The sequence below is a fragment of the Rhodamnia argentea genome, chromosome 2, assembly GCF_020921035.1.
Source record: "Rhodamnia argentea isolate NSW1041297 chromosome 2, ASM2092103v1, whole genome shotgun sequence".
NCBI lineage: Eukaryota > Viridiplantae > Streptophyta > Magnoliopsida > Myrtales > Myrtaceae > Rhodamnia > Rhodamnia argentea.
The window spans coordinates 2,468,339-2,578,409 of NC_063151.1; the positions used below are offsets into that span (position 1 = coordinate 2,468,339).

General features: G+C 38.7%; 5 protein-coding genes and 1 pseudogene across 13 annotated transcripts; 3 read left to right on the forward strand and 3 right to left on the reverse strand.

Moving 5' to 3' along the window:
- Positions 1-17,148: 17,148 nt before the first annotated feature.
- Positions 17,149-18,279, reverse strand: LOC115749828 (annotated as a pseudogene).
- A 9,620-nt stretch (positions 18,280-27,899) lies between these two features.
- On the forward strand, positions 27,900-29,343 carry LOC115749891 (UDP-glycosyltransferase 91C1-like). The gene is given in 2 exon segments (XM_030686911.2): positions 27,900-28,985; positions 28,987-29,343. Coding segments are annotated over 2 exon segments (1,443 nt in total).
- Positions 29,283-75,307, reverse strand: LOC115749890 (BEACH domain-containing protein B). 7 transcript variants are annotated; one of them, XM_048274852.1, is made up of 42 exons: positions 75,144-75,307; positions 74,365-74,580; positions 73,281-73,344; positions 71,904-72,138; positions 69,386-69,562; positions 68,510-68,836; positions 67,663-67,885; positions 65,961-66,029; positions 63,846-64,283; positions 63,305-63,629; positions 62,314-62,772; positions 62,072-62,230; positions 61,744-61,893; positions 56,060-56,215; positions 55,907-55,948; positions 55,429-55,773; positions 54,075-54,251; positions 53,755-53,915; positions 51,938-52,250; positions 51,419-51,851; positions 49,645-49,978; positions 49,312-49,500; positions 45,929-46,190; positions 45,592-45,783; positions 45,290-45,508; positions 45,022-45,198; positions 44,043-44,158; positions 42,929-43,393; positions 42,574-42,787; positions 40,884-41,105; positions 40,297-40,776; positions 39,888-40,214; positions 39,345-39,797; positions 39,210-39,256; positions 39,043-39,136; positions 38,052-38,258; positions 34,828-34,953; positions 34,376-34,747; positions 34,040-34,271; positions 32,446-33,205; positions 30,531-30,771; positions 29,283-29,678 (listed from the first exon to the last, which is right to left on the reverse strand). In XM_048274852.1, the coding sequence occupies exons 2-40, from the start codon at positions 74,484-74,486 to the stop codon at positions 32,505-32,507; spliced, it is 9,804 nt and encodes a 3,267-aa protein (XP_048130809.1). In that variant the 5' UTR covers positions 74,487-74,580; positions 75,144-75,307; the 3' UTR covers positions 29,283-29,678; positions 30,531-30,771; positions 32,446-32,504. The 7 variants fall into 7 exon arrangements, with proteins under 7 accessions (XP_048130809.1, XP_048130810.1, XP_048130807.1 ...); XM_048274853.1 differs by lacking the exon at positions 29,283-29,678 and adding an exon at positions 29,697-29,811; XM_048274850.1 differs by lacking the exon at positions 29,283-29,678 and adding an exon at positions 74,896-75,034 and having other exon boundaries at positions 30,141-30,771.
- Positions 75,308-87,273: 11,966 nt separating this feature from the next.
- On the forward strand, positions 87,274-97,387 carry LOC115749814 (serine/threonine-protein kinase CTR1). The gene is made up of 15 exons (XM_030686788.2): positions 87,274-88,658; positions 89,078-89,376; positions 89,530-89,674; positions 90,676-90,791; positions 91,303-91,505; positions 92,416-92,859; positions 92,946-92,986; positions 93,523-93,591; positions 94,608-94,708; positions 94,804-94,888; positions 94,973-95,071; positions 95,155-95,223; positions 95,824-95,955; positions 96,165-96,259; positions 97,212-97,387. The coding sequence occupies exons 1-15, from the start codon at positions 87,804-87,806 to the stop codon at positions 97,321-97,323; spliced, it is 2,865 nt and encodes a 954-aa protein (XP_030542648.1). The 5' UTR covers positions 87,274-87,803; the 3' UTR covers positions 97,324-97,387.
- Positions 97,388-98,501: 1,114 nt separating this feature from the next.
- LOC115749827 lies at positions 98,502-99,167 on the forward strand. Its single transcript, XM_030686803.1, has one exon. It carries the CDS (start codon positions 98,502-98,504, stop codon positions 99,165-99,167), a length of 666 nt encoding a protein of 221 aa, XP_030542663.1.
- Positions 99,168-102,072: 2,905 nt separating this feature from the next.
- On the reverse strand, positions 102,073-106,744 carry LOC115749816 (geranylgeranyl transferase type-2 subunit alpha 1). Of its 3 annotated transcripts, none has more exons than XM_030686790.2 (8): positions 106,468-106,742; positions 106,162-106,324; positions 105,609-105,769; positions 105,422-105,526; positions 104,208-104,987; positions 103,931-104,111; positions 103,155-103,341; positions 102,073-102,609 (listed from the first exon to the last, which is right to left on the reverse strand). In XM_030686790.2, exons 1-8 carry the CDS (start codon positions 106,581-106,583, stop codon positions 102,212-102,214), a joined length of 2,091 nt encoding a protein of 696 aa, XP_030542650.1. In that variant the 5' UTR covers positions 106,584-106,742; the 3' UTR covers positions 102,073-102,211. The 3 variants fall into 3 exon arrangements, with proteins under 3 accessions (XP_030542650.1, XP_030542652.1, XP_030542651.1); XM_030686791.2 differs by lacking the exon at positions 102,073-102,609 and adding an exon at positions 102,650-102,818 and having other exon boundaries at positions 106,468-106,744; XM_030686792.2 differs by lacking the exon at positions 106,468-106,742 and having other exon boundaries at positions 105,697-105,769; positions 106,162-106,179.
- Between the last annotated feature and the right edge of the window lie 3,327 nt (positions 106,745-110,071).

Sequence of the window (110,071 nt, forward strand, 5' to 3'; positions counted from 1 at the left end):
TCATGAGAACTCTCAAGGACAATGGTTGTAAGTAATGGATTCGAATGGGTTAGAGAGATATCATAGATCAATTTATCATTTTCATTATTGAACATAGATAAATGCAAGAGAGGAAAAAATAGAGGCACTAACCAGCACCGCCTTTAAGGTCGAGACATGTCGATGCGACACAACCGGTGTTGCAATGACGCAGAGTTGCCTTGATAGGGCAGGCCTTAAGACATGGGATATAACAGTCGAGAAAGGGAATATGTAACAGACATTTAAGGTGGCACTTTACGGGGCATGGCAAACCCAAGTTAGGTTCGGATTCCACCTTGGGTGCCCACCACATCATCACCATCACCATCACTATCGACATCATCTTCTTCAAATTTTTGGAGCTCATGTTTTGCTCTCTCCTCGAAGAACACTCTGGTTTTCTTCTTGTGAAGCCAAAATAAGTTCCCCAACGTAATAAGTTTGCACGTAAGTATGAATTTATACTCATACATATAACTCTAAAAAGGAATCAGCATTGGCATTATTACCAACAATTGCGTCCTTCATTTTAACTTTCCTTGTATTGAGACCGTAGCTTAGGAAAGTTATTTCATTGCATTTTCCTAGTTTAGGTTTTTCTATGAATCATTGGATATTTTGTACCTTAAATACATGTAAGCATTAAGTGCGTCTTGCCCGTTTCTACATACGCAAGGATAATGTTCCTTATTAGCTTATGTGCTGATTTTTTTAGCAACTTATATATGGTTACTTTGGTTCAATCCTCCATTTGAATTAGGGGATTCATCGTTAAATGAAAAGGACAAAACGTTATCTAACATTCTCAAACAATTGATTTGATCGCCAAGGAGAAAATCAAGTCTCATCTCCACGTTTGAATTGGAAATTGGAGTCGGATTTTTTTTTTCCCGATTCAACTTGAAAGTGAGTGTATGGGATTGTGACCCTATTCAGAATGTAATGAAATAACGATTTTAATCAATGCATCGTTAGTAATTCTCGCTCCGAAATGATCACTCATGAGAAGCTAATCAAAAGGGGGAAAGGCTATTAAGGAATTAAATACGCTCGACACGAGAACTCAACCATGGGGCGACGGTTCGACCATAAGAATTGATGAGAAATAATTTTGAGCCATTAAGGACCAATCAAGGAATGGCTATAGAACGTTTCGATAATAGTATACAATCGGATCGCGAGTGAATCCGCTTGACCGTTATATGGATTGCGAATGATCCTCAACCGATTCCTAATGATCAAGTAAATAGGAACTAGTGATTGACCACTCGCAATTACATGACAACCGAGGTCGTCTATGGTTTGAGAAAGCTTAAACGTAGATTGATATCGAATCAACTACGGGTTGAGTACGCGTAACTCCCGGAAGCCGCCCATTAGCTCGAGATGAATTATAGTTGCGATCGATTGACGATTAACCATGGATTATAATATGAATATGGGTATCGAATCTTCGAGAATCTTATGACTAAACTTTTGGACATCGCTTCATTGAGATACTAATTTATCAATTTTTTCAAGACTCTCAATTTAAGGATCAACGAGCCAAGATTTGGAGCCTACAAAGGAACAGGCCGGATGAGGACAAATTGGACCTCAAACCCAAGTGAGTTTCGGCCATCTAGGCCCAAGAGCAAGCTAAGTGGGCTTACTAAAGCCCAAACTCTATTCTTTTGAGCCCAATTCTAATTTATACGAATTTGTACAAAATATTAGCCCTACACGTATAGTACTTCATACTATACTTTGTGAAATTACCAAAATGCCTCTATCTTGTGAAATGACCAAAATACCCTTTTTGTTTTATTAACCAAAGAAAAGAAACCATTATGATGGAAGACTTTTGAGGTAAGTCATTATGAGGGGTTCTTATCTTGAAGATGGGCTTGTTCAAGATGCCATTTGAAGATAATCTCTCTCTCCTTCTCTCTTCTCTCTCCCTCACCATTCGGCCACCTCTCTCTCTCCCTCTCTCTCGGTTTGCATGCACTCCCTCTTGGCAATCTGTTGTCGCCTATAAGTGTTCGTATATGTAGAATAACGTTGATCGACAAATCTGAAACCAAATGCAAATGAGTAATCTAAATGTAGAGGAATGATCCGAGCCCAACGAAATGACGTTGTGTCCTTAAGACAAATTTGTTCCCTCAATTGGTACCCAAGGTTGTTGAACAATTGCCTCCCAAGATAGAACGGATCACCTTTTCCTCTAAAGCGGTACTTCTTCAAAGGAAACCTTTAAACACACTTCGTAGAATAATCGCACAAATGATGAATAATGAAAAATGAATGACGAAAATGGCAGTACTATTTTAATGCGATGGTCAATGCTTTATTTATAGACAATGATGCGGAGAGTCACAAACTAAAGGTTAAGAACGAAGAATCACTAATCCAAACAGTTCTCTTTCAAACGAATGAATAGTTACAAAATCGAATAGACATCTTCCAATAAAATGAAGAGTCACAAAATGGTAGTGAAGAGGTTACATTATGAAGAGTCACGAATCCGAACAGATATCTTTCAATGAACATGTTTGTTCAAAGAAAAATTTCAAACCAACGTGTCTATTCGAATATGAAAATGTTTCCATACAAACATGTCCGTTCGAAAAAGTAAAAAAAAAAAAAAAAGAAATAGGAACGCGGGGGCCCGAACCGAGCGGGCCGGCGACAGTGCGCGTGCGGGCCGACCTAGCTTTGCATATGTCCTCTTCCCTTCTACAAAAGTGGGGTGCCCCTTGAGACCCAAACTCATTTGTGAGGTTTCAATATTTAAATCCATCTCTTCACTTCTATTTTTCCTACGTGAGATTCTCCATCCTTCACTCTTATTCACCTCTTATGAGACTTGGAGTTCAAAGTCCCAACACAATCTTCTTTGGTGAAATTATCGAATTTTGCTTCGCACTCCCAACACTCATTTCTAACTATAAAGAGAGACAACGCATTACACACATAACAGGCCATTTAATTTTGTTTAAACCGAGCCACCGGAATAAGAAGAAAATGAACTAATTATGGGCTGCCGTATTTTGTTTTGTTAGCAGAGATAAGAGCAAGAGAGCTGGAGCTGAAGTTGCGGAACGCACGACCAAAGGTGAATCTGATGAGGTAGCAGTGGAGAGGAGGGCTACGAGAGGAAGTCGAGGTCAGTGGTGGTGACTTGGAACCCGCTTGGAGGCGTGGAAGTGTTGGAGGTGGCGAGGGCAAAGAAGAGGAGTTGACATTTCCCGAGCCCAGTGAAGATGTTCGGGCAGTTGAAGATGACAAAGATGGTGGGCTAGGAGCGGTCACTGTTGTACAGAGGTTGAAAATTGAATCTTCGCTAACGATGGTGTTCGTGATGGTGAGGAAGAAGATGTCCTTCACGGTGGTGTAGAAGATAACCCACAAAATGTTCGGAGTTTCCGTTGCCCGAAGCATCGCATAGTTTAAAAGTTATCCTATCCGGAGTCATGTTCCAACCTAGCGAACACTGCCCCAAAAAAATGTTAATTTTTTAGGTTGAGGCCTAAAATCCCGTTTTCAGGACCAAGCTAAACATTTAATTCCATTGAAATTAAACTTTCAAGTTTGATGTGTCCTAATGGCCAAGTCAGCAAATCTCTATTATTGATACCATCTCCCTGCAATGGGATTCATTTTAAGAAGCCCATTGACAGTTAATTGGGTGAACGACAATTTCTTAGCGAAGTAATGCGCAGTTTGAATTAATTTTTGTGATTTGTCCCCCTAGATTCTTCTCAAGGAATACAAATTATTATTTTGCTTCAATTGCAAATGCAGTCCTGTGAACTCTTGAGTGGCTAAGATTTCTTGCAACCTTCCGAGCATGAATTCATAACAGCCCATGTTATACGTTTCTGAATGTTGGAATATAATAAAAGTAGATAATTAAAAGGATTTTTAATTGGTAAATTGCAACTAGGGAGAATAGGGCAATAATCATTTTTTTGTTACTCGTTGAACTTCAGTCTTCAACTTAACCTCATGTGCTAATTTTTGCATGAGTCAACAATTAATCTACATCCACCTACCCTAAGGGTGCATTTTTTGCTGGTTTTTCATCCTTTGTTTCTTTAAAAAATTAAGTCAAGAAAAACATTTCTTATTATCGACAAAATGTGAACATTAAGTTTCAAAAATCAGATCGATGCCGTTCAAAGCTTTGACACAAGACTCCAAACGTAGAAACCAAGGATTTGATGCCCCAAAAAAAATTATTAGATGGTCTATAGATATGTAGACCAAGCCCCTTTGCACAATTAATCATGCGGAACCCACGTGATTGATGGCAAATGGATCCTAAATGTACCTAGAGTTTTATTCCACAAAACAGCAGAAGTATTTCTTGCTTTTACGAGCAGTCTAATGATCAGACAGAGAGGCGATTTTCACTTTGGTATGAGCACTGGCCTCCCATTGGCATACCAGGCAGCTATTTGCGGAGTTATTATGCCTTATTCCTCTTTGGAGCATAAGCTTATAAACACAGCCTCGGGTGTGGCCTTTTCAGTTTTGCTGATTATGTACACAAAACAATGTGATTTACTATCAAGAACGGCTTCAAATGATGTAGAGACATCAAAATAAGGATCATGAATGATTCCATTGCAATATAATTCTTCGAACATCTACCCATTGAAATATAGTCTATTGTCCATATTTATGAGGACATTGGATCGTTCGCAGTTTCAAGACCACTTATCTTTGAATCTAAATTTCTGCCGACCGTATTTGATGAATGAAGAAAAAAGACATATTTTCTATTTTTAAAAGTTGAAGGTTTTGCTTTTGTACTAGGACGGGGTCCGAAACATTTGAAAACCCCGCAATGAAAGGTTGCATTGGCCTTCGGGTGTCTCAATCTCTGAAGCACCGGTGCATTTTCTCTGGCCCTTGACAAAGCGTAGCTCTAGGTTGCGGGCAACTACACAAGCCACTGCACAGAGCATTTTACACAAAAGCGATTCTGCCTCGACTGTTGATGCCTGCGATGCCATCATGGCCACGAGCACGAGCATTAGCACTACTAATTTAGGAAAGCTCTTGCTATTGATTTGTTTTCAATTAAGTGATGATTGGTAGTCCTTTTGCTGTACTTTGTTGTATGCCCGAAGTGTCATTATTTTTTCAAATAAGAGCCTGAAGTGGTCATGTCTATTTCAAATAAAGGCCTCACCTCGTTATCATTTTCAATATGAGTATGTTAGGTTCTTGAAAAGGTAGACTTTATATTTTGGAAAATGACCCAAAAAAAAAAAAACAAAGGACGTTTGAATCATTTATGGCCTTCTCATTTAAGATCATTGACTACTTTCCCCCGGTCGGCGGCAATAGTAATTTTATGTACGATGTTGAGATTTGACCAAGAGTGTGGCTAAGATAAAATCACTTCATAATTAGTTTATAACATACATATAATCCATTCTTTGAAACCTCTCTCAGTAAATGATAGTCCTAAAAGTGTGGGCTCCCTTCTGAAGGAATATGTACGATGTCTATGGGAGTTCAACCAATTTTGTTGTCTCTGCTGCATGGCTATTTCGTGGCGCACATGCATCGCCTTGGAAGTAAACAGAGCATGCTTAAAAATGGTTAGTTCCATAGAGAAAACAAAAATATTAAGCGCCATAAATGATTTAACTCTCAAACCCTTTTCTCTTCCCTCTCCACACGCTTGGACTCTTGCAGTGACGCTTATCTCTCTAGTTAACAGTTTTATAACACTTTTCACAATTATCACTTGGGATAATTATCCAAAAATTTCTAAATCTATTGTACATCGGCGGCCTATTCAGTCCTAAACCTTTCAGTTGTGCCTAATTTAGTCCTAAACTATTTGATAATTTGTTAATTTAGTCCTAAACATTTAGATTGTGCAAATATAATCATAAAACTCTTGACAATTTGTCAATTTAGTTCTAAAACTATTATTCGGGTAATTGACCGAAAGGATTGCACTAACAAATTGTAAAAAAGATTACGACTGAATTGGCAAATGGTTAAAGAATATAAGACTAAACTGGTATAATTGAAAGGTTTTGGACTAAATTGGCAAATCGTCAAAAGGTTTATGACTAATTTGATACAATCAAAAGGTTTAGGATTGAGTTGGCCGCCGTACAATAACTTTATGACTTTTTAGACAATTTTTCCATCAAAAGATGCATCCATTCATCTTACTAGCTTCTCTCTGTGTGATATACACCAACTTTTTATCTATCAAAATTGTCAATTAAGTTTTGGGTTATTGACACTCATTTGAGTTGTTTACCAATATTATCTACTTAAATTTACTTACTTTTCTATCAGAGTGTTGATTACTTTTAAGAGTGTTCATTACGTTTGTCCCATTAAATGGTGATTGGAATTTGTACTCGACGATGTTAAGTTCTTTTACCAAGTGGGTGGTCCAAATCTAAGCATTTTATAATTGGACAACGTCATACACGGTTGGACCTCATCATCTCCTTTAGGAATAATTTTTGTGTTAATGGACAGAATGAAAATTGGTCTGACCTCATCATACAAAAATTAAATCTACCATAGATTTGATCTATTATAGATTACAAGGAGGTGTCAAACGGGTGGGTCGAGTCGGGTCAGATTTGGGTCGAGCCGAATATAGTCTGACCCATATTGACACATTTAATCCGTTTTGATTCATTTTCATATAGTACAAATTTAACAACCCATAAACGATCCAACCCATACCCGATCCGATCATTATTACTTAAACACTTCTATATTTAACCAAACCATGAATATTTGTTTCATATAATTTATTAAAAAAATGATATTGTTAAAACACTTTCGTGCAATTGAAATTTTTTTAATTTTTATAAAGATTAGTTTTTACTATTACCTGCCGGTAGCCCACCATTGCCCCCGCCATCGCCCGCCGCCGCCGCCCGCCACCGCCACCCCCTAAGCGTGTCTCCGCCGCTTGCCACCACTGTGCGGCTTTAGCGCCGCTGCCCAACAATCTGCGGCTTTGTCTGCATTTCCTACAACCCGTACACTCCTCCCCATTATGGTCATTCGCCGACGACTACGGATCACATGTACATGGACTCGTCAGAGTCGATGCCAAAGCTGCACACGGATTCTACCTGCTCCGAGCACGTGGTGTCTCCGAACTCGTCATGCGAGAAGGAAGTGCAGAGCGAGACGAAATGGGACGAGTGGGAGAAGACCCTCGATTTCCAGTTCCGTTCAATAGATGACTTCTTGGACGACGTGTTTGCGCAAGGACAATTTCATGTGGATCGGTTCTCGACTCTTCAGGACATGTCCATGTACTATTTTTTTTTTTTTTTGCGCCACTCATGTCCATGTACTTGCAGAAGCCATTTTGAGCAAGTACTTTGAGAAACACAGAAGTGGGTTTTCTTTTATGGCTGCATGAAACATTCCATTCATGTTGGGTCATCCTCTCCAGCAGGTGGCAGTGGCGGCCGGCGGTGGCAGGCAGCCGGCAGCCAGCAGTCGATAGTCGGCGGCAGACGGTTGTGGGCTGCAATGATTGTGGCAGCGTTCCAAAATAGCTTTTACTTTTTTATTTTCATTTTTTTCTTTCTTTTACTTATTAAAAAAATAAAAAATATATATAAACTAATAAAATTTAGGCCCATTTACAAATGATGCTTGGGATGCTACAGGCCACGAGTCATAAATGCTTCAAAAATGAGTTAAGTTGAAACCCATATTTGAACACATTTTATAGGCCTAAATCTATATTTGACTCATTTTTTAAATTTACTAAACCTTCGACCAAAAAAATAAAAATCTACTAAACTCATATGTGACCCGAGTAAATAAAAGTGAGTTAAGAAATGAATCAAATACTCATATTGACACCTCTACATACATATGCCTTACTTGGAAACCTATTATGCTCCAATTAATAGAGTTGTCTTTTATAAAATAACCTTTTGATATCGAATTCCCCTTGTAATACGTTAAACCATCACGCTTTACTAAATTTATTCAGAAAGGTAATATCTCTTCTAATAATAAGTGCGTGTTCATACATGTAAGTTGCACGTCCATCGCACGATAATTGCACATGCTTTGCACAGGCCTTATTTCTATTCGTAGTCTTTTTGTTGTTGTTGCGCTGGTCTCTATTTCAGTTTACAAGGTGATAATTCATCCATGATTGTATGGTAACACTCGCCTGGCAGGATCTTTCTTAAATCCTCCATCGTCATTCTCGCGAATGCCGCGGCAACGTTTGCCTTCAACCCATCAGAAAAATATACAGAATAACAAACAATTTATGCATTGTTATCACTTCGAAATCAACGTCACCAATAAAAGATATAGTTTTTTTTTTTTTGTCACAAAAGATAGAGCTTGAAGATCCACAAAGAATGGCATCTTTCCTTGTGCAACTACGTCTGATTTGATGCCATACACGTCATAAAACCCATCCAGCGCCTTTTCATCGTGATTGACCACATTGTAAGTCTGCATTTAATTTCAAATCAAGAGATTAATTCTATTTTTAACAATAATATTGTGTTTCTGTGCGAGAAAACATTGCTAAAAGAAGGCAAATCCTGACTTACATTGAATCAGCGGCAACTTTTGCAACATCTTCCTTTGTAGCCATTAAAGCACTGAAAATACCACATTTTTAGGGAAAAAACATGTCGACACTAGTTTTATAGTATTATTATACCAAAATTGTTCTTTTGAAAATGTGATGTGTTTCGATACACTTAGTAAATGCTTGCTTTCAGTCAACCCCTAAAATTAATTCTATATTCCATGGTTTTTGCAAACGAAATAATATTTGACATAATTGTTTTCGTGCTTCTTTTTCCATTCTATAGTTAGTTTTAACTAAAGTTATCAACAAAAGCTATCGGACATCGGAAAAATCTCAACCCATGAAAAATTTACTGAAGATACAATTATATGTGTGGTGGTGATAATAAATACCATGATCAAAACGTCTTTTCATAGAAGATAGCTAGTCAATAAGAACTGGAATAATCTCAGTTTTAAACCTTAAAAAATAACTTCTCACTTTTGCATAGGAAGTAATTGTTATTTTGTTTTCTTATGTTGCATGGCTTTCCTGGCGCAAATGCATAGTGCTAACTTTACTAGCAGTTACCGTTAGTCATTGGAAATAAAGTCAGCATCAAAGTTCATGGACTTATTAGTTATTTGAAAGTGCTCAAACGGGTAGATTTTTTCATAAAGAAAGTGATAGAAGAGTTCCCCACTAAGGCTCATTAAATATATTCTAGAAATGATCTCATTTGGTATATTTATTTATCTTTCTTACTAATGCCTTAAATTTACCAACCGCTACAAGAAATTGTAAACTTTTAGTTTAGAAACATACAAAAGTTTTTTCTAATTAAGCAATCAACTATTTTGGAGCCAAGCTTAATTGTAGCAAATAGGCATGCATTTGGAAAGGACACGCGTTGCAATCTAGGGCGTCATAAGTTATCCCGCATATCCTTTGGAAACAATTTTTAATTTGAACAGACAGAATGAAAGCGATTCATACAGTTAGTAGACCTACCATAAATTTAACTTATTGTAGAATAGTAGAAGAATATAAACATAATTAAGACTCACTTAGGACACCTGTTAAGCTTCGATTAATAAATTCGTGCTTAGAATGAATAGTCTTTTTATATCGAATTCTCTTGTAATACATATATCATTATGCCTTCAATGACTTCAATTTGTTCAAAATACAACTATATATGTGGTGGTGATTGTATGATCCCATGTTCAAATAGAACTGGAATAATTTCAGTTTGAAACGTTAAATTTGAAGCTTTTCTGTCAAGATGACACATAACGAAACCCCCTTCGGACCATTAGGTTCAGGCAACACTAGCTTTTCTAGGAAGGATTTGTTGAGTTGTTATCTTGTGCTGCATGGCCAATTCGTGGGGCATATGCATAGTGCTAACTTTTCTGGACGTAACCATTAGTCGTTGCAAATAAAGACAGCATTATGTATTTGTCTTCAAATTCATAGCTATTAATGTCCAGAGAAATTTCAGCCAGACAATGCCAAAATTACAAAGGACCGTCTCTATCCAGTCTAAGGTACGTGTTTGAAGTGCATGTGAACCGGTTTCATTGTTTTGTTTCTTCACTATCTGTCTCAATAAAATTTATTAAGAGAAATTTACATAAAAAATCCCAAACTTATTGCACTTCTACCAATTTAGTCCTAATTGTAATTCCTTTTTGCCAAATTAGTTCAACTGACACTTTCTTCTTCTTCATTTCCTAGAGCGAGTCAAGGCCCAATGAAGTGACAAAATTAATTTGATGATTTATAAATAGCTGGACTTCACAAATAAAATATATTAAATTCCTTTGGACGTAGATAGCCTAAACTAGGCCATTGGATCCACTCATATACAATTCAATAATTGTGAAGAGAAATCAGTTTTATGTATCTTACATTGTTAGTAAAATTAATTATGGACCATTACAACATGTATGAATTGTGGTCTTGTCCTTTCTCTTTTAGTTAGGAAGTAGCTTCATCGTTGATCTCTCCTCTCCTCGGATGGGCTGTGACTCGCATATACAGGCTCCCGCGTGAAGGAAGAACTGAACCAAGGGGAAGAAGGCTTAACTAGCCAGGTCGGCGGGATAAGCCAAGACAAGTCAACAGTTTTGTCCTTTTTTCACTGGATGATTTCACTGTTCTATTTCTTAATTTCAGTGCTAGTAGATTTTTGAAATAAATCTATATATGACGAGTAAACTATTGGTGAAAAAGAAGTAATAATCACAAGATTTTTCGGTAACTTATTGATAGTTTGCCGATACTATTGCGAAATTACCAACTTCTTTTATAGCTTATACTTTATCAATCATTTCCAGATGAAGTTGCTTTGAGTGGTGTGGCTATTTATCTTCTACCAACTCTTATTTTGCCTTTTTTTATTATCAAATTTACCAACTCTTATCTAGATTTTATCAAGAGCAACTCGTCAATTTTTTCGATTAAATTACCATCTAGTTTTGGATTACCAACTTTATGATTAATCATTGACGTTTGTTCTGTTTTTTAATAATTCGCTTTTGTTGTTACTTAGCAATATTTGTTTAACAGCACAAATCTTGAGAAAGATGTGTAAAACTAATAGTCTTTGAACTCTTATTAAATGCAACGTCTCTTTATTTTAACACAGAACAACATATTTGCTTCAAATATCTTTCTGGCTCTTCAAATTTGAAACAGAGGTACCATTGTAGTACTTTCCGCAATTATCAGAGCACGCATCCGCACATCTTGACGCGTTCTTGGCATCTGCATGAAAACAAAAAGGAAAGACCAAGCGGGCAACATGTTAAAGCAAATTAAAGATCCAGTTTCTAATGAAACTTACGCACACTAGCTCTGATATTCATGTAGAAGTTTTATTCGCAAACCGGTATTCGGAAATACAGAGATCCGATTGTGGTCAAATCTACAATATAATGTAAAACAAAATTATCAGAAAATCAGGACAGTGTCTAACTGTATGACCTTTACCATTAAAGAAAGATCTTCTGAACATAATTTAAAAGAAAATTGACAGCAAGACTACTATAAGGGCACGCATGACAACAATTCAAGAATAGAATTTCTGCTTATGAAGTGCTTCTGGAGTAGAAATCCGTTTGGTAACGTAACTTCTAGAGCAGAAATCCATTTGGTTACGCAATTTCATTTTTTCTAATTCTAGAGCATTTTGTTTTTCCTCCAAAAGTAGTTTTGGAGTCATTTTAAAAAGTAAAAAAAAATTAACTATTCTCCAAAAGTAGAAAAATCAACTTCCGCCCATAAGTCCTTACCAAAAAAAAAAAAAAACTTCTGCTCATAAGCAAAAATAGAAAAGTTAACTTCTACCCAGAAGCTGATTTCTAAAATAGAAATGTTTCCATGCGGCGCCCTAAGGTTTTAAGAAGGGTTTTTGTAGCCCCTGAAATAGTTTGGACCCGTCCCTAAAAAGCTTCAGTCCTCATCCCTCTTAAGGACTTTCAACAAGGCCTTGTAGGAATGGGCATCCCGTCCCCCAGAGAAGTTTTTAATGACGGACCAACCGTCGCCAGTAGCCAATCGGGACGGCTGACCGTGTTGAATAGCCTTTAGAGGCAAAGCCTATGGCTGGTTAATTCTATTTATTGTCTAAGATCGGAAAATAAACATTTAATTAACCATTTTGCGATGACAGTTTCTTTTGTATAATACAACTCTTTTGCGAAAAAACATGAATTAACACGTCACAAGCTAAGATTGTCGAAAGAGCTCTAATTGGGGCGCCGGCGTCATAAATTATCTAGCCTTCTACCTTGCTACCTGCGTAAAATTGACACTTTTTATATATAAAAAAAATTAGGTATTCTATTTACAATTCCTTCCTCCAACAAGATGCCTCGTCCCTAAAGATTGCCCATTTTTAGGATTCGGAAGAGACCCCATATCTTTAAAATGTTTTGAGGGGGGGTGAGAATTGTGCGCGTACCGACGTGACTCCCGAAGCCCGAACTTGTAGGGATCAGACAACCAAGCCTGCAATAGCCGACACCTTCTGGGATCGGAGGTTGGCATTTGTTCGCAATACATTTCAAAATGCAATCTTCCCTAGGAATGACAGCTCCACATTCAAGCTCGCACAGAACCGTGCACGAATAAGCGGACTTGGATTGCTCATGTGGAACAAACAGCATCGATACCACCATTATGATCAATTGACTATCACCTTTGGCATTGCTTTCTCCGAGCTTATGGAACTCGTATTGCTTGGCCTCCTTTCGAGATTGTGATTGTTCTCTAGGGTTTTTGAAGCCAACAAAAAGAAGTTTTAAAAGTGAGAGGATTGTAGATATGGGTTCATCGGTGTTTGACAAAGGTAGACTGTTTTTTTTTTTTTTTTTTTTGGTAATCTTGACAGAGGTAGACTTTTGTATTCAGAAAAATGAAAAATGAAAGAATTTGAATCATTGATGGCCTCCCCATTTAAGAGCATCGATTCCTTTTGTCCCTGCTTGGTGGCAACTATTTCCATACAAGAAATTGAGATTTGGCCAAGAGTGAGGCTAAAGTAAACTCACTTTAAAAACAAGGTTATATACTTATATAATCACAACATTTCCCCGTAGGAATTCAAATTATTTTGTTGTGTCTGCTGCCTGGCTATTTCGTGGCATGCATGCATCGGGGTCTTTCGATGATTGGAAGTAATGACAGCATTAATGGTCATGCATTTACTGGGAAGTACTTAAAATTGATTAATTTGATAGAGAGAAAAATATTAAAGAGTGCATATTAAGACTCACTCCCTTCGCTTGCTGAAAATAACTTCTATAAAAATATTTTTCAAAGTTTTTGGTGTTCATTTCATGTAAAATAAACGAGTTAAGGAAAAAATTCTCCTCTCATGGAAAAAACAAATGTAACTCCTTTACATTCCTTTACTTTGTAATTGTTTTTTCTTTCTCTTTTCTTTTCTTTCTTTTTATTTTCAAATTCTCTTATCTTTCTAATATTTTTTTTATTTTTTTATAATTTTTTTTCTTTTCTTTCTTCCCCGCCAACCGTCGGCCCGCAGACGAGGCGTGACGAGGCCTCACTCAAGGCCGATGAGACAAGCCTCAACCTCGCTAGAATTTGGCAAGCTCGAGCCATGTCTACGGTCAATTGCTGGTGACTGGCCGAAGAAGAAGGCAAAATTAAAAATTAAAAAAATAAAAGAAAAGAAAAGAAAAAAATAAAAGTAATTAAACATTCGAATTTTTTAAAAAGAAAAAAATAAGAACCAATAGTATAAATTTATTAAAAGGAGTGCATGGAGGAAATTGATTTTCTTTGCCAAACGACGGAAAATATTTTTCTAATTCATTTTCAAGTTTTAGCCAATCATCGGGAAAAATTATCATTTTTCTAAAAATATATTTCTGAAATATATTTCTCAAAAATACTTCATTTTTCACGAAACAAATGGAGCCTAAAGTATGTTAACTACTTTCTTTCTCTCATAAACTACGGGAGTTGGGGCTCGACATAAAGAGTGCATCTCGGTCAACACATGGAAGACTTCATTTTGCCGATTCACCAAAGCCTTTATCTCTCTCTCTCTCTCTCTCTCTCTCTCTCTCTCTCTCTCTCTCTTCAATTAAGGGCCCGTTAATTTCTCATCAGTGGCAATCAAGTGTTACAGGTTAATAACTTCACATCTATATAAAAGTGAGGGTAATTCCACTCCTCTCTCTTTTATCGTACAAAGACCAAAGTACCTTTCAGACCCTTTCTCTTCTCTCTCCACACGCTTGCACTCTTCTTGTAGTGACACATCTCGCTCTCGCTCGAATTTGAGGTATTCCCTAACAACATTTGTTTAACAGTACAAAATTTGAGAAAGATATGTAGAACTACTAGTCTCTGAACTCTTATTCAATGCCTCATCTCTTTGTTTTAAACACAAAAGAACATATTTGCTTCAGATATTCTTCTGGTTCTTCAACTTTATCGAGGTATTATTGTAAGACTTTCCGCAATTATCGGAACACACATCCACACATCTTGACGTGTTCTTGGTATCTGCCTGAAAACAAAAAAGCAAGACTAAGCGGGGCAACAAATTATGGCAATTTAATAATCAAGTTTCTCATGAAATTTATGCACACCAGCTCCGATATTCATGTAGAACTTTAATTTGGAAATGGTATTAGGAAATACAGAGTTCTCTTGTGGTCAAATCTAAATTATAATGGAAAATAGAATAATCAGAAAATATAAAATGATAGTTTAGTTTGCATTACACAACTCGTTTGCAAACAATAACACGTCACATGCCAATGTCGTTGGCATAGCTCTAATTGCGGTGTTGACTTCATGAATCATCTAGACTTCTTCTTCCTCTACCTAGATAAACGCATAAAATTGCCACGTTTTTTGTTTTCCAAAATGTTTTGGTTCGGGTTACAATTATTACCTCTCTAGCAAGAGGCCTTTTAAACTTTTTGTAATTGTGTTAATTCAGTCCCAAATCACATAATTTATGGAGAGTCCCAAATCTCGTAAATTCTTCCGTGTGCGGTCCTTATTTGTTTCGTCCCTCAAAATTGCAAACATTTCTCATTGAAGTATACAATAAAGAAAAAGAAATAGGTGAGTCAAAAGGCTTCAATTAAAAAGTTATGATTTCGCTTTGCTTCATACATAATTAGAATCACAGACTGAAATGTTTTGAGGGTGTGAGAACTGTGCACGTACCGACATCGCTCCCGAAGCCCGAACATGTAGAGATCACACAACCAAGTGTGCAATACCTGACACCCTTTGGGATCGTGTGTCGGCATTTGTTCTCAAGACATGTCAAATAACAAAAATAAAAGGGGTCGATAACTGAACATTCAAGTTTGCACCGGAGCCTGCATAGCCAATTGGATTGCACCTGTGGGACGCACAACGTCAGCACCACCATCATCGTCACCATTGACATCGCTTTCTCCGAGCTCTTGAAACTCATATTCCTTGTCCTGCTTTTGAGATTCTGATTATTCTCTGGGGTTTTGAACCCGAAAAAGAAAGCCTAGAGGCGAGAGTATTGTTGATATGGGTTTGTTGGTTCTTGAAAAGGAAGACTTTATATTTGGAAAATGATAAAATGAAGAGTTTGAATTGTTATTGGCCTTCTCATTTAAGAGCATCGACCCTTTTGTCCCTGCTCGGGGGCAATAGTTACTTCCATTGAATTTATCGAGATTTGACCTAGAGTGAGGCTCATATAAAATCACTTTATAACAAAATTATATACGTATATAACCCCTGTCTAAAGAAATATGTATAACCACAATGTTTTCTGTAGGAATTAATTTTCTTTTTTTCTTTTTTTTTGCTATGTGTGCTGCATGGTTGTTTCGTGGCACACGTGCATAGTGTCTTTCTGTCGTTGGAAGTTAAAAAGAGCATTAAAAGAAGGCTCTGCAATTAACCTCCTTTGCATATGGATGAAGGTTGTAAGACCTCTCGCGTTTTAACCTCCTTTGGTTACATGAAAGCATTTGTTGTTTCATGGACTACTGACTTTTGCTCAGTGAATGAACAAATTCACAATTTACTGTCATCCAAACATAAACATTTCAGGAGATATATGCTTTGAAAATAAGAAGGCTCTGCAAAAATTAAACCAGAACTACCAAGGTACCCCAGCGAATATGCCATTTTTTTTTTATGTCCAAATGTCACATCAGGACTCCCAGCAGTTGCAAAGCACTGCTGAAAATTTAATCCAGGCCGAATGTGACTCATAACCTGAAATTACTTGGATCAAAAGAGCTAAGAGACTCCAGCAATTGATTGAAGAGACTGAACGGGGACAATAGTCTTTTCATTTGCATGATCAGTACCAAAAATTGCACTCTGAAGTAAAATAGTACATTCATAGCATTATTCAATAACAAGATTTTCTGCACGCTTTTTTTTTTTTTAAGTCATTCCTAATCATGGGGAACAGAATTGAGAATAAAACCGAGAAATGAGTCCTATTAAATGACGACAGGGTAAAGCCAAAGGAAAAAAAAAACTAAAAATCAAAGAAATCAGGAAAAAAGAGAAGTGAAGACAGAAAAGGATCTGATAAGTCAAAAGAACGCATGAGCAAACATATCAAATTCCAAAGTTGTAATCTTTGAGCATTTAAATAGTGTGTGAGCATGAAATATCAGCTAAACTGTCGTGAAAACAATAATTGCTTAATAATGTCAAGTGTGCATCACACTTGTTCTTGAGATATTCTTTTAGGAAAATGCTTCTTTGACAGTCGATAGTGCTTGTCGGTTATTTCTAACCGTAAATCCACACACCATCACCACATATTTTGCATAAAGCACTCATTAATTGAAAAATCGTGATATCAAAAATAATGACAGTCTTGTTAGATTGTCATGCTAGCGGGAGCCATTCTTTTATCAAGGACTAGAAATACCTGCTTACAAATATCTCTCTGAAGAAAGGCTTACAATCCAGTAATTAATGAATAGGAATCAAATGCTCAAGATTCTGTAGATTCGGGAATGATATTCTAGATATGAGCAATTTTATTCATCCGGATAATCACAGAATGAAAAGAAGAGGGTTCACAACTTGGTGCAGTCGATTGGCTTGAAAGAAAGAGTTTCCTTATCGAGGTCGAACAGGCGATCAAATAATCAGTCTGAGCAATGTAGCCGAACGGCCCCCAAGGACCATAATTGGGACTCATGGCGAAACAAAGTATGCCATCCTTAGCCTCAATGAACGTGCTTGTCTGCTTTAACTCGACGTCGGCCTTGCCATCGAAATGCACTGTTAGCATTGGCCCTTTGCTAGCACGTCCCTCCCGTAGCATAGCTGCGGCCTCAGCTCAGGATCGTCGATGGGCAGCAAGTCCACCGCCCTCTTCACCTACGCTTCCAACCTGTTGTAGAAATCCGCAGGCACCAACATCTGAGTCGTCCCTGAGTCGAGGAGCATGTTCTCCTTCATGATGGCACCCGCCCCCGAAGAGTTAAAAGGCATGTAGATGCTCCCAACGTTGATCCCGTATAGGGTCACATAGTAGAAGATGGGGTAGTCTTTCATAGCCACTAGGGCGGTTGTGACTGTACCGCGCCCTGAGACCTCGCTGCCATTGCCAAAGATCATCTTGCTCGTGATGGTCGGTGGGGAGTGGAAAGGGACCAGGCACTGAGAAAACCGCCTGCCCCGTACGATGATCCCATTTGCGAGATGAGTGAGGCAGGGCCTTTATCGAGCCCGACGATGCCCATATCGTTCTCAGTGAAGATGCCGATGTTGTAGTGACCGCAACCAAACACTACGTTCGGGAGCATCACCGGTGGTCCCACGGTGGACGCAATAGTCGAGGTCTTCGTCGCGAGTACACCACTCGCCAGGGATAAATCGGAGTATCGGTATGTGTAGTTGCATGTGCTGGCGGGAGGATGGCACCAGGTGTAGCCCAGGAGGTTGCGCTTCTGCGATGGGCCCGAGACGTTGCTGTATGTGGAAGATGATTTTGGGTCATGCTTGGGCTTCTTCCGAGGGAAACACAGATCGCAGGGCAAGCACTGAGCCCAAATGAGGTTGCCACCGGTGTCGACTATGGCATAGAGGTCGAACGGTGGTCTCCCTATCGTCACCTTCATGACATGTTCGCTGCTGCCGTCCGAGACAAGTTCAGACTGAGCTGTGTCGACGTGGAATGATGGCGGGATAGGGACGTGCATGTGGAAACAGCATCGGGCCCTCACAAAGGAGCGTCGGAATGCATTGGCGTAGCGTTGCACAGGAGCTTCGCTGAGGTGTGAATGTGGTCACGGCGGAGGAAATGGGCAGTGAAACCATGTCGGGACGACCGTGCCCTTGCGTTGGTGCGGTATGTTGTGATGAGTAAAGCGAAAGAGACGAGAAGTAGGAAAGGGAAAGAGAGCTTCTTCATTACCATTGAACTTGCTTCAATTTTCTAAATAATATTTATGCAGTCTTCCTTAGGATGTCCCATTTATAAAGTGGTAAGGCTATATAACGTAACGCCAATATTCATACAAGGGATGAGTGGTAGATTTTTTTCCATATATGGAGATTTCAATGAATATACTCCATTAATCAAAAGTGTTTTTCGGCTAACGTAAGTAATCTAAAGTTCGTCCCATATGAAAATCCACGTGAATTGTTCATGTGCATGGTCTCGAGTTTTGAATTCTAATTAATTACACTATTTTACTAATTGATGTACATGGCCGATATTCCACGTCTTCCTACAATCTCAAGGACTGTGAGTTTCCAACCCACCGTCAATTTCTTTATTTTTTTTCTATGACCTTGAGGAAAACCTACGCTGCAACGAAGCCTCCCCATAAGTTTATACTAAAGACCGTGCGATCTTCTCTTGATATCAGTAGCAAAAAGGATGTATATATGTTGTGACCATAACGGGGGAAAATCAATGAAGGAAACGAACTCGTAGGACACAAGATAGGACAATGCCAGAAATATTAGATCCTTGTTTGGACGATCACAAGATGTGGAGTTGGAAACTATTGGGATATAATTTTTTTTCTGTTCTAGTAATATTTCCAGTTAGTGGGTAGATGAGTGTGAAGCTTAGCAACCAAATCAAGAGGCCCTAAATCTGGCCTCTTAAGTCTGAGTCCAGGTGTCTTAAATCTGGCCCAACCTCATCACAATCTTCTTCCCTCAAAACAAGCGATCTGTGCAACAAAACAAGTTAAAGAGGTGTTCAAGAGTTTATTGCGGGTGCATGCTCAAGTTGAACTAAGCCCAAGCCAAGTAGTTTTCCTTTCATTTTTGACATCGATCTCTCTTAATCGAGTACGACATCATCATCACACACACCTTCAACTACAGAATCGAACCCTTTTTAGCTCGAAGCGAAGTCCCATTTCATGTGATCCATGAGTTTGAATTGTACGTTCCAACTCAATGATTCTCGAGCCTTAGGCTAGTCAAGAAACCGATCCTGTAGCTGTGAGTTGAGAACTTGATTAAATTACGTTTACGACTTGTCCCTCTGGCCCTTCCCAGCTACTCGGCGCTGCACTACAGAGCAAGTGATTTTCTCAGGCCATTGTGGAAATTTTTTCACCTGTGGAAGGAACTGAAATCAGTGAAAAACTTCCTTGAATTGGGAAAGTCAGCGTGTGCTCCATTCGTTTCTTTTCTTGTTCCTCTTTTCACTTTTTAGTGTCTGGGGATTGGAGGACCTCCTCAGGGAAGGAATAATCTCTCTCTTTTGTGGTTGTGGTTCTCATATAACGCACAATTTTCTATTCGAGTAAGATTTTATACACACACTCTGTAACAAGTTCAGTACGAATTTGACATTAGACAAAAAAAAAAAATGTGTTGACATAATTAAAATTTACAAAGCAGTTTTGGATTTTGAGTACGTAAGATTTGGGCTCAAACCGCTTTAGAAAACTTTCAAATGACCAGCAACTCTTTCAATCAGGGCTTTTCGGGAGTCCAAAATTGCTTTTCAAAAGATATACCTAACTCATCTGGTGGCTCGACGATGCTGCCCCTGCAATCCCCGCCTACTCATCGGGGAGTGAGACTCCAATGTTTTCGTGTCAATGGAGAGTATGAACCACACCCCAACGAATCGAGGGCCTTAGTGAAGGCAATCAGGCTAATCTAATATGGCGTGATTTAGAGGTGGGTCGTCTCATCTCTCTCTCGATCTCACCGATGTCGTCTCGTCACATCCCTCTGTCGATCTCGCGTGGTGCCTTGCCTTAGCCATCTCTCTGCTCTCTGTGTTCACTTTCGTCTAGTTAACTTTTTTGTTTCCTTTGTCTGTTTATTTTTCTGATTTTGCTCCTGTCAATCTTAGTTAAATTGTCTCAGATTGTTAAAAGCCAAGTCACCAGGACAAACCACCGCAGTTTGAATGTTTTGTCCTTTCTTTTTTTTTTTTGCGGATAATATTATTGTTCCATAAATGAAATTTTTTCACTGTAAGTGAATTTCTGAAAGAATTGATGAGTGTTGAGTAAAAATATTGGTTAAAAGAATTACTTATCACATGATTTTCCATTAATTTATGGATAGTCCGACACTATTGTAAAATTACCAACTTTTCCTGTAGTTTGTAATTCACCAATATTTTATTTATCTTCTACCAACTTTTGTTTGTCTTTCTTACCAACCTTGAAGTTTACTAAGTCTTCGTACCGGTAGGTGCTATATTTGATTTGAATCGGATTTCGGATGCATCTATATTAATTCTATGTTGATTGACTGCATGAATTTATCAATCTTTATTTGAGTGACTCATCAATTTTCTCATTAAATTACCAACTACTTTTGGATCGCCAACTCTTTGACCACTCCTCACGTTTGTTTTGTTTTCGAATGATTCTCTTTTGTTATTGCTTATCAACATTTATTTAATAGTACAAAACTTGAGAAAGATATGCAATTCCAATAGTCTTTGAATTCTTATTTAATGCCACATCTCTTTGTTTTAAACACAAAAGAGCATATTTGCTTCATATATTCTTCTGATTCTTCAACTTAGAAACCGAGGTACTATTGTAAGACTTTCCGCAATTATCAGAACACGCAACGACACATCTTGACGCATTCTCGGCATCTGCATGAAAACAAAAAGTCAGACTAAGCAGGGCAACAAATTATAACAATTTAAAAATCAAGCTTCCCATGAATTTATGCACACTAGCTCTGATATCCATGTAGAACTTTAATTTCGCAAATGGGATTAGAATATGCAAGAGTTCCCGTTGTGGTCAAATCTAAAATATAATAGAAAATAGAACGATCAGAAAATCAGGACAGAAAGTGTAACCGTAGGACCGTTAAGAAAAATCTTCTATACAAAATTCTAAAGAGATTAGAAAGTTTGGAGCCGTCCCTGAAAAGCTTCAGTCCTCCCCTCTAGAGGACTTTCAGAAAGGAATCGTCGAGATGAGATCCACCGTCGCTTAAACAACCAACACTTTAATTTATGGTCTAAGATTCGATATAAACATTTAAATAACTGTTATAAAATGATAGTTTAGTTTGCATAGTACAACTCTTTCGCCAAAAACAACATGAATTAACAACTCTTTCTACCTATATAAATGCGTACAATTGCCACGTTTTTTTTTTCCTCCCAAAATTTGGTCATTCGGACTACAAGTATTACTTCTAACAAGAAGCCTTTCATATTGTATGTGCGGTCCTCATTTGTTTGGTCCCTCAAACTGCCAAAAATTTCATATAATAAAAAGAAAAAAGGAAAAGAAACGGGTCAGTCAAAAGGCTTCAATTAATTTTATGATTTTGCTTTGCTTCACACATCATTACGACACACAGAATGAAATGTTTTGAGGTGGGGTGAGAATGGTGCACGTACCGACATCGTTCCCGAAGCCCGAACATGTGGAGATCACACAACCAAGTCTGCAATAGCCGACACCTTCTGCTTCTGGGATCGGACGTTTGCATTTGTTCTCAAGACACGTCAAATAACAAAGAAGATAGGTGGTCATAACTGAACATTCGACCTGGCATCGGAGACTGCATAGCCAATTGGAGTGCACCTGCGGAACCCACAGCATCAATACCATCATTATCATCACCGTTCCAATCGCTTTCTCCGAGCTTTTGGAACTCATGTTTCTTGGCCTCCTTTCGGGATTGAGATGATTCTCTAGGGCTTTTGAAGCCAAAAAGAAGCCCTAGAGATACGAGAGGATTGCAGGTGTGGGTTTGTTTGTTCTCGAAAAGGTGGACTTTATATCTGGAAAATGGAAAGAAATGAAGAGTTTGAATCATTTATGGCCTTCTCATATCCATAGACCATGTTGAGATTTGACCAAGAGTGTAGCTAAACTAAAATCACTTTATGGGCAATCAGGAATTGATTATCCTGCTAATTTTGAGCAGATGCAAATTATATCTCGGCAATTTTGAGCAGATACAAATGATATAAGGTAGGCCAATCACATTCCATGGTTGAAGAAATAGTTCAAAATATATCTCGAATTTAAATCTGCAATAAATACACTTTATATCGAGATTATATACCTATATAAGAAATATCTATAACCATAACGTTTTCTGTAGGAATTTTCAATTTATATCGTTGTGTCTGCTGCATGACTAAAACATGGCACGCCCAAGTAGCCGGCTAGGGTCGAAACAAGATACGGTCATCATCATGCATTTTGCACACGTTAACATCTTAAGAATAAAATGCGTTTTGGGTTTCACGCTTGGCATGGCGCAAAATAGAATAATCAGCCCAAAAGTGGAAACACCAAAACTACACACCGCTCTTGTTAATTATTAACGCCCAATACCAAAAAAAAACAAAACCCTAACTTTAGTATCCGTCCTAATTATATCCAGAACTTTCTTTTGTCTCATCAAAAACTCCAAAATTTTACTTTTGTTCCAATTCTACTGGCCTAATATCCAAAAAAAACCCCAATTTTTACTTGTGTCCCAATTCTATCAGCTTAATACCCACAAAGATCCCAAACTTTAGCAAAGCCGACATGAAAATTCTCAAGTGTTACTTTTGTCTCAATTCTACCATTGATAATCCTACGTGGCATTTCCACATCGTTAATGAACTACAACTCAGCAAAGCTAACATGAAAAAAAAAAAAAAACCCCTAACTTCTCTCATGCTGTATGCTTCCACTACACAATTATCGGGGAGATACAAAGCCACCGAAGACAACGCCTTTCGAATTGTCCTCGGCACTTAGCAGCCTAAAAAACAATTAGACGTGAAGATCTGTTTATTTGGACGAACAATCTCAAATCTCGTCATCCGTGAAACCTATTGTTTTCGAATTTCGAAGATTCATCGGTTAGTTTGATGAGAAAATTCGAGCAACGCATGATTAACTAACAATGATTATGGACGGAAGATTGATGATGGTAGAATTGAAATAATTGGGAGTTTTTTATGAGATAAAAAATATTTTGGATATAATTGAGACAAATGCTAAAATTGAGGTTTTGTTTGTATTAAGCTCCTTGAATTATGACAAAAGTAAAAGTTGAGGGTTTTTTGCGAGATAATTTTTTTTATATAATCGGAACAAATGCTAAAGTTGGGATTTTTTTTATTAGGCCTTATTATTAATGGTCGAATCCTAAATTGTCATGTCAAGTAAGAGTTTGCTTTAAGCTAAGTTATGAGGATATTTACTTTCTAATTAACTAGTAATTAAAGCACTTATAGGATTCCCGTAAGACTGAGTTTTGTTTTTCCCACATATTGATTTAGTTATTTATCAAGATTTTTCTGATTTTTTTTTAATTTTTCAAATTTGTTAACGTTTATCGACTTTTATTTTAATTTACAGCTGCCTTCAGTTTATCAACCTTAATATGATATGGGAAAATTTCAAAAAATGGCCCAAAGTGTCCTCGTTTTCTCAAATAAGGGCATGAAGTTGACTTTGTTTCAAACAAGAGCCCGAAGTACCTTCATTATCTCAAATAAGTACCTGAAGTGGATTCAAATAAGGGCCTAAAGTGACTTTATCGGTCTCAAAAATGGCTAATAAGGGCATTTTAATCATTTAATAACTTTTTGTTATTTTATTATTTGTTTTTTCCTTTTTTCAGTTTTTCAAAAAAATTTAAAAAAATTAAAACTAAAACAAAATGGAGGATGAAAACACAGGCCTCCTCCTGTGGCCGCCGCCCAATATCAGCGGGGCCGCAACTCTAGTCGGGGGGGTTGTCGACATCTTGCCGAGGGCCAACTACCCCTCCAACCGGAGGCGAGGTGCGGCGGGCCCTCGCCTCAGCAGGGAGCCACCGTCCCCCTGGACCAGCCAAGTGCCGCAACCGTCCCCCGAACCTAAGCGAGGGCCGGCGACCCTCGCCCAAATTGAGAGAGGGTCGAGGCCCTCCCCTGCTGAGGCGAGGGTCCGTCGCCTCTCGCCGGCCGGAGCCGCCCCCCAACCAGCATTGGGGCGGCGGCCACAAGTGAGAGGGGGCCCTCTTGCTTGTGTTTTTCCATTTGCTTCTTTTTTCCTTACTTTTTTAAATTTTTAATTTAATTTAACTAAAAATTATGTTAAAAGTGTGTTTTGACAAAAATACCCCCGATCGATTGAAATTTTTAGCCAACCGGCCTGCCACCAGTGTGAGGCCCTTATCTGAAAGGTCATGGTCACTTCATGCCCTTATTTAAGATAATAAGAGCACTTCAAATCATTATTTGAAACAATGACTATTTCAAACTCTTATTTGAGAAAATGAAAACACTTAGGGTCCTTTTTTGAAATTTTCTCATATGATATTATTAACATTTATTTGTGTGACTTATTAGCTTTTCTTCGTTACAAACAAATTTCGGTTTATTAACTTTAGTTTGAGGTCCTTACGAACATCTATTTGGTTTTTTATTTATATTATGAACCTTTCTAACTACGTTATTAACTTTGTTTGCCTTGTCTCCTAGCCGTTAAATCAGTCAACTTTTCTGCCAGAAGTTGTACTAATAATTAGAGCAATTATCATTTATTATTTGAGTTAGTCACCAATGTTTAAGTTTCCAGCAAAAGTCGATAAGTAAGGTCAAATGAGAGTTCACAACCCAACTATTATAATGTTTGATATTTCTAATCTTAATTTTTTTTAAAAATCATTACCATGAAAATGTATTTTCATGGGCTATTGTATCGACTTTAGCTGGAAACTTAAACATTGGTAACTAACTCAAATACAAATGTATTTCATAGGCTATTATCCCTTCTTTGTAATGGGGTGAGAATCGTGAGATGCTGCTTGGACCTTCATTAGGAATACAAATGACCATTTTTAACTGAAACTGAAGTAATACTTGAATATACTGCCATTAAGATGCTGCTCCAACAGTCCCTGTTGAGCTAGTGATTGTTGACAATGACATCGCATCTATTAGCCATAACTGGTCTTTGTCTTTTCTGGGTGTCATCTACTGTTTGAATGTCCTACATGATGCAGCTTCGATTTAGTGGATCATCATCGGCTCAAAGTGGTATGAGTTTTACATATGAATACGTGAGAGACTCTCAAATTTTAAGTCCAGATTGACATTAAATTTAGGATATTTTTATTTCACCAAAAATTTTATGATAAAGAAAATATTTTCGTTAGAAATCATTATCAAGATAAATAGTTAGTTTTAATTTGTTTGATGGTTTGGAGAAACTAATTTCCATCCTACCACAAAAATTATTTTCCTCCAATTTAAATTTTTTGTTTCTAGTCTATGGAATACGTTTTCTGTAGATCACTAGCTTTCTGTCATCCAAACATTGAAAAGTGAGAAAATAATTTTCTAAAAACAGTTTTCTTTTTAACAAAAGGATTAGGGTCAATTTTTTTTTTCTGAAATATGACTACGTAATCCAACTGGAATATGCAGCAGCATAACAATTAAATAATACAATATCAGTATGGTGTAACTTAAATATAAGGCTTCATAACTAGATTCTGCTAAATAATGCGACATCAATCATACGGTGACTCCTAAGATATCAATTTTATAGGATAATTATCTATAAAGTCATAAACCTATTGAACGGCCGCTTAGCCAGTTCTAAAATTTTCAGTTTAGCTAATTTATTTATAAACCTTTTGACGATTGCCAATATAGACTTTCCACACATAATTGGCAGAAACCGCCGCCATGGATGCCGGTCATCTTACGTAGCATTGCTAACACTTACAGACAACTTTCAATTTTTAAAAGGTTTTCTGAGTTTTTATTAGTTTTTCCTTTTTTATTTTTTCTCCACTGTTGTTGGCGGACCTTGCTGGCAATGGGCAAGGGTCGCGGTCACGTACAAGAACTTTCTAGGCCTTGCCCGTGGCCAGCTCAATGACTGGTGAGAAAAAATAGAATAGAACGAAAGAAAAAAAAAAAGTCAACTTCGGTATTGGCCGTGCTATATAGGATGTCCAGTGTCCACGTTAGCAATTTTCGACTACAATTAGTCGAAAGGATTACATTGGGAAATTGTAATATATATATATATATATATATGATTAAATTGGTCAAATTGAAAAATTTAGAAATAAATAGGCAGCCCTACAATATATTCAGAACTTTTTGGACAGTTTTCTCTCCATTTTATTATGACTGGAACTGGAAAACCATACAAGTATGCAAATTTCACCTTCATACACAAACAATACACTGATAAATCATAATGATACAATTATCCTTATAGTTTTGTTTTTCTCAATTTGCATAATAAGCCTTTTCCTGTGCCTAGCACGAATCAATAGGCTAGTGGTGAAAGTATTGTATTTTGACCTTGTAATCTTGGGGAAAATTATCAAAAAAATCCTAAATTTATCGTAATTGTGCTAATTCAGTGCTAAACTTTTCTTCTCTTAAACCTTTTGCAATCGTGCCAATTCAATCCATCTAGCGAGTTTCGGCCAGCCGATACTAACGTGGACGCCAACCAGCCGGTGACCTAATATTTTAATAATTTTTTTGAATTTTTATTTTCTGTTGATTTTCTTTTTTTTTCCCCCTATCCTTTCCCTTCCCCTTCCCCTTCCCCGTTCTACATCCATACTAAATACAAATATTCCATGAACCAGATTAATTATATTGAGGGTGACGTCAAATCGAAGTTAGTGGGAGGGCGGCGAAATGCGGCTCCTCTCAGACAGGAGGAAGAAACGGCACCACTATTTTAAATTCTAATAACGTCATCTTCGTGCGACCTTAACAAAAAAATTTCATTTTTTTCGGACGGCTTTCAATCCCTTTCCATTTGCCCTTTCTCCAAGAAAAATAAGTAAATACTACAACCGCATAAAGTCAAAATGGCGGGCATCTTCTTTGCTCGGAGTTACAGATTCTACCGGATTACCTATGTGGGGAAATCAAACCCCGCATGGTGTTGGGATAAATTGTCAAAACAAAGAACAGTGTTTTGAATGTTGTCGCTTGAATTTCATGCAAGCTCGAAGCAGACTTTTTGAAATTGTATCTGTCAGGTTAATATTTTACGGGCCTTTCTAGCAAAACAGTTTTTGGATGAGTATAATAGTAATAATATGTTGTGGGCCTCAAATTTTCGAAAAAGCGAATCTCATAATAATTTGTAATTAATTGATATTTATTTTTTTGTGGCCCGGTATTAATCTCACGGTGAATTAAAATTATCACATAATCATTTCTCTGACATTAATTAATTACCTGGCTAACCCTAGGTAAGCACACTTGTACTCTTCCTGAAGTACGCCGTATAAAAAGCCAAGTAGCTCTCCGCTTAGAGAAGAACCGACTCATATAGAAAGCCAAGTAGCTCTCACTCTCTCTCTCTCTCTCAATTTAGCTTTCATGGAAGAGAAAGGTAAAGCTCATAAGGGCCATGAATCTCTGCACGTAGCAATGTTCCCATGGCTTGCAATGGGCCATCTAATCCCCTTCTTCCATCTCTCCAAACACTTGGCGCAAAAGGGTCACAAAATCTCTTTCATCTCGACACCAAGAAACCTCCAGAGGCTCCCCAAAATACCCCAAATCCTCTCTCCGCTCATCAACCTCATATCCGTCCCTTTCCCTCACGTACCGAACTTGACACCCCATGCAGAGTCCTCCACTGGCGTTTCCTACTCCAAGCAACAGCTCCTCCGAATTGCCGTTGACGAGTTACAACCAACCATAACAAGTTTCCTCGAATCCTCAAAACTCGATTGGATCATCTGTGACTTTGCTTCTCACTGGCTTCCTTCCACAGCGGCTGAACTCGGTGTTCGCTGCTGCTTCTTCGGCCTCTTCAATGCTGCGTTGCATTGCTTAGTTGGCCCGCCAGCAGTCCTCGTAGGTGGCTCAGACCCTCGAAAGACGCTTGAGGATTATGTACGAGTCCCCGAGTGGATTCCCTTTGAATCCAATGTTGCTTTCCGTTCGTATGAGATCACCAGGTTTCTTCAGCTTTCGAGCGGGTACAGTTCTGTAATGCCCGATACGGTGCGTATGGGAACGACAATAAGAGACAGTGAGGTTGTGGCTGTGAGGAGTTGCATCGAGTTCGAACCCGAGTGGTTTGATCTCTTGCGGGAGTTGTATCAGAAACCACTTGTTCCCGTCGGTTTCTTACCTCCATTCATGGAGGACGACGAAGATGTCAGCGACGTGAAATGGGTGGGTATAAAGGAGTGGTTCGATGAGCAGAGGTTTAACTCCGTGGTTTACGTTGCCCTAGGAACAGAGGCCCTTCTGAGTCAAGAGGAAGTGAATGAGTTGGCTCTCGGATTGGAGAAGTCAGGATTGAGTTTCTTTTGGGTATTGAGTGACCCACCGGAGTCGACTCAAAAAGCGATCGACATGCTACCAAATGGGTTTCTGCAAAGGGTCGAGGGTCGTGGCAAAGTATGCACAGAATGGGCACCGCAAGTCAAGATACTGAGTCACGACTCAGTCGGGAGGGTTCTTGACTCACTGTGGTTGGAACACGATAATAGAGGGCTTAGCATTAGGTCGGGTTTTGATTCTTCTTTCCATGATAAACGATCAAGGAGCTAATGCAACGCTGTTGCTGGAAAAGGGACTAGGGATTGAGGTGGCTAGAAAAGAAGATGGGCTGTTCACAAGTGACGCGGTGGCTGAATCACGGAGGATTGCGATGGTGGATGACCCGGGCTCGTCTTTGAGAGCTTCAAACAAGGAAGCGAAGAAATTATTCGGCGATAGAGAGACGAACCAACGCTGTATAGATGAGTTCATACAATACTTGGTGGAGCAGAAGGAAAAAAAAAAGAACAGTCTGAGGCATCACTAGAACATGAGCCCAGTCGCATCAGCAAGCATTTCCTGTCATCTCTACGAATGAATGGTCCTTTGATAAGCTTCCACAGTCAACCTTCCAAACATTCAATGTCACCTTTTGCATTTTATATTATGACGTCCTTGCGCTAATATGATAAAAGTACGTATAATTTGTGGTGCTTATGGAGAATGAAAAACGACACGCACAAATGAATACCAATTTCCTCGAGCATTGTCAGATCGGTAAGACATATCCACCCGAAGAATGTGTTCATATCAGCTATATACTTGGGACGCAAACTCAACATTCAGCTTCGCTTTGCCATATTGCAATCTTCTTGCAGAGCCCTAAACATATGTAGACACCCATGCTCACGTGTGCGCACGCACTCCCACCAGATAAACTTGCTACAGTGAAGGAAAATTCAACATATGCGTGCTTGGAACAAAGTACTTGTTTACAGTAAACATGACCTGTACACTGAATGATATCCACAATACATTTGCTCTTCATAACCACGTGAAGCACTACGTCGATCAAAATTAAAAAGAGAAGATAAACAGAAACTAGTATAAATTATGTGTATGACGACCTTACAACCTACCTTAAGGAAAGGAATACATGGAACTTTACCAATTATCTCTCTCTTCAACAATAGCTACTTATATGCAGCAATATCCACAAGTTCAGTTCACAATCATGGACAAAGTAACTCCACCAAAAATGCAAGTGCGAGATTTGCAGGCGGTTCCAATGTACTTAAATAAGTAGAGTACCATTCATCCTATGCAACTTCGCACAACCCAATCTTTTAGCTCCAAATTAATCAAATGATCTCAAGAAATGTCAATATGATAGATACAGTTAAGCTTTTACCTAGCCTATCACTTCTTAGCTGTGGTCTGTCAATAAAGTGGACAAAAGGCAAAATTTGAGAATTAAAAGGTGTCTTGAGGTCTGTCAACTATTCACCAAGGAGGAAAACATATCATCTTTCAAAAGGAAAACATTTTTCTTTATTTATTTTGAATTACAAATGTAGGTGATCTATACAAGCTATATGGGGCTGTCGGCCAAAAACCAATGTGAGCCCCAGTTTCTATCAATACAACTGCCCCTCCTTTGTTCTACATAGGGCTCCTCCACCTGTTCAAGAAGGATGATATACATGAGTGTGGAACTCTGCACATATTACTCACCGATGATTTCCAGGGGTACCAGTAGAGGAGACACAAATACACCATAATTAGGATTTGATGTCTCGAGAACATCCCTGAAAGCGTTGCACCTTCCTGAAGATTTCAATGTGCACATGTTCCATAGTGGACTTGTTGAAGAGGGCTATCATGGAGCAAGTCCAAAATTCTGCAAGCATGGCTATATGTTTGGAGGTCATCAAGCCTTTATCTTTACCTGTTCATGCGGTGTGTCCCAAAGTTCCTGCTAAATACAATATTGTATAAATTAAGACTGTCAAATAGCAGAGAAACTATAGACATCAAAACAAAAAGAATTTACATAAACACTATCATGCGCAAAATAACCGCTGGGAGAAAGTCTGCACTTTTTTTACCATCAAATTCGCATTTTTCCTTAAAGATATTCCATACGATGTTGTCTTTTCGCATAGATATATGTGAGGAGATTATGTCGATCATCAAATAAGAGTGCTTCAAAATGTCATGAATAGAAGCTCCAGTATGTTCTTAACATATATAGCACACACAAATTCAAAGTAAATGTTTACTCCTAATAGCTAATAGAAGCTATTCAATGTCACATTCCTAGCACTCGAGACCATATTTCAGTGTTGAGTTTGATCCATCAGCAGTGCGACTGAAGAAAAGTTCGTAAAGATCTCAATCATTTTATCCAACACACTTGATGGCTGTTTGATTCTTCATTTTTGCCGATGCCTTTTTTGGGGGCAGAAAGGGAGCAAGGGGACAATGAATGGATATAAGAGGATTTTCAGCCTCAATTTACTGCCAAAAATAAATAATAGGTTGTCGTGACAACAGCAATGTCAAATATCCATTGAATGAATTGATACTCAAGAAGAAACAGAAGTTAATGCATTCAAGGAAAATTTTGTGTCACTGCAATTGAGCAAAGATGAGGGACTCATTGAAGGTAATCTAGATATGTGAAGACAGAATTGAGCAAAAGTCTCAGTGGGAAGATGTAATGTTACAATTGAGACGCAGGGCAAATAGGCAAAGGAAGAGGCAAAAGACATGGGCTGATACTCTGAGAATTGGTTTTTAGTTCGGAGGATAAGGCACAGAACAGAGTGCAAAGATATAGAATAAATATATGTAGCTGCCTCCACTTAATTGGAAAAGGATTGGTCATTTGAATTAGATGATTCGGAAGCTCCAAAAACCACAAGATCAAGTATTGTACCCAAAGAAGTTATGGCCCTCAACATGTGCTCTGAACTTTCCCAAGTACTAATAGAATCAAAACCAACACAATTGTAAGTAAATTAGACGATTTGAAATCACCACAACCACAAGATCAACTATTTGACCCAAAAGGAGCCAAACTTTCTTAGAATGGAAATTTCTTCCTTTAGAATGAAGTTATGGCCCTCAACATGTGCTCTAAAGTTTCCCAAGTACTAATAGAATCAAAATAAACACAATTGTAAGTAAATTAGATGATTTAGAAGCTCCAAGAACCATAGCACTCAACATTTTATAATTACTAGTAGTTCATTATAGATTCTCATGCCTAGAAATTCCTAGACAGCAAAAGAAACATATCAATTTCATCGAATCTGTAGCATCAACAGAGACATGAGGTTTGGAAGCCATCAGCTCTGTCAGAAAGCTTGGAAAAAATTTATTGTCACGAATTTGCATAGTAATATGCATTGGACTCAACATGTTATAATAGCTACTGGCCAATAGTCACAGATACCATCCGAATTCAAATTATCTAAAAAAGGTCTCAGCATTTAAACAAAATGAATAAATGTAGTTGTCCTTGTTCAACGGGTGAGAAAATGACCAATATCAAGATATGCATTGTGGAAATGAAAAAGAAAGACAAGAAACCAAGATATTTACAAATGACAAGCTAAACAAGGTATCCACAGCAGCAACCTACCTCCATTCACAAGAATATCAGCAAGAGCCAGTCCATGACTTGCACTGTAAATTATACGTCTATGCCGTTGAAGCTGATTTGGACTTCACATTTCGTGGATGGCTAGATTTACGAAGTTGAGAATTGTCAATAGAATACACGAGAAGGCTTCCATCTTTAGTCCCAGCTAAGAAGCATTCTTCAGGAGTCACTACTAGAGTAGTTATTATCTTTCCAACTCCATTGTATCTTTGAACAACCTCCAATGTGTTCATAGACCGTACAACTATCTGACCTTGGTCACCACTGCAAACTAAAAACTCGCCGCAACTGCTCAATTCAACAGAATTGAGACGTCCGTTGGACTCGGCAGAAGCAAGGTGTTTGCCATTGATCGAGTATAGGTGCAAACTGAGATCATTATCAGCATAAAGCACGATCCGTCCATGCCGTGAGGCAACCAGCTTTGACAAAGCACTGCCTGAAGGATGGCGCAAAGATCTAACATATCTCCCTTCCCTCAAGGTATGGAAGATGCAGGTTCCATCTTTGGACCCACTGATGACTATATCAAGCTCCGTGCTGATATACAAGCATGTAATTATATCGTCGTGGCCACAAAGAATGTGGAAAGGAGTTTCAGCAACAACATAATCTTTCCGGTGAATCTCAGTGTGCAAGTTCCTAAGTCTTTTTTCTGGAGCTTTGACACGATAAACTTCCCACACCATTACAGTGGTGTCATAACTTCCAGTAGCAAGGACACTTCCATCAGACGCCACTGCAGCAGAATGGAAGAGATAATTTGGAAAGGGATTATGCAGTTTCATCCACCATTACATGCCACAATAATTTCTAATAAAAACAGTATAAGGGCACACAGCACAAACAGTACAACGAAAAAGGTATCTTAATCACACTTATGATTAATAATGTAAAACTTGCATAGATCTCAAAGCAAACATTTGAATCAATAGTCTTTTGGATGTAATCACATCAAAAAGACAATATGAGGCAGGAAAAAGGGAAGAATAAGGAAAAACAAGGAGGAGAAGGAAGAGAGGGCTTGTTAGAATTCAAACTTATGACCTATACCATATTGCACAAATTATTTCCCCGAAAGTTTAAGTTGTTAGGCAATAAGCCAACAACATACACATGATACATCACTTAACAGTCTAAAAAGAACACAAAGGACACAGCCATTAGAATACCAGCCCATCAAGCTTTAATTTGTCCCGAACTTGTCATAGCCTGTGACTCTACAGCATTACAACACACCCACCCCACCCACCCACCCCCCCCGGGACCCCCCGACAAAAAAAAACAAAATATGAGGCAGTAATGAAATCTACAAAGTAGCAAGGAATCACAGTGAGACTTCTGAGGAGCGATTAATTTTGACAGAAAGGACAAGCGACTGAGATTAAAACCCCCCTACAACGCTCTGTATTTAACCTAATAAAGGCTTCTTGTAAAGTACACATTAAAAAATGCATTAATCAACACATCACCCACTTCACACAGTAAGCTATTATAATAAGATGTTCTCCAGAAAAGTATATGTACAACCCATATCTTCATGAGGACAATTGAACATTGACATGATAAGTACCTGCGACACAACTAACCACATCCTTATGCTGTCTGATGTTCTGCACCAATCTCCCATCAGTTAAGGAGACAAGTTGAAAGCTGTTCTCCCAATTGCCACATGAGATAAGAAAATTCTCCGTAGATGTTTGCAATGTCGCAAAACACTGAGATCCAAATTCACAGGTTTCAGACAAAGGACTCCCTATTTTCCGTGGAGAAAGAATATCAGCTCCAACTCCAAAGAATGGCTCCTGCAGAAGTTTCACAAGCTGTCTTAAAAAAAAAACATCTTCCAACAAAATAGAACGATTAAAGGTTGAATTGCAGTCGATCTAGTAAAGAAATATATGAACACCTGAGAGCTGGAAAAGGTAAAATTGCCACCAGATTGCAATTGTGTCGTTAACCACATCTTGACTGACAAGATGAGCCCTTGGTTCACCAAGACAATGTTGGAGTCCAGTTGGCCAACATACAATACAGCTGATGGAGGATCAATAATACTAGAAAGGACAGAAGTCAAATTAATAGAATTAGGTGCGAAGTATAAAGGATGAGCGATTGGAATTGGTGGGCCTCGTCTAGGATGTTTCTTGCGGAAAATCTGGATGGGTGTCTGACCAAAATTAGCAATCTGGTCCTCAATCGCTGCTCTTTGCAAGTCATCCTCCATGGAGTCCAAATCGACAGCTCCCTCATAAGTTAGATAGTAGAAAATATTTGCTGCCTGAAGATATTATTACACTCCGAGATATCAATAAATGACAAGTGGTTCACTGTACAAAAACAAGATAATTCTGCGTTTACCTCTACAGCCGGTTTCCCACGTTGCTTGTAACCAAACATCAGATCAATCCAATGATGAAGATTTGAGCTAACATATTCACTTTCAAGGGCCTCTCGATTTTTATTGACAAATTCTTCAGGCGATCCCTGAACATTAATAAAGAACTGCATATTACTACCAAAATTAATAGATCGATAAATGCCTTAATAATTTCTGGTTGTGCTCATAAAACGCCGTCGACCAAAAGGGAAGTCCCATTAGATAGGAACCCAAAGATGAAAAGAGAAACAAAAAATAAGTTCCTCTATGGTGTCATATATAACTATCTCAAAGATTAAACATTTAGTTCCTTTTCTCTGATAAACATGAAGATAAAATTATTTGAAGGGGAACAAATGTTGGTGTGTAATTAAGCCGGTTGGAGAGAGGGAGCATGCCAAGCATTCTATATGGAATTGATAGTATGTCTTAATGCAACGTGGGAGCATTCATTCCAAATGAAATAGTATGTCTTAATGCAAGCATCCTGGCTGGTGATGGCATTCTTTATCCAGAAATTGATAGGGCAAGAAACAAGAAAGAAAAATACAAAAAATGAGTAAAGTTAAAGGTCCTGTTTGGTTTCAGGAAATTCCAATAAACTCTGTTTTAAAATAATAATAAAAAAACCCCCTCAAATTGGCAAATGTTTTCAGACAATCCTTCCAGCCAAAAAAACAAAAGAAGAAGATTTTTCTGGTTTTCGCCTAACATTGGGTAGAGAGATGTATCACAACTCCGAGTTTCTTGGTCTTGATTAATGGGGCTCTTCAACGGGATATTTCCAATCGTCCCAAGGACTTAGGCAGGGTGATCCACTCCCCCCTCTGCTTGTTATTCTGGTGAAAGAGGTCCTACGATAAATATCAAGCAAGGCGATAGAGTTGGGATGGATTTCTAGCTTCAGAGTGGCTAGCTATGGTGAGGAGTTGACTATTTCTCATCTTCTCTTTACAGATGATACTATCGTTTTCTATGGAGACGACGTCCAACGGTTACTTTTTCTGAGGTGAATTCCTTTATAAGTTGAAGTGGTATACAGGCTTAAGTTACTATTGAGTAAAACTGAGCTTATTCCGCTGATGATGGAGTGAATCGTGCTTTGCTTCCTTCTATTTTGGGAAGTCAGATAGGTTCTTTAACCTTAACCTATTTAGTCCTGCATGCGACAGCTAATTTCAAGGATAAGCATATCGGGGAACCTATTATAGAGAAACTTGAGAAGCAGTTGCAAGGTTGGAAAAGATCTTTACTTTGAAAGGAGGAAGATCAACTCTCATCAAAAGCACTCTCTCCAATCTTCCTATCTATCTCATGTCTCTTAAAACCTATCCCTGCGCGGTTGCGAAAAGGTTGAAGCTCTTCACATAGATTCTTGTGGGTGATAATCAAGTGGATTTCATTTGGTAAAAACAAAAAGCTGTCAAGCAACCTTTCTTACGGTGGTCTAGGCAACAAGGCTTTTTAATTAATCAACGAGGCTCTTCTAGGCAAATAATTATGGCGGTTCAACATTCAAAATTGTCATCTTTGGAAGAAAGTGGTTGTTGCTAAATTTGGCATTCAATAAACTGGTTAGATTTATAAAAGCAGAGTAATAGCTCATGGGAGCAGTGTTTGAAGACAGATTAGAGATGAGTTAAGTGAGTTTATTCCTTGTGCATATTCTTTTGTGCAAAATGGTAAGCGGGTACACTTTCAGCTTGACACTTTGTGTGGGAATACATCTTTCAAAGATTGTTTCCCTAACTTCTATGACATCGCTGGGAACAAGGAGGCACTTGTACCAGATTGCTATCCTTTCTCAAAAGAGAGAATCAGTTAGGAGATCGAGATTTTGAGACAAGCCAAGGATTGGGACTTCAAGCTTTTGTCAGTCTATTTAATTTGTCGTACAAATCTAAGATTTCTCTCACTTCTGTGGTACTTTGTCTTGGAATAGTGGTAGAGATGGAACTTTTTCTGGAGTCTTATTAGAGGTTGCTCGAAAAGAAGATTCTCGGTGGCACAGAGGCGTTTTTCTTTGAAAGCGAGAGTGCCAACTATATTCCATTCTTTGCTTGGGAAGCATCTTGGGAACATATTCTCACCTAATTTGCTGGAAAGAGGGATTGTACTGGTGAACAGAATTTTTTTTTTTTTTGGGCAAAAGAGAGGCAGAGACTGCGAGACATCTCCTCCTTCACTATCCATGGAGAAGAATGATTGTGGTGGCCTCTTATGCCTGCACTAGGCTATCTTGGGTTATAGGAGAATTGAAGGAGAGTTATTACTTTGGCAAGGTCTTATTTTGCCTTGTGTTTAGGAAACAAAGATTTCTCAATCCTTCTGGCTGTTTTCTTGGTTGATTTGGACAGAGCAGACTGAGAGCCTTCTTTGAGAGGAGCTGCCAGGTTTTGTAACTAATGAGAGTTAGTTGAATGTCTTAGGCTTTAGGTAGAGCAGAAAGTTATGTGTGGAAGCACATGCTTTAATCTACGTTGTAGAAGATTCCTCCCTTTCCATATATGGTTTGCACACCCTTGTACCCTATATTGTCTTTTCTTTCACCAATAAGAAATTAATTCAAAAACAACTTTTAGTCCTTTGCATAGTTCTCATTCTGTATAAAAGGAACCGACTCTACAATGGCAATTGCAACAGTGTCTGCAAATATTATTTCAAATCTTAAAGGATGACATATCAGGCTCATTTGGTTTGAGGTTTCTATTTTCTTTTGCAGTTCAGTTTTCACTGAATTTCTCTAGTTTTCAGCTTTTGATATTTCTTTTCCTGGAAAGAAGTGTGGCAGCAGATGCCATAACTCACTTACATTTCTAAAATTCGAAGATACTACAGCCAAAATCTAAATAAGAGACAAAGAAAGCCCTTGGATGTATCTCTCTCTTCCCGCCTTCTTAGAGTTTGTTTGCTGAGCAAGTAGCTCTACATATTTGGGTGAATTTGAAGATACAAAAGCCAAAATCTAAATATGAGACCAAGAAAGCAGTTCTCTGGATGCCTCTTCTCACTTTCTTAGAGCTTATTTGCTGCGCAAGTACTTGCCCTCCCTCCCTCTCACAGAAAGAAGCAGGGAGGACAGGAACCAATCGTATCTCCTATGGATAGGTCTGATTGACTCGAACTTAACAAAGTTGTTTGGACACCATGAGAAGAAAAGAGTAATTTATCCCCCAAAAAACATTGAAGGAAGAAACTCAAATACCTTGGCCCAAGGAGGAAGGCAGACGTCACCAATAGGCTCACCATCCTGTTTGACTCCAAGATGATACGAGTTTGAATTGACAAGGAATTCTGACATGTAAAAGAATTCTGGAACTAGCTCTTTCACATCACTTGTATTCGATAGGCAATTCCTATACGTTCCCTCAACACTTTGAAAAAGTCGATCTGCATGGTCAAACTTCCCACCCTGATCCAGATGAATAAATTAGAGAAGTTTTTGTGCTATGACATGTGCAATATCAAGGAAAAAGCAGGGATAACTAAATGACTAGTAGAGCTTGAGCTATGGAAGCAAATATAATAGCGATAAGTGTAATTTTATATTAAAATATAAAGAATTACATAACCACTCATAATTTACGCTTCTTGACTCTGTTATTATGCAAATTGCAGGCTTTTGGATACACAGCATTCTACCTTGTAATAAAATACGAAAAGGGAAACAATACAAAAAAGCATGACATTTTCACAGGACTAGTATCAATCACATTTGACAAACACTCGTAACAGTAGGATAAAAATCATATCAATTTCACAGGAACTCAAAAGTATAGTTCGTTATTTTATATATATAACATAATTTTTTGCTGAACACCTTTTTTTGGTGACTTTAACTAGGGTTTTCGAGGGATTGCTCCTTGCTTTTTCAAATCATGTCAATATTTCACTCTACATTTATTTATCCATAGGGACACTCATCCTTGGGAAATACTGACAGTTCCTGTAATGTGATAGAACATCTTCAGGATTTAAATTTAATTATCAGTTAAATATCATTCAGCACCGTAAGATGGACAAAATTTGCTTATAGATATATTCCACCACCACTAGGATAAAGAAATTATAATAATTGCCACCCTACAAAAGAGCTACAAAGATAACATTTTAGCATGCAAACAAGAAAACCGCATCAGTAGTACAAAAGATAACAGTCCATCGCGAAGACACTCAAGGAATTGTCACGAGCATACCTGAAGATTACGGTGAAGAGTCGTAAAAGGCTCCAGTCTCAGGAGGTAATAAAGCACAATCCCCATGCTTGAGTAATGAGACCCATAATAAAAACTGATACGAGCATGATAAATCAATTAGAGAGTAACCTTAGCAGTTTAATACAGTAGTTTGGCGCGGATAGTACCTAGGTATGTCTGGATCGCAAAAGTTACGGTATCTATCTTCAAACACCTGTACGTGACAAACCATGAAGTTGAATGTGGGTCTGATAGATTAGTCTACTGGTCAATGTAACATTCCAACAGCGACAAAAACTAACCTCAAATCGCTTCGGGTCCAAAGCTCCAACAGGTTTTGAAAGATCCCGATAAGTTGACGACTTGTTAAAATCAAGAACTGTGGAAGAATAATCAGCCAATACCCAAGGGAAGACAGGGTACTGTGTTATATCATTGTAAGATCTTCCAGAGAGGGTATTAAGTATCATTAGATACTCAAAGTTATTAATTTCCCTTCTCCTCCACTTCTCTCGAGCAGCTTCAGCCATTTCCAAAGCTACCCTTCTATCAACAAATGATATGACCCCATGCTTATCCTTACTGCTTCCTTTCGGGAACAAAAATTCATTCCTGGTTGTGACTATCAAGGTACCTATTTCTTTTGCATCTTTTTGTGAGGCAAAGTTTAAGAATATAGGGGCACTTGAATCACTGAAGAAGATCTCTGTAGCAGTGTATCTGAGCAAATAACGAGTCCAATGCACAGCTTTTATCTAGAGAGATAGAGAAGAATGGCAACACAATCAGATCTAATTGAAATATAGTATTAAAAGTAAAGATGTAATTATCTAGAACCATCTAACCTTCCCGATGCTCCATCTTCGATGGCGCTTAAGATTTTTCAAATGTCTCTGATGTACATTTTCACCAAGCAACTCCAAGCCATTAAAAGAGATCCCTTTATCAGTCTCCATATAAATATGAGGGGGCCATTTTGAAAACCTCTGCTTTTGATCAAACTTAGAAAAATCAGAGCTACTTGGCTGCTGAAAATCCTTAAAAGCAGAAGATCCACCAGTACCTTCCACCAAATATTCCCCAAAAAAATGCAGAGCGGTTTTCATTACAGCCAAACGCCCCGCAAGTTTTCTCTTTGGTGTCACAAGTACACATGGAGCCGAAATCAGAACCTGAAAATAAGGATCTAAAATGAGGAATACGGTTGTATGTTTCCACCAAACTTTTGTGCTTGCTAAGTTAAACTCAACATACCTCATCACTAATTTCGGCTTCAGGAGAGGAGGCAGAAGAATCTACTCTATCCTGAGAAATATCCTTGTGATCGTTACTATCTTTTACGATTACATCACATTGAGCCTCCGAAGAATCCTCTGGTGCAGAGATCTTCTGCACACACAATTCATCTTCATTTTCATTTGGTTCTGCACTTGCTTCATCAGTAATTTTGCGCACACCTTTCAGCAAAAAACGCTTCATTTGCTCAGGAATATGTCCCGCAAAACCATATTTGCTTTCATTTACAGGAAGAGTAGTTTCGTCCTGAGGCGCAATAGACGGAGGATAACACAGTTTCTCATCAAAATGATAATTCTGCCTTAGTTTTTGTCTCCGGCGCCATCTATCTTCTGTTTTGTCAAGTTTCCAATGCCTCACAGAACTATTTGGAAATGCATTGGCAGACCATGGACCTCTCTCATCGATCAAAATTCGGAATAGATGCATCCACTTCTCCTGGTGAACATTAAGATAGATGATTATATACATTAGCATCTGGAAATGGAAAGAGATAAAGGAACAGGAAAAAAAATAAACATAATTGATGTCCACAGTCCACATACAGCGACATTTTGCTGCTGCTCCTCATAACACAGCTGGAAAGCAGCCTTTCTGCTGTCATCAGAAGCAATAATGTTATTCAAGCTGCTTTGAATCTCATCTTCAAAAGTCCTACTGCTGCTGAGTTCTGCAGAGGATATCTCCTCGACCCTACTGCAGAGCTCATGCAACTGCCGGCTACGATCTGTTTTTAGCGCCTTCATATATTTTGCCTCGTCAGCAACCTAGAAAGGTAAACAACTCACTAAGTTTCATGATGAGCAAATATGCATGTTATTTTTCATCACTTAATGTCCTATTTAAACATAAAACACAGGCCGCAAGATATTGCACTCTTCAAGAACAAGTCAAGCTCTGACCCAAAAAAAGAAAAAGAACATGTCAAGCAAACTTCACAAGGGGTATACGCACACGAAACAGTTTCTCCAAATGCAGCAAGCAGATATCATGCCGTTGTGTCACCCGATCTCATGCTACATATGTCATGCATTTCATGAGTTAGCCAATAAAGGGACATCTATGTAGCAAGGAATTGCACAAAAACATTACGGCAAAATTGACTGAAAACGTTATAAGCAATCTTTTCAAACTTGGACAGGCAGTTGATCCTATGGGTATCAGTCCAAGTCCGTCTTGTTAGCATGAACGAATTTTGTTCAAAACATGGTTTGAACTCGTTTGACCACCAGTTGAACTGGTAAAATGGTGCACCAGACCTAAATAACCTGATTTGGAGCTATGACAGTGATTTCAAGCAGACTTTCAGCAACACAGTAGAGAATGCATTAGGTCTTGAATTACTCCGGAGGTATTCGGTCGGTTTTAGGTCATGGGAATGTGAATGGTATGGTAAATTGCCCAGCCCATATTCTGCTTCAAATAAAACTAATTGGAACGGGTGTGGAATATTCAAACAAGGGATTGGGAGGAGAACACTTGTATACAGACATGTAGGGTTACAGCTGACAGATGCACGAGTACGATTCAAACAGGTTGGGCCATTTCAGGTTCTACCTTCTCAGGTACATGTCCAGTCTAGATTCAGGTTAATCAGTTCTCTAATCATCTCAAGATTCACTTTCTTCAGATACGGGTCAGGTCCAATTCTCAGAGTGCTCAATTCCAGGCCTGCTCGGGTTTCAAAGCATTCCCTTTTGATATTTTCTGGTTCCAAGTTCATCTAGATCATCAAATACCATGGCATGTCATGTTGCATCAGGTCCAAGTTATTTCGGGTCCAGGGTGATATTGGACTTTGGTTATTTTCGGGTTTAAATTTAGGTCACTCTCTGATTATTCAATATTTTGATTTTCTCACGGATTTGTATTGGATTGGGTTATTTAGCAATCTGAGGTTGGCTCTAGTCACTTTTTGGGCATATTGGCTGGGGTCCTCGAGTTGAGTCAGAGATTGCCACCTCTAACAATAGGGCTCTTGGAGGTATATGCTAACACTGGTGACAAGTGCTTTAGATATTTTTAACCTTAGCATATATAGATCTGAAGGTCCAACCAGTTGGTTGACTAAGTTGAACAGTCACTACAAAATCATACCAATTCTTTCTATTCTGGGTTAAAAAAAAAAACATCATAACTTAAGCCTATAAAAGGGAGGGAAAGAATGCAAGCAACTATAACACCAAAACAACCCTTAATAACGCCGTAAAGCACTTAAAATTTAGTAACACTCACGGCTGAAAGCACTCTATCCTTCTGGATTAGATTTTGTATAGTGCTCGTTTCTTTTGAAATGCTTCCTGAATCTGATGGATCATCCCTGCCAGCAATGCTTGTAGCAAGCATGGCTTTCCCACAGTTAACTGTTTCGCGAATCACATGTGATATAACATGAAAACGAGCACCATCATCCAACATACCATAGCGGGACCTGACAGAAAGCAAAGCCCTGGCAACCATAAAACAAAAGCAGTATACTCAGAATGTGGAGAAACATTTAGGGAAGAAAACAAGTTGTAAGGAAACTTGCAGATAGCAGATGATATCATCGGCAAATTAGAATCCTTTTGGGATGTATAAAGCAAAGTACCAGATGAAAAGTTGCAGCCTCGTCTTGGTCAGTTCATCATCAGAAACCATAAGACAAGGCAAGAGTGAAACAAACAGTTGTACACAACGCGAAGCCCTTTCAAGAGAAGATTTGCACAGATACAGAATCACAAGTCGAAAGACAATTCTTGGGCCCTTCTCCCCTCTCAAAAGCATTGCCCTATCAACAGATTTAGAAGGTTTTCCACCCAAAGCATTTTGAATCCCTCCCGATACAACAACAGCAGCCATTTCTGCAGCAGGAATGTTTAATGATTCGACCAAGCCCCGAGCTCTTTGGCCTAAAGATGGACCTACTGAGGATGATGACTTGGGCAACAGTTTACTTGGTCCCTTGCCATTTATCTCGCTGATCAATATCCACAAGTTGTCATACAGATTCCACCACCTATCCCCATCTATTTTATCTTCTTTTGCAGACGGCTGCTTGCCAAACTGTGGATTTCTGGAGATAAAAGGAGAACATAAAATTAAACTGTGAAAGCAAAACGTCACCTATCAATTTAAGTAACCAAATTACGGTCCAAAAGAAAATTTAGAAACCATCTTAAATTTCTTTTTCTTCTGGCAGAGACAGATATGTGTCTTTCCTATTCAAGGATGTATACAACTTAGTCAGTAAAAATTTGATGAACCATTGTAAAAGCAGAATACAAACTAATGCTAGAAACAAAAGCTGATCGATTCTGGCAAATTAACACCACCAACTAAACATGCTCTAAAGGTACTAATTGGATTTGTGGAAAGATCCTAGATGCCTAAAAGTCATGAATTACATTCCCAATGGCATGATAGCAATCTCAGTGACCCACAACAGATGGCAAGCACTGCCTTGCATTCAATGTCTTGCCAGTCCACAAGGGTTCACTGATGCTTCTTTAACCGTCACATCATTACTAATGTCCATTAGTTCAAAGACATATATGCAGAAAAAGCATGGCTCAAGTACTACCACAATTAATTTCAGGACACATAAAGATAAACTATGCCCAACTATAACCCCCAATACCACCAAAAGCATGACTCTCAAGGAATATAAAAGCAAATAAAAAGGTGACTGCTCCCCATGAGAACAAAGCAGGAAATCACCTCACCTTGATGGTTGTTCATCAGATGCCCCTTGGAGAATCTCTTGCAAGGCATTAGTAAATTCTTTGTGACTGTCTAAATCTAAGGACACCAAGGTAAAGTCGGAGCTACTAGCAGGAAACTGCAAGAAAAACAACACAAAACTGTCTGTCATACTCTATCTAGTGTTCTCATTTAAAATGAATTGTACTTAATATGTCCATATACTGTTGCAATTGCAAGACACGTGATGGCTAGAAATCTAATGAGGTACTTGCAAAGCACCAACATATGTAAATCGTACATAATGACATACTTAGAGACACTTATTTGAAGAGAATCGTATTTGACCACAACTTAGCTGCCTTTCTTTATTGGCAAAATGACACAAATAATCCATGAATTTTGACCCAATGTGCAATGTAGTCCTTGAACTTTTAATTTGACCAATATGGTCATTGAACTTTAACCTAATGTTCAATGCGATCCCCGAACTTTTAATTTGACCAATATGGACTACATTCAATATCTTCTTATAGTTCGGGGACTCAATTGAATATGTTCCAAAAGTTCGGGGACCATATTGGTCAAATTAAAAGTTCAAGGACCACATTGAACATTGGGTTAAAGTCAAGGGACCATATTGGTCAAATTAAAAGTTTAGGGACTACATTGCATGTTGGGTCAAAGTTCATGGACTATTTGAGTCATTATCCCTTCTTCATTTGAATACACACATAAGAAAGAATTAGCCTTTCAAGAACATTTAGACACAGAAAGAAAATCATGGAAAAAGTGGGCAACAAGTGCCATAAAGTAGAATACTCCAGTCATTCGATCGGCATGACATCCAAAGGAAGACTTCACATTCCTTCTTTCATGAGCAACAACCAGTGTAAGCCCATGATCCCCCCAATTTCTGTTCTTGCTTTTTTCCCTCAAAGACGAAGCTCTTATTTTTTACCTAAGTGACAATTAGAAAGCAGACTTTAAAACTTTGCATACCGGAAGTTTGTTGTCAAGTTCAGATATAAGCATCTCATCAACCAGTTTCAGCAGATACAGTGTATTGTCTCGACATGGTTGGAAAACAAACATATTCTCCTCGGATGATAAATCCACCAGCTTTTGAACTAAGTCATGAAATATATCATGTAGTAAGTTCTGATGTGGCATGCCATCCTGGAAGAATACAATGAATCGAAGTAAATAAAACAGAGTAACAAAAAAAGTTTCAAAAACTATCCACAAAATTATCAGCAACAATGCATACTTGCTCTGAATGCATTAGTAGGAAATTCACTGTGTCCTCTAACTGTTGCCAGCCACCTTTAACAGAACGAATGTGGTGAGCAAGAACCACACAAAATAAGTTCCTCACAAGACTTTGTTCAGTTCTTTCTCCTTCACCATCTCCAAGGGACTCTACCCCATAGTTTTTCATAAAGTCAAGCTTAACAGAAGCAGTTAACCATGCATTCCATCCATGCTCCTACACAAACACACGAATAAATAAGGCGGATTAATTGGAAGATAAAATGAAGAAATCAAATTATAGGCTTGGTTCAGAAGTACCATTAGAGCTTCAATATTTGATGGATTTGAATCGAGCAGATCAGTCAGATCTCTGAGAATTTTTATTCTTGCAGAAGCATCATTGCAGCCCGACAAGAATTTGAAAATGAGTACTAATACCTGTGGAAGAAAAAAATGAGAGCCGTTACCCTTTGTTCGCTGCTTCTCGATCTGGTAGTGTTTCTGTAGCACCTGTCAATGTCAAAAACAGATAATAAAAGTCAAAAATTTTGAAAACAACTTTTAAGAGTCGCATTGTACCAGATAAGAGCATTAAGGAATATGAGACGAAATGTATTAGCTAAATTGAAGGAAAATTTTGTGAATTGCTGATAACCTGCTTTGGGCTAGCACCACCAAGAAGGACGTCGAACAAAGTAGCACATAAATTATCTGTCTGTCGGAATTTAAACAATCTTTCAGATATAGCTGAGAAAATTGGTTGCATCCTTGTACTGATATTTCTATAACTTTCTGAAAGTGATCTAGTTCTTCCGACACCTAGGCCAAAAAATCTTGTTCCTTTCTTCTCAGATGGAATTCCAACCAACAGTCTTCCAATAAACTGCAAGCCAAGTAATCTGATAGGCTCAAAGTCCCTACAATAAATTGGTAGAACAAATTGGTTTAGCATACTTCAGCTCAGTTTAATCTCAGCAGTCAAGATAATAGAAGAACCAAGAGTTTTATAACGAAGCAACAGCTTATTACATGCATCTCCATTCCATGAGCAGAAATATGCTCCCAAATCACATTCTTGAAGATGAAATCCCTTGGAAAAATACAAATAACAAATTTCCTTAGTGTTAATAACAAATCAAACACCATGATGAAACTGATTCACATGTTGACACTTTATCCTCAACATCATTCCAAGGTTTTCTATGAAGAACTCAATACGGTACGTCAACCTGTTCAAATAAGCGGCAGTGCACATTCCCAAATTACTGCAATTTCCAATGCAGAAATTAAGTTTCAAGACATCAATTGCACGGTAACACTATGAAATCAGTTCAACTAAGGGACTCAAATCTAACTTATCCTGGAAAAGAAAATGTGATTCAAAGGAAGTGGTTGTAACTTGACTCATTGAACTCAATAATATTGCAAGTTGAATTGCAAATTTGTCACTGGAGTTGTTTTAGGTAATTTCTCTTTTCTCACCTGTTGTGAATCAAACGAAGCTGAAGAAAAACGAGAGAAGCTGAGAGAACAGATTGCCCTATGATTAGCAGAAATTCAGCATCAAACACTCTAGTCTAAGGTCAGAGTGTTCCTCAGCCAGCAGTGATGCCTTCACTCTCAACTCCACTGAGAGATGTTTTTTACCCCAAAAATGACTTGGCAACTTGATCCTCTCAAAGCAAGCATGCATGATTTGGCTGTTATGCTAGCACTTGAAGTTTCGTTTTCTCTTTTCCCATTTATGTATAGTTCTTGTAATGCCTTAAAACCTAACAGATTAATATGTTGAATCCTAGTTCTAGTTAAACAAAATTTCAGTACTTCTATAATAGAAACACAGCTATTTGGAGGACTCACACTTTTTACTTCTTAGCCCCTAAAATTTGACTTTTATTTAATACTGAATGCGCCAGATCTTTAAAATAATGTATAGACATTTAAGATCATTTGCAATCATATAAAAATCTCACATTTTTTTAAAAAGCTAGATACCCTTCATCATTTTCACAGGTAAGTCAATGAGTAACCTTTTCCTTGAAGAAGCTAGAACAACTAGGCCCTCAACCCATTAATATTGCTTAATTTGGTGATAAAACCTTTATAGTTCAATTCACAAGTTTGATTATTTTTTTTTTTTAACCTTACATTGCGTAGCTCGCAAAAGTTATGATTTTACATTTCTAATACACCGTTTCATGACCACCCAACGACTCAAGGTAGAAAAGCAATTATCACCCCCTTCTCATATGTATTTGTTGCCCTTAAGGCACATCAAAACCTTTTAGGCAGTAATCCAATCAAAAATTGCAGGTGAACCTGTTGATTGCCCTCAAGCTTTGGAACCTTATTTTCAGATTGTCTGAGGTGGTACAGGTCATGACAACACAACCACTTAGCTATTTAGTTGTTGGAATGCCTATGTAGGAGACTCAATTTCTAAGAAGTCTTGGAGTACTGCAACACTTTGTCTCATGTGGCACTGGAAAGAAAATCAAAGATTGTTTGAGAATTTGGATTGTTCAGTTGATCCAGTGTTGTACTCTTTTGTTCGACTTTGGTCTTCTCATTCTGATTGCCTGTAGTCTGGTTATGGTTCTGTTTCGTTTGTTTATTCTCTATTGTTGTCCTTGCACATTTCTAAAAGATAAAAACTTTTGAACAACCTTCAAAGCTTTGTCATAAAGATTTATTTCTTGAGGCTCAGATACATAACGATAGGGAGGACATTTCGACCAAACTTAACCTTCCCAAATGACGATTAACCGAATATGCAACAATTATTGACTTGTCACATATTACTTCTTAGCAAGAAAAATCTCATACTTTATTTGGTTTAATTATTATATCATTCAAATATGAGTAAACAATAGCAAGGACGAAACCCCTTTTTTTTAAACTTGAAATCATATATATCAGTTTCCTTGAGGCAAATACTTTACACAAAATTTCCTCCGAGACCAAATTTGAAGCAGGATTCCAAATTTTGTCAACAAGAAAGCAGTAACATGAAATCATACACGTAAGGCTGAATAAGTTCCTGTACATACACATAAAGAATTGAATATCAATCAAAGAGCATAACTTGCGTTTGACCCCATTAACCTGGAAAAAAAATGAACTAAGAACATTCTGTAACTTCAGCTTTGGGAAGGAAGACCAGTGGTTCTTGATCTCCTCCCCTTCTCTTTGTTATCATTCATTTTAGCTACTGTAACTATGCCTCTTGAAAACAATTTGCAATCTCCTTACTTGCTATGCTGACTCCGCACTATAGCATGAGTAACTACTAGGGTTCAAACTATCTTTCAAAAGATTCTTACACGAAAAATGCTGAAAGTGCTATTCCTTAAATCCCATGTTTAGTAGCTTAAAGATAATATATGAGTTTGCACCACCAGAACGATTCAAATGTTCTAATGTTCTTATCAAATACACACTTGTAGTTTCAGGCATATGACAAAAGAAAAAGAAACTTGTAGCTTCAGAAAATGTCAGCAGAGTTTCCAAAGTAATTGTAGACCTTTATGATACACGATTAGTTAAATGGATTATACTTTTTAGGGGCTATCAAACATTTTTCGAAAAAATTAAATAACAATAGGAGATAGGATAGTAACCGGAAGATCCAGTTAACTTAGTCTTCCTTTTATGTTGGAAACAATCCAGTAAAACGGCTCCATCCTTATGTAAAGAACAGGTGCACCAAGCTATTTCCAAGAGAGTAAACTCAAGTTGGCACCGTCTGCCATGCCATTCATTCAACTACACCATAATCAAGTTCAGAATAACCTTACAGAAAGCTAAAAGCATCTGACACCATCATGGTCACTTTATTAAACCCATATCAAGCTATTTTTGCTCATAAGCAGGACAAAAATAAAAACCTACAAAATTATCACTATTCTTATGCCAAGACAAGTAAAATTGAAGAGACAAATAAACTTCCAACCCCAAAAGAAAATTACAATAATAAAGTTGCAAGCAGAAAACTGACTAAGAATTATGAGTTCATTTCCCATGTAGAGGTAGACATACCTATTAAGAAGATTCACAAAAATGTGACAACCACCAACCATGTTCACTTGGTCGAGAAAGGAAGCAAGCAGTGGTTTCTGAGAAATAGCACGAATTACCATATGCAAAACATCCTCAATGCACGCCATGTCTTGGCTGCTATCAAAGAAAGCTACGAGAGCTTTAACATCTGCTGCCGTAATGCTTTGCCTGCACATCCACCAGATACATCATATCAATGACTACTGCACAACAAGATGTAACAATTGTAGATGCAAAACGTGATATATTGAATTATATGTGGCATTCAGACACAGAAGATGCCGATTCAGCACAGGCAAGTGAAGGTCATACCTAAGACTCATCTCACCAAGACTTAACAAAAGAAGACGAATTTTGCGTATTTCATCTTGAGTAGGTCTCTCTCCAACAATCTCCTTAGTAACAGGATGCAAAAGGGGCTTGCTTCCCATGGAAAATCTTGATTTGACATCCCAATAGTACTGGCGTACAATATCAATCACATGTGGGAGCCGGCAGAGACTCGTAAATAATCTTGGATCATTATCAAATTGTTGGATGAGAAACATGTATAATTCACGTTGCACCCTATAAGCTGTATAAACCCAGATGAGAGGATCAAGAAATACCCCGGCAATAGCATCTTTTACAAGAACTTCTGCCAAACCTGAGAAGCAATCACAAAAAGTCAACACAAACACATAATCGTGAGCGTGTCATAAGACATATCACTAACCTATTGATACTCAGGCCAAGAGCAGATATGTATAAATCCCTATAAGCACAGACGGCAGTGTACAGCAGCACTGAAATCACACACAAATTAGTAGCCATATGAATTCAACTCATCTTGCTACTCCTCACGACTTTCGTGGTTATACTTGTATGCTCTAGTCTTAAGATAACTTAGTAGATATAGATTATCTCAACAAATGTCTCTAATTCTCAGAACTTAGAACTTTTGAATCTTCTTTTCAATTTACATATGGACATCAGCAAACATGAACATGGTACTATATTGGCAACACAAACGATTTTTTTCATGTTGATTCCTGGAACAACTAAACAAAACAGAAAAATTGATAGGTAACAATATGATTCACACAAGAGACACCTTCAGAATGGAAGCGACAAGGCAAAAGATTCATTTGGGAGTTGGGATGGGTTTCTTTTATTGTCCAAAGAGGAATAGGTTGATCTATGCCACCACAAAAAATCACTTCCCATGAAATTCACAAGACGTAAGCAACATCAATACAATCGTATAATTCTTTTAGAAAAGCAGCATTTGGGACGTTTAGGCCTTCATTTGGCTGAAGCATCTACGTTAAGGAAGAACTCGAGTTCTGTAGATTAATGAGAACAGATTGATACTTGTTATCCCTCCAGCAATTTATCGGTTTACCTGGAAAAGAAGAAACTTAAGGACTTTTCAGAATTTAGATAGCTCTTTTGATATTTTGAACTGGTTATCTCAAATCACTTTGAATTTAGGGTTTCAATGGGGCTCACATACATATAGTCTCCCTCCCCCTAGTAGCTTAAGCTCGTGGATGGACATTCTCACATAATATTAGAGCCACATACCCCAGGTTTAATTAGCGGATGTGATTCCCATTCTTCAGTCCCACGTGCATTCTTCAAGTGGTTTTAGTCGGGTTTGCAAGCGAGAGAGAGTATTAAAGTGTTATCCCACATTGCATGTGGGAGTTTAATGGGCCAAATATACACATAGTCTCCTTTCTTTTAATAGCTTAATCTTTGTGTTGAACGTTCCAACAATTATGAACAGATAGTTACTGGTTTAAAGTTTTAGGTTACTGGAAAAATAACTTCTAAATTTGGACGGTTTGCTATGTCGACTCTCTCTCCATAACCTTGTACATGGGTATGGCATTCAAAAAATGGATTTCTCTTTGGTCCCCAAATTCAACTATCTCACATTAAATATTCTTCCTTTTCAAAAGAACATCACAAAATTTCTTTCCTTTTGGCAAGCTTTCATAAATATTACTGAATGAAATGAAGTGTCATAATATTAAACTTGATGGTACTAAGAAGAACTATCACCATTTAAGTAGAACAAGAAGAAGTTCATGATACATACTGCAATTTGCGATAACATTGAATAGATGCTTCAAGGCTGAGAGAGTTTCCAAATTTAGTTGCTGAGGAGGAACTGATCTCAGCAAAAATCCAAGAATTGAAAAGCCAGAAAGAATATGCATCTGCTGTTGATTTGCTAAATTCTCATCCAGCACACAAGCTATAAGTTCAAAAATTTCAGCTGTTAGGCGCTCTTTCGTGATAGGAACCAGCAAAGCATTTTCAAATTCTCCATTTTCCTCGTGTTCATATCTCTCAGACTGTGCTATCAGAGGAAAGAAGACTGAGACACCACCAACACAGTATATTATCTCTTGAAGCAAGCGTCTTGAACATAAGTGTGTCCCAACCATTACAGTCGCTTCAAATAAGTTCCTATCCAATGCATGATCCAACACTGCTGATGCATTAAACAATCTCCTGCCATCACAAGCCTGACAAAGAAAATCAAAACCATTGAATTTGTTAAACTAAAGATAACGGAGGGTAATAGGAACTCTTTCTATGCAGAGTAGATAACCTGAGCATTAAGTCCAAATACAACTTTGGGTGCAAGACCATCTTTAGCATCAAGAATCCCACTTGGTAACTGGTTGTTACTGAAAGGTGCAGTTTCATGGTCGAGGAACGAGTACATATAGCTGGGTCCAAGGGAATAGACACCCTGAACTAGCTCAGGAGTTAGAGCATCGTTGAACAAATAAACAGGACCAATCTGACCATGGAAAGGAAATGAACTTCTGGACTCAATAGCACCATCTTCTTCATTCGTGGATAAAGAGACTTTTGCACCAATGGTACAATGTGTCAATTGCTCATTAACTTTTGCATACCTGAATTATGAAATCAGAAAGAAAAGAAAAGAAATGGAAGTCAGACAATCTTACACCCTTGTACATGTACAATTACTAGAACTTTTACATATACATGTTATATAACGTACTATCTTTAGGGCTTTCAAAGGGCGAAAAGCATATACTTTGGTCCGATCATCAAATGTGCCAAATGTTTGAATTTCTCACAAAACACAAGATATTTAAGTCCAACAAGTCTAGTCCTGTTAGTCTGCTGTTAGAGTTTTCTGTCAACATTTACGTGGTAAATACTATTGAGATGCTCCACCTCAATTAAAAGTGCCATGCGGACTGCACATCACTCCTAAAAATCCAAGGAAAACTCAATTTGTCTGAATTTAAGAAACAAAGAGCAAAGAAAAAAAATAGTAAACCGAAAGAGCTCTTCTACTTCAGCAAAAAACGAAGAACCCAATGAGAACAAAAGCCAAGGGGACTAAGCGATGAGAGAGAGGGCTATGGGCATGTGACTTTGTTTTTTCATCTACTTATTTGCGAGAAGCAACTGAAACTTGATTTTCGACAACCAGGAGAACCTCCGAACTATGAATTACCCAATCCTCAAACACGGATGTTGCTAAAAGAACAAACAACTTCAACAATGAAACGAGGGGAAATTAATTATAGAATCAAATATCACATATTAGTTGATGAGGACTTTTTGTTTGTTCACTTGGTGGAAGGAGAAGCTTTTACACAAGGAGATAAAGAATGCAAAACCCGAAACAGTCAATTGAAGCAAATCCTCTTACCTTTCAACAACTCTAAGGACAGTCAACAAAGAAAGGAATAGTCGATAGTATTAACAAAGAAGCAGATCTCTTCTATTGTACATTTACTTACAGTTGTTTGCATCTATTCCTTTAATTGCACCATATGAAGTAGATGTTTGCTTTTAAAGTGACATGCCCATGTTCCCACATATAATTGACATGTCAACAAAGAAAGGAATGGTCGATAGTATTAACAAAGAAGGAGATCTTTCCTATTGTACATTTGCTTACTGCTGTACTCATCTATTCCTTTAATTGGACGATATGAAGTAGATGTTTGCTTTTAGAGGGACATGCCCATGTTCCCACATATAACTAACATGGAGTCCGCATTTCCATCTACCACGTCATCCTCTTGAAGTACAATATTAACAGTAGACTTGAAGTAGCCAGAATTTCACTTAAACATAAGTATATAAGATACTTTGATAAAACTGAAAGGTTGGGCTAAATTCAAAGGTTGTGCCCACAGCCTCTTTTTCTTAATTAACCCCTGTTTCCAATACACAATCCGGTGTTGCCGAAATGCACTAATGCTTTCATTCCTCTGCTACCATATTGATTTGCCGATACGAAGCTAAATTGCCTCAATAGTCCTAATTGAGGCCGAAGTGCATATGAACAGGTCTCTTTCACAGCTATCTTCCATAGAAGTAAAATCCTTCCCAAGGTAAAAGAAGTACATAACGCAAAATTGGACGAGACAAAACCTGCATCTGTCAGATGATACAAGATCACCATCCAAGTAACACCGTAAAAGACTACCCCCAGAAAATGCTCTTCCAATGCTGTGTGTTAAGCATAGATGATGCCATTTTTTCTTGACTAAATTAACTTGTAGGCCAACAGACTGTTCCTTAAGGTTGACTGACTGCAAAAAGGTGAACAAGAAATATCAGTGTCAGCCCTGCTTGCACAAAGAACCAAAAAGTTCCATATTAAAAGCGTCAATATAGAATGATATCTCACTAGAAAATGTTAGTTAAAATGCATCTTAAGAAATGATTAAGACAGAAGGGGACATCTCTACCTCATATATCAGCCTATCCTTTGAAAGTAGAGCCACACAACCTCTTCCATTTTCTGTGAGAAAACTAAAAAGACTCATTGCTCCATTTCTAGGAAAATTTTCTACCCTAAGCCAACATGAAAAAGAGAAGCCCTTATTAAGAGGCCACTGTATAGGTGATCTGATGTGGATACCCTGCTTCGAAACAAAAAGGCAAAAAGATCAGTTAATATATCTGGACATATAATATGAATGCTTAATGGCACAAGAAAAGTGATCAAGCCTAAATGAATTTGTATACTTATCACACGACAATCCATCAAGCTACATGCTTATCTTTTCCTGGGCTACTTCTCTCCACCATGTTGCATGATGGGGAATCTGTGAAATGGACTGGTCCACACAATACTACCAATGGATCTAAGATGACTAGCCTGAATTAATCCAAACATAGGAGGGACATAGATTCATAAGTGAATCACGAAAGACAACTATCGATAGGACATAGATTAAAAAAAAAAAAGTCTCATTTGAGTGGAGCTTGACCACATTTTATTTATATCCCGTGATAATGATTTGCTCTGCCAGCAAACAATAATACTAAAGAACCTAGACGAATTCTAGTTCTATGGATAGGAAATCCAATAAAGAAATAAAAGAATCCTATCAAGACAACTTTCTTAAAGCTTAAGTGGTAAGACATAGGTGTGATTCGATACTGATATGCTCTAATACTCCTCACGTGTAGGCTTGTATTTGGCCTAACACTAGGGTAGAAATTAACTATCTTAAGGATGCAAAGGAGTCTTGAGAGATTTGAGTGGAAGGCATCATGCTCTAATAATTTGAGAATTTTGTGACGGTGCCAATTGCTCTAAAAGCTTAAGCAGTTAGATGAGAGCGAGGTTTAGTATTTAAATGCTCCAAAAAGTATCAGGTCCTCAAGTGAGTACAGCAGATTTACCAAAGGTCCCATTCCATGCAAACTATGGTGCTCAACAAGTGACACACATCACAAAGAAAATGGTCCCTACCCATTTCATCAAAAAGGAGAAAAAGCACGGAAAGGAAAAAAAAGCAAAAAGACAATCTCTTCCAGATGGAAAATAGCCTGCCCATATTAACCAAGTAAAGACCCAGCACCATTCACAACTAGTATGTTGTTCTCTTCACCAATAAATCCGCTATCACTTCAGTTTCCCTCCGTATGAGGAAGCCATGATTGGACAAGGACAATATTTCTCTCCTATCACATGTTGATCCTATATTCCATGACTGGTAGACCCAGCAATTAGGCAACAAATAGAGTTGACAACCTAATCCATTAGTGAGACCATTCTCTTCGTATCTTCCATTGAATGCAGTACACACTTACAGAATCACTACCGCTGAGGTCAAAAAAGGCAGTTGGTCCCCTCTCATTTAGCATTGATAGAACACTAGTCAACAGTAATGAACAATATTGCTGCCGGGCTCCAACTTTCTCACTGCGAAGAAGAGCAAAAATTTTACGAATATCCTTGCCAGATATGCTGTGACCACCAATGACCTGAATCAACTGGGCAATCCGCATGATAACATGATCATCATCTTCTTGAGAAAACCAGTCGAGAAGAAAACTGAGCATTCCCACTCTGACGCAGGAAGCTCGGTTCGAGATGGAATCTCTAAGTAATAGCTGAAAAGTATTGAGCCCATGATGACGCAAAGAAGCACTGCTCTGCCCAACCACAAAAAATATGGTAGAGAACATTAATTACTTGCAATAACTGTGTGTAGAAGGCTACAAGGCTTCACAATAACAATGTATATAGCCCCTTATTCACCGAGTCTGAGGAGATTATACTACTAACCTTCTGCAGAACGCTGAGATAAAGTATGATTACATCTTCGTTCTGAGTCAAAGCAAATGAAAAGCAAAAAATCATGTCTTAGAAGCAGGAGCATTGAAACTCATTTTAGGTAATTCTTGCGACTTTCTAAAAACAGAGGCATCACTGAGTCACCTTGACAATAAAGTTAGACTTCACATCAAATCTTCCATCTACAAGCATATCAAGGAGAGCATTGAAGAGTGCTTCACTGGGCTGCCATTGACAGAAGTCCAGTAGCAAACTTTGCAGCGTCTTGTAACCACTACCAACAAGCGCTCTGAATGCAATCTGTGCAAATGAAGAGATGAATTCAATGGCAGAACAACCTAGCAATTAGAAATTCTTGCACAAGGATTATTTCTTCTTCTGGGTGGGAAAATATAGCATAAAGAAAGATTTTGTCAAATCAACAAAATGAATATGCTCAGATTAGAAACCATACTTATGTATAGGTCATTTTCGAAATACCCATCTGAAAACATATTGAAAATGACCTACTCATTTCTCGGATTTACATGAAAACATCTTTATTGTTCTATGAAAGGATATTACCGGTTATCAGCAGTCATTAAATGTATGCCAAATCGATTGTCCTAATGAGAAAAACATAGTCATTTCATGAAAATCCAAATACAAGTAGGTTGAACATTTCGCACCACGCTTTGGTCAGGTTTCACAAAAATGATGTGCCTGCATGAGCATAAATGGGCAAAGTATGATCTGGAACTGTAAAACTGTTGTCCTCACCACACTCAATGTTCAAATGATTCCATCAAACCTCAGTTTTATTAACAGGATAATGATCGATACTCTTCCTGAAGGCTCTTTTCAATAAGCAAGGATTAGAAGCTACTAATTCCAAAGTTAAGTATTGCAAATATTTCCATCCATGAGGAACCAGAAACGTCATTGCTTACTTTACTGTGCAAAGAGTAGTGACAGGAAAGCTTTTAGCTTCCTTTGTTCTACCCTTCGTGCGTGACCCGGAGCAGGTGGATTGACTATGAACCTAGCTCTTCTTTATGTTTATGCAGTGACAGAGGCAACATCTCTATATGAGAAACCCGCGAGAGTGACTCGTTTCCTTAAGGCATGCCCCTAATCAACTTCCTATTGTAAATGCCAAAGCACGAAGAACGGTTATGCCTATAACACTAGATATGGGAACAGCTGATTGAAGTGCATCTTTCTTATATTATCAAATTAATGCTTCTCCCCTTGAAAAGAGGGATCATCCGAAAAAAGAAAAGCACGAGGAAAGATTGCACGAACAGAGTAACTTCGCTCCTTTCCCGCCTTCCGGCTTAGACTCGATTTCTTTTTTTATATGAAGAATTTCATCTTGCCTTAGTCTTCCTTATAAAATGAAGGATTTTTCCAAAGGGGAAGACGAAATGAAAACGGAGCTTTTTAGCTCCTTTGAAAGTTCCCGAACCGTATAGGAGCCTTGGTGGGACACCGAATGACTTTACCGTGACCGGACACGGGATCTCTTTTTCGATGAGTAGACTTTTTGAGTTTATAAGCAATCATTTCCATCTCTACCTAATTCTTCCCCCTTTCGACACTATCCCCTCAAATGTTCCCTCAATCTTGTTGCCAAACCACTCCCGCCTTCTTGTTTGCCATAGGAAATTTGCTAGCCTTAACAGACTGAAGAAATTGGTGGTGTTTCAAGTCTCAGATTGCTCTCTTTATGCAATTGAGGAGGACACTATGGACTTCTGTTTATGTGTCCATTTTTCGGCTATTTCTGGCATCCAATTTTAGCTTTGTGCAAGATATATAGGGGAAGTTACTTATACTTGGAGACAGGAATAACTATCGGGGTTTACAATAATTGAAATTTCCTTTCTAATCAAAATGCTATGAGATCATTAAATTTCTTCAAGTAAGATCATTCACTAAATACAGCTGAAATATTAAGCACCTATCAAGAGATAATGAGAACATAATCCTCATTCTCTAAAGGAACCACCCTATTAGATTAACATTATCACTTAAAGCACAGAATTCCTAATTTATCCCCAACAGCATTCCTACTTTACAGTTGCCATAACCACAGGAACAGCATCTTGAAATTGATGAAGATAATGACCTTGAACTCTTTAATAGCAATAACCAATGTATGAGCTCTAGTCACAACAAGCCTACATGAATTTATCCAATTTCTCCCATGGTAGACCTGGAGTCACTTGATTAGAGGGACTAATGTTATTCAAGGCAATAGGGACAGCAATTTAGTACCATTGCCAAATGGAAAAATTTCAATATGCAAGATAAAAAGCATTGTAATATTTGCAAAAGTTATTCCAAAGGGCACAGATCCACTTCATGCAGCTATCTAGCTAGCCTAAACCAACGTGCCACAATCTCGTTGTGTCACTACAATTATTCCATGTTCCATACTTCATGAAGTAAGGCATATCCAAAGTAATGCACTCAAATTACCAGGGCTTCTCTGAAACAAACAAGGATTTCTCGACACAATCGTGAATTAACTTTAAGATATAACCTTCTCGTGCAACACAAACACAAAAAGGTTATTGCATCCAACAATGTGAAAGAATAGCCAAGAGTGCATTATGTCAAAAGTATCAAGGGTAAAGTGGTCTTTAGAACTTTTCGAGTTTCTTGGGTCACCAATGTATAAATACTACTTTACTAAATAATATCAAATAATCTTTTTCCTCCAACTTGGTATTAGAGACAAAGCCCAGTCGGAAGTGTGTGGTTCGAGGACAAACCAAGCGAAGTCGGTGGGCCTATAACGACCCGGTCCAAAGAGGGCGGGGAGTGATCGCCGGGCTAGAGGGCCTAGACAAGGAGCGACTCCCGGCAAGCTTCTAGGATGGCGAAGGGGGTAGGAATGAACCGAATCCCACATCGCATGGGTGTGGTGAGGTGGAGTGCTATACATGTGTAGCACTTGTCCTTAGTTTGCATCGAGCCCTTTTCTAGGCGAATCCCGGAAGAACAAAACCGTGCGGGCTCCGGCCCACAACGGACAATATCATTGGCAACTAGACCTGGGAGATCCACTTACGCACCTTTTTCGACTTTATGGCACAAAGATGATATGATTCATGAATCTTCCTATCTCGATACACCACACCAGAATGGTGTTGCTGAAAGGAAAAATAGACATTTGTTAGAAGTTACCAGGTCTACGTTATTTGAGATGAAGATCCTAAAACCTTTTGGTTTGATGTTGTCTTAATTGCATGCTATCTCATTAATCGCATGCCTTCTTCTGTTTTGCAAAGTGGTATTTCATTTTCTACTCTATTTCCAAATCGGTCACTATTTGCCTTACCACCTCATGTCTTTGATTGTGCCTGTTTTGTTCGTGATCATCGACCCAAAGCATCAAAACTTGATCCCGGGGCTATCAAGTGTATGTTTCTTGGTTACTCCCGTACTTGAAAGGGGTATCATTACTATTCTCCATTACTAAGAAATACTTCATAACTGCCGATGTCTCATTCTTTGAATCCACTCCTTATCATGATGTTCCAATTACTATGTCCGAGTTGGATGAAGAATTACATGTGACCACCATTCGGTCAACTGTTCTAGCTATTTCACTCGCATCTACACGGGAATCACGTCCTCTACGGGTTTATACTCGGGGTCCCCGGGTTCATATTCCCCTCCTTCCTCCTTTCACGACTACATTCTATTGCAAATTTTATTTCATACTCTTCTGAGTATCCTTCTTTTCGATCCTTTTTATCTATTGTTGACCAATATCCTATTCCCAAGTCTGTATCTAAGGCATTACAAAGTTCTAGCCGGAGGACGGCTATGGAAGAAGAATTAAAGGCTCCACATGTTAATCAAACTTGGGACTTGGTACCTCTTCCTTCGAGCAAAACTACGATTGGTTGTAGATAGGTGTGGGCTGTGAAAGTTAATCCCGATGGTTCCCTTGCTTGCTTAAAAGTGAAACTTGTTGCCGAAGGGTATGCTCGGGTGTATGGGGTTTGACTATCCGGATACTTTCTCTCCTGTTGCCAAGCTTATTTCTATTCGTATTTTGATCTCTCTTGCGGCCACCTATACTTGGCCCTTATTTCAGCTTCATGTCAAGAATGTCTTTTTGCATGGTACTCTACAAGAAGAAGTTTATATGGAGCAACCTCCAGGATTTGTAGTTCAGGGGGAGTCCGGAGGAATGGTTTGCAAACTAAAAAGATCTTCGTATGATTTGAAGCGATCTCCACGGGCATGGTTCGAAAGTTTTTCTGAAGCCGTACTTTCTTTTGATCTGTCTAAATGTGGCAATGATCACTCTTTCTTTTATAGATAGTTAAGGGAAGGCAAATTATTCTTGATTGTGTATGTGGATGATATTATCATCACGGGAGATGACTTAGTTAGTATAGCTAACTAAAGATCTATCTTCAAAAACAGTTTGAGACTAGGGACATAGGAAAATCGAAGTATTTCTTAGGAATTCAAGTGGCACGATCATGAAAGGTATTGTTCTGTCACAACGAAAATATGTCTCGGATTTACTCACCGAGACGGGTATGCTGGGATCAAAGCCTTTTGATTCACCCATGGAACAAAGTCTTAAACTGGTTGATGAGGGAGGAGAGCTATTCGATAATCCCGAGAGATAGAAGATTGGTAGGCAAACCGAATTATCTCACGGTTACTCGACTAGACATTGCCTTTCCACACAGTGTGGTAAGCCAATTTCCATCTTCTCCTCGTACTTCTCACCAGGATGCAGTAATTCGAATTTTAAGGTACTTTAAGAAGACTCCAGGGAAAGGAATTGTTTGCCAAAATCATGGTCATAGCAAAGTTGAAGGATTTTCTAATGCTTATTGGGCGGGGTCTCCAAATGATAGGAGATCCACTACCGGCTATTGTACATTGGTCGGAGAAAATCTGGTGTCATGGAAGAGTAAGAAATGCAGTGTTGTTGCCTGCTCCAGTCTTGAGTCAAAATATAGAGCCATGGCACAAGCTACATGTGAATTAGTGTACCCCCGAAAGAAATAAATGAATTCCAAAAAATTTTGCCATGATTCAGCAGCTATTGACTGAGTTACGCTTGAGAGCTTCAATTCTCATGTCTTTATGGTGTGATAATAAGGCAGCAGTGCATAAAGCTTCCAACCCCGTGTTTCATGAGAGAACAAAATATATTGAGGTTAATTGTCATTTTATTCGATAGAAGTTGCCAAGTGGAATGATTCTTCCCAGTCATGTTAGAATTAGTGAACAACTTGCAGACATTTTTACTAAGCCTTTGGGTAGCGGGAGGATAGAATATATTTGTAACAAGCTGGGCATGATTAATATCTATGCTCCAGCTTGAGGGGGAGTGTTAGAAGTATCGAGAGTAAAGTGATCTTTGGAACTTTTCATGCTTATTGGGTTACCAATGTATAAATACTACTTCTCCCTTCCTTTTTATTTACCAAAAAAAAAAAAAATACTACTTTACTGAATAATATCAGATAAATCTTTTTCCTCTAACACATTAAATTGAAATGACAATCTAAACCATGTCATGTTTAGATTACCTGCTGCAAAATAAATATCTAATGTAGCTGCACAGAGGTAGGACAAACTCTAAACAAGTACGTTAGGACTTGACGTTACAAGCTGTTGGCTAAAGTTGTCAAAGATGGAATAATCCAAAATATACTACTGAAGGAAACATACAGAGCTAAGTCGGGATGATATGACAAGGTAAAGACATCAAAGGCTCTGCTTATCACCATGCCCTGGCAGCTTGCCTAATGGACCATATGAGATAAAGTAAAAAGCATTAACAACTATGTACGAACTATTACCTTTGAGACATCATTACCAGCGAGAAGACAAGTGAGAGTCTGAAGGACATTCAGAACCAACTCCTCTCCCTTGTCCGTGTCAAGATTACCATTTAATAGCGAGACAACATGCAGAAAGCACTCTCCTTCTCGAAACAAAGCCTGATAATACTGAAGACAGACAAGTTCCTCAGTCAGACATTAAACAGCCCATTAATTGACTTGACAAGGAGAAAGTTACTGCCCGTCCACAACCCCCTCCCCCCGGGGCTAAGGATACACCCCACTATCCCAAATACAGCTGACCGATTGGATAGGGAAAATAAAAATAAAGAACAAGCAGATTTACCTCCGAATTACTCTGAACCATTTCTCTAATCCCAATCAATAGATCAATAGACAGCTCCACAAAGCTTTTCTCTCGTTCCTTTATTTGAGTAAAAGTCTCTAAATATTTAGAGCATAAGTACAAGGTTGCCTGTTGATCTTCCGTAGAAGATGGAACAATCTGGGAAGGCAAAAGATTTTAAGTAAGTTCTCGGAGCTGCACAAAGTAGTGAAGCCTGCACACTTAACAGAGAATCATATTACCTTCATGAGGTCCAGAATGTGATTAAGCACAGAGCGCCTCAAATCCTCCTCCCAGAATAAATCAAATAAACAATCAACGGATGTGCTGCTGACCAAAACAGATAACTTTGCATCATCATCTGACGTCAGATACTCCGAGAATATATTCATAGCCGTTTGCATGCTTTTCTGCCAATTCTGTGCTGTCTTGGATGAATCAGATCCCTGAGACTTATGAGCAGGAACTACTGTTTCCTTACTCTCGAGAGATGGCCCTGTGTTTCCTGACCGCCGGAATTCTTGGGCTTGAATGCACACCACCTTGAGTATTCGAGGAATTGCATCAAGTGCCTTAAATGAAGCAAGAGTTTTCTCCACTGAAAGTTGTAATATATGAAGAAGACTCCTTGCAAGAGAACTAGACAGTCTGGAGTTGCAAGCAGACTGTTCAAGGGCATCTAACAAAATTGATAACTCAGGCTGCCACAGCATGAGATAGAAAAACATAATGAGTTGCAACAGTACTGATGCACAGATAATACAAAAACATTAAGAGTTTACCGTAATGAAAAACTTTAGAAAAAGCTAAAGAAATTTCCATAAAGGACTCTATCCTATTTTAAAAAGTATACTCCTAATAATCAGAGTATGTGGAAAACTGAATCATGAAGACTGACAGTTCCAAGCATTTGTCCAATCTTCAAGATTATATGTCCATCGAAAAGCATATAAATCGCTATATAATACTTGTATCTGGCGATGTATCTGACATTAAGACTTTAGTCGCCAGATACTTACAATTATAGCACCAAATTATACATCTTTTTTGCAAGACCCAAATTATACCACATCCATATCAATGCTAATGGGTAATACTAGCTGTGAATCGCATAAGATGCCTAAACTAAATCTCCAAACCGTATTCCACTACTTTATGCTGCTAGATACATGGCATCAGCTGGATAAAAGCATGTATCGCACACAATTCTGAAAACAAGGAAAAAGGAACTACCAAGTTGTGCACATTTCCGTGGGATGTTGCAGCCAATTCAACAAATGAAATAATTTCCATCTGAAGAATTTCTGTGTGACTGGCTTTTGATTGCTTGATGGTGAAATAGGAGGAAGATACTTCACACATTGCTGAAGAACCCTCGTCACCTTTGCATATCTCTGTACATGATTCATGGAAGACTGGGCCAAAATAAAAGAAATTTTCAGAGAAGAAGAGCTCCCATAACCCCTCATCCCTGAATACTTCAAGCGATGACGGCAATGAAACAAGAACTTTCCTAAAGGCGTTAACAGTGAAGTGCTGCAAAGTATTCATGAAGATCCTGCAGATTGTAAGCAGCAAGGATATTAAGAAAGAGGAATGATATACCACATAAACAATGCAAACTTACAGGTAGCAACAATGCTTTTGAGTAATTATTAATAAAAATCTAAAACAAGTAATAGTCCGCGTTAGCTCTTTTGTCCATGTGGACATTGAAGTTCCAAATAGAATAATCATATAGAGGACAATCAGCTTTACAAATCTCGTCATCTACCTTAAATGGCTTGGCAGCTCATTTTGATCTGAGCAAACCCTGATGCAAGGGAAGACCGTAAGAAGAACCTTTAAGACCCACTTAACTGAAAGTTCACCATATGCAGGGTAGCCCAGCATTGCAGTTCGAGTAAGTGCTCCTTGGACATGATGAGAACTAACATCTTCTGGAGCATACAGAAAAGAGCATAGCACGATGCTCAACTTGACTATATAATCAACCCATAGACGAGAACTGAACCCATCAGATGGAAGTGTTACGGGAGATGCAGGATTTGTTGTGGATTGATATACATTTTCCAAATTATCTTGGTGAGGCGACACCTTGTCCTGTTGCTTGTGTTCTTGGAAAACGAAAGCAGGAGAACAAAAGCTATTTGCAAACTTATGAATTCTTCCATTTTCACAAAGGAACAGCAAGTTGCTTAGATTCCCAAAGCTGTGTGATGGTTAAGGTGCAAAAATTCATAACAGTTTTAATGAGAGCACTAGCAAGAGAAGAACCAAACATAAATCAAGTGACAAACGATTACTGATGTTAAATTAATGGTATAATTACGTAATTTTTTGCATGGTAAACAAAAGCTGAAGCATGGGGAACAATCATATCAAATGGCATGGTTTGAAGAGGAACAGTAAATATTGTAACCAAGTCAAGGACTATACGACATAACACAAGGCTCATGGGTTTGTCATGAAATAAGGAGGGGCATGTTGTCAGAAATATCCAGAAACCAATGTTGAGCACCCTTGTTCATTTTGACGATCACAAGTTCTCATTAAGATCTATGCTGAGTTATTTGAGTGAATGCAAGAAACACTGTGCTAAGACAAAAGCATAAAGGCAGAAGTTGGAAGTTATGCTACCTATTTCGTACCAGAGAAAAGTGGCATGCATTAAGAGCAGAACTTATACAAAACAACCTATCCAAAATAATAACATATAAAAAATAAAAAATAAAATAAAAAACTATACAAGAGCCATCGTGTTCTAGATTTGCAAAATATCACTAGAAATTTACAAAAGAAAAGAAACACATGCATGTGAAAGGGGAAAACACTGAGGGTTAAAGAAAAGAATTGACAAAATTCCAAGTTCTGCTAGTGACAAGGAAGCAGATGGCAGAAGGAACTTTCACTAAGCAACTATTGTTTGTGAAACGTGATAATTAGAGAACTAGCTCGAGGCAGTAAATTTACATCTGTCAGGGATCTTCAGAGCCTTGGTTTGCAGGAAAATCTCGGGTTATTTGACTGAGTTATTGGAAATTGAAAATATCTGGATGACCAGTCACATGTAGATGATTGTGTACAGCTAGCAACTGGGACAATTTCTGAAGATATGCAGAGTCCATTACACCTATATGAACTGTCACTCTCATGGAAATTCAAAAAGTAAGACTAGCACTTCAAAGACAAATATTTGACTTACAATTAGAGAAAAGTCTACTACTCTGGCAGTTTTCTACTCTTGCACCTCATACATTCGGTCTTTTGTAATTATTATGCTGGCAGTTTGTCAAATTCGTTCAAATCATTCTTAATTTTTTTTTTTTTTGTGAACATTGTGGTAGGGGGACTGACAATTGAGAGAGAGTTAACCATGATGTATAAGTAGAGGGTGGAGTTCTCCTGCAAGCTATATCAGAGGCTCTAAGTTCTGCCATGGAATCCACAAAACCAGTGTAAGGAAAAACCTAGTAATTCAACGGTGTAATAAAAAGGTGCATTCCCATTAATAGGTATCAGTAGAAGGGGCTAAGGGGCATCAGATCAGAGGAAGGAACCACTCCTGCCAAACTGTGGGCAATTTTGTAAAATCTGTTTAATGAGTGAATTCAATCATAATTGGGCTGCTAGAGCTGGAAGAAAGGAAGTAGCTAAAGCTGCCCGAACCTTTATTAAGATCAATCTAAGCTACACTCTTGTTAACTCTTTTATTTATTGTCTTATTGCTGCTTGAATTGTCTGAATTACCACATTTACATAATAAACAAGGCAACCCCCCTCCCCCTCCCCCTCTTCTTGGTCCTTGTATTTTGCAGCTATAACACGTCTATCAAATAAAAAATGAAGAAGATCCTCCGATTCATTAAGCAAATAGAGTAAAGGATACACAGCTTCCCTGAGAACTTCCAATGAAAGAATATGAAGCCGAAGTAGATGCAGCAAAGGATTCTCATCCCTGCAACATTGAAGCATCTGTCAGTATGCAATAAATGAAGATTACTAACTCAGAACCACATCCAGTGACAATTATTGATGCACATTTCTTAACAGATAATTCAAGAGAAACAAAAACTAGCACATCAGTTGTGGCTTGGTAACTCCCTTGGACAAAGATAAACCTGCCGCTTTGTCATAGAGGCTATGCATTTCAGTTCCTGTCAATCTTATTCAGTTATAGAGAATCTTCGCCTTAAGTACCCTTGATGCTCCATGTAGTTTGGGGCTCACTGGTAACTTACGCCCGCTTTCTTGTATTAGTAAAAGGATTAAGTCAACAATGTGTGTCATTCACTTCTTTTGTCATGTCAATTCTCTTATTAGCAAAATTTACTCTGGAAGCAGAGAAAATCAGAAAACTCTTTCGATTTGATAGACTAAATATGTTTGCATAACCCTCTATTCAGCTTTTGGCACTTAGCCATGCTGAAAAAACTAAAAACAACCCTGAATCATCTTCATTTGAGAATTTAAATCAATTAATTTATGCTGATTTTCATGAAGTAAAAGTCTATACATCCAACACAATCAAGCAGCACCCAAGCGGATAACTCGATCAAATTTTCTTAAGGTTGGTTATAGTGTCACTGAAAGCAAGTAAACAACATAACCCTATAGCCATTTGAAAACCATTTCAAACATCATTTTAAGGAGGCGTATTTCTTACTCCAATGCCTCACTTTCTACTCTATGATATGATAAGAATCTTGTATATCTTCTATAATAATGTAAGCATGAACATGAGATTTATCCCACTAATGAATAATTAGTATACACACTATAACAATTGACACTTATACTATAGTGCATGAATAATTAGTCATAATATAACTTCTTGCAAACCATCGGAATAAACAAATTATAACATAAAAGCATTTTTGCACAACTTCATGATTATTCCATTTGTATCACATGTATTGTAGACAAAACACGTCATAACATACATGTGTATAGGAATATATCTCTATTGGTGATACCTCTGGAGCAGTGCAAAAAGAATACACGCATTATAATATCTCAGTGTTTATGTACTCAACAATCAAAGGCATAGAGCATTTTCTCTAGAACGTGAGTGCCGTTTAAGGTACAGGAGCATTATAGATTCATTGAAAGCATTAGAATTTTCCACGAGAGGGTCCCAATATCACGCGCTATTCCTATTTTGGCATTTCCAATGTCCAAAATTTTAGCCTTGACTCAAGAAGGGCCAATGAAACTTTTTTAAGACCAGAATCATGTCACCTTCAAGCGTAGACTTATTTCAATGAACTTATTTTACTTTTTATCTCGAATTATGTGTCTTTCTTCCAAAAATGAAAGAAGAGAGGGAGAAAAATCTACACGACATTCCTTTATCAATCAAAGCCTTTATGTCAGCTAACACAACAAAAACATTATTATGGCATGTCACTGATCAATAATGAACTTGCTGTTTATCTCGCTGATTCAAGGAAATGATATGCTAATGTGTGAAAATAGGATTGTAATCACCAAGTAAGGCTTGCAGGAGTAAATGGAACATTTTCTTGAGGATATTAAAGTGGAGCCAAAGAACAATTTTCAGCAATAACACTGCCACTAACTAAATTTACCTTTTCTCAATGATATTGAAGATATTTTTCAAATTATACATGTTATTTGTTGGAAGCCCAAGTCCATCCAGTAAAACTTCAAGTCCTCCAATGCTTTTGAAATGGTTCTGGCCCCTCAGATTCCCAGATAAAGCAGATAGAAGACTTTTCAAGGTCATATGCTGAAGATTGACATCCATAAACTGTTCTTTCATACTCAACCTTCGGATTACACGCAAGAGATCTGAAACATAAAGGGATTTTTCTGAATCAACAACTGAACCACAGAGATAAGCACCCTACCAGAAGTATTACACATTTCAGAGGTAGGGACATTGCATTTCCAGCGAAAGCCTAACTCACTCCCATTACCTCAACTCGTCATATCCCACTTGAAAAGCAGTTCTTACAGGAAATGAGCAAAAAATTATAACGAAGTAATCATATATTAGACAGCGTCACAGTAAGCATATCTGCACCATTTGTATTCACCCCAGCTGAAGCAAATATAACTTAAATGTTGTAAAACTCAAAGTACAAGGTCATTAATTAAGAATGGAAAGTCTCACAAGTAACAAAAGGAAAAGTTCTTTTATAATTATCAAATATCAAAGGAAGAAAGACTGTTGATCACAATGCTCGTTAGCTATTCAAACTCTATAATCAGAAGAAATGAATGGGCTACAAAAACTAAGAATGTGATACTCCAACTATATCTATAAATTGGATGACGACAATCCAGATGCAATTATGTGAGCCTAACATCACATAAGCAGTGAGAATCTTGAATGTCCACATGACTAATCAGAAATTTTTCACGCCCATACCATGTCAAGTTCATGAAGAAACTCGAAATCTCCTACCTTACCTACTAACCAGTTAAGTCCACCAGCCTCCATCAAAGAAACTACAGCCTTCTCATGCCAAAGTGATCTTGTTTCGGAAAAATGAATGTCCATGACACTAGCAGAATCAAATACGGAGGGAGAATTCCAAGGCAGATTACAGCAACTTCTACTGCTATCAAACTGAGCCTTCTTATATGAATATGGAATCCAATCGATGAAATTATAAATTATGGACACAACATGTACAAGGATCTGTTGCAAAAGCTTGATCTTCTCTAATGTAAAGTTGGAGAAATTTTCATCTGCAGAGAGTGAGCCAGTTATTGTCTTAAGCTGGACAACAGCACCTGCAACAAAAAGACCCACATTATTAAATCCATGGATGAGCAAAACATTCAAGAGACTCACATAAGAATTCCCATACAAAGTTCATACCCCAAAAACCCAACTTCATTACATGTTTCAAGTGACAATAGTAGTTTCATATACTTGAGAAGTAAAGACAAACTGCAAAACCATTTGGACTTTCACCATAAAATGATAAGGGCATAGGGAGTCAAGAATATGATTTGAAGAATACTAATTCAAGCCCAGAAAGTATTGGGACATATTACACATGCACAAAATTAACTCTCCCAAACTCCCATGCAGAAATAAGAAAAATGGTATAATCAAACATGAGACAGAAAGAGATCGAGGGACAAAGAACAGTGCTCAAGCACATCACTCTTACTAGAGATCAGCACAGTCACACCACAATCATGGTCATGAAGACAATTGTCTTACAAGAAAAAACTTAAAGAAAGTAATTGAAAACAGAGATACAAAATAGCTGATAACAGCTAGACAAAAACATGCAAGCAGTTCCGCATGACAAAGAGTATGTATTATCCTACCTTTCATCAATGCTGTAAGCTTTTGTACCCCTCCATAGTAGCCAAAGACTCTGCAGTTATGCATTGAACGTGTAACAACTGACAGAGCGATCAACACGGGTATGCCTTCAGATGTGACAATGAAGCTTGTAGAAGGCCCCACTAAGTTGATGTTTGATTGCATAATGCTGGAACACACTGAATTTATGTGGGAAAGAGTCATTTGCTTTTTATAACCGCAAATCACTTGTGTAAAGCACAATATTGCATCATACTAGCACTAATCCCCTGATTGGGGGATAAAGGGCAATGCACATGGTAAATATAAACTGAAGAAACCCTAATGCATCACAAGAACTGAGCCTTGAGATGGAAAAGGGGTTCATCTTCCAACAGAAATACTAAGGTATGACCTATAAAGTTGCTAATTAAATTATCGTCAGTGGATTTCTAAAGAACTAACTGCAAGCAAGCACTAATTCTGTTTATAATTATCAATCCAAAACAGGTTTCTCTCCAAGAAAACGTGATTGCCACCGACCTCCCAGTGTGCCCTCCACCCAATTTGATTAAGACCGAAAAGCTATCTCATCTGAATGGAAACTGTCAAAGAACCAGCCAGTAGTAATAAGCATGGATAGAAATTTGCTCAGTAAACAGACTTGTAGCTATAATATTACTACTACTACGTGTCCACTGCAGGTGCACCTTAAGAAATGCCAACTCAACTCTTGACATTCTGATGCAGAATGCTTCAAACATGGTTTAAAGACCTATGGAAGGACTGTTAAGTTATTAATTAATGATTGGATGGTAACTTGAGTTCTTTTACGATTAGATAGTAAATAAAGCTATTTTCCTTATTAAATTAGGAGTTTAGTAAGTCAAATGAAATATCTTTTCCTGCCTAGAGGTTTCCATTTCAACTAGTAGTAGGATTTTCAGAAGAGTCCACAAATATCATGGTAATTTATATTCAACAGAGGGATAATGACTCATTGGATTTAGCAAGTCTTTCCTTTTGAATTGTGTGATGCAATTCTTCTAGAAAGAGTGATGCTTTAGAAACCATAGATGTGATGCTTAAGAAGGTTTAAGTGCTTTCCCTAAATAAAATTATCACTTAACTGATTCAGCCTCTCTGCTTCGGGAGTCTTCGTCCTATATCACCTTCGACGTAGGCAAGCAAACTAGAGTTGTTCAGAGAAGTGTGCCGCGAAGGTGGTTTAAGATGACGTTATGCAGCGTTCACATTTTGTGGTAAACCATCCAAATAATACTTCCAAAAAATTGTCTATAGAAAAATAGCCAAAGGGGATTCTTCGTGATTGCTCATGCATTGAGAGAAAATGATCTTTGATTAATCCATGACTTAAGAGAGCTATATTAGATAACTGCTCTAAAATACCCCTATCAACAGGGATTAGCAGCACGAGATTTGGTTCCTGATCAAGTTCACGTCATCATAGGTGAACTTCAATCCTTCTGACATTAGGACCACAGAAAAATCCAAACCACAGCCTTCAAAAGAATGCTTGGACATCCAACGCGTTCAGTAAACACAAATTGCAGCCCCGATAACTGCCCTTCTCTAGACTAATACCAAAGTAACAAAGTAGAATCTCATCAATATCATCTTATCCTTGATAAAATTCTGATCACAACTTAATCTAATTCTCACCCCATCTATCCTCGCATTTGAACTGCAAATGACAGTAGTCATTCTCCCAGAGAGGTGGAAGAGAATAACACGGTTGAAGCTCAACAATCACATGCCTAAATTTGGTTGATTACCTCAAGCAGTAATTAAACAAATGACCAAAAAATAAACATTGCTATCATGTAATAATGGAAATTTTTTCTTTTTCTTTTTGGGCTTATGTTAAGACAGAAGATTCAGCTAACTGCTATAGATGTTAAACACCAGAACTTCAGCTATTTGCTCCAAAGGCAAATAAAAGGAAGCAGGCAGAGCTTAATTTCTTATCAATTTGGGAGAAAAACAATCTTTCCAGATTGGGAGAATTCATCGATAAAGTTCTATTAACACCTGAGTCTAAGATACACTCCACTGTGCATGCAACTCCTGAGATCAATCTCGAACCTTAGAGACTTCCACTTTGTATTTATGTGACAACAATCTCTGTCGCTATATGGGATGAGCACATTATCAGAATGCTGATCCTTATAAAGCAAACGTGAAGATCAGCAAGAAGCATGCGCAAGTCTCTGCACAAAGTCATCCAGCTAAAGAAAGTTGAGGAGGCAACCGAAACCAAAGAGCATATCTATCATAGAATAGGCATCATCACACCAAAAGAGTGGTAAAACCCTCTGCTTCAATGATGAAAAATAAATGCTGACCAAAAAAGATGAAGAAAAATAATTAGAAAGCAGAATTTTCTTAATTAGTGATCAAGAAAGAAAGATTACCATACATGGACAAAGTTTTCATCCTTTGAGAGATGGAAAAAAAGGTAAGGTCAGAAAATTATTTCCATAGAGCACTTAACGATACATGAGCAAAAGCTCAACTTACGCTCATTAATTAGTGCAGTTAACTGTGCAATCTCCTGAATGAAAATTGATATTACTCCAGCAGGATGTCCAATTGAGCATCCAATAGCAATGTCATCGGCATGTGATGAATATTCCCCCGATAGCTCACTTGAAACAGAAGCCTCTGAAAACTGACCATAACTAACCGGCTCCCAGTTCTCATATACCGTGAGGAACTGCTTCAGGAATACTTGAAACAACTTCTTCTTTTCCACCTAGGGTCCAATGATGGGATCATAAACAGTTGCATAGACAAATACTGATACAGCAAAGAAAAGGTTTGAAGCCACTTAGACATCCTAGAATAGACTTGTCATATAGAATCTTTTGGACAAGAGAAAATCGCAATGAATATTCGGGTTAGGAGAGGGTGGGAATTTCAAGCTGTCCAACAGTGCCCATAAAATCTGCTCAAGGCAAAACACCAAAACCATAGTGATACAGACATTCCAAGAATGTTGTGTAAATGTAAATCAGGGAAAAGTTCTAGTCCAAAGGTAGTACAATTAAATTTCTATGCTATTTTGGTAACTTACTTACTGCATTCAGTATACTAGCAGGGAGAGGATAATTTGTTAGGTCTGAGCAATAGAAATAGAAACTTCTCAGTAAACCAACTTATTAGCTCCAGGACATAAAAGAAACTGGTATTTTTTCCTTTTTCCATTGAATAAATGCGGGTAAACAAAATCACCTGCATTGGTGGTCTTTCTCGTGATAAATTCAGAAAATTTAAAGGGAAAAGATCGACTGCTAGTAAGCAGTTGTTCCGCCATAAGCAGATTTATTATATTCTTGAAAAATTTTGAAATTCAGCCTTGTCATCCTAACACGTTCCTTGGCCATGACAGGATCTGCTACAGAGGAACTCTTAATTTGGCAGTATCGACTTCATCCAGAGGTCATAAAATTATTCTGCCTTTAATCACTCCTTCATTGTAGGGCCGTTTGGAAAGAAAAGATAGGAGGACTTTCCATAATAAGGAAAGTCCGATAGATTTTATAACGGATCGCTAGCTAACCACCTTATCTTTTTCGGTCTATTGGCAGCAGCCCTTTGGATATCCAGTCATTACTGGACTTTTAGGTCCAGCAGCAAAGAAACACCAGTCCTATTTATGCAGATAGCAAAACACACAAAAACAAGCTCCTGACAAAGATTGGTCGTCCAATAAAGCACAGTAATGCATCCATTTAGAGACACATATATCTTGTCATGAAGTATGAACCATCCATTACATGAATGTATATAGAATAAGAACAACTAGAAATTGCCAAATCAAACCTAGAAAGAATCTTAACCGCAAAAAACTACCTAGAACAAATAACTGTGGAAATTTGAGAAACTTCTAATTACCTTATCAGTTTCCTTTTCATATCTCTCCCACAATGTATACAAGATTGCTTCATCACCAACTTCACTGGAAAGAATGTCAAGAAAGTCAGAAGTCAGGTGCCAGTCAAAATCATATCAAAACCAAGAAACTGAATTTTCGCAAGCAATATCAGTTTCGTCAGAGATGAGAACATGTCCCTGTACTGACATAACATTCTCCGACTTATTCTCAATTCCCAGCCTTTCTAGAAGGTTTACTGCACATTTAGTAGCATGGACTAAAATCAAGGCCAAATGGGATGAGAAATTCACAGCTCTTCTTTCAAAATAAGAATAAGAAGTCACATCAACTCCATTTATCAATTAAAATTGTGTACATTGCATTTTCCAAACTGAGAAAGTAGCATTATTTTGATGTTCAATCTGATAATTGCATGATACATACCAGGGTTACTTATGTTGCCATTTCGGCCAGCTGGGACATCAGAGTGCCAAAATTTGAACAATGCCCATTGAAGCAGTTTTCAATGGGGTATACGGATCATGATGGCACATGTTTAATGTCGAAATGCTAAACCTACCTCTTCAAAGAATCAAAACAGCAGAAAAAGTATGGACACATAGGAAATTAAACTCCTTGTTTTCAGTGCGATGAAAAAAATTGACATTCCTTCGCATATCCATTACCACTCAACGAGTATATATATAAAACATTCAACAAAACCAGAGTGAAATTTTGAATCCATTTAAGCCCCATTCCCTCTTTCCAGACTACCATACAAAAATCTTTGCAACTAATACATCTGGTGCAAGATGCATGCATTTTTCTAAACCTTCAAAATGTTTCTCTACCTTAGTTTGCAATCATTTGTCGCAATGAAGTGGTGAAGCACCGACACTTGGTTCACCCTTCTTTATGTGAGAAACAAGCACTTCGACTCATCTCACTCTTCACATTTAATAAACAATCTACTCTTGACGGACCATACTAGTTTGTCCAAAACAAAAGTTTATCTTGTGAGTCCACTGAAGTGCTTGGACTAGCAAAATGAAAAAGGAGAGAAAGAAAAAGAAAATAGACTCTTAGCAGATCAGGTAATATTACCTGAAGCGGATTTTTGGCGCTGGAGGTGGAAACCTCTCCCCCTGTAACCCTGTACCGGAGTCTCCGGTTTGTCCGCTTGAGGTCCTTCGAATTAAATCAGCAACACCCTTAACTATGTTCATGCTTTCGACGAAACTTGAAACTTCACCTTCTGATAATCGGCAAGGAGATACTCATTCTTGTTCAAGCAACAATGTACAGCTTGAGTACTCCAATCTAAACGTTGAAAGAGTAGCCCATCACACTCTTGAAACTCCAAACACCCACCAGCTAAAACGAAATCAAAGAAACGTATGCACATGATTCGCAATTAGCACAAAAAATGGAGTAACTATATTTATTAGGTTCTTAACTCACAGCCACAAGATTAAGTTTCTCATAATCAAGTAAACTAGAAACGACTACCGTGCTTCCTTCACTCCAAAACAAGGCAACACGAGAGAGAAAAAGTTAGAGCTCAGACAGGTAGTAAATCGAGCTCACGCTAAAACATCAAAACAGATCGAACGGACCATGTCTCCGACAAGATACCTATCAATCTTCCATTTTCTCAGCACTCCACAGAGTAAATGCAACTCCCGAATTCAAAATGCAAAGCGATCAACGAGCTTCAACCGTGACTCACTGTCAGGACGGATTGAAAACATCCAATCGAAGGTCAAGAGACCGACTGACAATCATAAACCGAACATTTCGAATGAGCTGGCCGAGCATCCTCGTTAATGATCCCTATGGAAGAATTGGGGCGCGCAGTAGCTGCAAACAGAAACGGACAGTACCTGATCGGATTGAGCTCGCGGAATCCCCTGATGAAACCTCTAGGTTAAGGTTTTGGTTTAGGTCTCGATTTGTTTTGCGGAGAGATCTGCTTTCCGAGATCGTTGAAGTTTTCGTTCACTGGCGTCGCCGATCGGGAAGAAGACGCTGTGCGGAGAAGAAAGGAATAAGAGAGAGAATGATAAGTAATTATACTTGAGCCCCATATTTTCCTTTATTTCCGATATTGGCCCTCTAATTGAGCCTAAGCCAATTAGCATGGTCCCCAATGAGTACAAAAAGTTAAAAACCTTCGTGTTCGCCGGAATTAACCTCTCTCATTTCCTAGTCCTTCTCATAAGATTCAACTTTTATTGTCCTATCTCGGAGGACAGCTTCCACGCATGTCAAAGAATGCATTTACGATCTACCTTCATCCGTCGAGACTTCTACTATCATGCTCGGTGGTCATTACGCTGTACGACTTATAAAATGAAGTGAAAATGAAGGATCCGAATGGAAAGGTACTTGTGAGCTTGAACAGTCCCACTACAAGTAACTTCTCTTAACAGCGCGAATGGCAATACTTCTGCTTTAGAAATCAATTTCTGAACAGAAATTGATTTTTTTTTTATTTTTGGGGAGAAATGATTTTTTTTTTACTTCTTCGAGTGACTCCAAAATTATTTATAAAGCAAAAAAAAAAAATGCTTCAAAAGTAGAAAAGTGAAGTTGCATAATCAAATAGATTTCTACTCCAGAAATTGCGTTCCCAAACGGATTTCTACTCTAGAAATATTGTTATGCATGCCCTTAGAGGCCAACTCACTAGAATCAGGTTTGCAATCTAATTCTCTTGTGCTGCACTCACACCTTAAGCTAGTAAGAGACTCCATTTATATGTTACGAGTACATATACTCTCTATTATTATCCTTAATGAGTCCAAGTCGAGGAGCTTTCTCCATGGGAAGAGAGCTTTTCTTGCCCTTTTCCGCTTATCTTGCTTTCAAGTTCCAACTAGGATTCCTCCATTTCCTAGGTGCTTGTCTCGTTCAATGCTATTGATTTTAATGAGTTTTCATGTGCAATTTCGCAGCACAACTTTTCCGATAACCATTCCGTTTAATGATTTCAATCATTTTCTCCGAATACAACAAATAATGTTAGAAAAATTACATGAAATACAATACAATTTAATGAACTATTATAACAAAAAAACAACGACATATTACGTAAATGAAAAAAAATCTCTCATGTGCAACACACGGGGTAGGCTGCTAGTTTGGCTTAATCTCAAATAGTTTGTCATAATTTGGGAAAAAATCCCAATAAACCGTGCTAATTACACGATATATAGAATATTTGACATATATTAATAAATAGAGAAAATAAAAGGAAAACTTTACAAGAAAAAATTATTGGGTCGAATACAGGATCCAATAAACAGTACTTGGGCCTGTTTTATTGGGTGGCGCGACTCGGGCTTCTTTCTCTATAAGTTGAGCGTCTGGTCTTGTGATCCTCCTTCAACTTGAAAAAAAGAAAAATCAATCTCGACCCAGGAATAATTGTTGAGCAAAAATAATTTCTTTTAATTCTGTTCTAGAAAAATAAAAGAGTAAATTTTTTTCACTTCTTATTTCTATTCCCATGCCACTTTTATATTTTCGGGAACAGAACAATCATATGACGTTACCAAACAGATTTATGTTTTTCTTACGTTTCCGGGGACAAAAGAGTAGGATCAAAGAAATAAGAGCGTTACCAAACAGACTCCATGTGCCCATCTATCATTTTGCGGAAGCTCGGCTTAATTGTTTGGGCCACGGGATGGGCCGGGCCGAAGTAATGATAATCTGAAATAGGGAGCAACCTTTCCATTACCCAACCGGGCCTCTTTCTATATAGCCTTCAAACTTTTGACATCAATTTGCTACTTAGTGGGCCCAGTCAAGAAGAAAGCCCGGCCCAGTATGACGCATCCCAATAATTTTGGCAAACCTCACTTGAGTTTAGGATTATAATCGAACTCGAGCTAGACTCGATTCGCATACTAGGTGCTCGAAGCTCGACTAGAGCTTGGTCGAGTATTGATTTTCCCACTTGAGCTTGACTCCACTTGTCTCATTCCTCGCACTCGAGCTTGAGTTTATGAATGTAATTTTAAGTATTTCTTCTCTAGCTTTATGAGTATTGAATATTTTATTAGAAAATTATGAAAGCTTGATTGGGCTAGACTCTCAAACCTACCAAGTCAAGTACTAATAGGCTCGAGTTCGACTTGACAAGATACTCGAGTAGCTCGAAGTCAAACTTGACTGGAAATTAAGCGAGTTGATGTTGAATATTCATCGAGCCCACACGAGTTTCCCGCGAGTAGTTTGACTTATTTTCATATTCTTTGAAGTTGTGCAGTGATAGGGTTTTGTTTACAGCTAGTATATGTTAGGAGAAATAAGTTTATGTTTTCATGGTTAACCATCGAGCCCCATTTATTTCTACATAAATCCAGCATTCAATTCGTTAATCTAATGGAATCAATGTAGATGAGAAATTTTAGAATAAAGGTTAAAGAGAGATGAAATGATTTGAAAAAAAAAATCAAAAAATGATCACTTATATCACTTGAAATAATTAGTCAATAAAAAATATTTTCATTGTAAGCAATAATTTATGTCTATGCATCTTCATGAATGATGAAAAGAGTTTTCATCCATTTATTTTTGCAAATGATACAATCGATTATTTTTAAGAAAATATTTTCTAAATCATTCAATTTTTACGAAACAAACATAGCCTTTAAAGTTCTGTAGGTTTTTCGTACCTAAATGCAGTGAATTTCCAAACGAGCTCAATTTCATCTACGTAACCCAACAGACTTTTTTTTTTGGACATTGCACGACCAATAGACTGGACTCTTGGAACACTTTTAATTTGGGTAAGCCGAAACATCGGTGGTTGCCGAAATTTAATGGACTTTGCAATCGAGTGGTTGAAATTTTGAGATCCTCAACCAAAGGTACCATACTACGGTCGCGGTTGCATCCCGTCGGCATTTCATCGGGCAAATTTGGTCGGGTCTCGATCAAACCGCATCAGTTGCAAAATCAAAAAGTCTTAACACATTGGTTGAATAATTCCTATTTTGATTGCGAATTCCGCTAAATTGGTGGCGCATCTTCGAAAGGACGAAAACCAATGACCGCACTTTTTCCAAGCAACGCGAAAAAAGTGCTCATGGGTGCGCGAGGTGGAGCATTTCAAATGGAATTACTAACCTCATAACTTATGAACATTAAATTAGGAATAAAGCGAATGTTGCTTGCTCTAGGATGCGGTCCCCGTCGGCTCGATGGTGAGCCACTAATCCGTCTGATTAGGATAATTAATCAGGATATTCTTTTCCTTCCTAGCCCGATGCCCCCCAAATTCGTTCTTTTATACGCAAGTCGCCAAAAAGTTGAGGAATCACGTCTCTTTAGCCACGTCATTTCCGGTGAGATTATTATTCTATGGCTAATGACTTGATAATTTCTTTGCCTCGTTGTTTTACAATTTACATGGCGTTCTTGAACAGACCCGTCTAATTTTTATTTTATTTTATTGGAACAATAGGAGGGGCTTTCTCACGAGACCCACAATTATTGGTTAAAGTACACTAGAAGTATCAAAACTTATATACGACGCTCATTTTAGTGCTAAAACTTTCAAAACGATCACCTAAGTACCAATTCTCTTAAAAAACGATCACTTAAGTGCTAACTCCTTCTAAAAACGATCACTCCAGTGCTAACTCTAATTTGAGCCGACGTGGTTTGTCACAAATCCAACACGTGTTTTTTTTATTAATACTTGAGCTGACGTGTCTCGGTGGAGTTGACACCGAAGTGTTCATTTTATTGAAAATTTGACGCTTAATTGATCGTCGGACAAGTGACTTGGACACACCACCAAACCGTTATGGAAAGAATAAAGCGTCACTTTTCCATTAGGGTTGATAATTAGCATTGGTTAGGAAAATGGATGTTTAATTTCTGCCTCCTAATATAACAAGATAAAAATTCATGGTAGCGTATATTAGACTCCATTTGTTTCATGAAAAATGGGTTATTTCAGGAAAATATTTTTCAAGAAGTCGTTTCTAGGGAAATGACAATATTTTCCGGTATTCGGCTAAAACTTGAAAATGCACTTTCAATATAGAAAATCAAATTTGATTTTCCTCTGTGTAATATTTTCAATAATTTATTTTTATTTTTATATATTTATATTTTCTTTAAATTTAATTTTTAATTTAAAAATTCTTTTTATTACTTTTCATCTTTTTCCATTTATTTATTTATTTTTATTTTTGCCGTTATTTTCTTTTCACTTCTTCTTTAGCCGGTCGACGGCCACACTTGCTTGCCCAAGCTCACCTCGTCGATCGGCTACCGGCAAAGAAAGAAAAAAATAAAAATATTAGAATACTAAAAATTTGAAGTTATTTTTAAAAATAATTAAAAGAAAATAATGTGAAGTATTAGAGGGAGGAACGATTAGGAAAAATGTTTTCCTATTTTCAAAAAGATGAAATCATTTTTCTCACTTTTGAATTTATTTTTTTAATGGGTGGTAATTGTTTTCTTTCACTCATTTATTACCCGTTACGCCAGAATTTGACCCAAAAAAAAAACAAATGCCCATAAAAAAAAATTTCTGAAAGTTCTTTTTCACAAAACGAATAGAGCCTAAAAGTTTAAATTGTTAGAATACGGAGCCAACTATAATGTAATTACGATGGTCACGAAGTACAAATAATTTCAAAGCTCATGCATTCGAACCTTAAAAGTTGCTACTAAAGTTTTATGTAGTTATTTTTTAGGTTGATCTGATTTAAAGTATTTCATATAATTTCAAAGCTTGTGTCATTCCACCCTCGCCCAAGGCCAACCCCTTCGATGGCTCTGACCCTGCCCGGCCTTTTTTCTTTTTTCCTATTTTAGCTTTATAAATTTAATTTTTTAGTATTTTTTTAGTTTTAAATTTTAATTTAAATAAAAATTGAAAGAAAATAATAAGAAAATGCCATATAGGGTAGAAAAATTAATTTAAAAATACCATGTTACCATTTTACTTTAGATAAATTGACGGTGTTAAGAGAAAGACTCGATTGCATCAATTTGATAAGTTTTAAGACTTGATTACACTTTTAAAATTTTTAAAACTCAATTACACTATTGAGACGAGTTTTATGATGTCTAATGCACTTATCCCAAAAGATGTTATGGTATGGAGCCAGCGCAAACACTTTATCGTCCATTAATTTATACTTATTAATAAAATTATTCCTAAAAAGTGGGCACACATATTTGGCGGGGCCTTGCCCTTATGGCTAAAATACTTCAATTATAACATGTTTGGCCATCACATCTCACACCTCGTTGTCTTAAGAAAAGCGACAATTGCTAGGAAAAATGCTACATTATCAAATCATCCAAGAGAGTCAACTCTCACTTTACATTGACCAACCAGCACCCGCCGGGCCCACTACACACTCCGTCTCGCCAAATGCTAAATTTGGCCCAATTCCAAGATTGCTTGCTAAACACACAGCAAAACAACCACTAAACGCTCTCTCTCGTTAATATTTTACTCCACCACTAGTGAAGAAATCTCGAGCACTAGCCACTTGAAACCCCGCAACGGATAAAACCGATCACAGTACCAGCATCGAGATGTTATATTTATTTACTTATGAGTTTTCATACAATTTTCAAATGTTTTTATGATGGAATTTTGATTTGATTCGATGAAATAGGTGTGGCTGATGAGTTCCCCGTGCGCTTTTGATGGGATCGCCGTCTGATCAAAATCCAACGGTGTGGAAGGAGTCATCGTGGAAATTTGCTCACACCGCCCTCATCGGCTGTTTAGCCAACATAGGAACATGTAAATAGAATGGTCCTATGAACAGGCATGTGCCAAGTGGACTTTGCTTGGCTCTAGATTTATAATATTGATCATGCATCATGGCTCACCCACCTAAAGAATAAAATGTACAATCTAGTCGTCTTCTCTCTGTTTTGAATGCAACGAAACCCTTTTCAATTGGCCTAAATGTTTAAACGAGAACATATGGTGGGTCAGAGATGGCATAACCCGATGCGTTTGTTTCCTCAGCTGATTTGAAAAAATATATCTTGGGGCATACTCGATGTCTAGTGGGTGTGTGCCGTGGTGCCCATCAGAGGAAACCCTAGCCAATCTTTTCTATCCAAACTACAATAATATATACAATGACTTTTCATGTAATATCTCCAAGACTTGGGAGGCCCCAAAAAATCCCAATCTCACACCACCAAAATGCTTGATTGAACATCTTTTGCAATGATAGTGAAAGGAACGAATGAAAGTGTCTAGATGTGCTAGCCAAAATTATTATTATTTTTGTTGCGGTTAGTGCTGGATAAATTAGGGTGAAATGATATACACGGGTGAAACAAGAGCGTGTAGATATTATCGGTGTCGAGTGATGTTATTTAATCAATCAATCATCCTTTGGTCAATATCAATGTAGTCCCGAACTTTTAGACAATTTATCATTGTAATCATTCCGGTTAATTGTGATTGGAAATGGTTGATTTTTACAATTTTTCGTAATCTTTTCTCTCAGTTTTCATCTTTTATCCTTTGTCTTTCTTTCTTCTTTTTTCTCAATCTCTCTCCATCAATTGCTAGGCGTCGACAATGGCAAATAGAGGTTCCCGGCCACCGGCGAAGGTCGCTCGAATCGGGTGTGGACAGCCCTCGTCGGATCTAGTGAGGGCTACCCTAACTAGCCTCGGGGCAAGAGTCTCCTCACCATCCCTCCCTAGATCCAGTGTGGGAAATCCTCACCTATGGTCGATGAGGGCGTCTTGGCCCTCGTCGGTGACCAACAAGGGAAATAGGAAAAAAAGGAAAAAAAACAAAGAAAAGGATAAAAAGAGAAATCAATAAATTTCGTAAAAATTGAAAAACTTGTCTATGTCAATATCGATCATGCTATGTCGGATGGCCAGCATCCACGTTAGTGAAATTCTGGTCAAAATTTGTCGAAATGACTAAATTGATAAATCGTCAAAATGTTTGGGCTAAATTGGCACGATCAAAAGATTTAAAACTGAATTAGCTGCCGTACAAAATATTTATGAATTTTTGGACAATTTTCCCACCTCAAGTTGAAGCAGAACAAGAATAAGTATTGTTAGGCCATGCAAAGGTATGAAATGTCATGATGCAATTGGTTCGGCAAGACAAATTATGAAATTCATATGCTTGTCGAAATTCAAAATATCTTCTACATTTATAAAAAAAAAAGAATGAGAAAATTAAATGTTATATTATGTGCCAATATTAAATGTTATAAATTCTTTGATGCTTTGCCACTTTCCACTTGCTTACGAGACTTTTTTCTATTTTAGAGTGCGAATGATAACCATTTTGTTTCTTTTTTTTTTTTCTATTCTCGAAAACATGCTTGGAACAGCAATCCGTTTGCTAAAATAATTTTTTTTCTATTTCTAGGATAAATTTTTAGAATTGTAATGAAAAATAGATTTTTTTTACTTTTATGTAAATATTCATCTCATCGCTCACTCCCCATGTCTTGCATTCTCTCTCTCTCTCTCTCTCTCTCTCTCTCTCTCTCTCTCTCTCTCTCGTCCATGTCGCTTGCCGCTGGTCTTCGATAGCCGACAATCGTAGAATATTTATGTTGTTATCAAATGAATTTTTGTTCCGAGAACAGAAAATTCGTGTTATTATCAAACATGTTTCTCTTATCAAAAACTCGTCAAGAGAATAAAAATAGAAAAATCTATTTCTGCCCAAAAATAACTTTTAGAAACAAGAATTGTTATTATTCACACACTTAATAGCAATAGTGCTTAACCTGGGAGAAAACCTCAGTACGTGGGACTAAGTTCATATCACTCTAGGAACATAGTCTCATCTCATATCACCAATAAAACCATATGAGTTCCTAGGAGAAAAGAAGGCTGCCGTTATTGCACTCCAAATGGGAGTGATTACCTATGAATGTTTGCTTCATCTTAAAGGGTTTTTGTTAATGATTGCCCTTAGGATACTTGTTTAGTAATCAGGTACGAAAAACTTATGAAGAATTTGCAAAGCACCGGCTTTTTTAATGACACATATTTTGAAAAATTTAACATCGAATAATCACTTATTATAATTATGCTTGATTAGTATCTTTAGAATAATCGTTAATAACATCCTCACGAAAAAATAAAATAAAAAAGATTAGAGCCCGTCTCCTTTTTCAAGAAAGTGCCTGCTTCGAGATCTACTCTTTCCCTTTCTTTGAATGGAATTGCCCTTCCCTTTAATAGAACAAGCTCTTGTCCCCAAAAGAGACCCTAAGTCATGTGCAAGTTGGGATTCATTCACGCAGCCTATTCCACCAATCAAGAACCCGACAAGATAGGGTACTTTTGTAGTGTCACTAAGCTACAAAATGATTGGACCGTTTGAGCATCTAATTGTGCAATATAATCAAAGTAACAAACGAGGGGAAAGCGGTTCCCCACCCCATATTTTCACGTCATTAGTAGACTAAAATAATCACTCAAGGTACAATTATTAGCGGGTGAGGACCACGTTCTCATCTTAGTTTAATGGTGATTACCCGTCCTTGCTCGGTACATTTTATTCGGCTCATTAATGATCGACCAATAGATGTGATTAACTTTTTAGCAAAGAGAGATTGATTTGGAAAATCATCGTTTCTGAAGAATTGGTTGGAGCTATTAACAGTCAAATTTGACTAGCTTTATTTTGCTCCTCCCTAGGTCGTGCATCGCACCTATAGGAGGTTCAATAATTGCAAGTCTAATAATGTCAAGGTCATTATTGCTTGTTAAATTGGTTTCACTTAACGGATGTTAACTACGGTTAGTCTTTTGGAGGTCATGATCCACCAGTATGTATTACAAATAAGCCGACACTCTTAAGGGGTGGAGAGTGAGAGAGAGAGAGAGGAAACCTGTACTATTACTTTTTTTTCTTCCTTGAGGGTAAAGGGGCATGGAAGGGTGACCAGCACTAGCGACCTTCTCTAAGTGTGTTTGATTTGAATCATAACTACTCTGCACCATGTGTAACTTGAGGGTCTCCCACAAATACAGCTTGATGTTATGAAGTTTACTCATGATGTAAATCGAATCCTTGATCTCGTGGAAGATAGGTTACTTCATTACTCTTAGGATGCACGTTTGAGCTGTGCTAGAAAAATTTCACATCGGATAATTGATGTTATATAAAGCAGTTAATATATTCATTGGCTTGCAACTTATTGGATTAAGTTTTTGAATAAAGATGGGTCCAATTAGATCCGTTGAAGTATTCGGACTCGGGCTCCCTCTTGACAATCTTTTCGATTGAAGGTTATTGAAGGGCTCGGACTCGAGCTCCCTCTTAACTATCTTTTCGATTGAAGATATCGGGATTTTATCGTGAGCTTCCAACAAATGGTATCATCCCATTGGAATGAAGTTGGGCACGGAAAGATATCTTGGTGCAGAAGGATACCTGGATTGAGGGGGAATGGACTTAACACTAAGCTCACACGTGATGAGGAGATTATTAGGACGTACGAGCGACTTGTCTTGAAGTAATCCCACATTAAAAAATTGGTGTGATATAATAAGCACAATCATCTTCGTGTCAGGTATGCACAACACAACGTTAATGAATATAGTTTCGTGACAAGAGCGTGCTAATAAAATCAATCTGCATGACCATTGCAATGGTCAGTCCTAACGATCAAATGCCCCCATTTACATGCGGTCAGCGTTGGTCGGAGTATTCAATACCAGAGAATCAGCAACGTTTTGTTGCCTAATAGCCGTGATTGTCGCAAAAAGCACGGACTTTTCGGGTTGGCTTTTTGATTTGGACAAAGACCTCTTTCACGGCCCCAACAGTCCAGCATTTCAGGTAACATCACCAACCAATAAAAGGACACAAACTGGGACCGGATCCAGTGTCGTCGCTCGTTTGTGTGTGTGTGTGTTTTTTTTTTGGGTCGGACTCTGTCGAGTCAAGGAAGAGTCATATCCAATCCAAAACTCTCGATTCGCGTGAAAACGAAATAATTAAGCGTAAAATAGTAAGTCGACGTGGCCACGCGGATGGAGAGGGAAAAAAAAAGGGTTGGGCAACAGAAACAGAGGAGACTGCTGACGGCCAGTATGTCCCACGCCAGCCGAGCCCACTGGCTCACCGTCATCCGCCGCCATGGGCGGCCAACCAGCCAACGGAGTTCGACGGTGCAGCATCAGCCTGTCATCCAGAAATATGGAAAGTGCGTGTGACATGTATCGCACAAAGTATATGAACCCGGGCTTGGCCACCCGGATTTGGGCGCCGATGTTGTGAAACTCTTTAGCATCGCCGTTGACCGGCTCGATCGTAGATTGTTGACTTGTGACCAACGAATGGAGTATGAAAATGTACGGGAAAATGTTTGAATAGTGTATCTCCTGCCGTGATATGTTTGAAATTCCGCGAAATCACTTTGATTAGTCTAAAAATTTAAGCTGTCAAATGAATATATAATTTAGTGTTCAAATGATTTTGCAGATAACGTATGGTGTTATATTGTTCAGTGGTAATATCCTCCGAAAGGGATAAGTACAAATGTGTCTAGATAAATAGCTTGATAAGAAATCCGGAACTTGGGAGGATAGGCTCGGGTCGGATAAAACGAACTCTTGAAAGAAAGATTCGAGAAAACCCCAAAAAAGAAACGACGCTTGGGCAACCCCATATGGAGGTCGCTTGCGATAGATAATCCTATGAAAGTGGTCCCTTGAATCATGGCTATATGGAAATGTTGCCCGTACAATTTGACATGTACGAAGCACTTCCGTTTGCTTAGACTCACCGGAAAGGACGTTTATGCAACTCGTCGAAGTCGAGCTCGTATTGGCGAGGAGAACGATGCATGCCAAAATTTATTCATGGGTTGTAGCTCAGGTACGTCTGTTTCGCGGAGGACGAACAAGTTGAAAAAATATTTTGTTAAAAATGAGTGGAAAGAGTACTCCAAAGGCGAGAATGGCCTCAACCACGATAATTGTGGAGCTACATAGTGGACAGGAAGAGGCAGATTCATTGTTGGCCATTTTCGTGTCAAACTGATTTTGTTAGCTAATATAACCTATAAATGATTTACGATACTTGTAAAGATTGATGTATTCCTGTTCTGTTCGGAAGCAATTTAATTTAAATAGTAAAAGATATTAGAAAAAATAATATAAATGATCTCTAAACTTTGATTAAATATGTAATTTGATCCATAAATTTTTAATTTGATCAATATAATCCCCCAATTTTAGCTCAGTATATAAATCGATTCTTGAATTTTTAATTTGATCAATACGGTTCCCGAACTTTTGTTTATGTGTAAAGCGATTCCTAAATTTTTAATTTGATTAATATGATTCCTGAACTTTTGGAACATGTTTAACTTATTCCCTACACTATAAAAAAATGTTCAATATAATAATTCCATTGATTGGATAAGCCAAGGGATATAGTGATATTCGAAAGGGAATAAAGTAGAAGTGCAGTAAATGCAAACATATTGAATAAATTAAAAGTTCAGAAATTATATTTGTCAAATTAAAAATTTAAAAATCATATTATATATTAAGTCAAAGTTTGTGGACCATTGATGTCATTTTCTTGATATATTAACTTTGCGCGTATTTCCAAAATCGGGGGAAGATCTTCAAGCCGTACGATGTTCCACACGACACCTGTGCGAATCTCAACGGTCAACAAAATCTTCATCGGTACGAATTAACTAAGGTTTATCGAGGTACGAATAGAGTATATAGAGAGATTTTTTTTCAAAGGGCAATAACGACATTTCATGCCTCTCCTCTTTCCCAACGGAGTAATGATGGCCCTCCTCCTCCGAGTCCAACCGTATCTATCTCACAATATTATATTATAACCCCGCACAACCCCACGTCCCCTCGCCACCCACGCATCCGAGAGTGCGCACTGCGCACCCCCTTCCGTCGCACTCTTACGTGTCGCAACGGCTCACTCTGTAAGTATTACGTGTGCTCTCCACAGACGAAGCTCGCGAATTGGCGCCAGGCAACACCACCTCCCTTCGCCGTCTTCCTTGTCTCTCTCCTTCGCTCTCGTGCGGGGGACTGCGCTCAAGATTTCGCAGAGAGCTGTGTCATCATCTTCGACTGTTGCTTCTCGCTGCGAATGGTTATGTCGGTCTTGGTCCTTGTCCGGCTCTATCTTCTCCGACTTTCTGCGCGGTGCAATCGCTCGGGGATAGCTCGGCATTGAGATTGCCGTGATCGCTCCTGTTCGTCGTCGTTCCGTCGGTCCGAATCGATCCCGACGCCGCGCCAGTTCCGAGAGGTCAGTCGAAGCTTTGAAATACATTGTGTATTGGCTCTTCGCGGGCTTCCGTTCTCTGGCTTTGTTTCTGCGTCGGCCTTGATCGCTCGAACAGGTTCCTTTTCGCCATTGTAGGTTAGGTTCGACCGGGCGGAGTCAACGCGCGCGCGCGAGAGAGAGAGAGAGAGAGAGAGAGAGAGAGAGAGAGAGAGGGGTGTTGAGTGTTGGCTGATCTTCTAAATCTCGTGAGGCTCGTGAGGGGAAAATGCCTCACAGGACGACTTACTTCTTCCCGAGGCAATTCCCAGACCACCAACAACAACATCAGCGAGGATGCGATGCATCTCCCAACAAGCAGCTGTCAGGTCACGAAAAGCAGAAAATCAACTCGTCCACCACCTGCACATCCACGGGCTTCGCGAGCATCGTCAACAGTGGTGCCATTAGGGACAGCTTTAACATCGAAAGCGACGGCAAGTCGGTCTCAAAGCGCACGGTCGGGAAATATCCACCTGTATCCGATCTCTTCACGGACGAGACAGTCGATTTCAACAGCAACCAACACAACAGCAAAAAGCAACAACTGGCGACTTTTTTCGACTGGTTTGTTGAGAGAAAAGGAGAGAAGATCAGATCTTCGTCGTCATCGTGTCATGTGAAATCGAGGTTGTCCTCCAGCGACGACTACGACCGCGAGCCTCTGTTGCCTCCAACGCCGGCAGAGCCAGTCCCGGTTCCGATTGAGGTCGCTGTCTCGGACGCTATCAAGGACCGGAGTATTGACCGGAACTTCGACCGGCAGGTGTCGTTGCCGAGGCTGTCGAGCGGGAGTAGCTATGCACCGAGCTTTTTCTCGGGGACGACTTTGGACGGGAATGTGTCGAGCGATGTTAAGGACTCTCTTTTACGAATCGAGTCATCTCGGACGAGGCAGGAGGAGGAGGAGGAGGAGCGTGGTAAGAAGAGCTTGGCTCAGAGAACTAGGGAGAGCTATTACCTGCAACTCAGTTTGGCTAGGAGACTGACTTCGCAAGCGAGCCTTTCTATTGAGCCCGCGCTTCTGCAAGCGAGCGCGCCCGAGGACTGTACCAATGCAGAGACCGTCTCGTATCGTCTCTGGGTATGAAAGGCCTTTGCTGTTTTTTATTTTTATTTCCAGAACTTATCTTGAAGATCATGCATGTGCTTGATATGTCTTCAGTTCCAAGCTAATATAGGAAACAATTTAAAGGAAACATTCTCTTCGTCCTATATGCATATCAAATTGGTCTTAGGAGGGGGTAGTACACAATCACCTTACTACTCCGAGTCTTTCATAGGAGCAGAACTTCATCTTTTTACATGCGCATTGTAATGAATCGAAGTGAAGGCTTCCGAGTGTTGGGTCCTCCGCTTTCATTCAAGTAATCAAATGCTTGATTATTCTTCAATTGTTATTTTGTTAACGCCTACGCTTTTGTTTAGACTTGGGTTAGAGTTGAACAACAACTTAAATTCAATTTTGAACCTCACGGTGGATATGATATTTGCTTGTTCCAGGTTAGTGGGTGCTTATCATACGCTGACAAAATATCTGATGGGTTCTATAACATCTTGGGCATGAATCCATATTTGTGGGTTATGTGCAACGACTTAGAGGAGGGAAGAAGGCTGCCATCATTGATGTCGCTTCAAGAGGTCAAACCTGGCGGTTCATCCATGGAGGTTGTTCTTATTGATAAACGCGGGGATTCACGTCTTAAGGAGTTGGAAGATAAAGCACGAGAACTGTTTTCTGATTCAGAGAATACTGTAGTCCTGGTTAAGAGACTGGGCAAGCTTGTTGCCATCTCAATGGGGTATGTCTGTACCTTCTCCATTGCTGTCATCTGATTAAGTGATTTTTTTCATAGAAGGCAACACTTCCTTGGAAGAAAGCATGGCACAGTCAAGATCGAGCCATTTTAAGCTTCTCTAATGTTTAGTCTGTAAAAGTCTGTTGAATTATATAGGGGAAATTTCCCGGTGGAGCAAGGTGATCTCCACGAGCGCTGGAAAGTGGTTAGCAAGAGATTGAAGGACTTCAATAAGTGTATAGTTTTTCCCATTGGTAGCCTGTCTATGGGTCTCTGTAGACATCGAGCCATCCTTTTCAAGGTAAGGAGGTTGCTTTATTTGTAAGTCCTACTTGGAAAATATACAATTCCATTGTCCTAATATAACTTCTATGGTAGAAGTGTGTTTGATGAAGATCTTATTCCTTATTGTTGCAAAATTGCACTAATCTTGATATAATGCATGAGAGAAGGTCGCATTGGCAGATCTCTTAACGTGATTTTCCTAAAGCAAAATATTCAGAGGATGCTTTCTGAAATCCCTGCCATGGCTTCTATGACATGAACATTTTAATGGCAACAAGTCAAGTGCGCTATTGTGCCATAAGAAAAAAGTAGGAATCTGCTATGATAGCCATATAACTACTTTCGCAGAATACTATTCAATTTACCACGTAAATAAGGTTATTGAAACTTAGACACCCTACTTGTTTATTTTTTACTGCCATCAATGGTTGTTGGACCCTACGAGCCAATATGCAATAGACTTACAATTTATAGGGAGGTATTAAGTGACAGCCATGAGGGTTGAGCAGTTGGTTAGTATGATGAAACTCTTCGAGGCTGTTCGTGGAGTTACTTGCAGCATGGTCCAGCGAACTAACGAATTGTTATAGGACATGCTGTTCACAATGGGTAATTTCAGGAAAATACTCCTTTTCATTTTAATGAAGTATTAGACATCTTCTAGACTAGATTATGAGCTTTTGAATGCTTCGTTGAGGTCATCACTAAGAAAAGAGATTGGAGGCTTTTGTAATTTTAACTTCCTGTATTATTTAAGTGCACGATAAATGCACTATACAGATGCTTGTATCAGTGGGATATAGAAGATAATTTAGAGCCTGTTTACCAGGGTCTCTTTTAGCAACATACTTTTGTGAAATTAATCAAGACAAAAGTGGTCCCTCCCTCCCTCCCTCACTCTGTCTGGTCCTCTCTCTACTTTTTTTTATTGTGGCACAAAGATGATCAGGCCTGGTGTTTAGTTGTGAGGATATGTGTTTAACTTCACATAAATAACAACGGCTATGGCACATGCAGAAATTGGCAGACAACATTGGATTGCCATGCCGGATAGCTCGAGGTTGCATGTATTGTACGACAGATCATCAGTCATCTTGTCTTGTCAGAATTGAAGATGAAAGGAAATTATCTAGGTAATTTATCCATCTGAAAAGATAGTCCCTTGATTTCTTCCTGTTAAATGGATATATCATAAGAATGACATTGGTTTGAACTTTTAGCTCTGTAAAACCATTCTAGTGGTTTCCACTGTTGTCCATTGGATGATTAGTTTCTTCTACATATGTCATCATTATAGTTTGTAGTTCCTGAGTCATAAACTCTTTATCTGTTCAAGGATTGGTATCCTTCCATTGGCGCTGTACCTCTGTTTGTTTAATGTGGAACATTAAATAAACAATTTAAGGTCTGAATGAAATGTAGAAGTAGCTGAGACGCAGCTTCATTTAAAAGTAGCTCTTTGTTGATGTCTTTAATTCCTTGAGTGTTTTATGGTTTATGTATCTGTTGAGGCATCGCAAGTCTATGTTGCAACTTTTTGTTAGGTTGAAGTTTAATTCAGGCATTGCATGTGTTTAAAAATTCATTTTTCAACTTTTGCTCCTGTTAAAGTTTGGTTATTGTGGTTTATGTTTCTTCTTTCAGGGAATATGTGGTCGATCTTGTTGGGGAACCAGGAAATGTTCATGGTCCTGATTCGTCAATCAATGGGTACTTTTTTTCTTTGACGCCGTCACTATTCCAAGTTTCTCATCTGAGAGATTTTCAACAACCTTATATGGACGAAGCCTCATCATGTCAAATTTTAAGTTCTGAGCGATGTGGTCTTCCTGAAGATTCCCATTCAGGTATACAGTTTTGAATAACTCAAACTTACCATATCTACATTCAATGAAGGAAACTCGAAGGATGAATGAACATATTAAAAGTGGAAAAGCGTTTTCATAATATAGATAATATTTGGAGCATCTGTGGAGTGAAATTTATTTAACCTGCTGGTTACTTTCATGGATTTTATTTTGGCTTTTCTCCGTAACTGAATAACTGAATAAATTGGTCTACCAAATCAACTAAACATTTCTGCCTTTTGTGATTAGTTAAACTTCAGATCTTTGTGTCTTTTTAGGGTACTAAGGTAGTTGTCTGACCGAAAAAAAAAGTGGGATAGTTTGAAGGGTGAGACTTCAACCTCAGGTCTAGGGCCTCAGTAAAGATTTAATCACATCAACAGGGTTAGTTCTCATCTCTCACTTGTACTTAACCTTTGGTTAGCATATTTCCTAGATAAGCTTCTATTTGATTTCAAATGTTCAGTAAGTATAGAAAAACAGAGAATCATTCTTCTTTCTTGTTTCTAATGGTTGTCAGCAGGCTGAAATAACTGTCGGACATGATGAAATCATTCAAGTTTAAATTCTGTACTTTTCATATGCAGGTGAAGTTTTCAATTTGCTTCAGATAATAACCTCATCTGCCCTGACAGCATCCACCCCCTTCCTTTCCTCTATTACTGTGATAATGAAATTTGTGATTGCATTTTCTCTCTGCTAGTTATTGTTCCTGAGGTGCTCCGTGGAGTTATACCCTTTTTTTCAGTATTGCTTTGCAGTCTTACTTTTCAAATGGATGTTAAACGTGGCAATCATAGCTTTCCTAGGCAACATCTTTTGATTGATGTTAATATTGGCCCACTGCACGCATTATAAAAAGCTACAGTTTCTTTAAGAAATTAAAACCGCACTGTTAATCTCTTTACAGGCATTTGGGAAGAAGGTGATACGGGGAAAATGACCTTTTCTGGAGCAGAAAGATCAGCGATGCCTTTGGCATTAAAACATAATATAAATTGTTCTATTTACAATAATCCAGTACGATCCTCTCTCCAGTTAAACGTATCTGACGTTTTGGATGCTTCTACTGGAGCATCAACAATTGATTCTCCTAAGCAAGTTCAGGGAAAATATATCACGCACCAAACTTACAGAAAAGAGATCACTATAGCTGGCAACCAAAGTGCCAAGGACACTGCCAAGGAACTTAATGTAAGTCTCTCCAATCAGTTGGATTTGCAGGAGTTGGAGAGTAGAGGGAACTTTTCTGCAATTACTGTTCCAAGATTCGTGAATCTTGAACCTTCGCTTGCAATGGACTGGCTCGAGATCTCGTGGGAAGAGTTGCATATTAAGGAACGTGTTGGTGCTGGTATTGGCTCTCTCTCTTCTTGCTCGCTCTGCAATTTTCAGTTACATAAATGTAGCATGAATATGGATACTTTGATTGGCTTGCAGGCTCCTTTGGGACTGTGCATCGGGCAGAGTGGCATGGATCGGTGGGTGTTCTTATCTTCATATAGAGCTTTTATTTCGTTAAGACTATTTATAGTGGAGGCTGCTAGGAGTTGCAATCCTGTACTCAAATTGTTATTCTTATTGCAATGCCATACATAGTTATCATTCTTAAAATGCTGATTGACTAAGAGAACATTGCCTTCTGTGATTGTTGTGCTCATAGGTTCTAGAGATTTTATTTTGGTCCTTTCTAGCTGAAGAAGTTGGTGCTTATCATGTTATTTAGGTTAGAACTGCAACTGGGAAATCTAGAGTTTCAGCAAGTTTTAGGAACTTGAATTTTTCAATTTAATCACCGATGATCCCGTTCTTGGAGCATGTGTGGATGCTATCCTATCAGGCCAGGCCAATATTGTTTTCTAAACTAGAGAACTTACAATGGACAGTACAGATAAATCTATTAAAAATTACTGTGAGCCACATTGCTTTAGGAAGAGGAACTGTAAGAAACCGGGCTAGTTTATGTAGGCCAAGCCCTCAACTGACTTCATATATTGCTTCAACTCATACAATGCAGGATGTTGCTGTCAAGGTTCTAACATTGCAGGATTTTCACGATGATCAGTTGAAGGAATTTCTACGAGAGGTAAGTACCTTTCGCATCTGTTGTCTCAACTTTGCTTTTTTGTTGTTTAATTAATGTCTTCATGACAGACTGTCATCCTCTATCAGAAGAGTATGCCTTTTTCCGTTGCTGTCGCTATTTCTATTGCTCTCATTTTCTTTCTCTTCCTCAATATTCATTTTAAATTCATTTGAGAGTGCATGCCCCAGTTCTGGATTTCGGAGGTTGATTAGTTCCAAAGGTGAAAAGTAAGAGAGGTTTACACTTCCTGCATGTTTCACAAACTGGGTCTGCATCATGTCGCTGTTGATGTTTTTCTCTACTAGTTATACCTTTTGGAGTTAAAATTCTTGAATTGAAAGCAACCTAGAGAAATATATATATGTTTACTCTCCACATTTTGAAGGACTTTAGGACAATTCAATGTTTTTGTTCCTATGCAAACTCATTTTTATTATGTAGCTTTTATCTAGTTTAGATTAGAATATTTCTATGGTTCCACGTGAGAAACCAGTACGAATATAACCTTATTCTTCTTGCACTGGTTTCAAAAAGTTGCAGACATTCCAAGTTGCAATCTTGACCTGACAAATTACTTCATAGAAGTTTCAGAACTGAAGATTTTCACTAAGATATGGTAAAAAAATAAGCATTCAAAGATCTCCGAGCAGTTTAATTCCAAAGGGGTGAAGTCAGTTCAAGTTGCATTCTTGAAATTTTTGGTTATATGGAAGTTTTGGAATTGAATATTAACCTAATTGCGAAAAAAAGTAACCCGTGTAGTTGTAAAGACAATTCAAAATGTGAGCTAGGGAGAATTGCTCTTGTTTTATCTTTCATCTTGATTGTTTGAATTGCTTTATCTCTTCAGTTTTACCGGTTGATGCATGTGTCTCCGAAGAATACCTGTATAGGAATAATCCATATGCATTATGCAAAGGTGTTCATATCAAAATCAGTATGTTTTCTAGGCAATCCCTAAACAAAGCTGCTTTCATCACCCCTGAACTAAGATTTGAGTATCTGTGTCTTTTAAGGTTGCAATAATGAAACGCGTGCGGCATCCAAATGTGGTTCTTTTCATGGGAGCAGTCACAAAGCATCCGAATCTGTCAATAGTGACAGAGTATCTTCCAAGGTAATCTACTAAGTTTTACTTATTTTGGCTTGGTAAGATCCATCTCAAGTAATTTCTGTCATGTACCATCTGATGATTCTTATGTTGCGGAGCAGGGGTAGTCTCTATCGTCTTATCCACAGACCAGCCTCTGGGGAGATGCTGGATCAAAGAAGGCGGTTACGAATGGCATTGGATGTGGTCTGTATTATATGTAAAATTGTTGCTTCCACTTCATTGAAGCTTTCTGGGGGGAAAATAACTCACCATCACGTTGTATAACAGGCCAAGGGGTTAAATTATCTCCATAATTTGAGTCCTCCCATTGTTCACTGGGATCTAAAATCTCCAAATCTGCTGGTTGATAAAAACTGGACGGTGAAGGTAATCATCCAAAATTTTCATTGAATTTCCAATTTTACAGTTCCACTTGGTGGCTTACTTGTATCCTTTATTTGGGTTTACAGGTAGCCGATTTTGGCTTGTCGAGATTTAAAGCAAACACATTCATATCATCAAAATCTGTTGCAGGAACAGTGAGTCTCTCTCTCTCTCTCTCTCTCTCTCTCTCTCTCACGCGTGCGTACACAGTGCACACGCGCGCACAGAGGAGCGCACGTAAGCATGCACGCACACGCCTGCCATCTTGATTTCATTTCGGTTGCATGTGTTGTCCATTTTCTATTCCCTTTATATCTACTAGTCATAAACATGAGAAGATCAGGGATAGAATGCACTTTTAGGTAAAAAATAGCAAGATAGTAGAAAGCTTCGAGTATTGCTTAAGTTAGTAAATGGTTATATCAGTTGATCAAGCTGTTCCATTCAGCTCTAGCTGGAACAAGAGAAATTTTAAACCATTGAAATATATATTACAAGAGATGCAAATTCATTTCTTCATCCTCCAGAAACTGTTTTAAGAAGTGCATGTTTTTTGACTTATGCTTCAATACATTAAGAGTTTCTCCATTTCCCATTGAGGAGTTAATGACTGATTCACATTGTCTAGCTTTCTCTTGTGATGGTTGATTTTTCCCGTTTCTTTCTCGAATCATATTTTGACGAAATTTTTGTAGGTTGTGTATGTACATCTTAGTGCATCAATTATCGTGTGACTCTCTTGCTTTTATTTTCAGCCCGAGTGGATGGCTCCGGAATTTCTTAGGGGTGAGCGGTCAAATGAGAAATCCGATGTTTATTCTTTTGGAGTGATTTTATGGGAACTTGTGACAATGCAACAGCCTTGGAGTGGACTTAGCCCAGCCCAGGTATTAAAAGTATATTTATATCCATGGATTGCTACTTCGGTGGTTCACTCCTCCGTATCTTCTTTCCATCCCTTCGTTTTGGTAATTGCATTCTTCATTGCCACTGCTCAACTTTTATGGGAATATAGATGTCATAAAGCCTCTCTTTCTTAATTTGTTTAATTTCCTTTTGATTGGTTTTGATTCCTTTTGATGGTGCAAACCTGCAGGTCGTTGGGGCTGTTGCTTTCCAGAACAGAAGACTAGCCATTCCACAGAATACCTCCCCTATGCTGGTTTCCTTGATGGAATCTTGCTGGGCTGAGTAAGAGCCTTAAGCCTTTCAAATTTTCTGTTCCGTTTTGCATAAAGAGCTCGATGTTCATTGGACTCAGAGAGAGAGGGAGGGGGAGAGATGAATGCGGTTTTCTATGCCTGAAAATGCACAGTGTTAGGCAGAATAAGCCTCCCCCTAAGTAGTAGACACTAGCGCGTCCTAAACTTCCTGGCTCATACATTGTATGAAAATGAATATATTTGTTGGGAGAGTTAATTTCTTAATAGAGTTTCTCTTGTTGTCCCAATAGATGTGATAGGTGAAGTGTCCCTGTTTGGTTTTTAAGACTCAACTTGCTTGATTTCATACTTTCTGTATTATATGTACGTGAGTTTATTTTGTTCATTCCCCAAGCTTGTAAATTCTGCATAGTACTGCCATTATAAGTAGTAGGAGTTATGGCTGAGGCAGCCTGCCACAGCATGTTCTCACTGTCTACACGTGCCGAATTTCATGGCCAGCCTCCTGAATATTCTACCAGGTCACCAGATATTCTCAGAGTGAGCTGAACTTAGCCCCAGTAATGGACCAGGTGTAACTATAGATGCCACCTTTTTGAGGTGTGTGTGGAAATGGACTAACGTATATGAAAAAAGAAATTAGTTGACGGCACCGGACGAACGTATTTCATAGTAGAATGTTGGATTATATCCTTATCACTTTGATATGGGAGAAAGTGCGCGCTCGTACATATTATCTCTCTGCAATGCCTCTAGGTGCTTTCCTGGTGCAAACAGAGAAAAACTTTGCCATACCAGGGCTTTATTCCTTTTTTCCTTCCCTTCTCATTTGTTGTCTCACAAGGCGGTTCATCTTAACAAACGTCGGTTGGAAAAAACCATTGTTTGGCTGGAAACATTCAATAATATTTTGGTGTCTACGTGATTTCCTTACGCTGCTTACTGTTGTGGGTCTAAACATTAGTTTATTTCTTCAACAGCGATCCTGCTCAGCGCCCATCTTTTGCCAGCATTGTCGATTCGCTGAAGAAGCTGTTGAAGTCTCCAGCACAGTTCATCCAAATGGGCAGTGGGACAGCACAGAAGCTCTAAGTACTTTTTGCATCCCAAAGACCGATTGAATCTGGGTATGTCTAATTGGTGCAGTAGCTCCGATTTTTGGTTTTGGGCAACTGTAAATATTTCTCTGGCCTATGATTCGATCCACAACAACTGCCTGGGGGGAGAACTCGTGCCATATGCATTTTATCTAATCCATATGATTCTCTGGGGTTCAGCCTTTTCCCACAAGCAAAGCCTTTTTTGCTTTTCATGCAAGTTGTACCTCGGTACTTCGGTTGTATTCCGGTATGATGATAAGCTGCTTCAGCCGATTTTTGTAGTTTCGCATGGTTTAGCAACATGGTGATTTTCTGTTGGCCTGCGAGCGAGTTGTGGATGCGGTTCACAATGGTTGATGAACGAGTGGTCTAGCGGACCAGCTGATCGCCATCACAGTAGGACGTGCACTTTCGGAACCATTATAAACTCATTTTTCTCAAATAGAGCCTTGGAATTGGGGAATATTTTGAAAAACAATCTCAAGTTTAAACATTGTCTTAAATATTTCTGAGGTGGGCCGTAACTTATTAATTTCAAATCTTCTTTTCGGCAAAATGCAGTTTTAGCTGGTTAAATGTAATTTTACCCGAGCGAAAATGTGATTGATTGATATGAAATTGAAGTTTTCCGTTTGTAAAGTACGAAAAAAACAAAATACAAAATGGAATTTGAGTTCACTAATTGTTGATCACACGTCAATCGGATCTTTCTTATTATACCCTTTGTTCATTTGCCTAGGGCGGGGGGGTTTTCTATTGAACGATGAAACAATTGCGACAATTCCCACACCTATGAAGGGGTCGACCGCCGATCTAACAACTGCACTTTCCGCAGTTATTAAATGAACGAAACGGCTCGATAAAAAGAAATGAAAGCAAAAGGGGAAAAAAAAATTCGGAGGATGATATGCATAAAAAAAAGGGTTGGGCCCCACCAATTAAAAAAAATGAAAAAGAAAAGGAGTTAGTCATGCATAGTGCATACCGTCTAGTCTTAGTCCATAGCGTCGTCTGGAAAGGATGCTTCTTCGACGTCGCCGCGGCTATTCTTTCGGTTAAGTAGCGAAAGCGGGACGGCGATCGTTGACCGTGGACTCCCTCCCTCCCTCCCTCCCTCCCTTCTACTTATCTCCCAGGCGGACGGAACTTGACTCCATCGATCTCTTCGCGATGGACGAGACATCGCCCGATCACAGAGCGAAGATGTGGTTCGACATCTTCCTGCAAGCGGTCATCATGCTCGTCACCGTCTTCATGTTCCTCGCGATGCACAACATCCCCCAGAAGGCCCTGTCCAAGCTCCGCTTCCGGAACCGCAAGAACCTCCGCGCCAAGCAGCACTTCGTCCGCGGCGCTCAGCTCCTCGGCCAGGCCAGATCGGCCCCCTCCCGCTCCGCCGCCTCCTCCCTGGCCCAGGACGCCGCCGCCGAAGCCGACAAGGCCATCTTGCTGGACCCTCGCGACGCCGCCTCTCACATCCTCAAGGCTCTGGCCCTGGACCTGCAGGGCTTCAAGACCTCGGCCCTCGACTCGCTCGACGTCGCCCTCTCCCCCTTGGCCGCCAAGTCGCTGACCGATCTTGAGAGGGGCGACGCGCTCTTCAGGAGGGCCGAGCTGAAGTTCGCTCTGAGCCGGCGCGGGCGGGTCGACTCGGCCATCGACGATTTGACTCAGGCCGTGAAGCTGAGCTGCGGCGCCAAGGCGCTGTTGCTATTAGGGCAGTGCTACGAGGCGAAGCGATCGAAGGAGGAGGCTGCGAAGGCTTACGAGGAGGCACTTGAGATGGAGCCGACGCTGGCAGCCGCTCGAGAGGCTCTTGACCGGTTAGGCTCATAGTTGTCTTTTGCAATGCGTGGTTCTTATTGACTATAATCTGCTTCTCTTCGCTGTTGTAATGAAGGAGGAGCTACACTTTGAGTCTGCAAAGTGGTTAGTTTTGGGTGTAATTGAATTGTATTGCAACGCTAATGAATGGATGAAGTTTTGCTTTTCAATGGGATTGTTCTCTTTCATGGGTTGATTGATGGTTTTCTTTTGCTTCTGTGTCATCAACACACGAGAGGTGTGCTATATAGTTTCTGAGACGTATAGTTACACTCACATGTGAGCTTGGAACTGGAAAGTCAGAAGGTTTGATTTGGATTGGTCATTTTGTTCTATCTCCACCTCTTTTTGGCTGCCAATTATCAGTTTTTATCATGTCTGTTTCAGAGAAGCAAGACAAATTGCAGCTTGTTTTTGAGTTAAAATCCTCCATGTCTTGAACATCCTTTATTGACTGCTAGGTAATTAGTTAATTGCTGTAAATCTGTCTAGCAACTTGCTGCCTGTGGTGAAAGAGCAGGTACCTGTCTGTTCTATCTGACTCCGCAATCCTTACTCAAATTTACAATCATGATCTTGATTTCTGGAAGAAGCTTTTGGAGATGCAGTGCTTCTCGTTTCGCTTTGACTTGAAACTTGCCATATGAATGCTTACTCATTCTTATATAGTTGAAGATTTTGAGACTTGAGCTTAGTCATATGAGACCAACTTGTCCTAAGATAGGTAATTGCATTGATCATTGTGATGTTGTTAAGACTGAAAGCAATGTCCTCATGTCTGCACTGGAGTGTGTGAAGAGCCACAGAAGTTGATTGGGCATGTGTAAGACTGTATTAAGATTGTTGGATTCACTCAATTCCACTCTCCTTCAGATATAAAACTTGTGAGTTGCAAAATGACAAGAATACAACTTTATAGTTATTTATTGGTTATTCAAAATAAAACACATAGCCCTTCATTTTAGCTTGCCCAATTCGCACAAGAAAGATATTAAGGTAGTCCACTAACAGAGACGGAAGGGAGAGGTGCTGCATAGCTAATAAGACATTCCATGTCCACAGTTCTTCCCTTGCGGATGGCTAAATATCGATCTACATGTTTCACTCCCTAAGGCACATACTCACGTAATTTCTTAGTTTATAAAATGAACTTGCATTGGAATATGACATGACAATGTCATTTTTAGCATCTGATATTGCACAGTTCTTGTTAGGGATGGTTTAAAGCATCTTTGCCTTTTACCTCTGCCTATCTGCCTCACTGGATAACTACCAACTCTTGGGGAATTTTGCTTTTCGATATTAGTTATGTACAACTATTATCTGAAGAATTAGTCAGTTATGTTTTAGTTGCAGTGGAATTGGAAGTTCACCAACGAAACTCAAACATCAGGAATAGATTAGCAGATATAACTTAAGAGACCTTCATCTGCCGGTTGATGAGTTTAAAGCATGTAGAAATTATTGCCTTCTCTCTCATCATGGGTGAAGCACCTACAATTTTCTAGGATATGTTTTAGCCACCTTTAGATGTTTCACAGTTGAAAACTTCCCTGCATACGTTCCTACAAGTTGCTGGCAAGGGTTGGGATTTTGAGCAAACAGGTTAAAGGAGTGTCATTTTCTTGGGTCTGTTTTAAAGCATAAGTTAGGGGAGAACTGTTATGTGCCTTTTGTGGCTCAATTTTCATATCATAACCAAATAGAAAATCTTAAAAAAAAAAAAATCACTCGGTCCCCTTTCGCTTTTTGAAAACTTGAAAGCCGTGAAAGGGTCTCCTGACGAGAGCTGGATGACTCGCACCAAATTTACTCCATTTCTATCATCTTAACTTCAATACCATGAAACGTTTCTTCCTGTTCCCGAAGAATTTCTGAACCTCTGTAAATCTGGCACAACGCTCGTGGTGCCATGGAAAGAAGTTTTTTAATCGACCTGTACCTCAGCATCCCAATCAACAGCGTGAAGAAAACACTGCAAGAGTAGCTGGAAGTTCAGGTCAATTCTTCTGCGTAGTCGTTGCTTTTTTTTTGGGCTTTTGGATGGTATCCGTCTGATTTTCACTTGCTGGAACCCGAGCATCAGTAGTCGTTGGCCCATGAATTAAGTGTTCGAACAACTCAAACCGCATTTTTACGTTGAAAGAGCAATGACATTCTCACATTGCTCTCTTCTGTTTTGGTTCCCAAATAGCTTTATTGGCTATTTTGAGTTGCTTTCTATGGAGACATTGGTTCTCAAGTTGGAGATATCATTTGCAGAAAAACTGGTGAAAGAGAGCTCTTCCATTACTAGAGTAGAAATGCTCGTTGTTATTATTCGAGGAGTGTTCGAGAAAGAGTGAACTTTCGAAGTCATGGTGTGTTACCAGTCGACTTATTTGGATTCTTATTTCATAGTGAATTTGAACTCCCCAGAAGAAGTCAGGGAGAGTAGACATAGATGCCTAAATTTGGGACGGTCGCCTGCCCTTTGTAGCCGTTGCATTCTATTGCCTTCATTTATCAAATATTTTGTAGCAACCCAATCTTGTCGTCCTGTTCAATCACCTTAATTGGGGTGACGACTTGTACGTATCAGTGGGACTGGTGTATGGCACATTGACTGGTTAGTCGTTTTGTGAAGTTACGAAATTTTTCATTTTTTACATCCAGTGCTAGCGGTATTCCCTGATTCAAGGCACAGAATTACCGACACCGGCCCTCTTCATTGATCTTGTAGTCGTGAGCTATCATCTATCTACACTCCTTTGATAGTAGACAGTTGTCTATCACCAAGACTGCCACCCAATGCGCTGTAATCTTTCTCCCCCATCACAAACTGTTTGAATTGTTAAATTTCGTCACTGAACACACCTGTGCGTTGAAATGAGTGATATCACGGTAATGACTGTCCGACACAGAAGGCAAATGGCCAAAAGGAAACGGAGAAGATATGTTTGGATAACAAATGCAAAGTCCCCGTGAGTCAGAGTAAAGAACAAAGAGATGGGCGGATGTACTAGCCCTAAAGAAAAATGGCAAAAAGCAAGAAACTCAGGAACTCTTGCGTAAATTCAGATCCGATGCAAATTCTGACCATCCAGAAACTGTAGCTTTGGCAGAATCTTCAGCAAAAATGACTGGAACTTTTCATTGGCGACCGCATTTCCTACAATATCTAATTGTGTCAACTCCAAACTTTTGAACACCATAGAAGCTTCCCAATAGTTTGTTACATCGGCATCTTCGGGGGTAAAATCATCACCATGCCAAATAACTTCCCCATTATGGGACAGAGGAGAAGCAGAGCACAAGTAGCGTGTGGTGTCTATAGAATGCAACCCTATCTCATTGTGAGATATATTCAGCACCTTCAAGGATTTCAGACATCTCAAAGGGTCCAGTGCAGTGAAACTCCGCAGTTTGTTTCTTCCCAGATTCAAGCAGTGAAGAAGCTGCATAGCCTCCAGTCCTGAAACAGAACCAGCGCAAAGCTAACTCTTTCTTTATTCTTTTCATACTTAAATAAGATAAAGACACCTGAATAGCCCAAACGATTTGAATTGTTGAACAGCTACAACATTTTGACCCGGTTCAACCTAAGCACAAGTATTGTCTCAGTAGCTAAATCACACATGCGCCGAGTAAGAGTGCTCAACCAGTGATTTGATGCGCGGAGGACTGTAGACAAAATGAACACTCACCCTCGCTCGTGTAGATGGGAAAACACAAGGAACAATGAATTTCAGCAAAAAATTTACACCTAAGGGAGGCTGTGCTAATGTGAAATCAATTGTGTCATTTTGCCTCTGAAAAGGTCCCCAGAAAAAAAATTGTACGTCAATTAAACTGTACATATTAATGTAAAAGCTGAGATTCATCTGCTGAATAAAGTAAATCAAATTTTGGTGGCCTGCACAAAGATAAATGAATATGTTGCCTGTATCAACTAAGCAAACAAAACTAGGCCCACCTAAAAAAAGTTAAAAAAAAAAGGAACTCCAGAAAATATCTTACCTTCAATTGAATGGAGTTCATTGTCACTAAGGTCCAGCATTTGAACCCATAATAGTTTATCAAATGCTCCCATTCGAGATATTGACTGATTATTCAGACGTAGACATATGGGTCCATGAGTACTGGACGAAGTGATGCCTCCATAATAAAAGCAGTGCTTCAACAGCGTCCCCCCGCTGGAAAGCAGCTGCAGCATCATTCAAAGAATCATAAAAATGTTAATCTCTTAGCTCGTTTCATTCTCATTCACAGTGGCACGGAGCAACGGGTGATCCTTGTTTACGTTCAAACAACAGCCTCATTGACATGTGCACACCACCCAAATGCTATTGCAAAATTTTTATCATGTGAAAAAAATGAAATTTATTGCCTAATGAAGTGCAAACAGTGGTTTGACAAAAAAAAAAGTGCAAACAGTGGTGGACCTTCACAATATCTTGTGAATAAGATATGTCCTGGGGAAACACCAATTCACATGCTAGAAACATGTTAAACCCACCTTGGTGACACTTGAAAAAGCATGAGAATGCAAACAGTTGACAGGGAAAACTTTATGTCCTAGGCTATAATAAATAGCAACGAAGTCCAGCCTCTTGCCTTTTGACTTCAGCAATGAAGTATCACATAAGCAATGAGGCAATGACAGACACAAAAGTAGGCCATCCTTTTAAAACCAGAGTCATTTCAGAGATCCAAATGCATGTGCAGCCCCCAATCACTGAGCAAGAAAAGACATGCTTTTCCTGGAAGATCTATTTCAAGAACAAGTAAGTTACCTGCTGCAACAAAACTAAGCTTCTCTCATCCTTATAGTATTGAGAGTGAGATGGGTCCAATTTCATCAGCTCACTGTATAACCCAAGAACTTCTTCAGCATGAACAGTTTTCGTAGCATATGGAGATGACATAACATCATGAGCCATCAACAGTCTTGCCAGTGTGATTTTACCAATTTTGCTGAAAAATTGAACGAGCACAATAGACAGATTATTAGTTAATCAGAGTGGCTTTCCGATTGGAGGCACAATTTTCCAGCTTTGGGATCAGGCTTACCTATCTGAGATGGCCAACAAGTTTCTAATTTGACTAATCTCTTCAGCAATAGTTCCAATCTGCCAATCTGAAGTTGTTGGCTCGTACTTATTCCCCACTGATATTCCATCATAACAAAGACACGGTATGGGCATTTCGCAAGCATAAAACTTGTCCTCCTCCCACACCAGTTTCTCATCTTTAGAAGATTGGGTTTCCAAGGGCTTTACACTTACTCTAAATGATAAATCAAAAGGCACACTAAGCTGTAGACCATTTGAAGACATGATGCCCTTATGATGTCCAAGCTTAACCTCAACAGTATGGGGTGCTGAAGAATGATGATCTACACCAGACAAATCAAGATATCCAACCCAAACTTTAGAAGCCCAAGAATTCTGCGGCGAAAATGGCTTCCATGTAACATCTTCATTCTGAACAAATGTACATTGAATGGCAACTGTTGACGAGTTTACACCTTCAACAGTCTGATTGAAATACAGGACAACAGGAAATCTTTCCAAAGCAACAGTAACCTTAGAGAATGAAGACAAAGGATGATCACCAAGGGACACGTTTCCTGACACAACGAGTTCAGATCCAGGAACAGGCCAAGAAGATACAAGCAAAGGAGCTTTGGCTTTGGATGTTTGATCAAGAAGCCAATGATGGTAAAACCAACCACTTTGATCGTCAGGGTCAGTATATAAAGCATTGAGTACAAACTCATACTCCTTGCTTATGGTATCTTGAGAATATGACTCCTGTTCCTTTTTCTTCAGTATCTCTGACAATAGCATACTGCAAAAATTTCTTGCCGGGTGAGAGATGAGGTCACGAGTTTGGAAGCAATTAAGATCAACTTACAATTGTTTTTCTCCTTCTAATTTGCATAGAAGGCAGAGAAACTTTCACATGGTAGATGCACAACAAGAAGAACAAACCGAGGGGTTAATTTTGAGGATCACATGTCTAAACTCAAAAAATAACCACCACCCTAATAACTCGACATTCTTATAAATCTAACTCATATGAAGTGCAAGGGAGTGACACAGTCCCTATCACTAAAGAGACAAATCCCTTGGAATTGGAGAAATAGTCAGCTAAAACAGGTGATGCCACCATTCGTTATATTATACTTTAAGTAAAAGTCCATACTATGTCTATAAATGACCTTCCTAGCAGTGTAATTGACAACAATCAACATAAGCAGTGTGGGGACCTTACAAGCATACCTACGATTATGCCAAGCAGAGTAATTACTGAAATTGTTTCCTATCAAATCTTCAGTATACTGCAGCTCATCCTCCACGGATCTGCCCAGCAGTGCTGCCACAAATCTGGCAATAAATTTTTATAGAAGAGAAAATCAGAGTGATGCACTTTCATGATTTACATATCCTGCAGAATGAAATTTGCCACCTCCTGTAATTCCATGCGTGGAAATTTCGAGGATCAGCCTTCTGAAACCGATCCAAAAGCCGCAATTCATGATCTAAAGATGAATGACCTTTGCTCAACACCCATTTTCGATGATGCCATGCTCCATAAGATTTAAAGTTCTGTCTCAGTGCATTCTCGACCTACAAAAATAATTCATACACATCCAAGTCACACACCGTTGAGAAATACCTGCAACTATAGCTTAATCTGAGGAAAGCTAAAAAGGCTAGGAATACTCCTAGAGCTAGCAAGAGAAGACAATCTCATTGAAGATTGAGTAAGAGACAAATTCTGCAATCCTGACTTCCAATAGCAGCAAAACTTACAACCACAAACGACCCCAAATTGCACATGAGAGGAGGAGAACTGGAAAGCTACGAATAGCTAAAGCATTACGCTGCGAATTAATCTCAACATGGTATCAACAGAAGTCTCGAAGCAGCAAAGAAAAAATCAGACGTGGAACAAGCAGCAGGACCACTTCGGATCCTCTCGAAACATCCTAAAAAGCTTAGAACAACAGAGAACGCACCACTTTGAGTTCTTCGTCGAAGATGGATTTCACAGATTCCGGAGAGGATTCGGACTCCTTGACGTTGTGCTCAACCGCGAGCTTCCTGTAATTCCAAGCGGTGTAGTACTCGGGATTGATCTCCAGGAGCTTGGCGCTAGTGTCGAGGGCCTCCTTCGTGTATCTAAGAGCAACAACGCATCAAAATCAATTCACGAAACCTGATCGAAAGAGATCGTTCAGTTCGTGCGACAGTTTCGATCTCGCAGCTGAGGGCAGAACAGAAGTGAAATGAAAATTACAGAGAGAGAGAGAGAGAGAGAGTACATGCGGTCGTGGTGATAAGAGAGAAACTGGGATTGAAGAGCTCTTAGCTTCTGAGCTTTGGCGGCTGATGCCGCCGCATCTTCCGGCTTCGGCGCCGTCCGCGGCCGGCCGTGCATCCTTTCCGGCGAACGGAGAGACGACGGGGGAAATCTGAACCAAGAGAGGCTTAAGGATTAAGGAAGCTGCTGGACATGAACGTGAGTCATCTGATTGGACAAAAGTGAGGTAGACTCGGAGAACGGGAGAAAGTTCGGTCCTCCTCCTCTATCGTGAAAATTGGGGACGATTAGGACAAAAGTCCTAAAATTTGTTGCATTTTGCTTATTTAAAAAAAAATATTATCTTTGAAATAAGAAAATGATCTTTACCCATAAAATTTTGACATGGCAACATTTAAATTCATCTTATTCTTTTTTTTTTTTTTGTTCTTCTATGATTTTGGTTAAGCTATTTGTGAAATTCATCTCGAAATGATAGAGATTTTTATTGATGTGATTATATGAACAATCATGATATTGGTACGGAGTTTTCAATATTATAAGATGTTTAAAGTTTGTACATTGGAGCAATTTGTCGGAAACAATGCAGAATCTTTCTCCTCGACCGTTCCCAAGAAAAATATAGCGAGACAATGGTTTTGATGGATGTCCGATCCGCGAATTGCGCGAGCGAGCCTAACGAGCCGCCAAACCAGGCCTAACCATCTAGGCAAATGGTAGAAGGTTTCAGGAAAGCTGCATCTGAACTTCGCCCCCAAAAGAAGTGTCACTGTTCCTATACCAGTACAGGTATTTGCTCGGATGTACACATATCCGAACAGATGATCACGGCGGACCGGACTTAATCAACCTTCCCATCTTTCTTTATGTCTGCAAAGATGCACCTCTGCTTCCAACTCCGTTTGCAGAAATATACGTAACTTTATGTCTGCAAGTGCAATTTCCGAGGAGGTCCACAAATCGATCCGATCAGATCACGGTCTTGATGAAGAGAAGATTGAACTGGTGCATGACATTGACAGGGTTCCTTGCCCCGCAGAGGCATATCTCCACAGTTCATCCCCTGAAGTTTCACCTTGTCTGGTTCATAGCACATCCATCAAGCAAAGGGAAATACACTTTTCATATAAGCCCTACCCCATGAAGGGACGCAAGCTAAGTTGATTCTGCGTATGCCTAAACAGAACCATTCTGCAGAAAGTAAATTCTCTGCATGATTCATGATCCAGAACATGAGCTTGAAACCAACAGAAGGTACTCACATAAGTTCCACTCTCTGACCTATAAAAATGATCAATCGAAAGATATCTAATCATCTGTCGGTACCTAAAAGAATCCTTTAGTAAAGCTCCTAACTACGTAACGAAAGTGCAGCACCGAAAGTGTTAGAAGACAGGCACCGTGCTTGTGCACCGTCCCGAGGTTACAAAGAAAAATGCTGCGAGAAATTATCCAAGATAATCGGGCGAGCCTTGAAACTTCCCAGGACCTTTCCCGACGCCTTTAGAAACATTCTTCAAGACAAATATGGGAAATGTACACAAGGACGTTCTAGAGTAATCATTAGGGCTAAAAGGAAAGTATACCTGTATTTTATAGGTTTCTTATCAATGTCCATTGTTAGATTGGGTTGATTATCGATTGTTGCAATCAGAGGACATTCCCTCTTTTTCGTAAATACAAAAAGCTAGGTATGAAAGCAAATTCAATCACAAGAAAGCTTCATCTAATCACGTAACAAAAGACTTCAACTAGAAGTTAGGATAGGTAGCGGGAGAAAACACAGAAATGAACAAGTTGCGAGACTAGATTGCTCGCAACAACAGGTGAATGCTCTACCAAGATGCTTATGGTAGGCTTCTAAGAAGTTATAGCAGCAATAGTTCCCAAGTTACCTAAACTGCAGCTAGGTTTGACTAAACACCGAGGCTGTCCACATGAGGCTCTAGCTACGGCACGTACATAATGCTCGAGCGTTCTCAGCTGCGACTTTAGCTGAGAACAAGTTCTGCCTTCTGCTTTTCCAACTGTCTGATCACAGTGCTTAGTTTGACAACTCTTTCCTTTAAACCGAATGAAGTTCCAACTACCTTCAGCTGTGACTTTAGCTGAGGACAAGTTCTCTCTTTTTTTTTTTTTTTTTTCCGTCCCTTCCTTCAGCCTCTAGCAGTGGGCTCAGCCTGTAATGAAGCTCGCCCCCATTGGCTACTAGCGAGGTCGGCCTCACCATGGTTGGTCGACACCCTAGCTGGCAACAGTGGGCAAACGAAACAATAAAAGGAGGAAGGAAAGGAAAAAAAATAGAAAAAAATAAAAAAAATTAATAAGAAAGTATTAAAAAATTATCCACGTCGGTCTTGACCGTGCCACGTAGGGCGGCTGGCTTTCACGTTAGCGATTTATAGCTATAATTTGCCGGATGGACTGAATTGACACAAATACAAAAGGTTAAAGACGTTAATATACTTTAAAACTCGAGGCTCTCCAACTATCATGGGGAAACCTCCTTAGATACAAGTACAATTCAAATGTTGTAATGGCATATATCGTTACTCTTACTATACTACTTTAGTTTGAAGGGCAACAACATATGAGAGGCAAGCCTTGGGAAGTTCAAGGGAAAATTGTCCAAAAAGCCATAAATCTATTACTAAATCAGTCCTAAACATTTTCACGTTTTACCAGTTGAGTCCATGCAGCCAAATTGATTGAAAATCACCGACGTGGACACCATCTGTCCTATATGGCACGGCCGATGTTAACGTAGATAACTTTTAAGGATATTCTAATTTTTTGGGATTTTTTTCTTTCTTTTCTTTTTTTTTACTTTGATTTTTTTGTGTATATATAGTCGGCAACTTCGCCGGCCGATCATTACCGGCCACCAGCCATCCGCATCTGGCGACCCGAGCTCGATGCCTGCGAAAAAGGTCGAGCCCTCCGCTAGGGCTTAAGGTGAACTTGCAGTGGAGCTCACGGGTCGTCCAGCTTGGTCAAGATCTCGAAGACGCCCCCCACCATTTTCCAGGCAAGCATGGATGGCCGAGTAATAAGAAGATTGGTTCGCTTTTTTGCTTTTACATTCAGTGAAGATGGAGGGCGAAGGAAGAAGAAGATGAATACCACTACGGAAAAGAATGGAAATAAACAAAAAAAAAACGGAAAAGAAAGAAAATAGAGAAATAAATAAAATAAATAAATATTCATAAAAATATTATAGTACTGCGTTAGCAGCGGCCGTGTCACGTGGGACAGCCGGTGTCCACGTCTTGACACCCAAGACAACAAGGGGCCATGCTCATATTTCTGGCTACAAAAGCACCTAACACATAAGACCGAAGAAGGGCCATACCAGCTTCTGCTTGAGAAAATAAAGCCTCATACGTAAAAATAGAGCCAATGCAAAGTGATGCCATTCAAATCTGAAGAAAAAGAAGCAGGGGATTGAGTGCGAAAAAGTGTTCTTGCTCGTTTATTTCTTTATCTTAGTCTTCCATGAAGCACTCCGAGAAAGAGAAATTGATCAGATGAGCGAAATTGACAAGATGTGAAAAGATTTGGAATTGAATTGACAAAATTGCAATAGATTTAGGAATTTTTTCTAT

Bases quoted from the DNA above. Each gene is read 5' to 3' on its own strand.
- LOC115749890 (XM_048274852.1), bottom strand. From the start codon at position 74,486: ATGAACATAGTTAAGGGTGTTGCTGATTTAATTCGAAGGACCTCAAGC. The intron at 54,252-55,428 runs GTAAGTGTGTAC...TTTGTTTCGAAG, and splicing joins ACCTCAGCGGTAGTGATTCT to CAGGGTATCCACATCAGATC. The intron at 34,954-38,051 runs GTATTTGAGTTT...ATTAATGTTCAG, and splicing joins GCCTTCCTCCTTGGGCCAAG to GGATCGCCTGAAGAATTTGT.
- LOC115749816 (XM_030686790.2), bottom strand. From the start codon at position 106,583: ATGCACGGCCGGCCGCGGACGGCGCCGAAGCCGGAAGATGCGGCGGCA. The intron at 104,112-104,207 runs GTAAGCCTGATC...TCAATTTTTCAG, and splicing joins TTGTTGGCCATCTCAGATAG to CAAAATTGGTAAAATCACAC. The intron at 103,342-103,930 runs GTAACTTACTTG...ATGATGCTGCAG, and splicing joins GCTTAGTTTTGTTGCAGCAG to CTGCTTTCCAGCGGGGGGAC.
- LOC115749814 (XM_030686788.2), top strand. From the start codon at position 87,804: ATGCCTCACAGGACGACTTACTTCTTCCCGAGGCAATTCCCAGACCAC. The intron at 92,860-92,945 runs GTATTGGCTCTC...ATTGGCTTGCAG, and splicing joins TAAGGAACGTGTTGGTGCTG to GCTCCTTTGGGACTGTGCAT. The intron at 94,889-94,972 runs GTCTGTATTATA...GTTGTATAACAG, and splicing joins TACGAATGGCATTGGATGTG to GCCAAGGGGTTAAATTATCT.
- LOC115749827 (XM_030686803.1), top strand. From the start codon at position 98,502: ATGGACGAGACATCGCCCGATCACAGAGCGAAGATGTGGTTCGACATC.